Source organism: Pinus tabuliformis, chromosome 8 (assembly GCF_031772625.1).
Source record: "Pinus tabuliformis cultivar Carrire ecotype Pingquan chromosome 8, CPIR1, whole genome shotgun sequence".
Taxonomy (NCBI): domain Eukaryota; kingdom Viridiplantae; phylum Streptophyta; class Pinopsida; order Pinales; family Pinaceae; genus Pinus; species Pinus tabuliformis.
This window is the reverse complement of record NC_142294.1, coordinates 155,564,893-155,709,071: the sequence shown is the minus strand read 5'-3', so window position 1 is coordinate 155,709,071 and position 144,179 is coordinate 155,564,893. Positions and strand designations below refer to the sequence as shown.

General features: G+C 36.3%; 2 protein-coding genes and 2 pseudogenes across 2 annotated transcripts; 3 read left to right on the top strand and 1 right to left on the bottom strand.

Moving 5' to 3' along the window:
- The first annotated feature begins 46,500 nt into the window (after positions 1 to 46,500).
- LOC149234605 (uncharacterized) lies at positions 46,501 to 47,298 on the top strand. The gene has a single exon (XM_089461211.1). It carries the CDS (start codon positions 46,504 to 46,506, stop codon positions 47,281 to 47,283), a length of 780 nt encoding a protein of 259 aa, XP_089317337.1. The 5' UTR covers positions 46,501 to 46,503; the 3' UTR covers positions 47,284 to 47,298.
- Positions 47,299 to 65,278: 17,980 nt separating this feature from the next.
- LOC149234604 (uncharacterized) lies at positions 65,279 to 66,196 on the bottom strand. The gene has a single exon (XM_089461210.1). It carries the CDS (start codon positions 66,194 to 66,196, stop codon positions 65,420 to 65,422), a length of 777 nt encoding a protein of 258 aa, XP_089317336.1. The 3' UTR covers positions 65,279 to 65,419.
- A 556-nt stretch (positions 66,197 to 66,752) lies between these two features.
- Positions 66,753 to 69,252, top strand: LOC149234603 (glucan endo-1,3-beta-glucosidase 11-like; annotated as a pseudogene).
- Positions 69,253 to 71,768: 2,516 nt separating this feature from the next.
- LOC149234602 (glucan endo-1,3-beta-glucosidase-like) lies at positions 71,769 to 112,209 on the top strand (annotated as a pseudogene).
- Positions 112,210 to 144,179: the final 31,970 nt, after the last annotated feature.

Sequence of the window (144,179 nt, the reverse complement as noted above, 5' to 3'; positions counted from 1 at the left end):
TCCTCATATCGATTTTTGGAATATGGTGATTCTTCGATCCAACATTAGCGTCTATGGAATCATGATTAACATTTCTTTTGTTCTCATCATGAGTTTCCTTTACTACCTTTTCACCATTAGTGACCCTTTCTTGTAGCAACTTCTTCAATTCTTCCATGTCTGTCTTCAAATCTATCTTCAAATCTGCCATGTCCCTCTTCAAATCTGTGTTCGACTCATCCATCTTAGCTTCCATGCCTTTTATCTTAGATTCCACGCCATTTACCTTAGATTCCATGCCACTTATCTTAGCTTCCATGCCATTTATCTTAGCATCTGTTAACTTTTGTGAGCGTGACATTTGTTGCACTTGTTCTTGTAATTTTGATATATCATGTAGCATTTCTTCCTCTTCTTCATGAGTCATGCTAGAGCTTTCAGGTTCCTTACTAGGTGTTTGCATTTTCTTTCCTCGGGGCATCAGTTACCGATAATAATGCTTTACTATGCCCTTTGAATTCCGTTAAACCAAGCTTACACAAAAATTTAAAAAAAAACTACACACCTTTTTTCACTTTATAGAAGCCTGATATTGAATCTGATGTATCTCTGTAATTTTGGATCATCTAGTTCTGAAATTGCTACCTGTAGTAGCCTTCTGCGTCCTCTTTCCAATGCCACAAGTCTGAGCCAAATTGGATTCTCCAAGGAAGAGTTATGTGAAATCTCCCACAGTGACTTGCTTTTAGACTGGTTCAGTAGAGCGAACTTGTACGACGTGCCACGAGTCACTGTTTCAACCTTTGAATCTGAAACACACACACAAGAAACTACAGTCCGTCCTCTTTCTGTACCTTCTTACTAAATTTCAATCCGATCCCCAGAGAGAAAGTTATGACGATTTTCCCCAGGTCACCTGTTTTGAATGTAATTCAGGAGTCTGCAAAAAGACCAACTTCCTCAGATCATATCTCCACAAATATCGCGCAAAAAGCTCTGAAATTCGGACCCAAGGTTCAGCGTGACTTCTTCTCAAATGGGTTTTTTTTGCGACTTCTGAAACGTCACAGAAAAAAGTTATAGCGAAAATGCCACGATGACCTGTTTGGAGCAGCGAAACCCTAGAATCCAAAGCTCTGATACCAAATGTTATGAAACCAGCTCAAGAAAAGATAGAAAAGATAGATCAACGCCTTAGAATTCAGCCTCTTCGAGGGGGAAACCTCCTTTACATTACATAAATGAACAATTCTTGGATGATACAAATGACAAAACCTCCTTTCTATATATAGGAGTCTAAGGAGTCACAATATAATCCAGCCGACCTAACAATAATAATATAAAGCCACAAAAATAACAATAGAGGGATTCTATGGGGCACAGAAATAACAATATGGGGGTAATAGGGGCACAACAATATAAATAAGGGGTATAAATACAATAGTAATGGGGTAATCACTAGTATTATAGGGACCCAACACTTTCTGCTAAAGCCTACTCCATTAATGAAATTGTATCTCTGCGGGAAAAGAAATTTAGCAAACTCTGCAGAATACCTATATTCTAGAGTAAGAGGTGCTAAAGAAATTGTAGGTTAACATGGAATATTTTTCCTTGTTCCCTTGACATTTCCAGACTTAATGAATATCTGAAGAGATTTATGCATCGATATGCTTCCATTATATATGTTTACAATGAAACATTTTATCTATTCACATTAAAATGATTTTTTGTGTTATATATATATTTTTTCTATTAGAATAAATAAAAATTATTTCAGACAAAGAAGAAAGTAGTAATAGTTGTTTTATGTTTTTGAAGAAACATGATATATTTTGATTCCTTTTTATCAAAATGGGATTTGTCATGTTAGGAAGAATTTGCGTTATGAATAAAAAAATGTTAACAAATGTTTTGAGTGACTCTCATTAAAAAGGATCAGTTATATTTTTAGGTAAAGTTTAAAAGTGAAATTATAGGTACGATTGACGCTATGTGATTCATTTCAATAGTTTCAATCCCACTTCTTCACCCCTGTGAGCATCATCCAATGCAATGAGTGCTAAGTGAACTATTCAAAAATCATGAGAAATTAGTCAATTACGACTACCTCTCATGGGAATGGTCATACGTGAATGACTTACTTAACACAGTTGAATCCCAAAATGATATCTAAAGTAAAATTATAATTAATATTATTTAAAATTTAAAAAATAATTAATGGGCAGACGAAATAACTACAAACAAACAAATATTTATCAACCCTCAACATTAAAGTTTAAATCTTGTACTATACTTCCTGGAAGAATGGGCATTCACATTTTTTATTCGATTGTGTGAGCTTAGATGTGTACTACAAAAAAAGCAATTTTCTTGTTGTCAATTTGGTCAACTGATTCAAACATTTTGATTTCTGGCACTTTCGCATATTCAAATTCTTTAGGCTTCTTGGCACTCAACAATTCTTTAAGCTAAAACTCTTCTATAGAATGTGTGAATTACAGCAAAATGTAGATGAAGACAACTTTCGTCCAACTACATTTTATCAAAGTGGATCGAGGTTTCTCTCAGCAGGGAATGACTAGTTCTATTAAATGGAAATCTTAAATTTCCAAATATGGCTTTTTATTTCTACACACCAACCTAGATTAAATCCTCTTCACCTTATCTTTCTGAAGGTTATGTACCTCAAAGTTGTAACATATGCAATTATGAAGGTGTCTACTGCAAACAGTATGTGGCAGGACTTATGTTGGTCAGCATAATCCACTACAAAGGCATAAACTTATTCCTTTATAAATTATTGAATAACATTTTTGGTTATGATAAAAAAGAAACACCAATAAAGAAACAAAATTGCATTAAATTTTGACTTATATCTTCTATGCTATTGTTTCTTATGCCATTGCCTTACGGCGTTTCCTTTCCAACATGTGGTGCAAATGCTAGTATAATTAATATTGAAGTGAGAATAATAAAAATGAGAAATATAATTTTTGTCTAGAATTATAAATATTTTTAATTTAAATAAAAATTATTCATCATTATTTTATTTAATAACTAAATTGTTTTTTATATAAAGAGATATTGCATCATTATCTGGATTTTGACTTTGAAGTTAAACGCTAGTTTTAAATTGTTTTCTTTTGGTCCTTTTGATGACTTAAAAACCAGTCTAGATCCATCTTAACTCTGGATCTATCAAGTGCCAAGAGATTTTATTCCTCCTGGCGCTTGATAGATCCAGAGTTAAAATGGATCTAGGATGGTTTCAGTCATGTATGGCCAAATAAAATCTAACGAACAAATGATTGATTTTATCAATAATATGTAAAATCATCTAATAAAAAATACAATCATTTTAAATATGCTAAATATGTCTCAAATTAATCTGGTCATTTTAATTTTACATTTTCTTAGTTACCTTAGTTTGTTGAGATGATAAATATTGTGAATAACTTTAATAATGAAAAATGATGAAATAAAAATTTTGAATGTAAAATGACAATGTAATAATGTTGAATGATAAAAATGTGAATAATAAGAATATAGTAAATTACAAATAGCCTTTCATTGTGATTAATCTCAAACTATTTTCTTATATTATTCTTATTGTCACCCTTGTTATTTTTGTTGTATTTTCATATCGATTATATGAAAATGACAGGTTAAATCGTAAACCATTTAAATCTTTAGCTTGAGATATTGTAGTAAACATCATAGCTTGTCTCTCTTTCTCTCCATTATTAATAGGTTGAATTACTATAACACAAAATTTAATGTACATTGTCCATAATTTTTTATGCTTACACTAAAAATCAATGCACAATATTAACCCAATCACTTTAAAATTAATGTACCATCTTACATCCAATTACATCAAATCAGAAATCAACATTTAAACTAAAATCAATGCATCTAATGCAAGAAATAAAATAAGATTATGAAACAACATTTACACTGAAATCAATGCATCTAATGCATGAAATGAAATACGATTATAAATCAACATTTACACTCAAATCAATGCACATAGTGCAAGTAAGCAAATAGGTTTATAAACCAACATCTACACTGAAATCAATGCATCTAGGGCAAGTAAGCAAATAAGATTATAAACCAACACCTACAATGAAATCAATGCATCTGGTGCAAGCAATCAAATAGGATTAGAAATCACCATCTACATTGAAATCAATGCATTTAGTGCAAGCAATAAAATAGGTTTAGAAATCATATACATTGAAATCAATGCGTCTAGTGCAAGAAATCAAATATTATTAAAAATAAACATATACATTGAAATCAATGCATCTAGTGCAAAGCAATAAAATAGGATTAGAAATCACCATCTACACTAAAATCAATGCATTTAGTGAAAGCAATCAAATAGGATTAGAAATCATCTACATTGAAATCAATGCATCTAGTGCAAGCAATCAAATATCATTAGAAATCAACATCTACACTAAAATCAATACATCTAAACTGAAATCAATGCATCTAGTGCAATAAATATTCTTCCCTCTCTCCCTCCTCCATCTATATATATATCTCTCTCCATTTCTCCGTCTTTGTTTCTCTATCTCAACCCCCCAAAAACACATGCTCTCTCACTCCATATCTATCAATCTCTTTGTCCCTCCCTCTCTCTCTCCATCTCTCTCTTCTTCCCTCTCTTTACTTTCCATATATATCTCTATCTCCCTTTGTATCTCTATATCACCCCCAAAACATACACTCTCTTTCTCCAAACTATCTATCTATTCCTCCCTTCTCCTCTCCCTCCCTCCCTCTCTCTTCCCCTTCTCTCCCTCTCCCCTTCTTCTATTTGTATTCCCTCTTGTTATCCTCTCTCCCTCTCTCTCCATCTTTCTTATCACTCCCTCTCTTTCTCTCTACCTTTCTCACTCTATTTCTTTATTCTTACCTCCCTCTCTCCCCCTCCAACTCCATCTCTCTTTCCCTCCCTCTCTCCTCTCTCTCTCTCTCTCTCTCCAACTATGTTACTATATCCTTCCCTCTCTCCTCTCTCCTTCTCTCCCCATTCTCTCCATCTCTCCTTCTTTGTCTCTTTATCTCACCCCCAAACATACACACTCTCTCCCCACTTATCACTCTCTATGTATTTTGTCTTCCCTTCCTCTCTCCTCATCTCTCTTAAATCCTCTCTCTCGTACTTCCTCTCTCTCCCTTTCTCTCCTACCTCCCTCTCTCTTTCCTCGTCACTCTCTCTCTCTCCAACTATGTTACTATATCCCTCCCTCTCTCCTTCTCTCCCCCCTTCTCTCTATCTCTTTTTCATTGTCTCTTTGTCTCACCCCTAAACATACTCTCTTTCTCTCTCCATCTCTCCCTTGTCACTCCCTCTCTCTCCACTTCTCACTCTCTACGTCTTTCTTCTTCCCTCCCTCTCTCCTCTTCTCTTGTAATTCCTCTCTCTCATCCTTCCTATCTCTCCCTTTCTATCCTACCTTCCTCTCTCTTCCCCCATCTATCTCTCTCTCTCTCTGTCTCTCTCCCATCCTTCCTCTCTCTCCCTTTCTCTCTTCCCCCATCTCTCTTTCTCTGTCTCTATCTCTCTCTCTCTCTCTGCCCTCCAATCCTCTCACTATCTCCCACCCTCTTTCCATCTCTCTCTCCCCCTCCATATTTGTGTCCCACTCTCCCTCTCTTACCCTTCTCTACGTCTCTCACTCATATCCCTCTCTCTCTCTCTTCATTCCTCCTCTCCCCTATCCTTAAGTTTATCTCCATCTCTCCCTTGTCACTCCCTCTATCTCTCCACCTCTATCATTCTATGTATTTGTTCTTCCCTCCCACATGTATCTAGAGTTATTATATATCATGATATGTTAATATATATTATAATATAACAAATTTAATATTGTATTAATCCAAAATTATTAAATTTAATAATATTAATAATAGGGTTAATAATGTTTTTTTGTATGGTATTAATAATAATTTGGCCCATGGCATTTGGCTCATAGGTGTTACCTAAATAAAGTCTATTTTTTGAGTGTTAGTAAACATAAAGAAGTTTATGGAGTAAATATAAAAAGAGGTTTTATTTATTTACCATACCTTTGGTTTATTTATATTTATATTTATTTATCATATCTCTTTTATTTACCATGGTATTTGGCCCATAGGCTTAGTATATAATTAGATGTTGATTTCTAAACCTATTTGATATATTTTTATTTATTTATCATGCCTCTTTATACCTCTTATATATTTATTTATTTACCATACCTCTTTTATAAATATGGTATTTGGCCCATGGTATTAATAATTATTTGTCCCATGGTATTTGGCTCATAGGCTTCACCTAAATCAAACATATTAGTTTTTGTAAATATAAAGAGGTTTACTGAATAAATATAAAATGAGCATTTATTTATTTAACATATCTTTAGTTTATTTATATTTTTATTTATTTACCATAACTCTAGTTTATTTATATTTATATTTATTTACTATACATATTTTTTGAGTGTTCATAAACCTCTTTATATTTTAAATTTATATTATGTTTATACATACTAATAATTAGATTGATTTTTAAATAGGGCGAAAAATGTTAAATGTTAAACATTAAGTTTACATTTACATGTTTACCTTACCCGCATGCATACTAGGTTGTTTACATTTACATTTATATCTTTATTTATTTACCATACATCATTTTTGAGTGTTTGTAAACCTCTTTATATTTAAAATTTATATTGTATTTATACATACTAATAATTAGATTGATTTTTAACTAGGGCTAAAAGTGTTAAATGTTAAACATTACGTTTACATTTTTATGTGAGATCTAACATTTACATTTAAGTTTGCATTTTTATGTGAGATCTACCCTATACTGAGTTGTATTATATTTTTATATGAGATCTACCCCATATTAGGTTACTTAAATTTACATTTAAGTTTACTTTTTTATGTGAGATCTAACATTTATATTTAAGTTTTTATGTAAAATCTATCCCAAACTGTAATGTAGAGCTCTTCAAGAAACAAGTATATTATCTTAATATTATTTAATTTAAAATCAATATTTTTATGAGTATTTCAAGCGTCTAAAATCAAATCAAAATCTTTACTACATATAATAGTTAAACAAAAAAAACATTATTTTCAACTCTCATATGCTAGTCTGTTAATTTTCAGAAAAGAAATTTATGTCATCGTACAGTTAAGATGGCATGTAGAGTCGAGTCATCTCTCATAGGTACGGGAGGTTTGCGAACGCATCCCAAAACTTATTAAGAGCTCTTTGGTCTTAATAAGGAGATCCTCGCTGATCAGAAGTTAAGAGAGAAGGCTGTTGTATCAATAGCCATTACAAGAACTATGACAAATTCAATTCTCTCATGAGAGAGAAGACCTGTGCCAAAAATGTTTGCAATGGAGGAATCGATTGGAAGAGTTATCCAAGAGAATTCTGCTCTACAACTAAATAAGTTATCAGTAACATAAAGTAGTGTTCGTTGATGTAAAAATTAATGCTATCATAATTACCAGGTAACTTTTATCTTGGCGTTAGTCACAATGACATTGACACTCTAAATAAGGAAATGTGTAATTTGAATTCTAATTTACTAGTGCAGGAAAATTCCAATTTTTCTCTAAAATTCTCTCTAGATGACACAACAAATCACTTCATCATCAAGCAAAAATATTTCATATAAAAAAATGTACTTTACTTACAGTGAATTCTAAAGCATGTACATATTAGATCTATTATCCATCACATAGATACATTAGAAAATTTGTGAACATAATGAAAATTCTTATCATTAATAGGCTTACAATATTTATAATAACATATACAAATGAAATAAATTTTCCTAGATCCATAAATCAATCCACAAAACATTCATGTTTTCCAAAGTAGACCCGCTTTTGACTTATTAGACAAATCTCAAGTGAAAAATTTGTAGCCAAGAAAACAAACAAAATATACAACAATCCAAGCACTTGTAAAGTCGATCTCTAAGCTCTATGTGTCACTTTAATGTGTGGCTTCAACTTTGTCTCCATGCTACCAGAACTCTTCGTCCTCCAAATTTGTTGCATCTTCATTCATAACAATTTTTGCAAATTGTTCACTCTTGTTTTATGTTCCATTTGCATCAATTTGAAAACTGATAATCACTTCTGTCACACCTGCATGCACACAATCAATGTGAAGACTAAAATTTGTCTCTACCTTTAGCTCATCATTCCTTATGAGCATCCCATTCAAGTATTGTTCCTCCTCTGTGCTGAGAACAAAATTTGAACTTTGTTCTCCTCCATCTTCTTATTTTTTCATGACAACTTCAAATGGATGTTCATCATCAATAACACTTGCAACCATAAACAACCCATGAGGAAAAACATAAGGATTTTCAAGCTCATTTGATGTCTCAAACATCAAATCTCCACCAAAAATTGCTATCTTCTCCATGGATTTCTTCTTACTCAGGTTCACCCCTATGAATTGTCTCCTCACACTTAGTAGCTTTGAGTTCTTCCTTCAACCTGTGTCTCAGTTTTTGTCTCTTCTTCTTGGCCCATAATATTTCAAGAGGACACTTAATCCTTTTCCTCAAGTTCCACCCATTCCTTTGGTTCTCCTCATTATGTTGTAGGAACTATGTAAGCACATTCAACCACACTTTTATCTCAACAAGTTTCCTTTCGTATTCTTCATCACTCATTTTCCTTACGCCAACTTCTTTGGAATCTCTGTGCATTCCCTCTGAATTCTTTAAATGTCCTTCCATAGTCATCTTCATCTTCTCCTCTTCCTCTCTGAGATTTCCGTCGTCCACTGTGAACTACAAATAAACTTTACAGGTCTCCTTCGTGCTACACATGCCTCACCAAGCTATCTCCTTTAAACTTGGATTGTTGGCCTTTGTTGGCCCCGTCCTCTAGAACCCCTTTCGAGCACTCCTTGCTCTTCAGGTTTACGAAGTCACTCTTTTTCCTCCATCACAACTACGCTAGCTCTCAAACTTATCACCACATCCTCCTTCTCAATCGCTACTACGTGTCATCAATATCCACAAATTATAAAAAACCCAAAATCTATTTACCTTCCACTATCTATCTTCATCTCATTCTAATTATTTCTCCATATTGTTGTGTAAAAGTATTCTGTTGTCTTGAGATCTCCTGCTCTGATATCACTTGATGCAGTAAAATTCGACTTTTTTATCGAAAATTCACATTTTATAGATCACACAACAAATCACTTCATCATCAAGCCCTTAATTTGTTCTGCAAAATTATTTCATATAAAAAATTCTAGTTCACTTATAGTGAATTCTAAAGCACACACATATTAGAACTATTATCTATTATCCATCACATAGATATACCAGACAATTTGTGAACATAATGAATATTCATTTTATTAAAAAAATCATGTCCATACAATTATAAAACAATTACAAAAATATTCATTCCTCTATTGGCCTGATTTCACATTCATTTGGCCATTAATTTTCCCCTCATACTTACAATATTTATAATAACATATACAAACTAAATAAACTTTCCTAGATCCATAAATCAATCCGCAAATCACTCATGTTTTTCAAGGTAGACTAGCTTTTTCTTTATTAGAAAAAATTTTGCTTATCCGTAGCTTTTCTAAATCCTAAAAGCACCCCAATGGTTTCTAAGATTTCTAAACTTTTTCTTATCCTAACAACTTACTAATCGCCACCCAATTTTTTTCTCCTACAACCTGTCATGATTTATTTCATAAATTTTCATGCCTTAAAAGACATATTTTCTTCTTAAAAATTTCATCTACTAAATGTTTTCTCTATATATAGTTCTTTAAGAGATAAAAAATTTAAAATTATTTGCAATAAAGAAATAAATATCGTTTTCCATGTTGAAACCCAGTTTATCTTAAAAAACATGATGACTTGGATCTCCAAAAAACTTGATGACTTGGAAGTTCTAATGCTCCTGTATCATTTACAAACTAATCTAAAATTGTCTTAATAAGTAACTATATAATCCACAATAACATTAAAAAATGTATAAAGAGAATAAAACTATCTTCTTAATTCAAAACTGTTTAAACAATTAATGTGTGTTTGTTTAAACAAATGATGTGTAATCTAACATTAAAAGTTAAATTTCCATTAAGATGGTATTAATTAATTAGACAATTTGTGAAATATTAGTGTTTTCTATATTATATCTATCTAATTAAAAATACACATTAAGTTTGGAAAAAAATAAGAAAATAAAAATAAAATTTAAGAAATTTCCTATCAAATAATGCTGTGATATGTAAAAAATAATTTTCCAATTATAAGTCAATTTAATCGATAATATTTTTTAAATCTAAAAAATATTGAAAATGCATTTTGTTGAATAAGATTATAAATAAATGAATTTTAAAAATGTTGATAAATTTAAAAATACTATACATTTTTCATTTTTCAATGGATACAATTTCTTTGGGCCTCGTAGCTCTATTGCATGTAACTTTTGTGCAATAAGTGTAATACAAAGACTATTAAAAGAAAAACAATATATTAACATTTTTTTTAATATATGTATATTTTTTAAATGCTGCAATAATGATGATTAACATTTATTAAAATAATAGTTTTATTAATTTTTTAGAAATGTATAAAGTAATTATTGAGATTTTAAAAAAAATATCTTGTACTTAAAAAATATTGAGAAAATGGTTTTAATATCACTATAGTTTTGATGACTTATATGATTATGAAGATTAATATTGTGATACATATTTTGAAATTTTGATTTAGTTTAAGTATACCTAGGATACTAAAAAAAATGGCTCTCATCTTCAAGCCTGTTAATATCACAAAGAGGACATGTTCTTTTATGTCAAGATGTTTTGAAAATTTTATAATGTTGATTTTCATTATGCAAATTGTGAGAGTTTATTATTATTTTAGCAATATTGATCCACTTCTTCACATTAGTCAAACCTCATATATACTTTTGATTTGTTATATTAGTGTTGACTACTTAATGTAGGTCGATTAAATTATATGTATTTCCTTGTTTTAATAGTTAAACCCAACATTTGCTCCTCAATATTAGTCCTTCAGACTGACTCTAAAACTTTCAAATTATAGGACTTAATTCTATTTCGCGAAGTGTCTTTGAGGCTAGACCTAGCTCTAGAAGGACAAGAATATGACCTAGGATTATGTCTATGTGATCTAATCTTGGTCTTGGCCTTTTCTAATGAGACCACCCTTGCAAGCTTTAAGACCATATCCGAAATGGATATGTCAATAGACAAAAACTAATATAAGTCTCGCCCTATCAACTAACAAGTTTCACCCTTTTCAAACACATGAGATGGAGATTCAATTTACAACAATTGTTTAGATTGGGTCTATGTCAGTATCCATGAATCAACGATCTCAACCCCTTTCCTTTGGAATTTTCTTTATGCTCAATGAATCTCCTCCTTTAAATCTCCTCCAAGATTCTAACCTGATAATGAACAAGAATCTGTCCTCCATCAAATAATGCAGCATACTAAAAATGTTTTGTTTCAACCTTTGAAGTTTTCTTTGCACAATTCTGAACTCAAGTTTCTTTGCACAATGCTAGACATAGAAAATCAAAAGTTAAAATATCGATATTTATGAGTACGTGAAAATATTGGTTTTTTACGAAGGTTTCTCTTGACTCTTAAAAATGCCCTTAACTCACTTACATCAAGAAGGAAAAGAAAAGCAATAGTGCTATGCTCAATCTACCCAAAAGAATTCATTTGATTCTCAACAGAGCTTACAAAACGATTCCAACATACCTCGATTAAATTAACATAGGAAATTAGGGATTCTTATCATAACACTATAAGTAATAAAACACATAGAACAATAATGTCATAGAGGGGCTTATGAGAACTAGATAAGAAACGCAAATCATGCTTCAAATGTCAATGACACACAAAATCCAACCTTCACTAACATTTAAATATAACACAAGTACATAATTGGGTTTGTTCAAATCCATGGAAATTGGATCAAATGGCCAAAGTTTGCTTTAATATCGAATTCTCCATGAAGGCTTCACTGGGTGAGCAATACCATACCACGTGGGTTCATATTGGGGGATATATATTAAGGAAAAAATGACATAATATATTGGGGGATATTTAGGGGGTAAAGGGCTTTTATATTGTTAAGTATAAAAAATGAAGCTCAAAGTCAATTACAAAATATAAAGGGGTATAAAGGTTCATATTGGGGGATATATATTGAGGAAAAAATGACATAATATATTTCGGGATATTTAGGGGGTAAAGGGTTTTTATATTGTTAGGTATAAAAAATGAAGCTCAAAGTCAATTAAAAAATATAAAGGGGTATCAAAAATCTTAGTGAAAAAATGGATACTTATAATATCTAGTGAAAGTAGAGGTGTTTTAAATTGGGAAGGTGTATTGGGTTTGTATTGGTAGAGGGTTAATTAATGTGATTTTTAGAGGTATTTTCCAATATGTAATCAAATTAGAGTGTAAAAAACCTTGTGAAAATTCCATGTAATAAAAGTTAATAAAGGAAAAATAATAACCATGGTTGATGGGACACTTATTCCGAGCTGAATGTTGGGCAAAACATCTTAGTGTGGGTGTTCATTTAGTTATTAATGGCTAAGGAAATTGGAAAAGACAATGGCTAAGGATCTGGAAAGGCAAAATGGCATTTTTGGCACTTTTATTTATGAAAAAATGGAAATTAGGAGAAAAGGGAGGTGAAAGGTAGCAACTTGCATGTGAGAAGGAAAATGAAGGAAAATAATGGAAAATAAAGAAAATAGAGGTCTAATTCATAAAAAGGTGTCTAAGGATCAGTGGGTAACCTTTTTTTAGTTTAGTGTTGGAGCTCTCTCATTATTCTCTCTCTCTCTCATACTCTTGGATACTTAGAGTTTTTCTTGGAGCACTCTTGGAGGGTGTGGAATACTTGGATTTTTGGAGCAAGAAGGAAGAGGACGAGTAGGAAAGAAGAAGAGGACATTGGGATCAACAACTACAATGGGATTTTCTTGAAGGTACTGAGTTGCATGTATGTTTTCTTCACTAGTTTTGGCATGCAGGACATATGCATGTGAATTTTTGGTCATGATTTGTCACTAGCATGGATGATTGCCTCGATTGACAGTGGATATCCTAGCCTTGCCATTTCCTAGATAGCCATGGAGATTGTCGGTTTATTTCCTTGTTTTTTTTGTTGGTTTTCATGTTTCATTAGCTTAGGTTGAGTTATTAGTTCCTAGAAGCTCTGGATGGATAAATGATCTGGAAGCCCTGTAACAACTTGGCTTGAGTTACTAGTCCTAGAAGCCTTGGTTGGAAAAACGCTCTGGAATCCCTTGGTGGGTTGATTTACTAGTGTTGGAAGCCTTGGTTGGAAAAATGCTCTAGAAGCCTAGCGATAGTTGTGGCTTGAGTTACTAGTCCTGCAAGCCTTGGTTGGAACAAAGGCTCTGGAAGCTATGGAAGGCTTGGATAGAGACCATTCTCATGATGGTTTTTTGATGTTTGGCTGTGAGGTAGAATCACTATTTGATGGGTTAAGTTGGATGGCCTCTCGAAACTCTGGATGGTTTTGGATTGATGTGTTCTATTGGATCCAACCTTCATGCTTGGAATATGGCACGGAGATGAATGACTGAGAGAGATTTGGCTCAACCATTCTACGGTTAGGTGGAATGTGGAAGCCCCATCATGAGTTTGTATTTTTCATTTTCAATATGATCTTATTCCTTGTATTTCTATGAGTATTATAATGGTTTATATCTAGGTCATATGGTTGTGGTTTCATTAGTATTTTTGTTGCTATTATACTGGTTATATATATATGTTTTATGACAATAGCTATGTATGGCTCTCATCATGTTTTTACTTGTAAATAAATTAATAATGTATGTATGACCTAATGGATGAAGTGACAGTCATGCCTTGAGGCATCAGTGTCTCTTAGAGATTCTCAGCTAAGTATGAGACCCCTATGCTAAGATCTGTTATTTACACATGTAGATTACATATTCGTGATATGTTTGACAAAATGGCTGTCATGGCTAGTAGGGGTGCAATCAAGGTCTTATTCAAGTAATTGCTTTTGCACTGTCATTTCACTGTTATACTACTATTTTTAAGATGTCATTCTATTCTAGGTAGTGACTCGGGCTCTAGGCCTGAAAAATGGCTCAAATCTAGGGGACACTTGCACAAAACTATGAAAAATAGTCCCTGGACATTGGCTTACAGGCCTTTTGGCCAGATAAATAGATCTTGCAAACAAGACCAATCTCCCTAGTATCATAAGATAGTCTAGCAACAAACAGACAAAAAAACCTATCTTTCTCTAGACATATGCGATTTATAAGTAAATACTACACAGGTGTTAAGATCCTACCTTAGATCCAGTGCTTGTTCGTAGTAGTCATTCTCCAGTTGTTCAAAAGAGTTATCTTTGAAGACCTGCAATCACAAACATGCAAACATTAAATAGCACCTGCATAGAAAATATTATAAATCATGCCTATTATGGTGATCAAGGAATCCATAAAATAAACCATGAATTAACAGCTTATTGAGAAAAACAAATATATTTGTATTAACTTTGAATAGTAGAAGAACCTTACAACCTTTTCAGCCTTGATGTTGAACAAGTTCTTCCTGGGGTCCGAAACAAGAATTTCCTTTACTTTGACAAGTCTTGCACTCTTCCAAATGAGATTCATAGAGGCATGTAATCTCCCCTCATAAAAACTCAACTAAAGAAGATTAAGTTCCAACAACATTTTCCCTCAAAAAATAATAAGCTTCTAACTCTAACCAATTAACCAGCTCAATGCTTCTTTTTATAGTGCAGAGGAGGAGGTTACAGGTCCACCTATGAAGGGATACAATCCTCCTTCAAAGGAATAAGCTCATCACATCAAGGGGTTAGCTCCTTAAGGTATGGGATACATGAACCTTAAAAGAGCAAACTTGCCACCTCAAGATTCCTTCGAGAAGCTTCTAGAAATAACTAAAAGTGAGTTTTCATAATATACTTCTGCCTTTTTAACTTTTACACGGGTCCGCACCTTTAACATAGAGATAGTGTGGTCAGGTGCACTGGAGACATGACCATCAGGTGCGGGACTGCAGGTAAGACAAAGAGAAAGTGCGGATCCAGAGTTTTAAAAACTTTTGAGAGCTTTTCTCTTATTTTCAAGGCTTGATATGAGGAACTGATGTTTTAGACTTGTAGAGGAGAAAAGTATGAGTGGTAATGAACTCACACAGATAGCAGAATGTCAAGGTGACAATTTTCAGTGCAACAGATTGCCCCCTAAAGTGTGAAGTCTGTAATAGATGAAGATAGAGTCTGTCATGTATGAAGAGTGAAGTAATTTATCATTTCAAGGATCATCTTGTGGACACCCGAGTCAGAACCTGTAAAGACATTCAATGTAATATATATAGATATATATATATCTGTGTGTGTGTGTGTAGACATATCATCGCTGAGGTAGGCATTCCCATACTCAGATCAAAACTGACTAAACTGTTCTGATACAGGAATGATTTTGTAATACATTAAGAGTATAGACATATGTAGACACAGTATGGATGCAACCATCTGTTTATGAATAGTCCACTATATAATGAATAACAAAATTCCTCGCAGCCTGGATGGTAGAAACTAGATCCAGGGTCTTGATTTCCACTTCCCGAACTAGTACGATTCTATCCATGTGAATGAATGTGTCGAAGTCGAACATGGTAGAAACCACTTTATTACCAGTCAATGATGTGAATTGTTAACAAGTGTGAGAGAAACCACCAGTAATGTTAATGGATCTCAAAATTCTCAGTACAATCCATGAAATGTGAATAAATGAGTTGAAATCGAACATGTCATAGAATCATTTGATTGAAGGTAAATGATGCAACCTATCATCGAAGGTGAGAAACCTACCATTAGGGCATGCAGATTTCAAGGTACTAACGATTTCTAGATCAACTTCCTAGATAATGAGTTGAAGTCGATAGAAAGTGATCCGTCTTAAGCAAGCCCACAACACGAAATCATAGATCAAGTTTTGAAGAAATATATTGGCAAGGACTAACTCAGGGATGGTCAAAGTGGATGATAGATATCTTGCAGATGAATGGTTTGTTTGAACTATTCTCTTGAGCACATAACGACACTATAGATGGCTTGGTGACAATTGACCCAAAGCTAATACCCATAAACCGGCTGAAGACTTTCAATGTGGTTTGACTAACTATTAGGCAAATGATTTCCCAACCCAAGTGAACAAAAAGTGTCATGTTCAAGAGTGGTTAACAACGTTTCTAAAAAACAAAGTGTAACAAACAGGTTCATTTTTCTCTCTTTTCCCCCACCATTTCTGGCAAGTACCTCTTTATTTTTGACAAGCTTGAGGAGGATAACATTTGCTTGTTTATAAGCTCATCCTTCGGATGAGTCCAACTTAGTTTAAAATTCGAACCCTAAGAAGGAGTGGTTCATTCCTGTTTAAAATTGAACAGGTCCTTTACTGTTAAATTTTAACGAGTCCAGTATAGGAAAAACTCGGTGTTTTTCAATTTTAGGGAGTCAGAAGAAAAACTTAAGAAAACTCCATGGGGTACTTTTTTGTAAAATAATCCTTTAGGTCTGACAAAGAATAAAATAATATAGGAGGGATGACATTTCCAGTACTTTAACGAGCTCGAAAGGACAAGCACTCGACAATATTTTCATGTTTATTGAGTCTGAAAGGAGCTTAAAGAGGACTCTATTGACCGTAATTAGTCAACGTATACCTTTTTTGTAAATAGTCCATTTCAGTCCATAAAAGGGGTAAACTTATACTGAAGGGACGATTATTCATTTATTTTAACGAGTTTGAACAATCAAGTGCTCGCCAATCTTTTCAATTTTCGAGAGTCTGAAAATGGCTTAAAGAGGACTCCAATGTTCCGCTTTTTTGTAAATTTTTGAAACAGTGCAAAAAAGTGATAAAAGTATGCTCTTTGTTGAAAAATGATCATTTTTCTTGAAAAATCCAATATTCTGCACAAAAACTCAAAACATTACACGTACCTGTTTAAGATAAATAAAAATGTATTTAAAAATTTACCTTTTTAAAGTGAAAAATAAATAAATTAAAAATTCATTTATTCGAAAAAACTTATAAAAAGGACTTTTCTAACTTCATTTTTACCATCTAAGTTTAGAGTGAGAAGTGAGAGCTTTTGGGTAAAAAAGTTCCTGTGAAGATTCTGGAAAATCCATACATTAGAATTGAAAACCATCAGCTTCAGGTAATCCACGTCCTCCTTAACTTGCATTTCATCTGTTTACATCTTGTTTTTAGGCTTTAAATTTGATTTTTAAAGGAAAAAAAGGTTTAAAAAAAATCACTCGCGAGGGTAAAATCACTCGCGGGGGTCCGCAGGTGTAACATGCGGAACCTGCGAACCTCGACTTTTTTCTATAAAGAAAAAAGTCATGGGTCCAAACCTATTACTCACAAACCATGCGGACCTGCACACTATTTGTAAACAGCGGGTGCAGACCCCACGCAATGAATTTTAAAACTTAAATTTCTCCATTTTTTCCCAAAAATCTTTGAACAAGCTTGTTCTAATATGTATTTTTATGCATTGTAGGACATTCAAAATGATTATTTGGCAAGAACGCGAGCACGAGGATGTAGATAATGCTGCAATAAATCATATGCCCACATTGTAGGCATTGAGAGCATGCGGGCTATATAAGTTCTAGGCCATACTGGGCATGAGGGCCTAAGTAGACCTCTTGACATGGCTGGTAGACAGATGGAACACACAGGACCAGTGCTTCGTGATTGGTGGCCACTGGCTCGAAATCGAGCTAGAGGACATATACTTTTTGACTGGTTTGTCCAAGAGGGGTGAACAATTATCTCTTTTCGGGACTAGGCCAGGTGGCCAGTCTGTCGCTAGTCTCCGATTGGAGTTTTGTGATGATCAAGCAAACCCCAAGGATAAACGGATTGATATTAAAACTATCAGCCATCCTGAGCTTAAAGTTATTGCATTCATTGTTACCAGACTATGCGGGAGTGCAACATTGCATGTGGCTACTAGATCCCAGATGCAGATGGCTGTAGATTGTTTTTGAGGCACCATAAACAACTAGTGCAAGGCTGTGTTGGCAAATGTGAAAGGTCAACTAACCATAGCAAAGAATGGATAGCTGAAAAACTTTGGATATGCTTTTATCGTAGTCACCTTTGCTCTAGAGAGGATCCCCATGTTAGCCCCGTAGCATATTCCTGTTGATGTTGGTCTTCCTCAAGAGCCTAGAATGGTTCGTTGGGTTGCTTTGATGGCCCATCACGCTAAGGGCATAGAGGTTGTTCGATTTCTGCCTGAATATCTTCGTTGGTTGAACAACCGACTTTTTGTGATTCAGGACTTTCCATATGCCGGGATGGATTAACGCGGTGATCCAAACATGATTCTTCCACCGGGAGAACAATGGGATGATTCAGGTAAAAACCATTTTCAACACTTCCTAAGTTTTAATTTTTTTTATTTTAAATCGTCTAAAACTGACAATCAAAAGTTTAAATGCAGATGTGGGTCCATGACGACTAGCCTTTCTCCAGTCTTACAAGAGGAGACACCCAGCTACAACAGCACTAGCCCCACAGGACCAATCAGTAGAGATCCTAACCGATTTGGAGCATCATTTAGAGAGCTTGACACTAGATATTCAAGAGACTGATATAGATGATATTCTACTAAGGTTACAGAGATATGTGATTGGGATCCCAGGACATTTTAGGAGGTTCCTATGTAGGGTGGCCCGAGTAGTAGTTTCTTATCGTGATCATCACCGGGGATAGGATGATCGATTTTGTATACTCACGACATTTTTGTCTTTTTGTATTATCATTTTTGCCAATCATAAGGTGTTTTTAAACCTATGATCGAAGATGATGTATATTTTGAAACACACTTCTATGCTATGATATATCATTATTACCGGCTATCTCGTGTAACATGTTATCGAATGTTATTTACTATTTTGATTATTGCAAATATATATTTATCATACAAGAAGCAACTGCATCTGTTAATGTGTTTAAATGTCTTGGAATATGCTGATATTCAATGTAATCAAATTCACGTTCCAAGAGACGAACTCTCAAAACTAACCTTAATAACACTGGATTTCTAATGGCATAAACCCTGTTAAGCTGTAGTACAATGAGTTCAGAATCCAACCTAACAATCAAACTTTGGATCCCAAAAGAGATGGATTCAAATAACAACTCAATCACTGCACTATACTCTGCAATGTTATTTGTTGTTTAACCAAGGCTTACCCCATGCATAGACACTAACTCATCAAAGGGTGAATAGATAACCCAAGCTGCGGAAGAAATGTTCCGTGTACTACGACAAGCACCATCAGCAAAACCAATGTATGTTCGAAGAGACGTAGACATCTGCAATATCAAGAGTAAAATCAAGATAAGCATGAATAGTGATAAGAGCACTCTCTAAACTAGGCACACTTTTCTAATCTAAAACACACTAGCTGTAAAGAAACTAATCTGACAAAAAATCTCCACACAAAATTTAAGCATAATATCTCTTTTGATAAAGTCCATTTCTAGGTTTACCCAAAGAGATACCATCAAAATCTATCAATTCATAGGCTGCTTTTGTCAGCTTTCGCTTAACAATGTAAGGACCATGCCACATAGGTACAAATTTTCCAACCCCTAGCTTATTGTTCGCTTGATCATGTAGTAAAATAGGTCTCCTTCTGAAAAATTGCGAGGTGTAACACTTCTATCGTACTAAGCTTTCATTCGTTTCGCATGAGTCTCGTTTGCTATTGCAGCGGTGCGTCGATTCTCATCTAGCTGAGCTAAGTACAAAAAATGTTTCTCTTCTTTAGAAGTAGCTGGGAGTAATTCTATGGCTAATTGTAATGACGGAATTTCACATTCAATAGGTAACACTGCTTCCAAACCGTAGACCAGTTGAAACGGAGTGAAACCAGTCGATGTTTTCACTGAGGTCTGATATGCCCAAAGTGATGAAAATAGCATGGTATGCCAATTTTAATTATGAATACCAATGATTCGTTGGATCATAGTAACTAAAACTTTATTGATAGCTTCAACCAGACCATTAGCCTGTTGGTAATATGGAGTAGAACTATCATGGCGCAGGCCAAGTTGATTTGTCAGTTCAGTCATCATGATATTTCGAAAGTGGCTTCCATGATCAATAATAATAGCTTGGGGAACACCGAATCTAGCAATTATATGATTGAATACGAAAGTTGCAGCAGTCTTGCCGTCTACCGAAAATGTAGACATCGCCTCAGCCCACTTAGTAAAATAATCTACTGCTAGGATAATATACACATGCCCCCCGGCCGAGTGAGGGTTACATGTAATAAATTCAATACCCCACTTTGCGAAAGGACCAACAAAAATTATAGGGTGAAGAGAAAACACGTCACGAAATTCTTGAAATAGGGCTTTATAAGTTTGGATTTCATCGTCCGTACAGGAAGCACCTATATGAATGTTTTCAATAATTCTTGGCTTAACTGAAATGTCAATAGGAACCGTTCGAGAGATATTTCCCAAATTTAACTCAGAATCAGAATGTTGCAATGGATTATGTGGTTCTTTGACATAGTCAGTAGTAAAAATAGAAGAAAAATCATTTTCAAAATGATCAAGCTCAGGTAAAAACGAAGATCGGTGATGAAGATCTTCCCATGGTAGATCATCAATAGACAAAAGTTCACGAATCTGCTCATCAGTATGAACAGGATCAGAAAGTGTTGTTGTAGCTGAGGTTGATATCGAAAGTGATTCCCCATGGACCACATTCATTGGATCAGTTTCGGTTGAACAAGAATCAGAAAACAACTGTATAGCCTGATATGCAATTTCAAAGGGACTCAAAGGCATCGTACCATCAAATGAATCCACCTCAGAATCAGAAGGTACGATCCAAGGATCATCAAAAGTAATAGTATTCGATGAAATCATATGAATATTTGCAATAGAAGGAGATACGTTAGGAGAGGGAAGGAAAAATTTCCCAGTAAACTTGAATCTTTAATCAAACCTTTGCCAACATCTTTGTAAGGGATAGTCGTTTTACCAATGTGCTGAATACTATCTGTAGAGGCTGGGTCAGATGAGAAATAAGTCAGCTGGTCTATCATAATGATCTTTCCGTTATGAGGAAACTTGATAAGCCGAAAGACTGATGAAACAATAGCAGTCATAGCATAAGACCAACTACAACCCAAGAGAAGATTGTAATCTAGAGGGGCATCAACCACTTCCACATCTAGATTTACGGTTTTGCCTTCGACCCCTATAGGTAAATCCTACAAAATACCAAAAGGATGGAACACTCAGCCATCAAAAGCCTCTAGAATTGTCGGAGACTGATTGAGTGTGGGAGAACCAAGCGATCTCCAACACTGGATCAATATAATACATGTAGAAGCCCCTTCATCAATCACAGTCCGAAAACAAGGTCTGTTTTTTATTAAAATTGGAATCTGGAAAGCCATTTGATGAGGTAGGCGGGGTGTACTATTCTCTAAATCGAATATTATTAGGTTCGAATCCTGAATATTGATAGCTCCTATAGCAAACAATAGTAATTTACGTTGTGTTGGACACGATTGTAGCACTTCAAAAGCTGACATTGCTGAAGGGGAAATAGCTAAGTCTTCAACAATGTTATAATTCTGAGCAGCTCTCGCATGTGGATTGAAAGTTGATTTATGAAGTATACCTTTAGTAGGCGGTTTGATTACTAAGTCAGGGTTGGGTTTCTCGATCTGTAGCAGATCAGAACCAGGAGGAGGTGTAGTTGATGTGTTTGAATTAGAAGATTCTGCTTCTTTACCACCAATAGGATTTTTACTACCATAATCTTGCAATCGTGTCATAATCCTGACATGAGACATCATCATAATGGGTTCTTCTGAGGCATTCAAGGAAGAACCAACCATCTTACTATCTTGAGTAGGAAAAGGATCCTTCAAGACAGTAGGTGTTTGAGAACCTTTAACGAATTTTGAAACCTCTACTCGATGTGGGCATTCTTTGGTAAAATGATCCTCGTCGCAAATGAAACAAGGATAGCGAGGTTTCCATTTTTCGTCAGTAGATTCATTTTTATCCGTTTTATCTTTTGAGTTTTGTTTGTTTTTCTTCTTCCCCTTCTTTTTACTACCAGATTTTGATTTGGCCGTAGATGATTTTATGACATGGATGTTGGCAGAAAATTCAACGGAAGCATCTCCTTTCGGGGAATCAGGTAAAGTTATTATAGGAGAAGAATTCTTTGAATATTTATTCTTACTTTTAGTACTAACTGAACCAATCATACCATCAACAACATGAGACCCTAAAGGAGCTGCGGTTATTTCACCGTGCTTTGGAAGATCAACGATTTTTTCATGTAAAGTACCTGACTGCGTATAGACGAGGTCAAGGTATTGAGCCTAAGAAATCACTTGCTCATCAATGAAAACTCCTCCCTTAGCTACATCTTCAGTGATTTTGGGTAACAATGATTTAATGAACCATTCCGCTAAAATCTGATCAGGAATGAAAACTTTCACTAAACACCTTCTACGTCGCCATTCATGAGTATGATCAGAAATATATGTGGACGTGGATTGTTTTAGTGAATTTAACAGTTCCATGCCATTGTCGTATTTGACAGGCAACTGAAAATGAGTTAAGAAAGTAGTGGCTAACTGATTGAAATTATAAAAAAAAACCTCGTGTTAACTCAATGTACCATTTGGCAGCAAGACCAATAAGAGTTCATTGAAAAAGACACAAACGAATTGAATCATCAATGATTGACTTAGATGCACACCAGATGTATAAGTCATAATGTGATTTGACAGATCCTCTCCTAACTTACCCTCAAATTTCGAGTATCACTGGGCAACTTACTAGGCATTGGCGGCCAATACGGAAGATAGTAAATTGGATCATTCGTAAGGCACAACAAATTAGGTAAATCCAAAGTTGCGATAAATGGTAAGTGACAGTTAGGGTCATGAAAACCTTGAGTAATGAGATCAGTTCCAGGAGGAGGATATCCAAGATAACTTGGAATCGGATTTGCATTAGGAATGTTATAACCTCCTGGAAAACCATGATTAACTGGATCAAAATGGGGTTGTTGAGGCTGTTGATAAGTGTAGCTAGGATACGGTTGATACTAATAAACTGGGCTTTGTATAGTAGGACCGAATTGATACTGTCCCTGGTATGGTTGATAGGTGAATTTCGATTGACTTGTGGCAATCGTACTTACAGTACCAGCCTATCCTGCAGGCATCTAGACCGAAGTCTGAATTGTAGGTCCTGACTATGGCAAAGAGACTTGAGGAACTTGCACTAATGTAGGGATAGTAGAAACCGGAGCTACAGATACTCTAGAAATAGGTGTGGTAGGTTGAATAGAAGTTGCAATAGTCGCAGCAGTTTGAGGTGGAGTCTGAGGTGTACTAGGCCCAGGCTGCTGAACTAAACCAGGTGCAGGGGTTTGAACAGTAGGTTGGATAGGTTGTTGCGTTGGACCAGAAACCAAAGGTTTTCCAGGTTGATTAGATAACTACACATTAGGTTGCATAGTCTGTTGAGTTTGAGACAGATTCCACACCATGTTCATTCCAAGGTATGGGCCCATAAAAGGTTGTACATATGGAGGACCATAACCTGGTTGAACGTAGGGCTGATAATTAAGCGTTGCATTTCCAGCTCCTTGTAAAAATGATTGACCAGAAGGCGGCTGGAAACCTTGAGTTGGGTACTGACCTTGAGGTTGATAACCTTGAGGCACGTACTGAAACTAGGGTTGATAAGCATCCTGAGGAATACACTGAGTCTGGGGTTGACCTTGGGGTATGTACTGTCCTGAAGGTTGAAAATATTGAGGTAGCCCTCCAGGTGGAAACTGACTACCTTGGGGTTTCCCCCAAGGCGGTAACTAACTAACTTGAGATTACCTCCCAGGCAGTAACTTACTACCTTGAGGTTGCCCCCTAGACGGTAACTGACTACCTTGAGGTTGCCCCCCAGGTGGTAACTGACTACCTTGGGGTTGCCCCCTAGGCGGTAACTGAATACCTTGAGGTTGAGGATTTGGAATACTACCAGACATCATAAGGATTTTCTCTACGTTCAATGTTTGAGTTCCATTACTACCAGATGATAGCTCATGTTCAGTCGGTCAAGGAGTTGCTCCTGAAAAAGTACCAGTGAGTGACTGGTACCCCGAAGGAACAGAAGGACCATTGTATAAAAATGTTTCCAGTGATTGGGAAAAAATAGATGATTGTCTTGACATGATCGATGAAGGATAATAACCTCTTGGTGTAGGATGAAAATGAATTTGAAGTGGTGAAAAACTAAGACCCGAGTTTTATAAAAAAATTGTCAATGATAAATACCAAGCATCACTCCTAAAAGAACTGTAGAATATTGATTCATGCTCCCTAAGATTTAGTGTCTGTTGGTTTTCGGGAAGAGTTACGTCTTCATCTGGACTGACAAGTTATTCAATAGAAATGAGGCCAGAAGGAAGATTTTGAGTAATGATATTTCCTACCCTAGGTGAACCAGGATCACTAGAAGTTGGAGTAACAAATCCTGAAGATGGTTCCAAAACAGCAGTTTCAGTGTCAGGCTCAGAAATTTCAGGTTCTTCAACTAATTCACTGGAAGGATAAATACTATCAGTAACTTTGGAAAATGAAATTGGCTCTTGAATATACTCTGTTTTTTGTATTTGATAATCAGGATGAACAATTAGAGATGACTCTCTAGCTTTTGGTGATCCAACTCTACTATCACTAGGTGATATGAGAGCTCGCAACCCTTCAAGTTGGCTTGGTGTATACTCAAGAGGTTTCCCCTGAATTCTACGAGATTGTCTTGGTAATTCAGCCACGATTAATATTAAATAATCACATGCAAACAAAGAAAATTTCAATAAAAAAACCTAAAGTCTCTAAAGAAACAAACAGCTAAATCACACGCCTAAAAAATCTAAGAGTTCAAACCACGCACAAACAGTAACTTCCCGTACTAAAAACACTAGTTGGTGATGAAATCCAACTTAGTAGAAGTTTAATACAGAAAGGGAAGTTGGAACAGTTACCTTGACAACCTGCTTAATGAAACAGACTGGCACAAGTTTCTTCATAAAACCATGTCGAGTGAAGAGAACCCCCCAGAGAGTCCAACTGAGTCTAGTCGACGTCTGTTGCAGGTACAATGAGATCTTTCCTTCACCATCACGTTAGGAAATAATCTTAAGTTTATGGACACTAAGGTTACCAACAACAAAAAATACAATTGTGGGAACAGTCTACGATCCGATTCCATGTGCAAGGGAAAAGTATCAAAGCTCAATCCCCTTGAAGGCTCCTCGACATGGTCAATCCGAGGTTTACCAAAAAGTGACCCTAGGCTCCTCGAAAATGGTTAATCTGAGGTTTACCATTTATAATACGCACAAATCTTCTATCTTTCCCAATGAAATAGAATTGATTGTCTCAAAGGTTCGGACATTATCTTGTGATTGACTCCTTTAAGAGAAGCTTTCCAGAATGTATCAGTTACAATTGGATTTATTTCCTACCGCAAGATGTATCTACTTGTTTGTTTTACCTATCTTGGAGAGTTAATTACTCCCTACTCCAAGATACTAGCCTAAGCTATATTGGTGATAAGAGCCCTAGAAATAGAAAAGATTACTAGATCAATTTTAATTAAACGTTATTTTATGGGTTGTTCTTTAAGTCAATAGGTATGGAAATGAAACTTTGATGGTGTGAAGACCCAACTCCAAACACACTAAAAAAATTCACCTAAAATGATAAGCAATTCTTTTTTCTTTCAATGAAATTCTAGCTAAAAGAAAGAGTTTGAGAATGCAATTCTTTAAGAAACAATTCTTTCTTTCAACATGGAAATGGAAAGAAATTTTTTTTGTTTTTTAATAAGAACTCAAAACAAGACAAATAATTAATGCTCACAATAAATCCCTTTCACTTTTCAAAACTCGAAACTACAAAAAAAAATATTTGCTTCAAAAGAGATCTACAAGTTCTAGAAAAACACTCAAAACTACAAAAAACTAATTTTTAGATCTAAAAACGTTTTAAAAACTAATTGAATAAAAGCTTCAATTCTTATTTTTGAGGACATTTTACTTAGTTGTTCAGTAAACTAAGGATTCATTTGCGCAAAATAACAAACCAATCAAAAAACATCCAGATATGTTTTCTTTTGTAAAAATGAAATTCAGAACTTATAACAAAGTTTGTTCAAAGATTTGCAACGAGAAAACTAAATATGTTTCTCACAAAGGATATATTTCACAACCAAGTCAGACTCATCAATAAGAAGAAAAGACACTAGGGTGATCTAAGGTTTCTCAAGCTTTTGGTCTTTGAGTCACTACAGAGACAAAGTGAAAACCACTTCCAGCATGCAAAACTTCTAGAAAATCATTCAAAACAAAATACTATCAGTACTCACTCACAAGAGATTTTTGACAGGAAAAATATAGATCTGGGTAGACACTAAGAATCCTAAATCAAACCTAAACATAACTTGAAGAAGATATCTTAGGTTTTTCAAAAAATTTAACAAGGTCCGCAGGCTCCAGAAGCAACAGGTGCGGTCCCGCACTGTTTACTCAAGGAAAAAAGCGGAGATGTCCGCTCTGTCTATGAAGACAAAGTGCGGTCCCCATAAAACATCAAACAAAACAAAAAATACTTCAAGATTTTTGAAAGCTACCCAAGCCAGTATACATCAATAAAAAAAAAAGAAAAACAATTTTCTCGAGTCAAAACAAAGGAGAACCAAAAATCAAATTCTTCCCTCGTGGAGTCGCCAATTTGTTGGCCGAATAAATCGATCTTGCAGACAAAACCAATCTCCCTAGGATCAGAAGATAGTCTAGCAACAAATAGACAAACAAACCTATCTTTCTCTAGACATATGCGATTTATAAGTAAATGCTACAAAGGTGTTAAGATCCTACCTTAGATCTAGCGCTTGTTCGTAGTACTCATTCTCCAGCCATTCAAAAGAGTTATCTTTGAAGACCTACAATCACAAACAAGCAAATATTAAATTGCACCTGCATATCAAATATTATAAATCATGCCTATTATGGTGATCAAGGAATCCATAAAATAAACCGTGAATTAACAGCTTATTGAGAAAAACAAATATATTTGTATTAACTTTGAATAGTAGAAGAACCGTACAACCTTTTCAGCCTTGATGTTGAACAAGTTCTTCTTGGGGTCCGAAACAGGAATTTCCTTTACTTTGACAAGTCTTGCACTCTTCCAAATGATATTCATAGAGGTATGTAATCTCTCCTCATAAAAACTCAACTAAAGAGGACTAAGTTCCAACAACATTTTCCCTCAAAAAATAATGAGCTGCTAACTCTAACCAGTTAACCAGCTCAATGCTTCTTTTTATAGTGCAGAGGAGGCGGTTATAGGTCCACCTATGAAGGGATACAATCCTCCTTCAAAGGAATAAGATCCTCACATCAAGTGGTTAGCTCCTTAAGGTATGGGATACATGAACCTTAAAAGAGCGAACTTGCCACCTCAAGATTCTTTCCAGAAGCTTCTAGAAATAACTAAAAGTGAGTTTTTTAGAATATACTTGCGCCTTTTTAACTTTTACAGGGGTCCACACCTTTAACACAGAGACAGTGTGGTCAGGTGCACTAGAGACATGACCATCAGGTGTGGGACTACAGGTAAGACAAAGAGAAAGTGTGGAACCAGAGTTTTAAAAACTTTTGAGAGCTTTTCTCTTATTTTCAAGGCTTGATATGAGGAACTAATGTTTTAGACTTGCAGAGGAGGAAAGTATGAGTGGTAATGACCAAATATAGATAGTAGAATGTCAAGGTGACAATTTTCAGTGCAACAAGCCCTGTGAGAGCGTGTAGAGGTCCCTGGATGCTAGCATGCCCATAGAATGAGAGCATCCAGAGGTCAAGTGGTCCAAAATATTAGTGGGTCCCAGGGGTTGGTTGGTAGAAAGGTTGGATTGGTTCTTGAGGGTCCTAATGCTAATGTTGAATGTATGTATGGTGGTGTTCCATAGATTCCACTTCCTTGATGTGACTTAGGAGGTCGAATTATATCATAGTGGCCTCTCGTCGAATGTTTACCTTATATGGCCGGTTTCTTGGGTAGATGTGGGAGGAGGGTGTTAAAAAGTGGTATCAAATAATGGTTCACCCCTCGGACTAGATGGGTTGTGTGTTGGTCATGCATGCATGTAATTTGCATGTGTGTCTTTTACACTTGCATTCCATGTTCCTGTTACATTTTCATAATGTTGATCATGGTTGTAGTAATGTCACCATGTGGAAGTTGATGTTGTTATTGCCAGATGCATCGTCGTGAGTGTAACCAAGAATGTTTGGTTGCATTTTTGTATGTTTGGTTGCATATATCACTCTTGTAGGTTTGGTTATAAGTATCATTCGTTTATGCTTGATTACATGTGTTTATGCATGTGTATGGTTGGTTACACATTGCTTATGCATGTTAATGTTTTTATGTGTTCAAGTGTAAAATGATGTAGTGGTTGTTGTTATGCATGAGGTCGTGGTATGAGTTGTTGATAAGGTCATGCATTGATGACTGGACCCTAGCTAGAATGATGGTTGCATGGTTATATGCTTATGTTTTATGTTTCCATATGTTATCATGATTATGTTATACATGTATCACATTGATTTTTTAATCTTGCAGACAAGGTATCCTCCCTTAGATATGCTAAGGTACGTTGGTTTATTGTGATTTGGTTTAGCTGACATAATATACCTTAGAGGAAGAAATATCAAATGGCTAGCAATATGGTAGACTACAAAGGCTCTCCCTATGAATTAAATGAGCAATATGGTGTTGGGAACTCTTCTGATTTGGAAGATTGTTGGAAACTCTAGAGAGGAGAATTGATTGACACATGTATTATCCTAGTCCTTATTTAGATATGCATTATGATCGCCATCATTATCATCCTTACAAGAGGAGTGATAGGGGATACTTTCTATATGAGTTTAATAAATCAACGCCACCTACTTTTGATGGAGAGATGAATAAACCATAAGATGCAGAGGCATGGTTTCTTGGCATGAGGAAGTTCTTCAAGTTACATGACTATTCAGATAACATGAAAGCCAACGTAGCTACATTAAGTCTCAAAGGTAAAGAAGACATTTGGTGGAAAGACATGAAGAATGTTAGATGCATTCATGAGGAAGACGTGACTGTTGAGTGATTATTCAAGAATAAGTATCCAACAGAGAGATACTTTGATGACAGGGAAAAATAATTATATGAGATAAAGATGGGATCCATGATAGATGAGGAGTACACTAACAGTTTCTTGGAGTTACTGAGGTATGTGCCTTATCTCATAGAGGAGAAGGCCAATATTCAGAGGTTCATTAGTGGATTGTCAGTTGCATTCAAAGGTAGGATTGATCGAGATCATTGGAGGAGGGCGTTCAAAAGTTAAGGCATTGCTATGAACAATTGAAGTATAGATCTAAGACTGAGAAAGACTGGAAAGGTAATGCAAAGGACAAAGGAAAATGGGATAGAAAGTGAGAAAGAACTCAAAGTATAGATAATAAAGAGAATGTTGCACCATATAAGAAGTTCAATGCATAAAACATAGGACAAGGACATAAATTTGAGGAGCAAAATAAAGGTGCAAGTTGGAAGCCTATAGAGTGTTGGACTTGTGGCAAAGATCATCATAGGAGAGATTTTCCAAAGAATCAGGGTGGTAGGCCTTAGATATATAGTACACAAGAGGCACAGACTGTTTGGGATGTTGGTTAGAGCATTCCTTGTATCTATACAACAATGGATATCCGATACAGGAGCATGTGATTTAGAAGAAAAAATCTTCAAACATATTCCAAAAAATCCAAAAAAAAAAATATGTAGGCAAAGGAGTGGGGTCCTTTAGCCAGCAATTTCCATTCTTTATTAGTTTAGGATAAGAATAGAATTAAGAATAAATCATGCTAAAATAATCGCTTATGGATAAGTTGTAACAAATATTTACGTTTTAAATCATTCTATGTAAAAGCATGGTTTTCTAAAGGATAATGGCCAAGAAGGCTTTATTTATTGATATAAATAAAATAACAGGAGGCTCGGAGGGGGAGTCGTTCCTGGAAGCATTATCACCTGAAGAAAAACCTCTCTCTGCATTTGATTATATGGTTCTCTGTTGAATGTTAATTATATGCGTGTATCAGTTTAATTGCTTTCTTCTGAGTTTGAATAGGGATGAATTAGCCTTATTTTCCCATGAATATTTAGGCTGGAGTCTTTAAAATCGTTTTTCCTTCATATCGGCAAGCACAGGCTTCTTAAATCGTTGTATAGAGTTCTGTGGCCAAACTCTATTTTACACAGAGAATTCATGAAAAACCTTAGTCTGGACGTAGCTCTAGACCTGAAATTTTATTGATTCTGGTTCATACCCGTATCGGGTCTGAACCTTTATTGCATTGCATAGTCGCAAGTGGAGTGGGAAGGTCCTTTGGAGCCACCGAAGTCCGAAACCCTGATAAGCCCGAACCTGAAATATTATATAGCGGGTTGGATAAATTTTCGGGTCCGCAAGGGTTGTCGCATCGCACAATTGAAGCGGGAGGAGTCTATTGTGTGGTCTTTCGGAATCACCGATAGCGATTTCCGATAGACATGTATTATCGCATTGGAGGAATGAGAGTTGGAAGGCCTATTGGAAAGCGTCGATAGTGTTATTGGCGTAACATATAATTCTTTGAATTCTAAAGTGTTGATAATGTATTGTGTTGCTCTGTTCCTTTGGAATGAAGAAAAGCCACGACTATGTTCATTGCGTTTTAAATGCATTATCACTTGTTTTAAAGAAATGATAGTCTGTGTTTATAATTCAGATGGAATTATAGTCCCGAGGAAGAAAATAGGCCTATTGCATTAAAGCATCGATAAGAAAGGTTGGAGTGGATCAGAGGAAAACTCATGAAGTTTTCAATAGATGACTGATACACAAATTGATGCAGTAAGAGAAATTCAACCAGATATTGAAGAAATTGTAGCCAGATTTGAGAGGTTGTCCATATCGCCTGCACCCAGGCCACCATTAGTGGTATCATAGCAGCCAGCTGACATTGGATTGAATCTCAGAAGTAGGAGAAGGAAAGTTACTATGGCTTTCAGATTTGGAAGAGGACGAGGACGTGGTGGAAGAGGATGGCCTATTGCAAACACTGAAGTAATGGAAGCTGTGCAACAGATGAAAACTAGATTAGATGCATTAACAACATGCAGGAACATAGATGATGGAGATGTTAGTGAACCTAAGATTGAAGTTGCAGAGGAGGAAGCTGTAGCAGTTACTCCTGAGATGAGGTTCTTTCAGTCAGTGTTGAGATCCACAACCAGGCCAAAGACCGAGGTATCAATATATGAAGGAGGACTGAATCCAAAAGAATTAATATACTGGATTAATGGCATGGAGAAATTATTCGACTATGAAGAAACAAAAGATAAGAAGAAAGTGAAGTTTGTTTTCATCAAGCTAAAAGGCCATGCAGCGCTTTAGTGGGATGGTGTGTAGGCAAAAAGGAAGAGACTTGGCAAGCAACCATTCAAGAATTGGAGCAGGATGGTAGCAAAACTAAGAAGTAAGTTTCTACCAAGTAATTATCAGCAAACTTTGTTCAGACAGATGCAAAATCTTAGATAGAGGTCTATGATAGTGAAAGAATACACAGAGGACTTCTACAAGGTAAGCATAAGAGCTGGAGAAGCCCAAGATATAGATGAGAAGGTGTCTAGATATGTCTATACTATCTCCTAAAACAATAGAGGAAGCTTATCAAATAGCATTAAAAGCTAAAGAAAAACTCATGAGGAAGCAGTCTGCCAGAGGGAGAGGTACTTTCTGAGGAAAGGGAAGTCAAGGTGGTAGAGGAAGATCTACAGCACCTAAGGATGGAGCTAGTAGCAGCTCAACCCAACATGCACCCATAGGAGGTGATGCAAGAGGCAGAGGGAGTTTTTCTAGAGGAAGAGGAGGTAGAGGAAGAGGCTGAGAAATAAGATGTTACAGATGTAACAAACTGGGACACAGAGCTTTTGAATGCCTAGAGAATGCTGAAACAAATCAGAGGAATGACATTGTTGCTCAAGCTGAGGGAGAAGTGGTAGCAACGGTGACAAAAGAAGAAAATATACCAGAGGGAGGAGAATCTTTGGTAGTTAATAAAGTTTTGCTCAAGCTAGCAAAGGAGATAGTTGAACCATAACAAAGAAAGACTTTATTCAGGACATTGTGTAAAGTCCAAGGGAAATGTTGCCAGATGATCATTAATAGTGGAAGAACTGATAATTTGGTCTCTACGGAAGTGGTGGAGGAATTGAAGCTGAAGACAATGAAACATCCAACACCTTACAAGGTGTCATGGTTGCAAAAGGGACACCAACTGTTGGTAAATCAACAGTGTGAAGTTGAATTTCAGGTGGGAAAGTATAAAGATAAAATTGTATGTGATGTGATGCCAATGGATGTGTCACATATTGCTTGGAAGACCTTGGAAATATGACAGAGGAGCCATGCATGATGGAAAAAGAAACACCTACAAGTTTGGAAAGGATGGTGTCAATCATATGTTGTTGCCTTTGCAAAAAGAAGATGTACTAGGAAAGAAGACTAATCCAAAAACTCTATTACTTCGGGGAAAGGAATACTTAAAGCAAATTGAAGAAAATGAGGTAATTTTGCTATAACTTGCAAGCCCAAGGTAATAATCACTTCTACTAAAGTTTTTGATTTACCCATTGAAATTCAAGAAATGTTGTAGAAATATTGTGATATTATTGTTGATGATTTGCCTAATGAATTACCACCCATTAGAAGAATCAACCATCATATAGATTTGATTCCTGGAGCAAGTCTACCTAATAAATAGGCTTACAGAATGACTCCTATAGAAAATGAAGAGGTTAGGAATCAGGTGCAAGAATTACTTGACAAAGGGCTGATCAGAGAAAGCTTGAGTCCTTGTGTAGTGCTAACAGTGCTGAGTCCAAAGAAAAATGGAGGCTGGAGAATGTGTACAGATTTAAGAGCCATCAATAAAATCACAATCAGGTACAGATTTCTTTTGCCTAGAATTGAAGATTTAATGGATTGCTTGAGTGGAGCAAAGTATTTTTCAAAACTAGATCTTAAAGTGGGTATCATCAGATAAGAATAAGAGAAGGGGATGAGTGGAAAACCACTTTTAAGACAAATGAGGGACTGTATGAGTGGAGAGTAATGCCTTTTGCATTGTCCAATGCACCAAGTACATTTATGAGACTCATGAATGAAGTTTTTAAATATTTCATTGGTAAATTTGTAATAGTACATCTGGACGATATATTAGTTTACAACAAGTCTAAGGAGGAGCATATGAGGCATTTGAATTATGTCTTACAAAGGGGGCAGCAAGAGAAATTATTGCTGAATTTGAAGAAGTGTTCATTCATGAAAGAAGAGCTAGTGTACTTGGGTTTTGTTATTTCTGCTGAAGGGTTGAAGATGGATCCAGAGAAGATCAAGGCAATTATGAAGTGGCCTTCACCCAAGAGTGTTTTTTAGGTAAGAAGTTTTCATGGTCTTGCTAGCTTTTATAGAAAATTCATCAAGAATTTTAGTAAGATTAACGCACCTATTATTGAGACCATAAAGAAGGAAAAACATCCATTTAGATGGACTGCTGAAGAAAAAAAGAATTTTCAGCTGTTAAAGAAAAAAATTACTAAAAATCCTATTTTGGTTCTACCTGATTTTAACAAACCTTTTCAAGTAAAGTGTGATGCCAGTGGAGAAGAAATTGGAGGTGTTTTAAGTTAGGAAGACTAACCAATAGCTTATTTTAGTGAAAAGCTAAATGATTCCAAAAAGAAATATTCTTCTTATGATAAGGAGTTCTACGCAGTTGTACAGTGATTAAAGAAATGGAGGCATTATCTAATGTCAAAAGAATTCATCCTTTATTCAGATAAGCATGCACTACAGTTTATAATGCAATAGCCAAAGCTCAACCAGAAACATGCCAAATGGGTAGAATATCTTCAAGGTTTCCATTTTGTTTTAAAACATATAAATGGCCAATCAAATAAAGTAGGAGAAATGTATTGCTTCAAGAGAGTCAAATCCAAGTGTTGGGTTTTGATTTTCTTAAGGAATTATATGAGACCGATTTAGATTTTAAGGAGGCATTTGAGGCTTGTAAACATCTTGTTTTGATGGATAGAAGTAGATGGTTGGATTACTTCTTACAAGATAGAGTGTTATTTAAGAAAAATCAAATGTGCATACCAAATTGTTCTATGAGGGAGAACTTAATCTAAGAAAAACATAATGGAGGACTTGCAGGACATTTTGGCATATAGAAGACTTATGAGCAGTTAAACAAATTTTACTTCTGGCCGAAAATGAAATCTGAAGTGGAGAAGTTTGTGAGAACTTGCAAAGTCTGTCAATATGCAAAGGGAAGGAGCCAAAACACAAGTTTGTATATCCCATTACCAATTCTAGATAGGCCTTGGGATATGGTAAGTATGGATTTTGTTTTGGGCTTACCAAAGACTCAAAGAGGTAATGATTCAATTTTTTTTATAGTGGACGGATTTTAAAAAATGGCACACTTTATTCCATGTTATAAAACTAGTGAGACTTCTCACATTCCTAATTTGTTTCTTAAGGATATTGTAAGATTGCATGGGTTGCCCAAAAGTATTGTCTCAGACAGGGATTCCAAATTTATTGGACATTTCTAGAGAACACTATGGAAGAAGTTGGGAACTAAATTATGTTTCAATTTTGCCTATCATCCACAAACTGATGGACAAAATAAAGTCGTGAACAAGAGTTTAGGAAATCTTTTAAGGAGCCTTACTGTAGAACATCCAAAACAATGGGATCAAGTGTTAGCACAAACTGAGTATGAATATAATGACTCACCTAATAGAAGTACAGGACAAAGTCCATTCCATATTGTATATGGAATGCATCCAATAGGAGTAACTGAATTAAGAAATTTGGGAAAAGAAGAGATGAGAAGTGCAGAGGGTGAAGATTTTGCTTTAGAAATTCAAGCAATACATGAACAAGTGAAACAACAGCTGCAGGATAGCAACATCAAGTACAAAACCAGAGCAAACATGAGAAGAAGAGAGGTGAAATTTGAAGTTGAGGATTTGGTTTTAGCACAACTCAGAAAGGAGAGGTTTCCAAAGAGGGAGTATAATAAATTGAAGTTAAGGAAAATTGGACTGTACAAAGTATTGAGGAAATTCTCTGCAAATGCCTATGAGATTGAGTTACCCCCTGATGTTGGGATATCACCAACTTTTAATGTTGCAGACCTATACAAGTATGAAAGTAGAACTGCAAATGATATAGCACAAGATCAAGAGATCCAAGAGATTGACTGGGTAAAACAGTTACCCACATCAAAGGAATTGGAGCCAAAAAGAATTCTGGACAAGAAGGTGTTTAAGAAGATAAGGGGACGAGAGTACTTCCAGTATTTGGTAAAATGGAAGGGATAGCCAACCGCTGAAGCTACTTGGGTTACAGAAGACATGCTATAGAAACTGGGCAGTTCTGTAGATGAACTCATGAACAGGAGCCCATGAAGAATTTTTTCCTCAGGAGTCTGATGCAAGAGCATGTGACTTAGAGGAAAAAATCTTCAAACATATTCCAAAAAATCCAAAAAAAAAAAATCTACAGGCAAAGGAGTGGGGTCCTTTAGCCAGCAATTTCCATGCTTTCCTAGTTTAGGATAAGAATAGAATTAAGAATAAATCATGCTAAAATAATCGCTTATGGATAAGTTGTAACAAAGCTTTACACTTTAAATCATAAAGCATGCTTTTGTAAAGGAGAATGACCGAGAAGGCTTTATCTATTGATATAAATAAAATAACAGGAGGCTCAGAAGGGGAGTCGTGCTTGGAAGCATTATCACCTGAAGAAAAACCTCTCTCTGCATCTGTTTATATGGTTCTCTGTTGAATGTTAATTATATGCATGTATCAGTTTAATTGCTTTCTTCTGAGTTTGAGTAGGGATGAATTAGCCTTATTTCCCCATGAATAATTAGGCTGGAGTCTTCAAAATCATTTTTCCTTCATATAGGCAAGTACAGGTTTCTTAAATCGTTGTATAGAGTTCCGTGGCCAGACTCTGTTTTACACAGAGAATTCGTGAAAAACCTTAGTTTGGACGTAGCTCTGGACCTGAAATTTTATTGATTATTGTTCATACCCATATCGGGTCTAGACCTTTATCACATCACATAGTCGAAAGTGGAGTGGGAAGGTCCGTTGGAGCCGCTGAAGTCCGAAACCCCGATAAGCCCAGACCCGAAATATTATATAGTGGGTTGGATAAATTTTCAGGTCCTCAAGAATTGTCGCATCGCACAATTGAAGCGGGGGGAGTCTATTGTGTGGTCTTTCGGAATCACTGATAATGATTGTCGATAGACATGTATTATCGCATCGGAGCAATGAGAGTTGGAATGCTGATTGGAAAGCGCCGATAGTGTTATTGGCGTAACATATAATTCTTCGAATTCTAAAGTGCTGATAGTGTATTGTGTTGCTCTGTTCCTTTCGAACAAAGAAAAGCCGTGACTGTGTTCATTGCGTTTTAAATGCATTATCACTTGTTTTAAAGCAACGATAGTCTGTCTTTATAATTCCTATGGAATTATAGTCCTGAGGAATAAAACAAGCCTATTGCATTAAAGCGTCGATAAGAAAGGTTGGAGTGGATCAGAGAAAAGCTCATGAAGTTGTCAATAGATTATTGATACGCCAATTGATGCAATAAGAGAAATTCAACCAGATATTGAAGAAATTGTAGCCAGATTTGAGAGGTTGTCCATATCACTTACACCCAGGCCACCAATAACAAACAGGTAGACCATCAGGCATCTATCATTGAGATGGAATATAAGCTTTGTGATCAAGTTATTTCTATTTTGAATGACCCTGAATCTAATTATAGTTATGTTGGTCCTCACTTGGCAGATAAGTGTGGTTTGAGTAAGGAATTGCATGCAAAATCTTGGTTAGTGCAGTTGGCTATACATACCAAGAAGTGAGTTCACCATTGTGTAAGAGCTTGTGCATTTGATTTGAATGGTATGCCCACCACAACACATTTGAATGTATTACCATTGGGATCATACAATATATTGTTGGGCATGGATTGGTTGTATCTTCATAGAACCAAGGTGGATTGTTATGACAAGCCATTGAGTGTGTTAATGACAATGGAGAACTAAGAGTCTTTCATGAAAAGAAGAAAGCCATATTAGTTATGATGGTGATAGATATGAAAGCAAAGTGTAGTCGCAGGAAAGGGTGTATGTTATTTGTAGTGCACATTTCTAGTGACAAAGTTAAGGAAGTTGATGATACATATTTGTTGAGAAGGTACCTAGTTTTACATCAATTCAAGGATGAATTTCCTAAGGACATTACAGAGTTTCCACCTCATAGGGAGGTAGATGTTTCTATTGAGTTGGTGCCAGGGATAATTCTGACATCAAAAGCACCTTACAGGATGAGCACACCTAAGTTGGTAGTGTTGAAGCTAAAGTTGAACGAATGTTGGACAAGGGATACATTAGGTCAAGTGTATCACCTTGGGGCGCACTGGCATTGTTTGTGAAGAAGAAAGATGGTATTCTCAGATTGTGCATTAACTATAGGCAGTGGGAAAAAATTACCATCAAAAAAGGGTATTCGTTGCCGAGGATTGGCGACTTGCTTGATCAGCTGAAGGGAGAAACAATGTTCTCTAAGATTAACTTGAGATCGAGGTACCACCAGGGAAGCATCAAAGAGAGGGACATTTACAAGACATCATTCCAAACCAGGCATGGGCACTATGAGTTTGTTTTAGTTCCATTCAGTTTGACTAATGCTCCAACTACATTTATGTGCTTGATGAATAATGTGTTGCATCCATATTTGGATAAGTTTGTTATTGTATTTATTGATGAAATATAGGTATATTCTGAAAATGAGGAATAGCATGCCAAGCATTTAGTAGGAGTGTTGAGGTTGTTGAGAGAGAATTAGTTGTATTCTAAGATCACCAAGTGCAGTTTCTTTCAGACTGAGGTACATTACTTGGGACATGTTGTCTCCAAGGAGGGAATTGTAGTAAATCTAAAAAATATAAGGGCCATGATGGAGTGGGTAGCTCCCAGGAATGTAGATGAGGTGAGATATTTCATGGGGTTGGCAGGCTACTATAGGAGGTTCATGAAGAACTTCTCACATATTTCTTATCCTATTATGTCATTGCAGAGGAAATGTTAGAAGTTTAAATGGACAGAGGAGTGTAAGGCAAGTTTTGATAAACTCAAGTAGTTGTTGACACATGCACCAATGTTAAATATTGTAAATCCAGACAAAGAGTTTGTGGTATGGATGGATGCTTACAAGAAAGGACTTGGTGGAGTCCTTATGCAAGATGGATAGGTGGTATTATATGAGTCACGAAAACTGAATGAGCACGAGTAGAACTACATGACACATGATATTGAGTTGGGAGTGATTATACATGCATTAATGATGTGGAGACACTATCTTTTGGGCATGAGGTTTACATTGATGAGTGATCACAACGGTTTGTAGTATCTATTTGACCAACCAAACCTGAATGGTAGGCAGGCTCAATGGTTGGCCACGATCAATGAGTTTGGTTTCAAGATCAGGTACATCAAAGGCAAAGAGAAAGAGTGGCATATGCTTTTAGTAGGAGGATATAGATAAATCACTTAGCCGCTATGAGCTCCTACGGGACAGACTTACAAGATATGATTTTGTAGGCAGATCAATAGGACATCAGATATATGGAAATTATGCATAGATTTCAACATAGTACTGGTACAGGTACAAGTGGTAGTACAGGTATATGTACATGTGATAGTATAGGTACAGGTGTAGGTTTAGGTGCACAAGATGCAGACTATTGTCTTACAGTAGATGGACTGGTTAGATTCAAAGACATGATATACGTTCCAGAAAATAGTGAGATAAAGAAGGTGATCTTGAGGGAGTTTCATGCAAAACCATATTCGGGTCACCCACGTTATCAGAAGACATTGACGACAGTGAAGAGATTTTATTATTGGCCAAAACTAAAGAGGCCTGTAGCAGAGTTTGTGGCTAGGTGTTTTGATTGTTAGCATGTGAAGGCAGAGTGTAAACAGGTGGAATACTACAGCCAATCGCAATTACATAGTGGAAATGGGAAGTCATTTCCATGGAATTCATCACAGGTTTGCCGAGGATAGTGAGAAAACATGATTCCATCATGGTTAATGTGGATAGGTTGAAAAAGGTTGCACATTGCATTCCAATAAAGGCTACATTCTCAGCTAGTGATGTAGTACATGTATTCATTAGAGATGTGGTTAGATTGCATGGTGTTTCAAAGAATATTGTGTGAGATAGGGATGCAAAGTTCATGTCCAAGTTTTGGAAGGAGTTATTTGCAGGTTTGAGTATAAAGTTGGCCTTAAGTACAAACTTATCATCCACAGACAAATGGACAGGCATAGAGGGTCAACATGATATTGGAGAACATGTTGAGGATGTATGTGATGCATCAACAGTGAATGTTGAAAGAGTGTCTTCCACTGCTAGAGTTCACTTACAACAACAGGGATCAGGAATCTTTGAATATGAATCTATTTGAGACATTTTATGGGGAGAGTTGCAATACTCCTATCAGTTTGAGTGATCCAGTTAACATGGCGTTCATTGGACCAGACATGTTGACAGATGGGAACATGAAATGCAGGTGATAAAAGAGAATATAAAGGCAACACAAGATAGGCAGAATAGTTATGCAGGTCTGAATAGGTTATTCAAGGAGTTCCAAGTTGGGGAACATGTGTACTTGTGTATCAAACCAAAGAAGAGCTCCTTACAAATTGGATCATGTGTCAAGATGGCACCATGGTTTTATGGACCCTTCAATATCATTGAGAGGATTGGGCCAGTAACATATCGACTTGCACTGCCTCCGACAGTGAAAGTCCATGATCTTTTCTATGTGTCATTACTTAAGAAGTATGTTAAAGATGTTGATCATGTGATTGACTGGTTTGTATTGCAGGTGGAACCGAGTGGAGAATTCCATCTAGAGCCTCAGTGTATATTGCAGAAAAAGGTGCTCATGCTCAGGAACCGAGAAATAAAGTAGGTTAAAGTGTAATGCAATCACTTTGGACCTGATGAAACTACATGGGAGATGGTGAATTAGATGTGGGCTATGTATCCTTCCTTGTTTTCTGGTTGAGGCAATGCAATTTTGGTATGGTGTTTTGGTATATGTCTTGGTATATGTTTTGGTGATGTTTCTATATGTACATATGTATATGTATGTAAATACCACCATGAGCTATTTTATAAAGCCCTTATAAGTGCTATGTGTGTCATGCCATTATGATGTTATGTTTTCATGTTGGTTTTCTTCTCATCAGGTTGATCATTGTAAATACTGCATGAAGTTAAGTTATAAAACTCCATCGGCAACATACTTTTATTACAATATTTTTTTGGTTATAGGCGTTGTTGAACACCGAGGACGGTGTTCCCTCAAGGGGGAGGGTTCTGTAACAAACTTGGCGAAAATTCCACGTAATAAAAGTTAATAAATGAAAAATAATAACCACGATTGATGGGACACTTATTTCAACATGAGTGTTGGGAAAGACATCCTAATGTGGGTGTTCATTTGGTTACTAAAGGCTAATGAAATTTGAAAAGTCAATGGCTAAGGCTTTGGAAAGGAAAAATGGAATTTTTGGCACATTTATTTATGAAAATAATAGAAATTATGAGAAAATGGAGGTGAAAGGTCACAGGTTGCATGTGAGGAGGAAAATAATGGAAAATGAAGAAAATAGAGGCCTCATTCATAAAGAGGCCTCATTCATTTTTTTCTCTCTCTCATACTCTTGGATACTTAGAGTTTTTCTTGGAGCACTCTTGGACAGTGTGGCATACTTGGATTTTTGGAGCAAGAAAGAAAATGAAGAGGAGGAAAATGTGAGAGGACATTGGGATCAACAACTACAACGAAATTTTCTTGCAGGCACCAAGTTACATGTATGTTTTCCACACTAGTTTTTGCATGCATGGAATATGCATGTGGATTTTTGGTCATGATCTATCACTAACATGGAGGATTGCCTGGATTGATAGTGGATTGCCTAGCCTTGCCATTTCCTAGATAGCCATTCAAATTGTCGGTCTATTTCCTTGTTTTGTTTTGGTTGGTTCTCATTTTTCCTTAGATTGGGTTGAGTTATTAGTTCTTTGAAGCCCTGGTTGGACACACACTTTGGAAGCCCTATAACAACTTGGGTTGAGTTACTAGTTCTGGAAGCTTTGGTTGGACAAATGCTTTGGAAGCCATTAATGGGTTGAGTTACTAGTCCTAGAAGCCTTGGTTGGACAAGCGCTCTAGAAGCACGACGATATCTGTGGATTGAGTTACTAATCATAGAACCCTTGGTTGGAACAAATGCTTTGGAAGCCCTAGAAATCTTAGATAGAGACCAATATGATGATGGTTTTATGATGCCCAACCATGAGGTGGAATCACTGTTTGATGGATTGAGGTGGATGGCCTCTAGAAGCCCTGTATGGTTTTGTATTGATGTGTTCTATGAAATCCCACATTCATGCTTGGAATATGGCACGAGGGTGAATGGATAAAGAGAGATTTGGCTCAACCATTTTATGGTCGGGTGGAACGAGGAAGTCTCATTCAGGGTTTGGGTTTTGCATCATCAATATGAGGTTATTTCTCCTTGTATTTCTATGAGTATTATAATGGTTTATATGTAGATCATATGGCATTGATTTCATTGGTATTTCTATTGCTATTATGCTAGTTATATATATCTTTTATGACAATATCTATGTATGGATCTCATCATGTTTTTAATTGTAAATGAATGAAAAATCTAGCTATGACCTAACGGGTGAAATGACAGTCAATATGTTGAGACATCAATGTCTCTTAGCGATTCTCAGCTAAGTATGAGACCCCTATGCTCAGATATGTTATTTACACATGTAATATGTTTGAGGAAATGCCTATCATGGCTAGTAGGGGTACAATCAAGGTCTTATTCAAGTAATTTGTTTTGCACTATCATTTCCCTGTTCTCTTACTATTATGAAGATGTCATTATATTCTGGGCAGTGACCTGAGCTCTGGGCCTGAAAAAGTGGCTCAAATCTCCGGGACGTTGGCACAACACTGTGCAAAAAAGCCCGTGGATGTTGGCTTGCAGGGTTGTGAGAGCGTCTAGAGGTCCCTAGACGCTGGCATGCCCATAACATGAGAGTGTCCAGAGGTTAAGTGGTCCAAAATCTTAGTGGGACCCAGGGGTTGGTCTACAGAAGGGTTAGATTGGTTCTTGAGGGTCCTAATGCTGATGTTGAATGTCTGTATGGTTTGGTTCTGTCGGTTCCACTTCCTTAACATTACTTAGGAGTTCAAATCATATCATAGAGTCCTCTTGTTGCATGTTTACCCTAACTTGTTGGTTGCTCGGGTAGATGTGGGAGGAGGTTGTTACATAAGGGTATTGTTTAGTATGCCATGAATGCACTTAGATTTTCACCGAGTTAAGTCGTCGTGGAACTCTTTAATCCTTTATATCATGAAGGTTTGAATTGAGTGGTTTTCTAAAAATGCTTGGATCCAGTTCAAAGTAGAATGAATCTTTAAAAATCATCCAAACCATTAATAGAATCATCATTTAATGCTAAAGACGGTCACATGCCAAAGATCAAATCACTACCAAGGTTTGATTCATCTAACATCATCAAGCTTAGAATCAAACTGTTGATGGGACTATACATGTTTCATATTTCCATGGCTACAACATCTCAACGTGCATTCTATTGGTTTAATAAGAAGAAGTGAGTCAATCAATCATTGACCATTGACCTTTAACTGCATGAAATTTAGTCAAGCTAGCTTATTTATGTGACCCAAAGATTAGCATTCAAGCTACAAATTAAAATACTCTTCATAAATTTTAAAACCTGACAAGTTTTTTTTTTTTTTTGCATATCCCATTCTTATTGCAAATTATAATTTTTTAAATGAGTGGCACAATGTATCCCAGGAATATTACTTCCCATTGAAAAAAGAAATCAAGTAAATGTATGTGCAACTAATCCAACAATTATAACTCTCTTTGAATTAAAATAAGATTTTTTCATGTCCTCCAACAACAATCAAGCTAGAAGAAAGTGACCCAAATGATTTGCACTGACACTGAATTCAAAACCCTCGGTTGTATATGTGGGTATGTTGGTAGTGGGAAAATAAACCACAACATCACAAACCAACACATCCATTGGGATTCATGAACATCTGACGCGTGAAGCAACTGAAGGGCCTCATAATACCCGTGGAAGAGCTGAGCCACTAAAGCAGACAACTCTTGGAAAAGCTAACAACCATGAAAAACCATGATGATGATAATAGTTGAAAAATATGAAATCTACTATGACCATTGAAACAATGGGGTCAACATGGAAATTTTGTAGGAATTTACAGGGTAAGTTCTTCAGATAGAACACCAAAGGACACCGTTTACAAACAGATCACAGATCAATACACCAGTGTTCTTGACGTGGTTAAAACCGTCAAAGAGGAAAACAATCCATGGCCTGAGCCAACGCAGCCATGTTAGGCAATTTATTAATAAAAGAAAGAAAATTTACATAAGCTTCTCTCATGAACGGTCACCGTACAAATGACCTTCTATGCTATTTAAATAGAAATCATGGACCTGTCGGTAATACCGAAGAGAGAATGAACCGTCAGATCGCTTCATGTCTAGAACATATCATGAGAATGGTATTGTAAGTTAAAAAAATAAATAGTAAAGAAACACACTTTCCTTAACTCTACACTAGACCAAATTATACTTTACTATTTCCTATGTGTTGGAATATCCTTACAAATTTCAAAAGCTAAAAGTCCATGATGATTTTCTGGCGGAAGGACGTGAAATATGCAAATTTGAAAATGATGTTTCAACGCATTTTAATTTGACTTGTACTTTACGTTGCATTTTCTCATCTTATAGCGTTAAACTCTTCACCGGATAATAGGGCATCTGTGACGGGAGCTCCTTTTCTGAGGTGTAGACGAAAGTTTGCTCTACTTCTAAAGCAGGAAGCAAATTTCTGTGATTTTTTTAATTATCTGTCATTTTAAAACTAAGTTTCATTTGTGACTGGCTGTTGGCACCCGAGTATGGATTCTTTTGTTGAAAATGTTCAAAGGCACTTTATCAGAAGCTTCATAGAGCTAAATACGCTCATAGAATTTATCTCTAGGAAGCTAATCACGCTCAAAACCAGCTAAAAATAAATTTAGCTCTAGGATGCTAAACACTCTTAAAAACAACTGCATTTATTAATAGTGGAAGCATATAGCTCTGGAGGCATCAACGAAGAAAGCTGACTAGCAAATGAAATACTAACCTATTTCTCGGTAAAAGACACCAGCGGACGCTACCAGTCCACCATACTCACTGTTTGGGAGAAGAAATTAGATCTCTGGCGCAAGAGTCCAGGCAAGCGCTATTTCATGGACTATAGCATCATCAATGTGGCCTGACATGGGGCCGATATAAGACATTACAACACGCCGCTCTTTTTTTTTTCTCTCTCATCACCGCGCGGCGTGTTTGTAATGTCTTAAATCGGCCCCATGTCAGGCCACATTAATGATGCTATAGTCCATCAAATAGCACTTGCCTGGTCCATATTAACACTGGTGCAGCACGTGAATGGTTTCCTATCATTTCAAAAACCCAAAATCCAACAAAAGTTTAAAAGCAGATCATGGTTTTAATGCCCTATTAAATGTTTGAATTACATCACATAAATGCAGAGTGCCTCCAACTAGTAATGATAGTCATACCATGGCATTATATAACTTGGATAATTCATGATAACAAAAAATAAATCATTACCCATTAACATAGAAATATTAAAGCTGGAGAGTACGATAAGATGTAAGTGCATCTGCTAAAAAAAATTATGAAGTTGTACTTAGAGTCTACATCAATGTCGAAGACCAAGAAATCACAAGTCTTACCAATTAAAATTGTCGTCTCTAATCAACCAACGCCTCCGGAAATGTCGCGTCTATTTGACAGTTATTACTGAAAAAATATTTACCGACGACCACTGCAGATATACTCAGAACTCTGCTGTGAGAAGACATCTGCAAATATAAATACTGGCAACCCATTCAAGCCCAGCGTTAAATTTAAACAAGTACATTATCTGTGGTGGTTATATACATCGCAATCGCATTAAATATTAATTTCCAGAGCTAACCACATCTCTCACTAGCTGGGGATGCGGGGCAGTATGTGGCCACTTCAAAATTTACACAGGAAAACTAATGTTAACATTATGATAGAAAAATTTCTTGCATGCGGCTGAACTAATAGATCTCCGTGGATTCTAGATGTCACTGTGCAATCAGTGACATAAAAAAATATTTATTGTGAAAGTTTTCATTGTATTTCTTAAAAGCGAAGAAACAACTAACAACAGAAAACAATGTGTCCAGTGCTAGGTTGTGTCCAACTCGCACAGTCCCTGTTGTCATCTCCGTGCAGTGTAATGTGTCCAGTGCTAGGTTGTGTCCAACTCGCACAGTCCCTGTTGTCATCTCCGTGCAGTGTTAGTGTTCGTGGCTAGAGCTATTTCCACCTCTATAGCTCCATTTATACACTCTATAGCTCCATTTATACACCCCCTATGTACCACAGGGCACGGACACTCTGACATCTATTTAATTTTCAGGCAACATTTTCTGGTTAATAGTGATGCCCATTGAAACGAGCGGCATGTGTATCATGGCATGTCGTGTATCGTGTATGGTATGCTATCGATTCCCCATACCATCGGATATTAATTGCCATGGAATGTTATCATACGAAATAAAAGGCAGTTCTTATTTCCACCTCCATAGCAAAGTTAATGCTATGGAGGTACACACTCTGATAGCGACAACACCGTAACGACAGTTTTGGATGCATGTTTTGTACCCATATCCATGCATGATACCATGACCTATGTACATGCATTTTCTGGCAGCTCCGTCACTCCAACTCCGGGAGGCTCCACGGTTCAGCGTAGTCACGGCATTAATGTTATTCAAATAACGAGCCCATTTGAATTCGAATTCAAATTTGAATTCAAGCGCCCAAAATTCAGCCTAAGATCCATGGCCGAGTTTATTCAGAGATTGATTCTGACGTTCATTGTCATGGGATTTCTGTGTCACAGCTTCAAATGGGTATCAGCAGGTGGCCCCATTCAGGCCCCTCAGGCTGGATTCGCAGGTTCAGGTTCTCCTGCATTGGTGCCATCGAAATCGCCATTTTCTTCTTTCTTGCCATCTCCCAAGAGCGCTGTTTCGGCACCCACTGCTGCTGCTCCCTCTAACTCCATTCTCGGATCCCCATTTTCTGCCCCTGTCCATTCAGTCCCCCTTGCTGCTCCTTCCAAGTCCATTCTTCATTCAGTCCCCCTTGCTGCTCCTTCCAAGTCCATTCTTGGATCCCCCATTTCTGCACCTTCTCATGCATCGCCCATGGCTGCTCCCTCGGCTGCAACTGCAACTACACCCATTTCGAAGCCTCATGTCTATGTTTCTCAGCCCTCAACATCTCATGTTTCAACATCCCCTGCTTCAACACCCCCTGCTTCCACCCCAGTCAAGCTGCCATCTCCTTCATCGTCTCCCATGGCTCCTTCCCTTTCGCCAACTCTAGCCGTACATGTGTCAGCCACGCCCTCAAGTCCAACCTATGTCCCGAGTTCCTCTCCCATTTCCACCGTTTCTCCGACCATGGAACCAGTATCTTCTCCCGTTTCTGTACCTGTAATTTCTCCCATTCCTGTACCTGTAATATCTCCCATTTATGTACCTGTAATTTCTCCCATTTCTGTACCTGTAACTTCGCCTTCCCCTTCACCTGCATATGGGTATCACCATTGTTAGCACCAGTGGGATCACCATTAAGCCCTGCTCCTACAGTCTCGCCTCAGATCTCTCCCTCTACTACTCCTGTGGGTTCTCCAGTGGAAACTCCAACCGAAGATTCATACGCTCAAGTTCCATCTCCCTCTCCATCTGTACCTCAAGACGTAAGCTTTCACTGGATTCTGATTTGTTGTTTTCTTTTATGTCATCTAGTTTAGTTTCTCGACTGAATTTAAATCTAGAGTTTTTAAAATCTCTGGATTTTTTTCTGTCAATTTCCAATCAACTAATGTGATGCACTCTCAATTTTTTTTTCGCAGGACGGTGATACCTCGGCAGCTACATTCACCAGATCAGTGGCAACAGGCTTCGGCGCTGCGATTTCCTGTGCTTTACAGGTTTATGTTCTTGCGTTTCTGTAATGTCAAGGTGAACCATTAGCGAAAAACAGTGGATGTCGTGGAAGTGTTGTGGATCACGCGCAGGCTTTCGAGTTCGTACTGGTAGTGATTCAATGGATGTCCGTATGTCAATAAAGAGATCGTTTACTCCATCTCTCTGTTATATTTGATCTTGTATTCTTCGACGATTGGTTTTATAAATATTAAACACCATTGTATTGTGTTGAATAACTTATTCTGAATTTATTCAAATTTTAATTTCCCACATATCTCTCGTTTCCAAAGTCATTTTTGCATCAGAATTTGCCAAAGTGCTAGTGTGTTTTTGCATAAGTTTTTCTTCTCCAAATTTGCCAAAGCTATCAAAGTTCTAGTGTTGCAGAGGTTTCGGGTATGTGGATTTAATTAATTTAATTCTTTTATTAATTTTGAGATTTCCCAAACCAGACTTTATATTGTTATTTTTAGCTTCTGGTGTTTTATATTGAAAATTTATATAAAATCAAATGTGTTAGTTTTAAATTAAAAATTTGGAAAGGGTTAAAAAATAAAGATTTCATATATATAGAATTTACATGTAATTTTTTTAAATCTACATTATGTTTTGGAGTAAAATTTTTTAGCCAAACAATGCGCTAATCAATGTAGTTTATTATTACCCATTGGCGTGGCTTATTATTAAAACATCTTCATTATTTAGTTATATTGATCATTTTCATTATTAGTTATATTGATTAGGTTAAAACATAAATTTAAAAACAAAATGTAATAGATTTAGAAATATTATATTTAAATTACTCATCTCATATCACCTAAACTCTAAAAATATAAAAGTATTTTAATATTTACTTTCTTTTTACATTTAATATAAAAGTATTTTAATATTTACTTTCTTTTTATCTAAAAATGTAAAAGTATTTTAAAATTTACTTTTTTTCTCCAAAATAAATTGTAATAGTGTTATTAGAAAATTTTACTTAATCATACAAATTGTTTTAAAAGAATTTTAGTATTTATATATAATTAATAAATAATATTATAAAAAATTAATAAAATAAAAAATTTAAATAAATATTTTTGTTTATCACAATTAAATTCATCTTATATATATTAAATATAAAAAAAATCTTAAAAACACACAAATTTAAACCAATCAATTTTTAAACCATTAAAAAAACTAAGTTGTAACCATGTGGCTTTGTATATATATATATATATATCTCTTTTGCATGGATTTCAAAATTTTCCTCGTTTACGAGTATGACCAGCATGACAACTTTTGTTTTGATGATGAGTACATCTTATGTTTTTCAATCTAAAGAAATATGAAGAACAAGGGAAAAATATGATGATAAAATATTTGTTGTTTATTTATGTAATGAAATTGAAAGAAATATTTGGTTGGCTTTTTTCTCTTTTTTTACATAAATAGTGACATTGGGATATGATTTTATTTATTTCACAAAACTACTATGAAGTGTAGCATGGTAATAATGTTTGCTTTGTATAATTGAAATGTTGGCATAATTTTCATGACTATGTTGTTACTAAGAATTTTGGTTTGTTTTAAAAAAATTTTATTAGAATTTTTATTATGAGTTTATAATTTGTTTTAGTTGAAGTAATTTAATTTAAATTTCTTAGATTTGGGTTAATTGTGTGTTTTTAGTGCTATTTTATCAAGCAATATTTAGATATAATTAAACTTTTTTCATTTTGTGTCAAATTATTTTGTTCGAGAGTTTGTTCCTAAATATTGCTTATTTTATTGTTGAACAATTTCCTAATTTGTTTTATTATGTGTCATTTTTATTTTGGAGAGTCTATTTGGTTAACCTATTCTAATAAAGTTGAATTGCTCCATGTTAGATAACTTGATCTTTGTTTGACATAATAACTTTATATATGCATAGACACATGCAACAATCTCCATAGGAAGTGATTCAATGGTTTCATGTGTTTTTTTAATCAAATGTTATATTTTTAATAAATTTCATGAAAAAGTATGTTGAACACATGATGTTTTCATGTGTAATATGATGAGTTTAGACAAATCACATTTTATGATGTGGCATATCTTAGTGATTTCAATGTTATGTCTTCTCCAACTCTTTCCAGAGATATTATTCCCTAGTGAACATTGGTGATCAACTCTCTATTGGTTATGTTGGGTTTTTTCCTTTTTACTTCTATCAACTATTTTGGTAAGCATCTTGCATTGCTTGTATATCTTTTCAAATGTGGTTATGGGCCAAATTGTGGACCAATGTGTAATAGCTTCTTTTGACATTGTCTTAAGCGCTAAACCCCTAGCCTAAGAAAATATAGAAATAATGAAGTGTCATTTGTACTATGCACGGCATGATCATAATTGTGTTGCACATGTGAATAATTGGTTTCTAAAGTTTTGGGTCTTTTTGGTTAAAAGAAAAAACACAATAATTGATAAACAGTGTGCTCCATGACCTTAGGGTACCCATCTTTTTATATGTGGAAAGGAGTGTTTATTTTTAGTTCTTGTCCATTATTTTCCCTAGAAATTGCTAGAACTACTTAAAAAATATGTTGTGATAGTGAGTGATGATTAAAGATGGTAAAGATAAAACACATGTATGCTTTGTAAAAACTGATTATGTTCCCTTATTGTTGTCATATATATAATCATTATGATTGTTTTATTAAAGTAGCATGCAACTACATAAGGTAGTCATTGCTTTTGGGAGTTCATGGTGGTCTGGTTGCAGGTGTAAAGGATAATCGTTCAAATTTAAAAACGATCTCCTCAAGCGCAAGTGAAAGTTCTTTTACTATTTCCCTTGGAGTTTCAGTTATCCGCCTCCAAACCTAGATATGCTACTAAAACAACAAAATTGTTAAAATTACCTGAAAATTAGTAGAACTTCACTTACCTCGAAACCAAAAGGAAAACGACCAATGTTGTTAATAAACTTCTCGCGTCCATTTTTCTCCTAACTTTTATCGCATTAATTCTACATCGTTAATCCTCATTCTTCAATCCAATGGTCGACGCTTTCCCCACTCGCAAATTACCCAGGTGATCCTCTACCGTTGATCAACCCGCTTGATCCAATGGTTGTCGCTTAATATCGCGTGGAATTCTTGCCGATGTTTATCAATCTGAGAGCACGTGAGAAACACAGTTTCTTCGTGCTACGTGTCAGCTGCTAAATGGAATCGCGCAACTATTTTAAAATACCACTTACCTCCTTGAGCCCGCGTGAAAACAACGTTCGCCTATAAAGACCGCTTACTCCTCTGTTTAACTCCGACGCTTGTTTTCACATGACTACCGTAGATCTAACGGTTTTGTCGATCGGACGGTTCTAGGTTTCTTCGGGTTTCCTCGTGATTTTATCAGAATTTTCTCCCGTCGTTATGATTTTAGCGCTTCCACCAAAGTTATCTCTTCTTTAAGGAATCTAGAGCTTAGCTAACTAAAGCTCTGTGGTTCGAAACACATTCGATTTAACTTAATATACAGCGAATGAGAAATTAAACGCGATAACACCAGATCATACAAAACACTAATTTTACAAGCCAAACTGGAATTCAATAATACACAGAGATATTTCGAAGGAATTCAACCTTCGGGATTTAACCATTCATGCGTAGGATACACAAAGATAAAGAGATACTTCAATTCTTTTACAGTTTAATTCTCCATAGCCAAATCCAGCCAAATCTTCTTACAATAGTTCAAAACTTACATAAATACTTTACGTCTGACAATCTGATCCTCAATCAATGGATCGAATTTATCTAATCCTAGATAAATACCTAAACTGCTTGATATTATCCTCGAGAATCTCAACTAAGTCTGAACTACTTGGATTAATTACAAAATCATTCAAATACCTGTATTTTAGTTCAAATTCTATCTAGAAAACTTTGTAAATTGACAGCTAAAGGATCCCACTCTTTTGCTTGTAATTCTTTTTTTTGGAATAAAATGAAGTCTTTTGCCTTCAAGCCTCATGCTCCTACATCATACTCCTGAGGACAAAATTCTTCATGTGCTCCTGTCCATGAGCTCTTTTACATAACTGCCCAACTTTTGTAGCATGGTATTTGTCACCCAGGTAGCATCAACAATTGGTTGATCTTTCCACTTGACCAAGTACTGAAAAACTCCTGTCTCCTTGTGTTTTTAAACACTCTTTTATCCAATATCTTTTCTGGTTGCAATACCTTAGTTGTAGGTAACTGTTTTACCCAATCCACCTATTTTTCTTTTGTTGTGTCATCTGCTTGTCCCTTTTCATACCTGTACAAATCAACAACATTGAAAATTGGAGATATTCCAATACCAGGGAGTAACTCAATTTCATATGCATTTGCAGAAAATTTCCTTAAGTCTTTGCATGGTCCAATTCTCTTAAATTTTCACTTGTTATACACCATTTTTGGAAATCTTTCCTTTCTTAGGTGTGCCAAAACCAAGTCTCCAACCTCAAAATTAACTTCTCTCTTCTTCAAATCTGCTCTGTTCTTGTACTTTGTGTTGATGTCCTGTAACTATTGTTTTACCTGTTCATGTACTGCTCGAATCTCTGAAGCAAAGTTTTCTCCTTGAGCACTCCTCATTTCAGCTTTACCCAAATCTCTTAATTCAGACATTCCTCTTGGGTGCATTCCATAAACTATATGGAATGGACTCTGCCGTGTACTCTTGTTAGGAGAATCATTATTAGCATATTCAGCCTGTGCTAATACTTGATGCCACTGTTTTGGATTTCACCTGCAAGACTTCTCAGAAGATTACTCAAGCTTTTGTTTACAACTTCAGTCTGCCCATCAGTTTGAGGATGATAAGCAGAACTGAAACTCAGTTTGGTACCAAGTTTCTTTTCTGCTTCAGTAGTCCAATTAAATGGTTGTCTGTGTTTCTTTATAATGTTAACAATAGAAGCATTGATCTTACTAAATTTCCTTATGAATTTCCTATAAAAACTAGCAAGACCGTAAAAACTTCTTACTTCAAAGACACTTTTTTGTGAAGGCCACTCCATGATTGCTTTGATCTTCTCTGGATATATCTTTAACCCATCAGCAGAAACAACAAAACCAAAATATACCAACTCTTCCTTCATGAATGAACATTTTTTTAAATTTAACAATAACTTCTCTTGTTGTAGCCTTTGTAAGACATAATTCAGATGTCTCACATGTTCATCTTTAGATTTGTTATAAATTAATATATCATCCAGATATACTATTACAAATTTACCAATAAATTCTCTCAAAACTTCATTCATGAGCCTCATAAATGTACTTGGAGCATTTGATAACCCAAAAGGCATTACCATACATTCATGCAATCCTTCATTTGTCTTAAAAGAAGTTTTCCACTCATCCCCCTCTCTAATTCTGATTTGATGATAAACACTTTTTAAATCTAACTTCGTAAAATATTTTGCTCCACTCAAACAATCCATCAAATTTTCAATTCTAGGCAAAGAACCCCGCATATGCCCAGTTTCCGTATATGCGCACATCTTCCGTATATGCCCAGTTTCCGTATATGCTCACATCTTCCGTATATGCCCAGTTTCCGTATATGCACACATCTTCCGTATATGCCCAGTTTCCGTATATGCACACATCTTCCGTATATGCCCAGTTTCCGTATACGCCCAGTTTCCTTATATGCACACATCTTCCGTATATGCCCAGTTTCTGTATATGTGCACATCTTCCGTATATGCCCAGTTTCCGTATATGCGCACATCTTCCGTATATGCCTAGTTTCTGTATACGCCCAGTTTCCGTATATGCCCAGATCTTCCGTATATGCCCAGTTTCCGTATATGCCCAGATCTTCCGTATATGCCCAGTTTCCGTATATGCGCACATCTTCCGTATATGCCCAGTTTCCGTATATGCGCACATCTTCCGTATATGCCCAGTTTCCGTATATGCGCACATCTTCCGTATATGCTCAGTTTCCGTATATGCGCACATCTTCCGTATATGCCCAGTTTCCGTATATGCGCACATCTTCCGTATATGCCCAGTTTCCGTATATGCACACATCTTCCGTATATGCCCAGTTTCCGTATATGCGCACATCTTCCGTATATGCCCAGTTTCCGTATATGCGCACATCTTCCGTATATGCCCAGTTTCCGTATATTCACACATCTTCCGTATATGCCAAGTTTCCGTATATGCACACATCTTCCATATATGCCCAGTTTCCGTATATGCGCACATCTTCCGTATATGCCCAGTTTCCGTATATGCACACATCTTCCGTATATGCCCAGTTTCCGTATATGCGCACATCTTCCGTATATGCCCACATCTTCCGTATATGCCCAGTTTCCGTATATGCGCACATCTTCCGTATATGCCCAGTTTCCGTATATGCGCACATCTTCCGTATATGCCCAGTTTCCGTATATGCGGACATCTTCCGTATATGCCCAGTTTCCGTATATGCGGACATCTTCCGTATATGCCCAGTTTCCGTATATGCGCACATCTTCCGTATATGCCCAGTTTCCGTATATGCACACATCTTCCGTATATGCCCAGTTTTTGTATATGCGCACATCTTCCGTATATGCCCAGTTTCCGTATATGCGCACATCTTCCGTATATGCCCAGTTTCCGTATATACGCACATCTTCCGTATATGCCCAGTTTCCGTATATGCGCACATTTCCGTATATGCCCAGTTTCCGTATATGCCCACATCTTCTGTATATGCCCAGTTTCCGTATATGCACACATCTTCCGTATATGCCCAGTTTCCGTATATGCACACATCTTCCGTATATGCCCAGTTTCCGTATATGCACACATCTTCCGTATATGCCCAGTTTCCGTATATGCGCACATCTTCCGTATATGCCCAGTTTCCGTATATGCGCACATCTTCTGTATATGCCCAGTTTCGGTATATGCACACATCTTCCGTATATGCCCAGTTTCCGTATATGCACACATCTTCCGTATATGCCCAGTTTCCGTATATGCGCACATCTTCCGTATATGCCCAGTTTCCGTATATGCCGTGATTACTTGCATTGATTACGCTGAACCGTGGAGCCTCCCGGAGTTGGAGTGACGGAGCTGCCAGAAAATGCATGTACATAGGTCATGGTATCATGCATGGATATGGGTCCAAAACATGCATCCAAAACTGTCGTTACGGTGCTGCCGCTGTCAGAGGGTGTACCTCCATAGCATTAACTTTGCTATGGAGGTGGAAATAGGAACTGCCCTCCAACTCCGGGAGGCTCCACGGTTCAGCGTAATCAATGCAAGTAATCACGGCATTAATGTTATTCAAATAACGAGCCCATTTGAATTCGAATTCAAATTTGAATTCAAGCGCCCAAAATTCAGTGCTCATCCATATTTCAGCAACCACATTCGAATTCCTTCAGAGCTCCGTCAACCGGAAAAAATGCATAGCTGTATCTCCCGCGGTCATTTCAAATATTTTCAAAAAGGCCGGCCCGCTCTTTTGCATATTGATTCCCTGTTCAGTGTTGTTTTGTCAATGAAGTTGCAGACGATAGAATATCATGACCTCGCCCTTCAAATTCGGTCTGCACCTGGAGTACTAAATCAAAATAAAATCGAGGTAAGTTGGGGTTTCTATGTCATGTAGACATTTTCACTTTGAGTTTTGAGAATTCATGGTTTCAATGGTTTTTCCCATGGTATTTTCACTAATGTAACCTATTTAAAGTATACAATTCCAATGAATTTTCCACACATAAAATAACCAAAAACCATTTTGTCATCATTTGAAGTCTTAGACCCAAATAGATAGGAAATTTGTACAACGCCTTTGCGACATTTTCCAGTTTCATTTTTTAGTTGCATTAACATGTTCATAGATTTCTCTTAGTAGATTGCTTCATTAACTTGTGGGTCATGTTTTTCGAATACATTTTATATTTATGGCATATGTTGTCAGTTGAACATTTTGTTTAAAATAAAGTCAAGATTTGGAAAAAGAATTGAAAAAAAAAATGTTAATCAATATATTATAATAAATTTAGAGTTAAAATAAAATTATAATAAATTTTCTTATTTTTTAAAAGGAATAAAGCATGCACAAGAGCTAATGTTTTTTATTCAGTTGGATTTTCAAGATCTTGAGTTAAATGTTACATCATTATATAAAAAATGAAACTTGACGACCTAAGCTTAAGAGTATTGTATGTTTTTAAGTATTATATCATTTATATTAGTTTTAGATTATATTTTAAGATTACAAAACAATTGCAATGTGAATGATTAAAAAGAAAATATTATTATTTACAAATAATGTTTTGTTTGGATAAATAATATATTTATTTTTAAATAGAAGTGTATAGGGATATTTTCACTAGGAAGATTGGACCATAAACAAAATTTCACTCTCCGTCGAGAGGCATAGAATAACATAGTGTTCAAAAAACTAAAAAAGACCAAAAGTGGGCTAGATTGACTATGAGAATAAACAGTGATACCAAACAATGATGATACCCTAGACATAACATAAGACTAAGAAGAGGGATCATAATTCATAGTTGCAACCTGGATGGGGTCTTGGTTGTTGGCAGGGGTGGTCTCAGTCTTGAGTGGGATGTTGAGATGTAGTTTGATATGATCCAATGTTTGATATAAGTCCTTCATGTGACATTGCAAGTGCTCCATAGAGTGAAGGAGGTCTGCTTGATGCTCAAATCAATCCAGTAGAATTCTACCAAGGAGGAATTACAAACCTAGTATAAGTTCATAATGTGCATCTACAAGTTGAAGTGTCCACATGTGTGCTTGATATATGGCACCTAGTTTGCCATCTCAGCGAGAACCTCTATGTATGAGAGATGGTGCCGATGAGAGACTATTTCTCTCTCCATGTGGGTGAGCTCATCCTAGATGGGCCTTGGGGTAAGTTGTTGAAAATAGCAACAAGAAATGATAAAAATAGAATCCAGAATATTCCAATTTTAATTTGTCCTTGAATTAAAATTGTGAATTAAATTCGAATTTAGTCTCACCAGCTGCTTGAAAATAATTAATTAATTCATTATGGATTAATTAGTTGGAGAAATTCAATTTAGAAGTATTTCTGAAGTCATGCAACAGTTATCCCTTAAATTAAGGAGATAAGATTGAGTTATATTTGAGTTGTAATTAGTTAGCTCAATTTACTGAGTTAAGTCTAGTTAAATTAGTTCCAAACTATTTGAGAGACTAATTGTGAGTTATTAGTCAGTTGATGCATGCATGCACTCAACTAGTGTACTCCATATAACTGAAGATTCTCTCATCAAAAACTCATGCATGTCTATTCTGAGAAAGACCCAATTGAGCTAAATGTCAAGGACAGTGTACTATCAGTTGCATGTTTTATCCTATAAAGGAAACCAATGCATGTTGTCAAGGGAAGGTTCCTTGAGGATTGCGCAGTTCGGACAGTGTATTAGAGTAGTGTGTGAGAGCAGTGTGTCAGAGAAGTGTTACACTGGGTGAAGGAGATCATCCCAGAGGTAACTACGCAAGGAAATAGGAGCTTAGACCCCCACTTGCCCACGACTTGGTAGGGCATGACAACATGCCCCCTGGATAGCAATTAAGCGATGTATAACAAAATTGTCATTGCAAGGTGCCACTCGACATGCCTTTTCTACATTCATTGCCATAGTGGGCCACCCATGTGAACAAGAAATTCAAGAGATATACCAAGGCAAGTAATGGGTTACAGTACTATGCTCACGCAGAAGCCATCCCACAACAATCCTGTCCATTCCATCACATTCAATGGTGAGTCATCGATGGATGCCTCATTAAGATTCTACACGTTGCTTGAGGCTTTCTTCAATAAATTTGGAGACGAAACTCCTTAACTTGGGGTGGTCTCAACAGGTCCTTTCCTTACCCTTCTAACCAGGTCCTCCCTTTGTTGGACATATGTTGTCATTGATGGAAAAGGCAAAGGCAAAGGAAATGGCAAAGATTGGTAAAATTGCATTGGTAAATATTTTTTCATTAGTGATCAAGGTAAAGATTTATGGAAAAAGCAATAGTAGAGGTGGCATAGGCAAAGCAAAGGTAGAGGAAAGCATGGTAATCATTGGTGGCAAAGGAATAGTACATATACTTCAGAGCCGGTTTTTTAGCACCATATCATCTCAAATGCAGGTGTAACCTAGCAAGTTGGATAGATCTCTAAGGAGCTTTCCAGTGGTTTGGAAGCCCTAAAATGGCCTCTTGGATTGAAAGATAGAGCGAGCCAAAGCTATATGAACCCAAAGTAAAATAACATGGTTAAAGGTGAATGGAGGATCCTTTAGCGCATAGCCAAAGTTGGTAGAATAACCAAACACGACAATTGACATATACGGAGGGAGACAACCAATCACATATCACCAAGCGGTCTCCATTGGACACATCGACCCACAGATCGACCCCAAGGGAGGTATGGAGGTCATGAAAATGAAAGTGTCAAGAGAAAGGGCATTGGGATACGTCAGCACCAACAGGCAACAATGATGGCCAATGGGGAGCGTTTCGGGCGGTCCCCATGGGACATGTCAACACGGAAGGCAAACCTCGATGAGTTTGTTAACATGCACAAGAGGGAAGTGCGTGGATAAGGGAGTTTCGAGCTTAGCACCTGGACACTACCCTCGACTTGTTTCACATAGAAATAATATCTTGGGCATAGAGAAAAGAGTCGCAGAGGCTCTAGGAGCATCTAAGCACTAGCTCCTTGGATTGTTTCGCGTAGAAAGGAAGGAGTGAAACACATAATAAACAAAGGGGCTATCAAATAGGGAGCTCCGTCCTTTGGGTTGATGGGTGGTCATTCGCCTAAAAACGTGACCAATGACGTGGAGCCATTAACAAAGGAAAAAGGCCTCCTATAGGACTTAAAAGGGCTTAGTGCCTAGGGCCTAAGCCAATGGTCGCCATGACTCGGTCTTATGGTGGATAACAGGAAAGGTGCCAACAAAAGGGACCTAACACAAAGAGGTCTTATTCCTAACACAAAGAGGGAGCATGACCACAAGGGGAGTATACTAGAGTCAATATTTGAGTATGAGATTATGCATTGAGAATTGGTATCATTAACTAGTATAAGTTATGCTTTGCATGATAGAGGCTAATGGTGTTTGTTGCATATGAATCAATTGACTATTATGATATCATTCTAATTGGTAATTAATATCATACATCGGAAACTGGGCATATACGGAAGATGTGCACATATACGGAAACTGGGCATATACGGAAGATGTGTGCATATACGGAAACTGGGCATATACGGAAGATGTGCGCATATACGGAAATTGGGCATATACGGAAACTGGGCATATACGGAAGATGTGGGCATATACGGAAGATGTGCGCATATACGGAAACTGGGCATATACGGAAGATGTGTGCATATACGGAAACTGGGCATATACGAAAGATGCGAGCATATACGGAAACTGGGCATATACGGAAGATGCGCGCATATACGGAAACTGGGCATATATGGAAGATGTGCGCATATACGGAAACTGGGCATATACGGAAGATGTGTGCATATACGGAAACTGGGCATATACGGAAGATGTGCGCATATACGGAAACTGGGCATATACGGAAGATGTGTGCATATACGGAAACTGGGCATATACGGAAGATGTGCGCATATACAGAAACTGGGCATATACGGAAGATGTGCGCATATACGGAAACTGGGCATATACGGAAGGTGTGTGCATATACGGAAACTGGGCATATACGGAAACTGGGCATATACGGAAGATGTGCGCATATACGGAAACTGGGCATATACAGAAGATGTGTGCATATACGGAAACTGGGCATATACGGAAGATGTGTGCATATACGGAGGATGTGTGCATATATGGAAACTGGGCATATACAGAAGATGTGCGCATATACGGAAACTGGGCATATACGGAAGATGTCCGCATATACGGAAACTGGGCATATACGGAAGATGTGTGCATATACGGAAACTGGGCATATACGGAAGATGTGTGCATATACGGAAACTGGGCATATACGGAAGATGTGCGCATATACGGAAACTGGGCATATACGGAAGATGTGTGCATATACGGAAACTGGGCATATACGGAAACTGGGCATATACGGAAGATGTGCGCATATACGGAAACTGGGCATATACGGAAGATGTGCGCATATACGGAAACTGGGCATATACGGAAGATGTGCGCATATACATAAACTGGGCATATACGGAAGATGTGCGCATATACGGAAACTGAGCATATACGGAAGATGTGCGCATATACGGAAACTCGGCATATACGGAAACTAGGCATATATGGAAGATGTGCGCATATACGGAAACTGGGCATATACGGAAGATGTGCGCATATACAGAAACTGGGCATATACGGAAGATGTGTGCATATACGGAAATTGGGCATATACGGAAGATGTGCACATATACAGAAACTGGGCATATACAGAAGATGTGTGCATATACGGAAACTGGGCGTATACGGAAGATGTGTGCATATACGGAAACTGGGCGTATACGGAAACTAGGCGTATACGGAAACTGGGCATATACGGAAGATGTGCCCATATACGGAAACTGGGCATATACGGAAGATGTGCGCATATACGGAAACTGTGCATATACGGAAATTGGGCATATACGGAAGATGTGGGCATATACGGAAGATGTGCGCATATACGGAAACTGGGCATATACGGAAGATGTGCGCATATACGTTTGGAGAAAACTTTGCTTCAGAGATTCGAGCAGTACATGAACAGGTAAAACAATAGTTACAGGACATCAACACAAAGTACAAGAACAGAGCAGATTTGAAGAAGAGAGAAGTTAATTTTGAGGTTGGAGACTTGGTTTTGGCACACCTAAGAAAGGAAAGATTTCCAAAAATGGTGTATAACAAGTGAAAATTTAAGAGAATTGGACCATGCAAAGACTTAAGGAAATTTTCTGCAAATGCATATGAAATTGAGTTACTCCCTGGTATTGGAATATCTCCAATTTTCAATGTTGTTGATTTGTACAGGTTTGAAAAGGGACAAGCAGATGACACAACAAAAGAAAAATAGGTGGATTGGGTAAAACAGTTACCTACAACTAAGGTATTGCAACCAGAAAAGATATTGGATAAAAGAGTGTTTAAAAACACAAGGAGACAGGAGTTTTTCAGTACTTGGTCAAGTGGAAAGATCAACCAATTGTTGATGCTACCTGGGTGACAAATACCATGCTACAAAAGTTGGGCAGTTATGTAAAAGAGCTCATGGACAGGAGCACATGAAGAATTTTGTCCTCAGGAGTATGATGTAGGAGCATGAGGCTTGAAGGCAAAAGACTTCATTTTATTCCAAAAAAAAGAATTACAAGCAAAAGAGTGGGATCCTTTAGCTGTCAATTTACAAAGTTTTCTAGATAGAATTTGAACTAAAATACAAGTATTTGAATGATTTTGTAATTAATCCAAGTAGTTCAGACTTAGTTGAGATTCTCGAGGATAATATCAAGCAGTTTAGGTATTTATCTAGGATTAGATAAATTCGATCCATTGATTGAGGATCAGATTGTCGGATGTAAAGTATTTATGTAAGTTTTGAACTATTGTAAGAAGATTTGGCTGGATTTGGCTATGGAGAATTAAACTGTAAAAGAATTGAAGTATCTCTTTATCTCTGTGTATCCTACGCATGAATGGTTAAATCCCAAAGGTTGAATTCCTTCGAAATATCTCTGTGTATTGTTGAATTCCAGTTTGGCTTGTAAAATTAGTGTTTTGTATGATCCGGTGTTATCGCGTTTAATTTCTCATTCGCTGTATATTAAGTTAAATCGAATGTGTTTCGAACCACAGAGCTTTAGTTAGCTAAGCTCTAAATTCCTTAAAGAAGAGATAACTCTGGTGGAAGCGCTAAAATCATAACGACGGGAGAAAAGTCTGATAAAATCACGAGGAAACCCGAAGAAACCTAGAACCGTCCGATCGACAAAACCGTTAGATCTACGGTAGTCATGTGAAAACAAGCGTCGGAGTTAAACAGAGGAGTAAGCGGTCTTTATAGGCGAACGTTGTTTTCACGCGGGCTCAAGGAGGTAAGTGGTATTTTAAAATAGTCGCGCGATTCCATTTAGCAGCTGACACGTAGCACGGAGAAACTGTGTTTCTCACGTGCTCTCAGATTGATAAACATCGGCAAGAATTCCACGCGATATTAAGCGACAACCATTGGATCAAGCGGGTTGATCAACGGTAGAGGATCACCTGGGTAATTTGAGAGTGGGGAAAGCGTCGACCATTGGATTGAAGAATGAGGATTAACGATGTAGAATTAATGCGATAAAAGTTAGGAGAAAAATGGACGCGAGAAGTTTATTAACAACAGTGGTCGTTTTCCTTTTGGTTTCGAGGTAAGTGAAGTTCTACTAATTTTCAGGTAATTTTAACAATTTTGTTGTTTTAGTAGCATATCTAGGTTTGGAGGCGGATAACTGAAACTCCAAGGGAAATAGTAAAAGAACTTTCACCTGCGCTTGAGGAGATCGTTTTTAAATTTGAACGATTATCCCTTACACCTGCAACCAGACCACCATGAACTCCCAAAAGCAATGACTACCTTATGTAGTTGCATGCTACTTTAATAAAACAATCATAATGATTATATATATGACAACAATAAGGGAACATAATCAGTTTTTACAAAGCATACATGTGTTTTATCTTTACCATCTTTAATCATCACTCACTATCACAACATATTTTTTAAGTAGTTCTAGCAATTTCTAGGGAAAATAATGGACAAGAACTAAAAATAAACACTCCTTTCCACATATAAAAAGATGGGTACCCTAAGGTCATGGAGCACACTGTTTATCAATTATTGTGTTTTTTCTTTTAACCAAAAAGACCCAAAACTTTAGAAACCAATTATTCACATGTGCAACACAATTATGATCATGCCGTGCATAGTACAAATGACACTTCATTATTTCTATATTTTCTTAGGCTAGGGGTTTAGCGCTTAAGACAATGTCAAAAGAAGCTATTACACATTGGTCCACAATTTGGCCCATAACCACATTTGAAAAGATATACAAGCAATGCAAGATGCTTACCAAAATAGTTGATAGAAGTAAAAAGGAAAAAACCAACATAACCAATAGAGAGTTGATCACCAATGTTCACTAGGGAATAATATCTCTGGAAAGAGTTGGAGAAGACATAACATTGAAATCACTAAGATATGCCACATCATAAAATGTGATTTGTCTAAACTCATCATATTACACATGAAAACATCATGTGTTCAACATACTTTTTCATGAAATTTATTAAAAATATAACATTTGATTAAAAAAACACATGAAACCATTGAATCACTTCCTATGGAGATTGTTGCATGTGTCTATGCATATATAAAGTTATTATGTCAAACAAAGATCAAGTTATCTAACATGGAGCAATTCAACTTTATTAGAATAGGTTAACCAAATAGACTCTCCAAAATAAAAATGACACATAATAAAACAAATTAGGAAATTGTTCAACAATAAAATAAGCAATATTTAGGAACAAACTCTCGAACAAAATAATTTGACACAAAATGAAAAAAGTTTAATTATATCTAAATATTGCTTGATAAAATAGCACTAAAAACACACAATTAACCCAAATCTAAGAAATTTAAATTAAATTACTTCAACTAAAACAAATTATAAACTCATAATAAAAATTCTAATAATAATTTTTTAAAACAAACCAAAATTCTTAGTAACAACATAGTCATGAAAATTATGCCAACATTTCAATTATACAAAGCAAACATTATTACCATGCTACACTTCATAGTAGTTTTGTGAAATAAATAAAATCATATCCCAATGTCACTATTTATGTAAAAAAAGAGAAAAAAGCCAACCAAATATTTCTTTCAATTTCATTACATAAATAAACAACAAATATTTTATCATCATATTTTTCCCTTGTTCTTCATATTTCTTTAGATTGAAAAACATAAGATGTACTCATCATCAAAACAAAAGTTGTCATGCTGGTCATACTCGTAAACGAGGAAAATTTTGAAATCCATGCAAAAGAGATATATATATATATATATATATATATATATATATATATATATAAACAAAGCCACATGGTTACAACTTAGTTTTTTTAATGGTTTAAAAATTGATTGGTTTAAATTTGTGTGTTTTTAAGATTTTTTTTATATTTAATATATATAAGATGAATTTAATTGTGATAAACAAAAATATTTATTTAAATTTTTTATTTTATTAATTTTTTATAATATTATTTATTAATTATATATAAATACTAAAATTCTTTTAAAACAATTTGTATGATTAAGTAAAATTTTCTAATAACACTATTACAATTTATTTTGGAGAAAAAAGTAAATTTTAAAATACTTTTACATTTTTAGATAAAAAGAAAGTAAATATTAAAATACTTTTATATTAAATGTAAAAAGAAAGTAAATATTAAAATACTTTTATATTTTTAGAGTTTAGGTGATATGAGATGAGTAATTTAAATATAATATTTCTAAATCTATTACATTTTGTTTTTAAATTTATGTTTTAACCTAATCAATATAACTAATAATGAAAATGATCAATATAACTAAATAATGAAGATGTTTTAATAATAAGCCACGCCAATGGGTAATAATAAACTACATTGATTAGCACATTGTTTGGCTAAAAAATTTTACTCCAAAACATAATGTAGATTTAAAAAAATTACATGTAAATTCTATATCTATGAAATCTTTATTTTTTAACCCTTTCCAAATTTTTAATTTAAAACTAAAACATTTGATTTTATATAAATTTTCAATATAAAACACCAGAAGCTAAAAATAACAATATAAAGTCTGGTTTGGGAAATCTCAAAATTAATAAAAGAATTAAATTAATTAAATCCACATACCCGAAACCTCTGCAACACTAGAACTTTGATAGCTTTGGCAAATTTGGAGAAGAAAAACTTATGCAAAAACACACTAGCACTTTGGCAAATTCTGATGCAAAAATGACTTTGGAAACGAGAGATATGTGGGAAATTAAAATTTGAATAAATTCAGAATAAGTTATTCAACACAATACAATGGTGTTTAATATTTATAAAACCAATCGTCGAAGAATACAAGATCAAATATAACAGAGAGATGGAGTAAACGATCTCTTTATTGACATACGGACATCCATTGAATCACTACCAGTACGAACTCGAAAGCCTGCGCGTGATCCACAACACTTCCACGACATCCACTGTTTTTCGCTAATGGTTCACCTTGACATTACAAAAACGCAAGAACATAAACCTGTAAAGCACAGGAAATCGCAGCGCCGAAGCCTGTTGCAACTGATCTGGTGAATGTAGCTGCCGAGGTATCACCGTCCCGCGAAAAAAAAATTGAGAGTGCATCACATTAGTTGATTGGAAATTGACAGAAAAAAATCCAGAGATTTTAAAAACTCTAGATTTAAATTCAGTCGAGAAACTAAACTAGATGACATAAAAGAAAACAACAAATCAGAATCCAGTGAAAGCTTACGTCTTGAGGTACAGATGGAGAGGGAGATGGAACTTCAGCGTATGAATCTTCGGTTGGAGTTTCCACTGGAGAACCCACAGGCGTAGTAGAGGGAGAGATCTGAGGCGAGACTGTAGGAGCAGGGCTTAATGGTGATCCCACTGGTGCTAACAATGGTGATACCCATATGCAGGTGAAGGGGAAGGCGAAGTTACAGGTACAGAAATGGGAGAAATTACAGGTACAGAAATGGGAGAAATTACAGGTACAGAAATGGGAGAAATTACAGGTACAGAAACGGGAGAAGATACTGGTTCCATGGTCGGAGAAACGGTGGAAATGGGAGAGGAACTCGGGACGTAGGTTGGACTTGAGGGCGTGGCTGACACAGGTACGGCTAGAGTTGGCGAAAGGGAAGGAGCCATGGGAGACGATGAAGGAGATGGCAGCTTGACTGGGGTGGAAGCAGGGGGTGTTGAAGCAGGGGATGTTGAAACAGGAGATGTTGAGGGTTGAGAAACATAGACATGAGGCTTCGAAATGGGTGTAGTTGCAGTTGCAGCCGAGGGAGCAGCCGTGGGCGATGCATGAGAAGGTGCAGAAATGGGGGATCCAAGAATGGACTTGGAAGGAGCAGCAAGGGGGACTGAATGAAGAATGGACTTGGAAGGAGCAGCAAGGGGGACTGAATGGACAGGGGCAGAAAATGGGGATCCGAGAATGGAGTTAGAGGGAGCAGCAGTGGGTGCTGAAACAGCGCTCTTGGGAGATGGCAAGAAAGAAGAAAATGGCGATTTCGATGGCACCAATGCAGGAGAACCTGAACCTGCGAATCCAGCCTGAGGGGCCTGAATGGGGCCACCTGCTGATACCCATTTGAAGCTGTGACACAGAAATCCCATGACAATGAACGTCAGAATAAATCTCTGAATAAACTCGGCCATGGATCTTAGGCTGAATTTTGGGCGCTTGAATTCAAATTTGAATTCGAATTCAAATGGGCTCGTTATTTGAATAACATTAATGACGTGATTACGCTGAACCGTGGAGCCTCCGGGAGTTGGAGTGACGGAGCTGCCAGAAAATGCATGTACATAGGTCAATCATGCATGGATATGGGTCCAAAACATGCATCCAAAACTGTCGTTACGGTGTTGTCGCTATCAGAGTGTGTCCCTCCATAGCATTAACTTTGCTATGGAGGTGGAAATAGGAACTGCCGAAATAAAATACATGAGCTCGATTGCTCATCAGGTGGAATACGTATCAATATTGTAGCCATTAATGTTGTGTTATATGAATTTGAAAACGCGCTCAATATTCAAGTTCGAACTTGTAAAGGAGCTCAATATTCAAGTTTCATCTCTAAACCAGTGGTTTCACCAAATTTTGAATTGTATAATGGCGCTCTAGATTGGAATTTTGAATTTCAGTACCGGCGCTGCCATATTTTATTGAACTTGAAAGAAGCTTTGGTTGGTTATTGTTTCTTTGCTCAGCATGAGCTTCCGGAAGAGTTCGGTGCTGATCGCCATTGCGGTGGTTCTGGCTATCATTGCCTCTGCTGGTGAGAAAACTCATTTTAGCATTTGTTTTGTAAGGGCTTTAGCTTTAATTCTGCAACCCGGGACCAACAAGAAAATGCATTTATAGTTTGGTTCGTCTAGGGTTAAGCTTTAATTTTTTCAATTATCGTTGCCTCTACAGCTGAGAACCAGACAAGAAAATGCATTTTATCGTTTGGTTCATCAACTCTTTAAGCTTTAATTTGTTCGATTATTGTTGCCTCTGTAGGTAGCTGAGAACTAGACATGAAAATGCATTTATCATTTGGTTATTGTTGCCTCTGTAGGTAGCTGAGAACTAGACATGAAAATGCATTTATCGTTTGGTTTGTCAGGGGTTTTAGCTTTAATTTCTTCGACTATAGTGCCTCTGCAGCTGAGAACTAGACAAAGAAAATGCATTTTATAGCTTGGTTCGTCGGGGGTTTTAACGTTAATTTCTCTGATTATCGTTGCTATTGCAGCTGATAAAATGCATTTTCTTGTCTTGTTCATCTGGGGTTTTTGCTATAATTTCTTCGACTATCGTTGCCTCTGCAGCGGTTTTAGCTTTAATTTATCTGATTATCGTTGCTTCTGCAGCTGAGAAAATGCATTTTCTTGTCTGGTTCGTCAAAATTTATTTTTGAGCTTTGATTTCTGTGATTTACCGAGTAAATTTCATTTTTTGTTTTGTTTTGGTTTGCAGGGGCTGGCACTGTGGGTATCAACTATGGTCACAAAGCAGACAATCTTCCCTCGGCTTCCACAATAGTGCCGCTGATCAAGAGCTAAGGCATCAAACAAGTTGAAGATCTACGACGCAGACCCTGCAGCGCTACATGCATTCAGTGGTACCGACATTAAAATCACCATTGCCCTTCCCAATGAGCAACTCTCCGACGTTGCTCTTTGTCTTTCGCGAGCCTATGCCTGGGTCCAGCAGAATGTGGTTGCCTTCGTTCCGGGCACCCAGATCACGGCCATAGCTGTCGGCAATGAAGTCTTGGCCAATTCTAATGATTTCACCTCCTACATTGTCCCTGCCATGAAGAATATTCACATGGCTCTCGTCAAATACAACCTCAATGAAATTATCAAAGTGTCAAGCCCCTTTGCCACCAGTGTGCTCCAGAACTCTTTCCCGCCATCAACCGGACTTTTCAAGAGCGACCTTGTGGAGACCACGATAAAGCCAATGCTCGATTTTCTAAGCCAAACGAGGTCCTCTCTCATGGTCAATGTCTACCTTTTCTTTGCCTACTAGAGCGATGCCAACGATATTTCTCTGCGCTACGCACTCTTTCGCCCCAGTGCCAAAGTCCGGGACAGCAACACCGGGTTCCTGTACACGAACCTCTTTGAAGCACAGCTCGACGTAATGTTCTCTACAATGTCGGCCCTTGGGTATAAGAACCTCGACATTGTCGTGTCTGAGACTGGGTGGCCATCTAAGGGCGACGAGGGTGAAACCGGTGCTAACCTCAACAACGCTGCGCCCTACAATGGGAACCTCGCCAAGAATGTCCTCTCCAACTTTGGAAGTCCACTCAAGCCCCAGGCCTCTCTAGACACCTTCATTTTTGCTCTCTTTAATGAAAACCAGAAACCCGGTCCCACATCGGAGTGCAACTATGGCTTGTTCTACCCAACCAAAGAACACGTCTACAATATTGCTCTAACACCTGCAGCCATGAACAACCAGGCGCCCACCTCTGGAAGCAATTCCTCTTCCACCTGGGCCACCTCTGTGCAGCATCATCGCAGCAGCAGGACAACCCCAGAAGGAGCATCCGAGACGTGGTGCGTTGCAAATTCCAAGATCGATACTAGTAAGCTCCAGGCGGCATTAGACTATGCAAGTGGAGAAGGGGTTGCAGATTGCAAGCAGATTCAGCCTGGGACGTCTTACTACAACCCTAACACGTTGGAAGCCCATGCTTCATATGCTTTTAACAGTTATTATCAAAAGAAAAGCCGCAAGACTGGAACGTGTGACTTCCAGGGCGCTGCCTATGTCATTACCCAGTGTCCAAGTAAGTTCATATATTATCCTAGGATTAGCTTACTTTTTGTCTACATATGCGCTACCATTATTGAAGGTCTTTTGATGATTAATTTTATGATGTGTTTTTTATCTTGTAGTTGTAGAGTATGGCGATTGCAAATTCCCGACAGGTTACTACTTTAGTTCATAGAAGATTAGTAGTACTATAGTTCAGAATCATCTCTTGTGAACTTTCTAGAGTGCTTGCAGGGCTCGATTTCATTCCGTTTTGTATGTATATGAAGGGGCGTATCATTCTTATTATGAAATCAATATTCATGATTATAAAAAACGTGTTGTCAAAAAGGTTTAAATTTGATTTGCGTTTAACACCTTGGTTGAAATAGTGTTCCCCAATCAACATCCGGGCATAGATAAATCTCCAACACTGGATATTCTTGCTTCTTAAGCATAAAATTCAGGTTTTAACTCAATTTATTAACTTTCCTAAGATCTAAAGTGGTCGTTTAGCGTTTTGACCCTTAAGTAATGAAATGGTTTGCTAAGGAATCTGTATGAAATGGTTTTCTAAAGAATCCGTGAATGGTAATTTGGTATTTTTCTTAAATATATTGCAAGCCTATTTTGGGATTTACAAGTTTGGATTGGAATTACAAATTTTAGTTTGGAAAATTCTCTAAAAAAAAGTTTCTAAAGGAAGGATAATTTACAAATTTTTGTTGGAATTACAAATTTGAGTTGCGAATATTTCATAATCAACAAATTTTTGTTGGAATTATAAATTTGAGAGGAACTACAAATTTAAATTGTAAATATTTCATAGTCTACACAAAGAGAATTTTGTTTTTAATACATTCAAAACCAGTTTTAAATAACAAAAATCTATATTCTTAACCAATATTTTTTAGATTTCAAGGACATTGATGCCAGAATTTACACTGATTTTCTATTAGGGCACACGATTTTCCATTAGAGTTGTGTGTTTTAGGGATAGGAACTCAATCAATTGCTATTGAACTACATTTTTTTATGTAACTCTTTGACTTATTTCCATCATGATTATATACTTAGAGGTGCTTATGAATACAAAAATTTAATCAATTAAACTAAACCTTTTTTTATGTAACCCTTTAACTTACAACTCCCGACCTTTTTTTATGTAATGCTTTGACTTAAGAACTCCTAACTTGGTCACTGACTGTGATGTAAAATCTCAATACAATTATTAAATTATCTCAAAAATTATGCCTTCAAAACCAATTTTAAGCAACAAAGATTTATTCTTAACCGATTCTTTTTCCCGATTTGAATCATAAACTCCAAAACATCTTTAAACAAAACACAACTAATTAATTACATAACAATTAATTTTGTTTAGAATCTATTAAATATTAAAATCTACATTTGATCTATATATTCAAAACTAAATAATGACATAACAAGTGACTGTGTTAAAAACCTATTAAATACTAAAATCTACCTTCAATCAATGCACATCAACGCACATTCTTACCCAACCACAATAAAAAAGAAATGTTGTTAAGAAAAGTTGTTATATATGTGAACATTTCCCACTCTCATTTTCCCAACTGCAACTCATATATATTACAACATTTCATACATTTTAGCCTCAACTTTCTAATCTATAATCCTGGACCATATTTCATAGCTTCAACTTCCCATTCTACAATACATGATGAAATGGTAATACTTCCACTAAGGTTCACAATCCGCATTTTAGTGAGATGGGTGACTATATTTCATTGCAACATTTTTGCTTATAAATATTTTTTAATTTAAAATTTTAAACTGCATCATTCAAATCTAAATTAATTTTAAGATATAATGTTTAAATCTCATAATTGTAGAACCATTATTATAGCTCTATACCCCACACTTCAATGATCATGTTATTGTTCTTTAATTTTTATTATTGTTAAAGCAGTTGTAGAATTTAAAGTAAATGACCTTCCTATGATGTAAAAATGATTTTAATGAAATTTATTATATTAATTATTTAATTAAATAAATAAATAATTATTGTTTTTAATATTAGTAATCATACTAAAACATGTTATTTTTTTCCTTTTTGAAAAAGTTACAAAATTATATTATTTTCATGTTTTTTTAAACATTTTTTATAATCAGTTTTCAAATGAAATATTTTTAAGTTTAAGATAAAATATTTAGTTAATGAGCTATTAGTTCTTAACTTTATTAGATCTAGTGCATTAAAAAAAAAATCGCTTATCTATCCAAATAATGTGTATGTTTTCTTTACTTGTTAAAAATAGATTAAATAGAATGATCAAAATCACTAAAAAGTTATCTCTTATTAGAGATAGGAAATATCTAAATGAAGAGATCTCCATTAATTCATGAAAAACATTATAATATTCTGAAATGTTTACATTCTTATTTACTATCAAAAAGTCAACTTTAGATAAACTATGAGCTTCCATATTCCTCCCCCTGTACAAAGATTAGGGTGGTTGAAAACACTTCCAAGTTTTATCCTTTCAATTACGAGATAAACTATGAGCTTCCATATTCCTCCCCCTGTACAAAGATTAGGATGGTTGAAAACACTTCCAAGTTTTATCCTTTCAATTACGATATGAGTAATTGGTCATGGCCGCAGCCAGATAAACATGTTCAGCATCTTCTGGGCTTGTTGCACGGGCTGATTATCTATGTAGATGATCAAATCGACCCCAACGGCCCAGACGACGGAGCAGAAAATGACGTCAAACGCATCCCTCGAGCAGTGGAATTAAGAAATGCTGGGATCAAATTTGAGCGATCGGATGGAGGCATCAAGAAGATTAGATTTGAGGCTAAGAGAGCCACAATTCGTCTTCCGCCGATATCACAGACCAGATAGAGGTACTCTTCCATAACCTAGTAGCGTTTGAGGTGTGCAAGGCATCTAAAATCAATTATGTGACGTGTTACCTGAGTTTGATGGACGAGCTGCTCAACTCTGATGAAGACGTGGCTGTGATGAGAAGAAGTAACATCGTTACAAATTACCTTGGGAGCGACGCAGAGGTTGCCGATCTCTTCAATGGTCTATGTAAGGAGTCACCGTTAGCCGGGTAGATGTACTCGGGCAACTGAAACGACAAGTGAATGTTTAGTACAGAAGTAAATTCAAGGTTTGGTTTGCCAAGCTCATGAAGGAGCATTTCTCATTGCCGTGGAGAAGTTTAGCTCTGGCGGCGGCAATTATTGTAGTGTTGCTTACCACTGTGCAAACCCTCTTCTCAATATTCTCAGTATATAAACCATGATCTCAGGTGGCCTTTCAAATGATTTTTCTTTTTCAAATCACTGCATTACAATAGTATGTGATTCGGTGCTTTCTATTTATTTTTTCAGACTAAAAAAACAGACTTTCATTCTTTAACATAGAAAGTTACACATTTCATGGATTATATCAGATCGTACTTAACATAGAAAGTTACATATTTTCATGGATTATATCAGATCGTACTAAGAAGATAACATTGAAATCTACGGATCAACACTTCAAAGAAGAAGATTGTCCACAGAACAGTTTTTCAACCTGAGAAGAGCCAGAAAGCAAGAAAAACAGGGGATCCGTGCAGATCCGATGCTTTTCTGCTTATTAAGTGATTTGCATGTTGATGGTTTTAACAAGTACAAAATGTAGAGGATGAGTTAAAGTGTACGATAAGTTCTTTTGAATATTTTATTCAAACTGTTTTTGCTGCCTTTGGGTTTGGCAATGAAATCATGAATGGGCTTTAGTTGTAGTGATTAGCAGGTTGATTGTCAATTGTATGAATATTGTGGACATGTACAAAAACAATCAGAAATTTTGTTGCACATAGCAGATTTCCAGTACCTCTTACCCTTTCTCTTGATCCATGGATTTAATTGTTGAGTTGCTTTTTAAAATTAAAACCCTTTCGCTCGATCCCATGGATTATGGATTTAATTGTTGAGTTGCTTTTCAAAATTAAAAAACACTTTTAAAAAACTGCATTATTTATATCCATGAAAGAGACACTATGAGACTAATGAACAATTGTTTATATCACTTCATTTTCAGCAAACTCATGTTATGAGACTAATGAATAATTGTTTATATCACTTCATATTCAGCAAACTCATGTTTTAGTAGTACGAATAGAATTATGATTTATATGCTTTTTACATCACAAATATCATTTATCCAAGTTCAATGAAGTTAAGATGGCCTGTTGTCCTCGTACTTGTTACACACTTCAGTTGTATTTTTAAATTTTTTCCAAACCAGATCATGAGTGGCAGTATCAATAACATTCGAAATCTTTGAGTTCATATTTACATGAGTCATATTGGCAGTCAGGGCTTGTCTTTTTGCTTTTAGATACTACTGTCTACTTCGATTGTAAACCATGTCGTGTACAAATAGATTTTCAACTAATCATGTATATATTCAGAAATTTAAGTGTCAAATTTCATGCTAACAGATAATATTATGAGTTTATATTTACATGAGTCATAAATAGAGATATTATCATTTTTGTTGTATTATTTTTATTGGTGTTTTTTCCTCTAAATAATGGAAAAATTTATCTTAATTTAGTTGTCAAACCAGTAATAGAGACAATCATTGCTATCTTCAAATGTTAGTTGACTCATCACTATTATTCAAGGAAAACCGCACCACTTGTAAGTACCCACTTGTGGCCCTTAAAGGGTTAGGCCTTCATTCATGCTAGATTCCTCTGGGTCTTGGGCATTTAATTTATTTCCTTACCTCCGAAAAAGTCTAGCTCTTAGCCAAGAAAAAAAAATCACGGCAATACTCCAAGCCCATATTTTTATTGTTCCTTTTTTTTAAATAGTGTAAAAATCTATTATAACTGAATTGTCAAACTGAGAATGAGGACAACCATCACTATTTGCTATCCATGAATGCAAGCTGACTCATCATTGTTCGGAGTAGCTCTTAGTCAAGAAAAAATAATTTCAGCACAATACTCCAAGCCCATATTTCTATTGTTCTTATTTTTTCTTTTTAAATAGTGGAAAAACCTATTATAGCTGAATTGTCAAACCAAGAATGAGGACAACCATTACTATTTGCTATCCACGAATGCAAGCTAGCTCATCATTGTTATTCAAGGAAAACCACACCACTTGGATTACCCACTTACTCGTGGTCCATAAAGGGTAGGCTTTCACTCCTCGCAGATACCCTTGATTCTTATGCCATTAACTTAAATCTTAACTGAATAAAAATAACTCTTAAATATATAAAATTTTTATTTTAATTTTATATTTCTAATTATTTGTAACTGCAATTAAAAATTTTAATATATTTATATATCATATTTACAACAAATTAAAAATAAAAAGATAGGAAAATTATCTCATTAAATAAAAAATATAATATAATATAATAATTTGAAAATTACAAAAATACCAAATACATTGAATGGAATAAGATCGGAAAAATTACCTAAAATAGATTTGAGAAGACTTATTTCTTACTTTTTATAATCTTGGATATTCTATAACAACTTCGAGTTCATTAACGTCAAGGTAATGAAACTTCTATTTAACAATACAAATACATGTAAGCATTTATGTAACTAAATTTAAAAAATAATAAATTTCAATTACATGAATGTGATTATTTCTTCACAGCCTCATGGGCTCATTACTTTGAGCTAGGGAAAGAAATTAAAGCTTCTTTTGATCATTTTTAAAATTCAAAATATATGTAAGTTGCTATAGGTGTATATTGCATTTTAACTTAGGTGTTATATTTATATTTCAAACTATATGAAATAGATAAGCTTTAACACTTTTACCATGTAAAAATTTAAAAATTAATATATGAAAATAATGAAATTAAAATTAAAATATGTATTTATGTTTTTATAAAAGGAAAAATATGTTTTTTTTTATATTTTTAGAATAGAATAAAAAAGTGTAAGTTTTTGGTTACATGATAGTTTATTTGATTTTTTTATGAAACATTTTGATTTTAATATCTAAATTATGTTTCAGTTATACTTAAAGAAGAAAAACTAATTAGTCATTGGAAAAGAAAGATTAAAGAGGTTAAAAGAAAATATTAACAATTTAACACTATTGTGGAATTTAGAACAGGTACAAATGCCAACATCCAAAATTAAAGCTTCCTTTGAGAGTAGATCTTTAAGAACAATATGCTCCTTGTAATCGTGAAGGATCTTAAGATCTTCAAACTGTTGTTGTAATAACTGGATCTTCCTTTTCCATGATTCCAAGAGAAGCGGAGATCCACCTTTCCATTGAACCAACTCATTATTATTTTAGAATCACCAATTAGTTTGAAAACCTTCACCTACTTCCACAAATCTAACCTTAAAGCACACCACATAGTAATCAACTCAGCAACAAAGTTCGTTCCATTTCCAATGCCCAACTAACATTATAGAACCACATTATTAGGGAATAGAATGGAAACGTCGACCCCACAATTATCCCTTTGATAACAACCATGAAAGAAACCCCATACATTTCCTTCAAATAACACTAGCTCCCTTATACTTCTTATCTTCTTTCATTTCAAGGGCTTGACATATTCCAAAAATGAAACTCTATAATTATGTGAAATTATTGTTGAACATACAACATCATTCTAAAAAAAAACTATTTATCCCTAATCAAATGCATCACATCATAAATGTGGGGATAAATTTAAAAGAGGACAAACTAAATCTCTGAACCTAAAGCCACAAACTTTCTTTAACAGAATTTCCAAACCACCAACCTTTTGTTTTAAGGACTAACAAAACCTCTTTCCAAACAGTGTTAACAAAAGGGAAAAAACAAATAAATGGTCAATAGATTCACTGTTCTGACAACATAAAATACAAAGTCTGTGACCTTCCCATATTTTTATTGCTAAAAAATCCCAACTAAGAATATTCATTTCAAGGAGAAGCGATAAACAAGATGACATTTCTGGAGTCCTTGACATTTCGAAACTAAATCAAACCACCATTGTGAATTACAAGACATATTTTGCTTAATCAAAGCATGGTATCCATGCTTTCCTGAAATAACCCCACATTTCTTGTTTTTAGACTAGGAAAGACTATCTTCTTCATCCCTATTTAAAAAAATACTTGCTTTCCCCAAATTCATAAAAAAAAAATATTCCATTCACCTATAAAAACAGGGAAGATCTATAAATCTTGAGTAGACGCCCATAAATGATTATCAACATCTGAGGGATCATATCTAGCCACAACTACAATATAATAAACATCGTGAGAATTTAGAAATTCCACCAGATCTGCAGACATCCTATGCCTACCATCACACCCAATCCATGGATATTGTCCAATTAATATGTTCCTGCCATTTCCAATTTCCACGTGCTCCATTTTTCCATAACATGTATCCCTCAGGCCACATCTCTCCAAATCATTGACCCAACCCCTCATCGATTTTGACTATCATCTCAACCATACCTCCATTGTGTTATCCTTTGGGTAATTTAACCTTATGACCGAGCTCCTGTAACAACCCCTGGTTGATTTCCTATGCAAATAAATAAAAATAATAACCAAGGTCACGCGACACATATTGCAAATAGAATGTTTGGTAAAACATAGTGATGGGGATCATTGGTGATTAATTAATGACTATGGGAATTGGCAAAGACAAAGTGGAATTAATTGGAATTTATTTATGAAAATAATGGAAAATAGGAGAAAAGGGAGATGAAAGGTCATAGAATTGCATGTGAGGAAAATTCAAGGAAAAATAAAGGAAAATGAAGAAAATAGAGGCCTCAATGATAAAAAGGATTCCGAGGATTAGTTCACGGGTTTTGTGAGTTCAGTCTTTGACAATCTCATTATTTTTTCTCTCTCTCTCATAATCTTGCACACTTAGAGAAATCTTGGAGCATGCTTGGAGCACTCTAGTCTTCATGGATTTGGAGAAAGAAGGCAAAGGAAAAGTAAGAAATGGCAAGGGGATAGAAGGATCAACAACTACAGCGGGATTGCCTTGCAAGTATCGAGTTTCATGTATGATTTCCTTGTTAGTTTTGGCATGCATGGTATATGCATTTGGTTATTTAGTTATAATATGTCATTGATATGGAGGATTACTTGGATTGATAGTGTTTTTTCCTAGCCTTTCCATTTCTTGGATAACCATGGTATTGTGGGTTTTTCCACATGTTTCTGATTGCTGCCTAGGTTCCTTATAGTTATGGGTTGAGTTACTAGTTCCTCGAGCCGTTCGTTGGAACAAATGATCTAGAGCCTTGGAACAACTTGGGTTGAGTTACTAGTCCTGGAGCCTTGGTTGGACAAACGCTCTGGAGCCCTGGAAGGTTATGGGTTGAGTTATTAGTTCCTGGAGCCATAGTTGGGACAAACGCTCTGGAGCCCTGGAAAACTTGGGTAGAGACCAATCTAGTTGGTGTTAGTGATGTCTGACTATTGTAGCTGCTACAACCATCCTCCAAAATTTTTCCTGTGCTTTGATTTTGGAGCCTTATTTCTGTCCACAGAAGCTTATCTTCTATTGTCGTCAAGTATTCATGGTATGTTCAAGACTTATATTTTTATATGGTAATTGTGACTCTTTGTTTCGACCTTGATCTGAACTTTTACAGCTACAAGCAACCTTCTGACTACACCTTGCAACATTGCTGAGATTGCCTCCAGAAATTGCACAATCTTGGAAGGCAGGCCAACCTTGCCTCCAGAAATTGCGCAATCCCTCTTGGCAGGCCAACCTTAAGCTTGAGAACTGCACAGTGCTAGATGACAGCCCAGCCTTGATGATGGAAACTACACAAACCATCCCTTGAGTTCAAAGACCGCACAATCCACTGAGTCAAGAAGTTTCCCAGTCCTTGGAAATTATGCAATCCTTCTTGGCAGTGTGCATGAAAGTTTACCAAAAAAATAAAAAATAAAAAACATCCCTAGAAAATAGGGATTCACTAATTAGTTTCCCGAAGGTGACACACTCACTATTTTTGGAACTTTTCGCCAAGTGTAACTTTTTCCTTGATTTTAGGCATGTACGTCATCAGTCTAGATCTATTTAATAGACACCTATGGAGCGCATTTGTACATTTGATCTTGGAGCTCTAGCATTTCCAAGGAGATCGAGGATCCTTTGGTGGAGTTTGTGGAGATTTTCCAAGTGACTTTTCTTTTGTCTCCTTTTGTCGCTTTTTCTGTCACTTTTTGTCGTTTTGCTTTTGTGAGTGTCGCTTTACTTTTTATTTTCATGGTTGCTATATTTTTAATGTATATTAGCTTTTACAAGTGTTTCTTTAGTCCGTCATTCACCTTTCACAAGTGTCGCATTAGTTTTCTTATTTTTTCCCGTTAGTGGATGTCATTGCGGTGACTCTTCTTTCATGTTTGTTTTCCCTTTTTCATGTTAATATTTCGCACTTGTTTTGCACTAATATATCCATACTTAGTCATATATGCACTTTAAAATGCACATTCACTCAAATCTTCTTGTTTCCCAGACTCTCACTGGGCCAATATGCCCTTCCCTTGGCCAGTTTCACCTTCTCTAGTTGGGAATTTTGCAAGTCTGGAGCTAAATATGCAATCCTCGGCTCTGAGACTAAGAAATGTGTAGTACATGCTGACCTAACTGTGCATTAGTCAGTTCCAAGGCTCAGGTCTGCCACCTTGGCCACTGAGACTGTGAGATGCATAGGCTCTCCCACAATCTGCCTAGGTTGGACTGCAAATTGTTCCGTCTCTAGCCTCAAGCTGCATCACTAGCTGTTGAGATTACACAATGTGTAGTTTCCACAAAGAATCTCCCTCCCTTCACTTCTAGAATTGCATAATTTTCCTAGTCAATGCATGTGGTTGTGCCTGATCTTGATTTGTAAGTTGTTTTGTTGAAGCTAATTTATTGTCTGCCATGAGTGCTTTTTCCTCTCTTGGGTATTACAGGTGTTGGCCATTTTTCTTCATCATCCACTGTTATCTGGCACTGTTAAGGCCTTTCCTTGTAGATTCTTTGAATTTTCTTAAGCTATTCTGGCACATTATGATGCATCAACTGAATTTTCTCTATGAACTTCCTTGCCTTATCGATGTCACTATGACCATCGATGGAAACATCTTTCTCAAAGATTAAATCCAATGGCGGTCTTGGCCAGTACCCATAACATGCCTCAAATTGATCATGATCTGAAATACGTACAACTCTGATTGCTAGAGTGTTGAGAACACCAATTTTTTGAGAAGGATGGTGGTGAGAGTTGGCATGTAAGTAATGTTCTGTGTGTGTTTTCTTACGATAGACCTGGATAGATATGGAACCATATTGGTTTCTATTGATTAGGATGTCAAAAAAGGGAAGGCTTCCATTTTCTTCCAATTCCATGGTAAAATTGATGGAATTGGATTGACTGTTTAGGTGATGCAGAAACGTGTTTAATTTTTCTTTCCCATGGGGCCAGATAATGAAGGTGTCATCGACAAATCTTTTCCACAGTTTTGGTTTTAATGGGGAAGATTCAATGGCTCTGTTTTCAAAGTCCTCCATAAAGAGATTGGCAATGATGGGAGATAGAGGGGATCTCATGGCTACACCATAGGTTTGTTCATAAATTTCATCTTTAAAGCTGAAGAAGGTTGATTTGAGACAAACCTCTATTAATTGGGCCATGTCAGAGGTTGTGATTTTATGGATTACTTTCATGGCTTCATCTATGGGAATGTTGGTGTATAGAGCTTCAACATCAAAATTGACTAATAAGTCATTCAGTTCTAGGTTTAAGTGTTTGATCTCATTGATGAAGTGGGTGGAGTCTTTGACAAAGGAACTTGTGTTGCCCACCAAAGGTTTAAGTTTCTTCGCTAGGTATTTTGCCAAATGGTAAGTGGGCCCTCATATGGTGTTTACAATGGGTCTTATGGGGATGCTTTCTTTGTGTATCTTCGGGGATTCGTAAATCCTAGGGGTGTAGGGGTTATTTTCTATTAGACTTTTAATGTTATGTTCTCTACTTGTTTTTATCAAATTTTGTACATTTCTAAAGATCTTTTTTATGGGATTCTTCTTTAATTTAATGTAACAACCACTGTTTTTGAGGTGGTCTATCATCTTGTCATTATAATATTTTGTGTTCATGATAACTGTTGCACCACCTTTATTAGATTTTAGGACTACAACATTAGGGCTTTGGTTTAAGGTTTTGAGTGCTAGATATCATTGTTTGGAGATATTACTTTTGGGAGGGCTGGATTTTATAAGAATGATAGAACAGTCTTGTCTAATAGTTTCTTTGATGTTGTCAAATAGTTCATTGATCCCATACTCAATGCTGCACAAAATGTCTTCTTTGGGGATGGTACAAAGTGAGATGGAAAAATTTAAACCTTTTTCAAGGAGATCCAGAATATTTGGTCAATGCTGATGCTTGAAAAATTCACCACATGTTTGCTTGTCGAGGTAGGTAGATGTGTCGCTACAGTTGTCAATGTTGTTGTCCCATGGTTATCCATTTTGCTGCTATGTATTGCATTTAGGCCAGCTTCAACCATCTCAATTGTTTGGATTGACTAATCACTTATTGTCCCATGGTTATCCATTTTGCTACTATGTATCGCGTTTAGGTCAGCTTCGACCATCTCTATTGTGGTTAACCCTTGCGTATTTGTCAGCGCAATCTTATTCCGGATCCTAGAGAACGCAATAGAATCGATTGTTGTCCCATTCTCATCGGTTTTGCTGTTATGTATTACTTCTTCAACTGTTGTTTCAGCTTCAGTTTCATTTGCTGCATTTGTTAGTGCAATCTTATTACAGGTTCCAGAAATATCTTTAGATTCAGAGCTTGGAGAGTTCGTATTGCTGGGTCTAACAACTCATAATACTTTCCCTTTGACCTGTGGATTGATTACAGCTAGCATTGGAGCATCAGTTCTAGTCCTGGGATTGTTCCGATGTCCACTAACTCATGTGATGTCATCTAATGTCCCAGCGTTATAGCAGACTATAGAATTTTCCAACCATGATTTGTTTTCCATTTGTGGTTGTTCATATTGTGTTTGAATGACTGCGTTTGCGCTATCTGTTACATTGGGTGTGGGTTCGCTGGAGGGTGAGGGTTGGCTGGAGGAGCTAACATGAGTGGGGCTTGAAATAAGAGAGTTTAAGAAGGAGATCTGAGCTGAGTTTATCCTGGAAGACAAAGGACAATTTTCAGAGGTTATTAGATCCCTGTGTGTAGGGTTGGAAAACTTACTAAGTTTCTCAAATTTCAGTGTGTGCTTTAAACATTTACATTCTTCATTTTTAAGGGCTTTCAGAGCTCAGCATCCTTTGATTCTAGATCAAAGATTTGAATCGATATGGCTTGATAGGCTGAGGTGTAGGTTGAAAGATTTTTTATTTAATTTGTCAAGCTGAGTACGAATTTTGTTAATTTCTGAGTGGATGAGGGATTGGCTAGCCCTGATAAAAATGTGATAGTTTGTCAAGTTGTTTGTGTTCCTCCATGCTTTACCCGTGGCTTAAGAAACTGTGACCTGGGCCATCTAAGACATAAGCTGTCAAAGTCACCTACGTATCGCACCTTGTTATAGACATTTTTGTGTCTTACAGCTCTAAGCATGAAATGTCCATAAAACAAGGGCTCCTAAGTCCCTAAAAGTGTTGTTCTAACTCCTAAAGGAACAAGGTCGACAAATTACAGCTTCTCCCAGAAGTTCTCCACCAGAAACTGCTCAGAATAAGTCAAATCAGGATCATTTCAGCTGCTCCACTAGCCAAGTGTGTTGCATAGCACCTAAGTCCACTAGCTAGGTGCGTTGCAACGCACCTAAATGCACTGTTGAGCGAGAAATGACAAGTGGCAGAGTCATTCCACGAGGTGGAGAGACAATGGAAGCTTCCAGAATCTTCTCCAATGACACTTGCCTCACTGAATTCGACCAAGGATGAGTAAGAGGCTCTCAGTCTCCAAGTGGAAGCAAGAACTGACAGAGAGAAGCCACTAATCAATTCATGAGCTGACTCATCCTCCTTGCATACATCTATATATGGATCCCTCATCCTAGAGATCCAGAGGCTGGAATTTTGCACATTGTAAGGAATTGCTGTTGGTTTTGAGATACATATCAGAGGATTGGGTGATCTATGCTTTGTTGGGTTGAAGAAGGGATTTCTTTGCTGGGAGGTTGATGCTGGGTCAGGAATCATTGGTTGTAACTCCTCCTGGATCTTCTTGTATATCAATAAAACTATTTGAGTTTCTTCTCCATGCTTGTGTTTCATTGATGCTTGTTACATTTGTATGGTTAACTTAAATCTGATCCTAAGTTATTTATGAATATAAACCCATGTCTTTGTATAGTTTCTTTCTTCTGTGATCTTGCAGGTACTTGGTGAAGCTGGGCAAGTGAGAGAGCAGGTAGCTGGGAGCTGTCAAAGAGGAGAGAGATTCGATCAAAAGACTAGCACAAGACACAGGTTGGTTCATCCTATTCCTCTTTGTTTATAGTTCATAAAGAAGAATACAAAAGTAGTTTTCTCTATTTGTTTCTAAGGTAGCTATCACACCTTAGTGGGATAGAGTAGATCTGAATGGACACTTTTCATGATAACAAAATGGCGACTCCGCTGGGGAACGTGTCTAGTTAGTTTGTTTGTGTTTCTCTTGTTGTTTGCTTCATAAACTTAGAAGCAGCAATCGAATTGCATTTGCCATTAACAAATGCAAAGTAGACATCTGCTGCTTCAATCCATTCATTGGATCTGTTTATGACTTGAACAACTGATTCATAGACCAACTGATTGCCCTTGTGATAGATCTTAGAACCCCCCTTAGATCTATCTCTGATTGTGTATTATTGATTGCTTTTACTCGGCCAAAACCCAAAGATTAAACTGCAAACCGTGACCCAGAACCCGGATAGAACTCTCGTTTCTGCCCCAGCGCAGGCTCTGTGAAGAGGTTCTGCATTTCAACGCACTTCTCGAGAGGGATACCTGCGCTGCAATGCAGTTTCTCTGTGTAATAGGTGCGCTGATCAGCGTAGCCTTGTGCAGCTGAGGTTCTTTGCTTCATTTTTTCAGTTTTGTCTCTGATTTTTCCAGCCTGTGATCAGTATTTCACTGTTTCAAGCCCCTTTTCCTTACTGATATTCCGCCTCAGTTGTACAAAAGAAACTGTAAATGTTTTTTGTGTGTTTGTTATGTCATTTACAGTTTTCCATTGCAAAACTATAATAGTCGTACTGTCGTCCTTTGAATTAGATCTGTCGCAAGTGTCGATTTTGATTATAGGGGAAAGTTTATTTGCTGTTGATAGTCGATTATGCTTTTACTTTTGCCTTTGGCTTGAATTTGTGACTTTCTAGTGTCGAAACGAGTATTTATTTCAAAATCATAAAGTTTCGTAATCATCTCTACCTTTTGATTTCGAAAAGAAGCTTGTTTGTGTTTATCACTTGAAAGCAAATTAAAATTTGTACAACAACTTTCTTTTTAGGCATCAATATTAAGAAAGTGAAAAACAAAACACATGCATGTGCATTTGCATATTGGCAGTCTATTTGGCTTGATTTAGGAAAGTGCATTTACAGTGTGCTCTTTGCTCTTTGCGAAAAGATTGTGTCTTTCTTTTCCCTTAGTAGCTAGGATTTTCATTGCTGAAAAGAGATAAAATTTTGTTTATCATCTTTAGATTGCATTTTAGGAATTACATTTACATCTCGTGGTGATCCCAAAAGACAAACTTCATAAGAAAGATCAACTTAAAATAAACTCAATGAACTTAACAACGCTTTGGAACTTAACGCACAACATTTAGAGGTCTAGGCTAGAGACGTATTCTGGCATCGTAAAGCCTGGTAACTGTTGTCCTCACTGATGGTTGGGTGATTCCTCCACTTTGAGACGATAAGTGCCAGTACGGACTTGTGCTCCCACGTACCGTCGAGTATATATTGGGAGACCCCTATAGGCTTAAAACCTTTATCCATAGGAAGCCGTGTCGGCCGCCCTACTGATCGCAATGCACCGAACACAGCATTCGGGAAGATTGACTGCCGTACCGTAAAAAGTATTCTGCAGTTTTGCGATTGGTTTGGTACTCCCTCTACCTAGACCTCCAGAGTAGTCCCTTTCGTTCCTTTTCAGACTCCTTAACGGAAAAGGTCCATCTGAGCACTTGTCACTTCAGGCTCATTAAAAATCGAAGGAGACTAGAGTCATCTTTTGTTTTTTCTTGACTCTTAAAAACTGAAAAAACAAGTTGTGTCAAAGCGTGTTAAAATTTATTTTAAACGGAATATTCATACCCTTTTCCTACGTTGATCTTGGGTTGAGAAAATGGAGCCTACCAACCAAGGAATTCCCCTTGGTGGAAATCCTAGTCCCTTCTCCTCTTGGGGAGATGTTGGTGTGCCCCATATGGCCACATTGTCGCTTCCAGGACTGACAATTGGCTTGCCAGTATGGCTCTTCTCAACCAATGTCGTTCAGAACACCACCATTCCTGAACAATCGAATCAGCAATTAGATGAGTCCAGAGTTGCCCACCAGCCTTCTACTTCCTCTAATTCTTCCTCTCCTCCTTCCTCTTCGCTTGATGGAACTGGTAAAGCTAAAAGCCAAGTTCCTAAGGAGAAGAAGGAAAAGAAGAAGAAAGAGAAAAAGAAGAAGGAGCCAAAGGCGAATGGGGGAAAACGAGTGCTGTCTAACGAAAATCCACACACAGCACCAACCAGGCCTAAATCGCCATGTGTCATTTGCAAAGGAGACCACTTTCATAGAGATTGTCCTTGCATCCCCCGGATACTAAGGGACTGGTCTCCTCGTTTGCACAATCCGGTGTCATCAACCTCTGGTGATCATGTTGAAAGCACACTGTCAACTAGTGAAAGTGAAGCCCCAGGACAAAAAGGGAAAGCTAGATTTCCCTGTAAACTGTGTGAAGGAAACCATTCCCTCCACTGTTGTCTCTTCTTAGATGAAGCTAAAAGAGTTTTGGATGATTGTCCGGTTTCACCGTTACGACTTCCTCCTGGATATAAAAAACTCTTGCCGAGTCCGTCACTAGTTGAGAATCCAGCTGGCCTGCTCAAGTGGTCGGCTGAAGTGCCTATCATTGAAGATAAACCAACTGAATCCATACTAGATGAAAGTCAAAAGGTCGAGGCGGCAGTTGACCCGGTCTTGCCTTCATAGGTTTTATCTTCGGATGATACAGTCACTGAAGAGAACAAGGATGACACCGTCCAAATTCTCTTCATCAACACAGACTCCGACGAACATGGGGGCAATCTTCCTGTTCCTTTACCGCACAAAGGAAGTTCGTCAGAACCATAATCGGCCGTCTACTCGGTCCCACCTCCAAGCAACCTAGTTGTCTCCTTCGACTGGAATCAACCAGGCAGACCCCGCCTACCTGCAAGCATACCATTCTGAATTATCGTTCAAATATATAGAATGGTCATGGCTGGTACCATCATAGATGAGGGGCTTCTGTGAGTATCCTTTCCTCTACTGCTTGGAAAGCGCTTGGTTCGCCATCGCTTTTGCCTGAGATGAGAAATCTGACAGGCTTTGATAAAGGAACCAGTCAACCTTTAGGGATCCTTCCCGATGTGCCCATAACATTGAGAAGGAAGACAGTTCGCATGAACGTCATGGTAGTTCAAGGACCCTTGGATTATAACCTACTCCTTGGACGAGACTATATTTATTGCATGGGAGCCATTGTCTCCTCACTCTTTAGAGTAATGTGTTTTCCGCACGAAGGAAGAGTGGTCAAGCTCGTGGACCAGCTTTCATTTCCCGGATCACGCATAGCAAATAGTCATATACCATCCCTAAATGGTCTCTTCACGCAAGAAATGTCTCCATCCCCAGTCCGTCCTCCCGATGAGCGCGAGTAATTCGGAGGGATATGAGTGAAACCCAGGGGGCATGCATCCTGGTCTGCTTCGACAGGAAAACTTCGGGTATAGGGTAGGTTTCCGCGGGAGAATATGACTAGTCTGTACCCCGTCCGTCAGTGGAAGAGGGGTTATTCTAGAATAAGATTCTCTTGTCAAAGTTATGTGAGTTGGCGGGCATCATCGCTCACCTTTGTTTATCTCGGTAGACATCGCCGAAGAAGTGTTTTGTTTGCTGTGTGAATAGAACAATCTTTGGGTAACCTGTAAGAGGTAGGCCTCTCCTGATAGAACAAATGTTTTGTCTGCAAATTGAGGGGTAACTTTGAAACTCTGTTTTATACCTGGGGGCATGCAAACCTTTTGGCGTGCAAGCGAAGGGCGACTATTTATTTTTTAAATTTTTAGGTCCTCCCTTTAAACCCGTAGGCTAACCCTTTAAACTCGTAGGATTAGTCGTCACCTAACTTGCATAAAGAAAGGATGTGGGGCAAAAATCTAAAAGTTGTCGTTTTTATATGAGACATTCTTATCATATGACTGGATTATCGAGCAGTTTTAGCGCATAGTTCAAGCTCGTTAAAAAATAAACATAAGATATGAGCAAATGTTTCCACCCGCGTTTAAGCTCGTTAAAAAATGAACTATTCCCCGGTAAATAACCACCGTGAATGAAACATTTTAGCCATTAAAGCCTTGGTCGTGTTTGCACCTTCATCTCAAGTTTTCCATTGGCCGATCATTCACCTCCATTTGATTGTTTACCCATTTTGAGGAACAGCTGCGAAGAGTGATTTCACTAGCCATCCTTGTAACACTACCGTGATTGGAAAATTCCAAACCTTACCTGGAATCAGCTGCTACCCATTTTATCACTCGTTCCTCAAAATACGAGTCTTCTTTAAGCTCTTTTCAACTGACTCGTAAAATATGAAAAGATTGCCGTGTTTTGGCCTTCCAGCTCGTTAAAGCGACATGAAGTGCTATCCCTCCTCTAGATTTTAATCTTTTTGGACCTGAGGGATTATTGCACAAAAAGATCAAGCGCTTGTTTTGTTCGGCTCGTTAAAGCTAATCGAAAATTCATCCCTTCTGTATTGTTTTATACTTTTTCGGACTTAAGGGATTAGATGACGAAAAAGGAATTTTGGAGTTAACTTTATGTACCTTTTCAGACTCTCTAAAAATGAAAAGGACCGAGTTATCTTTGTCGTTAGACTCGTTAAAAAGATTAATAGCGACAAACTTGTCTTTAGACGAGAACGAGTTTCACTATCGCTAGGCTCGTTAAAACATAGCGATGGGTTTGCCCGAAGGGCAAATTATAGAACAAGCATATGTTATCCTCCTCAAGCTTGACAAAAATAAAGAGGTACTGGTCAGCAATGACTGGGGAAAAATTGGGAAGAAAACTCAAAGAATCTTTATTGGTAGCAAGTCGCTCTTGAACATGACACTTCCACTCCGTGCCTGAGTCGGGTTGGGTTGTTCCATTCACCGGTCACATCGCCATGGTCTCGCCATACCATCCACATTTGGGGTTAATGCTACCAATCCATCACATAAGTGTCGCCGACATGTTCAAGAGAAGTCATCCAGAAAGGTCACCTGTGTCCCGCCCACTACCATACATTATACTCCATTCTTTCATGACCGCCACCCTGAACCATATATCACTAGACCGTTTTCACCTCCATCAAAATCATTTGCTCCGTTCCGTGTCATTGATGTGGGATTCATTAAGGCCCTCCTATGACGGATCACTTCTTGTCGACATCAGCTCATTATCCAAGAAGTTGATCTAGGAACACCCCATTCAGTACTTTGAAGCTTGCATGCCTCAATGGCAAGTTTCTCACTTCCGGCGACAGGTATACATCAATGACCTTTGACCGAAAGATTTTGCGTGGTGTTCGACGCCAAGCCCTTTATTCACACCACGTGAATTATACTGCAGTACCTTGAGGGTCATTATCATTATCGGTGATTCCTCTCGCGCTTGTTAACAATTTACATCATTGACTGGTAATCAAGCGATGTCTTTCCATGTTCGACTTCAAAACACTTCTCACATGGATCGACTTGTACTTCGAGTGAAGATCGGACGAGATTGAAGACCCCGAATCTAGTTTCATCCATCCGGGCTGCGATATATATTCAGGAAAATAAAGACATTGAAGTGTACAACATTGCAGCACAGATAATCATCCTACCAAAAGGATGATGGCTCTATCAGAATCATCAGTCTACCATCAGACGGTTGTCTGTCCTATGTACATGAAAATGAATTTATAAAGCTGAGCATGGGAATGCTCGCCTCAGCTAGATCATGAAAACATTATGAAGATAATGTATTGTATTGTATCTTATTACAGGTCTCCTCCCAGCATTGAAAGAACTTCGGATCCTCCTAATAAAGCATTTCACCGGCCTCATACTTTAGGGGGCAACTGTTATAGACATTTTTGTGCCTTACAGCTCTAAGCATGAAATGTCCATAAACCAAGGGCTCCTAAGTCCCTAAAAGTGTTGTTCTAACTCCTAAAGGAACAAGGTCGACAAATTACAGCTTCTCCCAGAAGTTCTCCACCAGAAACTGCTCAGAATAAGTCAAATCAGGATCATTTCAGCTGCTCCACTAGCTAAGTGCGTTGCATAACACCTAAGTCCACTAGATAGGTGAGTTGCAACGCACCTAAATGCACTACCAGGGTGCATTGAGCGGGAAATGACAAGTGGTAGAGTCATTCCACGAGGTGGAGAGACGATGGAAGCTTCCAGAATCTTCTCCAATGACACTTGCCTCACTGAATTCGACCAAGGATGAGTAAGAGGCTCTCAGTCTCCAAGTGGAAGCAAGAACTGACAGAGAGAAGCCACTAATCAATTCATGAGCTGACTCATCCTCCTTGCATACATCTATATATGGATCCCTCATCCCAGAGATCCAGAGGCTGGAATTTTGCACATTGTAAGGAATTGTTGTTGGTTTTGAGATACATATCAGAGGATTGGGTGATCTATGCTTTGTTGGGGTTGAAGAAGGGATTTCTTTGCTGGGAGGTTGATGCTGGGTCATGAATCATCAGTTGTAACTCCTCCTGGATCTTCTTGTATATCAATAAAACTATTTGAGTTTCTTCTCCATGCTTGTGTTTCATTGATGCTTGTTACATTTGTATGGTTAACTTAAATATGATCCTAAGTTATTTATGAATATAAACCCATGTCTTTGTATAGTTTCCTTCTTCTGTGATCTTTCAGGTACTTGGTGAAGCTGGGAAAGTGAGAGAGAAGGTAGCTGGGAGCTATCAAAGAGGAGAGAGATTCGATCAAAAGACTAGCGCAAGACACAGGTTGGTTCATCCTATTCCTCTTTGTTTATAGTTCATAAAGAAGAATACAAAAGTAGTTTTCTCTGTTTGTTTCTAAGGTAGCTGTCACACCTTAGTGGGATAGAGTAGATCTGAATGGACACTTTTCCCGATAACACACCTGACCTAGGTCACACCAGCCTTAAGCTAACTAGCTTTTAGCATGTTTCCTCCCCCTAGAATGGGTGCAACAACCTTCATGAGATTTGGTCTTAGGTGACCTTGCTAACAAAGCCCACCCTCAATCGATTATATGTCAGAACTCTAATATATATATATATATATATAGTAATTACCGCAGTACTGGAATATCACCATAAAAAAATCTTGATGAATTAAATCTATAAGGTAATGTGTCATTATTCGACCCCAAGTAACATTTACTTGACACATAACATAATCTATGCAATTATGATTTATTATTTATGTATTGATTGGTGGTATTATTGGCATGCATATTTCACATGGTTTTAGTTTAATCATTTAATACCCTGATGTATTACACCTTGGATTTCCAACCCAAAGGGATGGCAGGAGCAGAATTCTGGTTGATTCCGACTGATATCCAGCTGTCCATCACTTCATTGGTATGCTTTCCCCATCGATGGTCTGCTACAGCTCCACTCCATCAGACAACTGAATAGGCTTGCTTTCATTCCTTTGGTCATGGCATCCTCGGGCAACTTTGGCATTTCTTTCTTTGTTTGGCAGAGCTACCCTATTTTGGTTCTTGGCTACAGGTTTGGAAATGGGTTTATTTCGGGTTTCTTATTCAAATGTAATTTTTAAGTCAGATTAGTTGCCAGATTAGTTGGTCAGATTTGTTTATTTTCTCTTATAACTAAAGGGTATATAAAGGGTTGAAACCCTACTAGGGTAATATTCCTAGCTGGAATGTTTGTGTTCATACTGTATTCTTTCTAGAACTCGAAATTCTTTTGCCAAACGGTTTTCTAATAACATCGTTATTTTCAAGGGGTTTCCTATTTGTCTATTCCCTTTACTTAAAGAATTATACATACTAAATTTTCCAGATTCTCCTACAGTTTTATTCCTTTGCGTTCTTTTATTAAGAGGTTACACACCCAATGTTGGGCAGCTATAAGCAAAATATGTCTAGGGTTTGATATCAAATTTCTCCTCTAATAACCCATCTATCGCTTTTAACATAAAGTAGGAGTTCTAATTTAGACTTAATAAAAAATCAGAATTCTAATTTAGACAATATATTTCATGTATGAGAATTCTAGATAGGGTTTCTACTGTAATAAACCTTCTACTACTTTCAAGCAAAAATCAGAGTTCTAGATACTTATCTTCTTCTGTAGATTTCCATTGTTGTCCTCCTAGACGAGATTCAAATATAAATTAACAAATTTTCTCCCAACCATGAGACTTGCTTTCAAGCCAAAGTCTCCCCATGAGTTGTTGCTCACATGACAGATGATTTCGTGAATTCTACTGTCTTATTTTAAACAACTAACTGATCTTAACAAGACTTAGCTCCTTGACCCATTTGACATATCAGCACGAAGACATCTCCTTTTTCTTCTCTTTTCTTCATCTCAGGTACCAATATCCTCTTGATCTCTTCTTGGAGAATTAATCTTCTAGAAAGTAGTTAGGGATAGGTAACTGCCTATCCAAACTACTTTCACATGTGAGAGTTACAAGATTTACTATTAGTCAAACATTTGTTTCATGCATAACTTAATCAAAATCTTAAATGTATAAATTTAAATAATAATAATAATATCCAATCTAATTTTATTATGGTAAATAAATATTTACAATCTTATTTTATTATTGTATTGTTATTTAATGCTATAACTTTTTTAATTTAATATTTTTATTTTAAAACACTATGCAGGACGAGCGACCGCACAAAAGATTCTTCGCACAGGGTTGTGGTGGCCAACCCTTCACCAAGATTCAAAAGCACACTGTAAGGCTTGCGATATATGTCATTTTTAATGTCTGTCCAAAGAATGAACGTCGAGTGCGAGCATAAGTCTTCTGAAATCCTGAATGGCCTACAGTGGGAGATGAGTGCAACTTTGGCAAAGTGCGACCTTTAAGGGTGGATGTTTGTGATATCACTACTTTGTCCTTGTAGCGAGGAATCTCATCCTGCCAAGAGTAGGGGGCTGTGGAATTTGGATCCGCCTGCAATTTTTTAATGAGTTGGGAGAGCAAAGGATGTGAAAACCATTCCTTGCGAGCCTCTTCAATCCACTCTGCAATAGGAGGAGAGATTGCTAGCAAGGTGATTTTCTCCTCAAATTGGTGTGATAAAGCATCCGCTACGACATTTTGTCGCCATTTCTTGTAAATTATCTCATAATCATATCCCAACATTTTGTCTAGCCATTTATTTTGTTGTGGCGAGGATAGGCATTTCTCCAAAAAATATTTAAAGCTTTGGTTGTCTGTGCGGATTTGGAAACGCCACCCCAATAAGTATGGTCGCTAGGTATCCACTGCATGTAAGATGGCCATCATCTCCTTCTCATAGGTAGATTGTCCCAGATTTTTCCCACTTATTTGTTGGTTAGTGAAGGCCAAGGGTCGACTTTTCTGCATTAAGACAACCCCAATACCCGTACCTGAAGCATCACATTCAATCACAAAATATTTGGTGAAGTCGGGTAGTGCCAATACGGGAGTGGAACACATGGCCTGTTTGAGAGCTATTTTCAATTATTGTTTGATTTCATGAACTCTTACTTACATATAACACTTTTGTTGTATTTCCTTTCATTTTTCATAGACCATTATGATCATATTACCTTGTCTCTTTTTACTAATGGTTTTATGGTGAGATATAGCATGATTAGTTTATTGATATAGAATGCAAGTTTTGGAGTTGCATAGATTGTAGATGTTCTCATGCACTTTACCATGAGCATGTGTCCCCATTTTGGAGCTATATGTTATCCCTTGACATCTAGTGGTAACTAGATGATATTTTTCTCAAGTGACTCTTATCTCAAATAATAGTTCCACAAATGAGATTTATGATTCTCCACTAATTGTTAACCAAAGATTCCTCCCACATTTTCTTAGTTCACTCGCATTTGATGGATATGGTGCATAACATACATGAATTACATTATTTTCTCACCTCATATTGAGTTTTAATGCCTTATGTACTTGTCATTAAGTGTTGATGATTCTTTGAGTTAGATAATGGATCATGATGCTCTAAATTTGTGCCTTTTGCCTTCTTTTACCTTGGTGATGATCAAAAAATTCTAGATAAGTGTTGTCACTATTTGTTTGAGTTATACTATTAAGGGGATTTCAAAGGGGTAGCATGCCCATATCACAATCCATACTTAACACTTTCCATATTTCCCATTTCCCATTGTCGCTTTCATGGTTGTTGTCACCTGTCACAAAAAGGTTCAGGCATCATAATCCCATGAGAAGGAATTATAAGGTGAAGGTCAATTTAACTAAATAAGAAAAAAGGGGGGAGGAAGAGAAAGATGCAAAGTAAAACAAAAATAAAATAAAATAAAAAATAAAAAGCCAAGGCAAAGCTTGAGTAATTGCCCCCTCATAATGAGGCCATTACACTAAGTCCTATGCGAGGAAATGCATCACTTATAAAAGGACTAAATGAAATTATTTGAAGTTTTATCTAATGAAACTCATATGGATAAAAAGGGACTCAATGAAATGAAGTTTGAAAAAAAGCCACATAAAGTGGTCGTAAGAAATAGTGCAAAGGAAAGGGTATATCAAAGCATATGTTCTCCTCCATTTTCAAACGTGCTCATGTTAATGAATATCTTAAATAACCTCACTTGATTGTGTGATGCAACTTATGAAGTCACATGCCAAACCATACTATATATCACTACACCTACTCCTTAATGGCCTTTCTTGGTAACCACTTCTCTTCTTGTGCATTGACATATGTAATATGTACTAATAATGACCCTCCCATACCTAAAGGTGGAAAATAGCATGAATTATATGAGTTATTTTGAAGTTTGAAGATGATGTAAGTAGTGGCTTCAACCTATGACATGACCCTTTTTTTTATGTTGCATTGGACTTGTGTGCATGCTTCCAAATAAATGACTATGTTGGGTCACTTCACCTCACATTAGAGAAATTTTAGGGTCTAAAATGAGCCTCCTAATGAATATTATAATATCATAGTGGAAATAATAAAATAAAATTAGATTACATCATCAAATTTTAGAGGGAAGAAAGAAAAACTATTTTTTCAATTCATATTTTCAACTTATTTCCATATGCTTTTGCTCAAATTTCAAGTGGGAGAGCTCTTTGTATGTAGAATTTAATTCCTCATCTAATGAGTACCCTCGTTGCGTACTTCCAATACACTCTGCTACACGAACAATGAGAAGTACATGAAAAAATGTTATTGCAGTAACATTTTTTCATGTATTTTTCGTTTTTCGTGTAGCAGAGTTCCTAACTTTCTTATATGTGCATATCTTCTATGCGCATATACAGAAATTGTGCATATATGGAAGATATGCGCATATACGGAAATTGTGCATATACGTAAGATATGCATGTATTTTCCGTATATCCCTAACTTTCTTATATGTGCATATCTTCCGTATATGCACGTCGTTTATGTATCTACATTATATATGCGCAAATTCCATATACAGAAATTGCGCATATACGGAAATTCTGCATATACAGAAGATATGCCCATATACGGAAGATATGCGCAGTTTCTGTATATGCGCATATCTTCTGTATATGTACAATTTTTGTATATGGAATTTGCGCATATACGATGTAGATACATGAACGAAGATATGTACAAATTCCATATCTAGAAATTGCGCATATATGGAAATTGTGCATATACGGAAGATATGTGCATATACGGAAATTGTGCATATACGGAAGATATGTGCATATCTTCCGTATATGAATGTCGTTCATGTATTGCATCGTATATGTGAAAATTCCATATACATAAATTGTGCATATACGGAAGATATGCGCAATTCCATGTACAGAAATTGCGCATATACAATAATTGTGCATATACGGACAATTCCATGTACAAAAATTGCGCATATATGGAATTGTGCATATACGGAAGATATACGCATATCTTTCGTATATGCACAATTTCCGCATCTGCGCAATTTCTGTATATGGAATTTGTGCATACACGATGCAGATACATGAACGACGTACATATACAAAAGATATGCATATATAAGAAAGTTAGGGATATATGGAAGATATGCGCATATCTTCCGTATATGCGCAATTTCCGTATATGTGCATATCTTTCGTATATGCACAATTTTCGTATATGTGAAATTTCTGTATATGGAATTTGCGCATATACGATGTAGATACATGAATGAAGATATGTTCAAAATCCATATACAGAAATTGCGCATATACGGAAATTGTGCATATATGGAAGATATGCGCATATACATAAATTGCGCATATACGGAAGATATGCGCATATCTTCCGTATATCTCTAATTTTCTTGTATGTGCATATCTTCTGTATATGCACGTCGTTCATGTATCTGCATCGTATATGCGCAAATTTCATATACAGAAATTGCGCATATACGGAAGATATCAGAAGATATGCGTAATTTCTATATATGGAATTTGCGCATATACGATGCAGATACATGAACGACGTGCATATATGGAAGATATGCACATACAAGAAAGTTAGAGATATACGGAAGATATGCATATATCTTCTATATTTGCGCAATTTCCGTATATGCGCATATCTTCTGTATATGCACGATCTTCGTATATGCGCAATTTCTATATATGGAATTTGCGCATATACGATGCAGATATATGAACGACGTGCATATACAAAAGATATGCACATATAAAAAAGTTAGGGATATACGGAAGATATGCGCATACCTTCCATATATGCGCTATTTCTGTATATGCGCATATCTTTCGTATATGCACAATTTCCGTATATGCACAATTTTCGTATATGGAATTTATACATATCTTTGTTCGTGTATCTATATCGTATATGTGCAAATTCCATATAAAGAAATTGCGCATATACAGAGATTGTGCATATAGGGAAGATATGTGCATATACAGAAATTGCGCATATACGGAAAATATGCGCATATCTTCCGTATATCCCTAACTTTTCTATATGCATATCTTCCGTATATTCCCGTCGTTCATGTATCTGCATCGTATATGCGCAAATTCCATATACAGAAATTGCGTATATACGAAAATTGTGTATATACGGAATATATGCGCATATCTTCCGTATATGCACAATTTCCATATATGCGCAATTTGTATATATGGAATTTGCACATATGCGATGCAGATACATGAACGACATGCATATACGGAAAATATGAACATACAAGAAAGTTAGGGATATACTGAATATATGCGTATATCTTCCGTATATGCGCAATTTCCGTATATGCGCATATCTTCCGTATATGCGGATATCTTCCGTATATGCGAGATCTCTGTGTATGAAATTTGTACATATCTTCGTTCATGTATCTACATCGTATATGCGTAAATTCTATATACAGAAATTTCGTATATACGGAAATTGTGCATATACAGAAGATATGCGCATATACTGAAATTGTGCATATATGGGAGATATGCGCATATCTTGCGTATCTCCCTAACTTTCCTATATGTGCATATCTTCCGTATATGCACGTCGTTCATGTATCTGCATCGTATATGCACAAATTCCATATATAGAAATTGTCCATATACGGAAATTGTGCATATATGGAAGATACGACACATTTTTCCGTATATGCACGTCGTTCATGTATCTGCATCGTATATGCACAAATTCCATATACAGAAATTGCCCATATACGGAAATTGTGCATATAACGAAGATACGCCTGTATCTTCCGTATATGCACAATTTACGTATATGAGCAATTTTTGTATATAGAATTTGTACATATACAATGCAGATACATAAACGATGTGCATATATAGAATATATGCACATATAAGAAAGTTTGGGATATACAGAAGATATGCACATATCTCCCGTATATGCACAATTTATGTATATGGAATTTGTATATATTTTCGTTCATGTATCTACATAGTATATGCGTAAATTCCATATACAGAAATTTGGCATATACGGAAGATATGCGCATATACGGAAATTGCGCATATACGAAAGATATACACATATCTTCCGTATATCGCTAACTTTCCTATATGTACATATCTTCCGTATATGCATGTCGTTCATGTATCTGCATCGTATATGTGAAAATTCCATATACAGAAATTTCACATAAGCGAATTGTGCATATACGGAATATATGCGCATATACGAAAATTGTGCATATATGGAAGATATGCACATATCTTCCGTATATCCTAACATTCCTGTATGTGCATATCTTCCGTATATGAACGTCACTTATGTATCTGCAACGTATATGCGCAAATTCCATATATAGAAATTGCGCATATACGGAAATTGTGCATATACGGAAGATATGGACATATATTCGTATATGCAAAATTTCCGTATATGCGCAATTTCTGTATATAGAATTTGCGCATATACGATGCAGATACATAAACGACGTGCATATATAGAAGATATGCACATATAGGAAAGTTAGGGATATACGGAATATATGAGAATATCTTCCATATATGCGCAATTTCCGTATAAGCGAAATTTCTGTATATGGAATTTGCGCATATACGATGCAGATACATGAACGACGTGCATATACGGAAGATATGCACATATAGAAAAGTTAGGGATATACAGAATATATACGCATATCTTCCGTATATGTACAATTTTCGTATATGCGAAATTTCTGTATATGGAATTTGTGCATATACGATGTAGATACTTGAACGAAGATATGTACAAATTCCATCTACACAAATTGCGCATATACAGAAATTGTGCATATACGGAAGATATGCGCATATCTTCCGTATATCCCTAACTTTCCTATATGTGCATATTTTCCGTATATGCACTTAATTTACGTATCTGCATCATATATGCGCAAATTCCATATTCAGAAATTTTTCATAAACGGAAATTGTGCATATAGAGAAGATATGGGCGTATCTTTTATATATGCACAATTTCCGTATATGCGCAATTTCTGTATATGGAATTTGGGTATATACGATGCAGACACATAAACAACGTGCATATACGGAAAATATGCACATATAGGAAAGTTAGGGATATACGGAAGATATGCGCATATCTTACGTATATCCGCAATTTCTTTATATACGCATATATTCCGTATATGCACAATTTCTGTATATGCGCAATTTCTGTATATGGAATTTGCGCATATACGATGCGGATACATAAACAACGTGTATATACGAAAGACATGCACATATAAGAAAGTTAGAGATGTATAGAAGATATGCGCACTTCTTCCGTATATGCGCAATTTTCGTATATGTGCATATCTTCCGTATATGCACAATTTCCGTATATGGAAGATATGCCAAAGTTATGACCCCAGGAAGTTGATGTATCAATTTACCCGAAACAGAGCCCATAGTTTGGTGTTTCATCTCCTAGGGTTAGGTTTTTGGATGTTTAGAGTTTTCCATTATTTCTCAACAATAAATAGCCCTTCGAACCTCATTGTAACACAGTTTAGAGGCATGTAGCCACCACATCTTTTCTTAGAGATAAACTACCATCGCCCTAGCTAGTTTATTTCCATTTATGTTTGTAAGCATATTTCAGTATTCTACAGTAATGAAATGAAGTATTATTTCCACTCCATCTCTGTATTTATGGTTATTTCTGTAATTTATTGCGTTCCTGTATAAATCTGGATCATCAAAGGGACCCCGAAATCAGAAGACATGGCTTGTGAAAAATAAGGGTTTTGTCACCATTGAAAGGAGGAAGAACAGGTCCAGTTTAAATTGTTTTGGAGAAATCTCTATATTCTCTTAATACCATTTCTTTCACAAACCCCATTTTATCCCTTTATATTTCCAATTCTAGTCGTGTTTCCCCATTCCCCTTTGACATAACTTAAAAACATCATAGAACATACAGAAGGCCTTTTAAAAGGTTGGGACCTGCAACACTTTATCGCCATTGACACATTATCTTTTTCAACACATATCTGCTCATCTCCCTTTTCCTTTTGCGATTGCCATATCGCAAAGTTTCCCGCCTCCCGCAATAAAGTTCTTCCCCCGACGATTGTGATATCACAAATTCTCCATCGATATCGAAATATCAAAAATTCCCCATTGATTGTCATATCTAAGTCCCTCCTCCACGTGTCGATTGTGATAAGGTCCTCACCTCCAATCGCAATATTTCCACCTTCCCACTGATCATGATAGGGTCCTCTCCGTCGATCGCGATAAATCCTTCCCCTGCCGATTGTGATATCGCAATCAGTGATCGCACAAAACTTAACTCCCTCCTCCACTGAACTCCCTTTTGACTTGATTGTGATGAACCCGAAAGGTTATGTATTATGGTTTTCAGAAATTTCAGATCCGACATATTGGGAAATCACCATAAAATTAGTTTTAAATCCTCTTTTTGCTTTCCGATGGCAATATACGAGTTGTGGATTTTTGTTATAAATATTAAAGTAAAAATATATATTAAGTCTACATCTGTATGTTTTCGCAGCAATTAAAACGATGGAATGGAAATGGTAAACAAGAGGAACACTGAGATTTTCTTCATTAATTAATTGATTGATCTTGTTCATGTATCTACATTGTATATGCGCAAATTCCATATACAGAAATTTCGCATATACGGAGATTGTGCATATACAGAAGATATGCGCATATACGAAAATTGCGTATATAGGGAAGATATGCGAATATCTTCCTTATATCCCTAACTTTCCTATATATGAATATTTTTCGTATATGCACATCGTTTACGTATCTGCATCGTATATCCGCAAATTCTATATATAAAAATTGTGCATATACAGAAATTGTGCATATACGAAAGATACGCGCATATTTTCCGTCTATGCACAATTACTCTATATGCGCAATTTCTGTATATGGAATTTGTACATATACGATGCAGATACATAAACGACGTACATATATGGAAGATATGCACATATAGGAAAGTTAGGGATATAGGGAAGATATGCGCATATCTTCCGTATATACGCAATTTCCGTATATGCACATATCTTCCGTATATGCACAATTTCCGTATGTGCGAAATTTCTGTATATGAAATCTGCGCATATACGATGTAGATATATGAACGAAGATATGTACAAATTCCATACACAGAAATTTCGCATATACGGAAATTGTGCATATACGGAAGATATGCGCATATACGGAAATTGCGCATATACGAAAGATATGTGCATATCTTCCGTACATCCCTAACTTTCCTATATGTGCATATCTTCCATATATGCAGGTCGTTTATGTATCTGCATCGTATATGTGCAAATTCCATATACAGCGATTGCGAATATACAAAAATTGTGCATATACGGAAGATACGGGCATATCTTCGGTATATGCACAATTTCTGTATATGTGTAATTTCTATATATGGAATTTACACATATACGATGCAGACACATAAACAACGTGCATATACGAAAGATATGCACATATAGGAAAGTTAGGGATATACGGAAGATATGCGCAATTTCCGTATATGCGCATATCTTCCGTATATGCGCATATCTTCCGTATATGTGCAATTTCTGTATATGTAATTTGTACATATCTTCGTTCATGTACCTACATCATATATGTGCAAATTTTATATACAGAAATTTCGCATATACGAAAGATATGCGCATATACGGAAATTGTACATATACGGAAGATATGCGCATATCTTCTCTATATAACTAACTTTCATATATATGCATATCTTCCATATATGCCCGTCGTTTATGTATCTGCATCGTATATGCGCAAATTCCATATATAGAAATTGCGCATATATGGAAATTGTGCATATATGGAAGATACGCGCGTATCTTCCATATATGCACAATTTCCGTATATGCGAAATTTTTGTATATGGAATTTGTGCATATACGATGCAGATACATAAACGACGTGCATATACGAAAGATATGCACATATAGGAAAGTTAGGGATGTACGGAAGATATGCACATGTCTTCCGTATATGCACAATTTTCGTATATGCAAAATTTCTGTGTATAGAATTTGTACATATCTTCATTAATGTATCTACATCGTATATACGCAAATTCCATCTACAGAAATTTCGCATATACGGAAATTGTGCATATACGGAAGATATGCGCATATACGAAAATTGCGCATATAGAGAAGATATGTGCATATCTTCCCTATATCCCTCACTTTCCTATATGTGAATATCTTCTGTATATGCACGTCGTTTATGTATCTGCATCGTATATGCGGAAATTCCATATACAGAAATTGTGCATATACAGAAATTGTGCATATACGGAAGATACGCGGAAATTGTGCATATATGGAAGATACTGAAATTGTGCATATACGGAAGATACGCGCGTATCTTCTGTATATACACAATTTCCGTATATGCACAATTTCTGTATATGGAATTTGCGCATATACGATGCAGATACATAAATGACATGCATATACAGAAGCTATACATATATAGGAAAGTTAGGGATATAAGGAAGATATGCGCAATTTCCGTATATGCACATATTTTTCGTATATGCACAATTTCTGTACATGCGAAATTTTTGTACATAGAATTTGTGCATATACGATGTAGATATATGAACGAAGATATGTACAAATTCCATACACAGATATTGTGCATATACGGAAGATATGCGCATATACGGAAGACATGCGCATATCTTCTGTACATCCCTAACTTTCTTATATGTTCATATCTTCTGTATATGCACGTCGTTTATGTATTTTCATCGTATATGCGTAAATTCCATATACAGTAATTGCGTATATACGGAAATTGTGCATATACGGAAGATACGCGCATATATTCCTTATATGCACAATTTCCATATATGCGCAATTTCTGTATATGGAATTTGCGCATATATGATGCGGATACATAAATGACGTGGATATACGAAAGATATGCACATATAGGAAAATTAGGGATATAGGGAAAATATGCGCATACGAAAGATATGCGCAATATCTGTATATGTGCATATCTTCCGTATATGCGCATATATTCCGTAAATGCACATTTTTTGTATATGGAATTTGTACATATCTTCGTTCATTTATCTACATCGTATATGCGCAAATTCCATATACAAAAATTTCGCATATACGGAAATTGTGCATATATGGAAGATATGCGCATATACGGAAGATATGCGCATATCTTCCCTATATCCCTAACTTTCCTATATGTGCATATCTTCCATATATGCACGTTGTTTATGTATCTGTATCGTATATGCGCAAATTCCATATACAGAAATTGTGCATATACGGAAGATACGTGCGTATCTTCCGTATATGCACAATTTCTGTATATGGAATTTGTGCATATACGATGCAGATACATAAACGATGAGCATATACAGAGAATATGCATATATAGGAAAGTTAGGGATGTACAGAAGATATGCACATGTCTTCCGTATATACGCATGTGCATATATTCCGTATATGCACAATTTCTGTATATGTGAAATTTCTGTATAGAATTTGTGCATATCTTCGTTCATGTATTTATATCGTATATGCGTCAATTCCATATACAGAAATTTCGCATATATGGAAATTATGCATATACGGAAGATATGCGCATATACGAAAGATATGCGCATATCTTCCCTGTATCCTTAACTTCCCTATATATGCATATCTTCCGTATATGTACGTTGTTTATGTATCTGCATCGTATATGCACAAATTCCATATACAGAAATTGCGCATACACGATGCATATACATAAACGACGTGCATATACGAAAGATATGCACATAAAGAAAAGTTAGAGATATAGGGAAGATATGCGCATATCTTCCGTATATGCCCAATTCCTGTATATGGAATTTGTGCATATACGATGCAGATACATAAACGATGTGCATATAGAGAAGATATGCACATATAGGAAAGTTAGGGATATACAGAACATATGCTCACATCTTCCGTATATGCGCAATTTCCGTATATGCGCATATCTTCTATATATGCAAAATTTCCTTATATGCGAAATTTCTGTATATGTAATTTGCGCATATACGATGTACATATATGAACGAAGATATGTACAAATTCTATACACAGAAATTTCGCATATACAGAAACTGTTCATATACGGAACATATGAGCATATACGGAAATTGCGCATATACAGAAGATATGTGCATATCTTATGTACATCTCTAACTTTCCTCTATGTGCATATCTTCCGTATATATACATCGTTCATGTATCTGCATCGTATATGCGAAAATTCCATATACAGAATTTACGCATATACAAAAATTGTGCATATACGGAAGATACGCACGTATCTTTCGTATATGCCCAATTTTTGTATATTCGCAATTTCTGTATATGGAATCTATGCATATACGATGCAGATACATGAACAACGTGCATATATGGAAGATATGCACACATAGGAAAGTTAAGGATATATGGAAGATATGTGCATATCTTCCGTATATGAACAATTTCCATATATGCACAATTTTTGTATATGGAATTTGTACATATCTTCGTTCATGTATCTGCATCGTATATGCGCAAATTCCATATACAGAAATTTTTCATATAAGGAAATTGTGCATATACGGAAGATATGCCCATATAAAGAAAATAGAGCATATGTTGTGTATATCTTTAACTTTCGTATATGTGCATATCTTCTGTATATGCATTTCGTTCATGTATCTGCATTGTATATGTACAAATTCCATATACATAAATTCCGCATATAGAGAAATTGTGCATATACGAAAGATATGCACATATCTTCCGTATATGCACAATTTCTGTATATGCGTAATTTGTGTATATAGAATTTGCACATATACGAAGTAGATACATGAACGACATGCATAAATGGAAGATATGCATATATAGGAAAGTTAGGGATGTACGGAATATATGCGCATATCTTCAGTATATGCACAATTTTCGTATATGCTAAATTTATATGTATGAAATTTGTACATATCTTCATTCATGTATCTACATCGTATATGCGCAAATTTCATATACAGAAATTTTTCATGTACGGAAATTGCGCAATTACGGAGAATATGTGCATATCTTCCGTATATCCCTAACTTTCCTATATGAGCATATCTTCCGTATATGCACGTCGTTTATGTATCTGCATTATATATGCACAAATTCCATATACAAAAGTTGCGCATATACGGAAATTGTTCATATACGGAAGATACGCGCGTATTTTCCGTATATGCACAATTTCCGTATATGCGCAATTTCTGTATATGAAATTTGCACATATACGATGTAAATACATAAACGACATGCATATACAGAAGATATGCACATATAGGAAAGTTAGGATATAGGGAAGATATGCGCATATCTTCCGTATATGCGCATATATTTTGTATATACACAATTTCCATATATGCGAAATTTCTGTATATGGAATTTGCGTATATACGATGTTGATACATGAACGAAGATATATACAAATTCAATACATAGAAATTTCGCATATATGGAAATTGTGCATATACGGAATATATGCGCATATACGAAAATTGCACATATACAGAAGATATGCGCATATCTTCCGTACATCCCTACATTCTTATATCTGCATACTTTCAGTATATGCACGTCGTTTATATATCTGCATCATATATGTGCAAATTCCATATACAGAAATTGTGCATATACAGAAATTGTGCATATACGGAAGATACGTGCATATCTTCCATATATGCACAATTTCCGTATATGCGCAATTTTTGTATATGGAATTTGTGCATATACGCACATATCTTCTATATATGCACAATTTCCATAAATGCGCAATTTCTGTATATGGAATTTGTGCATATACGATGTAGATACATAAACGACGTGCATATATGAAAGATATGCACATATATGAAAGTTAGGGATATATGGAAGATATGCGCATATCTTCCGTATATGCACAATTTCCGTTTATTCGCATATCTTATGTATATACACAATTTCCGTATATACGTAATTTTTGTATATGAAATTTGTATATATCTTTGTTCATATATCTACATCATATATATGCAATTTTTATATACAAAAATTTCGCATATATGGAAATTGTGCATATACGGAAGATATGTGTATATACAGAAATTGTGCATATACAAAAGATATGCGCATATCTTTTCTGTATCCCTAACCTTCCTATATGTGCATATCTTCTGTATATGCACGTTGTTTATGTATCTGCATCGTATATGCGCAAATTCCTTATATAGAAATTCTGCATATACGAAAATTGTACATATACGAAAGATACGCGCGTATCTTCCGTATATGTACAATTTCTCTATATGGAATTTGCGCATATACGATGTAGATACATAAACGAAGTGCATATACAGAAGATATGCACATATAGGAAAGTCAGGGATGTACGCAAGATACGCGCATATCTTCCGTATATGCGAAATTTCTGTGTATGGAATTTGTACATATCTTCATTCATGTATCTACATTGTGTATGCGCAAATTCAATATATAGAAATTTCACATATATGGAAATTGCGCATATACAGAAGATATGCTCATATATGAAAGTTAGGGATAGCGGGAAGATATGCGCATATACGGAAGACGCGCATATATGGAAGATATGCGCATATCTTCCCTATATCTCTAACTTTCCTATATGAGCATATCTTCCATATATGCACGTCGTTTATGTATCTGCTTTGTATATGCGCAAATTCAATATACAGAAATTGTTCATATACGGAAATTGCGCATATACGGAAGATACACAATTTCCATATATGCGCAACTTCTGTATATGAAATTTGCACATATACGATGCAGATACATAAACGACGTGCATATCCGGAATATATGCACATATAAAAAAGTTAGGGATATAGGGAAAATATGCGCATATATCTTCCGTATATGCGTAATTTCTATATATGGAATTTGCGCATATATGATGCAGATACATAAACGACGTGCATATATGGAAGATATGCACATATAGGAAAGTTAGGGATATACGAAAGATATGCTCATATCTTCCGTATATGCACAATTTCCGTATATGCGCTTATCTTCTGTATATGCGCATATCTTCCGTATATGCGACATTTCTGTATATGGAATTTGCGCATATACGATGTACATACATGAACGAAGATATGTACAAATTCCGTATACAAAAATTTAGTATATACGGAAATTGTGCATAGGAATATATGCGCATATACGGAAGATGTGCGCATATCTTCCATACATGCCTAACTTTCTTATATGTGTATATCTTCCGTATATGCACGTTGTTCATGTATCTACATCGTATATGCGCAAATTACATATACAGAAATTGCGCATATACGAAAATTGTGCATATACAGAAGATACGCGCATATCTTCCGTATATGCCCAATTTTCGTATATGTGCAATTTCTGTATATGGAATTTGTGCATATACGATGCAAATACATGAACGATGTGCATATATGAAATATATGTATATATAGAAAAGTTAGGTATATATGCACGATTTCTGTATATGAAATTTGTACATATCTTCGTTCATGTATCTACATCGTATATGCACAAATTTCATATTTAGAAATTTCACATATACGAAAATTGTGCATATACGGAAGATATGCACATATACAGAAGATATGTATATCTTCCGTATATCCCTAACTTTCGTATATGTGCATATCTTCCGTATATGCACGTCGTTCATGTATTTGCATCGTATATGTGCAAATTCCATATACAGAAATTGCACATATACAGAAATTGTACATATACGGAAAATATGCGCGTAACTTCCGTATATGCACAATATCCATATATGCGCAATTTCTGTATATGGAATTTGCGCATATACGATGCAAATACATGAACGATGAGCATATAAGGAAGATATGCACGTATAGGAAAGTTAGGGATGAACGGAAGATATGCGCATATCTTCCGTATATGCATAATTTCCATATATGCGCATATCTTCCGTATATGTGAAATTTCTGTGTATGGAATTGGTATATATCTTCGTTTATGTATCTACATCGTATATGCACAAATTTCAGATACAGAAATTTCGCATATAGAGAAATTGTGCATATACGGAAATTGCGCATATACAGAAGATATGCGCATATCTTCCTTATATCTCTAACTTTTCTAAATGTGCATATATTCCGTATATGCACGTCATTTATGTATCTGCATCGTATATACACACATTCCATATATAGAAATTGCACATATACGGAAATTGTGCATATACGGAAGATACTATATGCACAATTTCCGTATATGCGCAGTTTCCATATATGGAATGTGTGCGTATACGATATAGATACATAAACGACGTGCATATACGGAAGATATACATATATAGAAAAGTTACGGATATAGGGAAGATATGCGCATATCTTCCTTATATGCGCATATTTTCCGTATATACACAATTTCTGTATATATGAAATTTCTGTATATGAAATTTCCACATATACGATGTAGATACATGAACGAAGATATATACAAATTCCATACACAGAAATTTTGCATATACGGAAATTGTGCATATACGGAAGATATGCGTATATACGGAAGATATGCGCATATCTTCCGTACATCTCTAACTTTCCTATATCTGCATATCTTCCGTATACGCACGTAGTTTATGTATCTGCATCTTATATGCGCAAATTAGATATATGGAAATTGTGCATATATGGAAATTGTGCATATACGGAAGATATGCGCATATCTTCCGTATATGCACAATTTCTGTATATCTAATTTGCGCATATAAGATGCAAATACATAAACTACTTGCATATACGGAAGATACGCAGATATAAGAAATTTAGAGATATACGAAAGATATGCGCATATTTTCCGTATATGCACAATTTCTGCCTATGCGCATATTTCTATATATATTTTTGTAAATGGAATTTGTACATATTTTCGTTCATGTATCTACACCATATATGCGTAAATTTTATATACAAAATTTTCGCATATACGGAAGATATGTGCATATATGGAAATTGTGCGTATACGGAAGATATGCCCATATCTTTTGTACAATCGTAAATTTTCTATATGTGCATATATTTCATATATGTACGTCGATTATGTATCTGCATCATATATGCGCAAATTTCATATAAAGAAATTGCGCATATATAGAAATTGTACATATACGAAAAATATGGCATATATCTTATGTATATGCACAATTTCTGTATAGGCGCAATTTCTGTATATAGAATTTGTGCATATACGATGCAGATACATAAACGAAGTGAATATACGGAAGATATGCACATATAGGAAAGTTAGAGATGTAAGGAAGATATGCGCATATCTTTAGATATGCACAATTTCCGTATATGCGCATATCTTTCGTATATGCAGAATTTCCGTCGAAAATTGCGCATATACGGAAGATATGCGCATATCTTCCGTACATGTATCTACCTCGTATATGCGCAAATTCCATATATAGAAATTTCGGATATACGGAAATTTTACATATACGAAAGATATGCGCATATACGGAAATTGTGCATATACGAAAGATATTCGCATATCTTCCCTATATCCCTAACTTTCCTATATGTACATATCTTCCGTATATGTATGTCGTTTATGTATCTGCATTGTATATGCGCAAATTCCCTATACAGAAATTGCGCATATATGGAAATTGTGTATATATTGAAGATACACAATTTCCGTATATGCGTAATTTCTGTATATAGAATTTGCGCATATACGATGCAGATACATAAGCGACGTGCATATACAAAAGATATACACATATAAGAAAGTTAGAGATATAGGGTAAATATGTGGATATCTTCCATATATGCGTAAGTTCTGTATATGGAATTTATGCATATACAATGCAGATACATAAATGATGTGTATATATGGAAGGTATGCACATATAAGAAAGTTAGGGATATATGGAAGATATGCGCATATCTTCCATATATGCACAATTTCCGTATATGCTCATATCTTCCATATATGCGAAATTTCTGTATATGGAAGATATGCACATATCATGGTTTTAATGCCCTATTAAATGTTTGATTTACATCACATAAATGCCTCCAACTAGTAATGATAGTCATACCATGGCATTATATAACTTGGATAATTCATGATAACAAAAAATAAATCATTACCCATTAACATAGAAATATTAAAGTTGTACTTAGAGTCTACATCAATGTCGAAGACCAAGAAATCACAAGTCTTACCAATTAAAATTGTCGTCTCTAATCAACCAACGCCTCCAGAAATGTCGCGTCTATTTGACAGTTATTACTGAAAAAATATTTACCGACGACCACTGCAGATTTACTCAGAACTCTGCTGTGAGAAGACATCTGCAAATATAAATACTGGCAACCCATTCAAGCCCAGCGTTAAATTTAAACAAGTACATTATCTGTGGTGGTTATATACATCGCAATCGCATTAAATATTAATTTCCAGAGCTAACCACATCTCTCACTAGCTGGGGATGCGGGGCAGTATGTGGCCACTTCAAAATTTACACAGGAAAACTAATGTTAACATTATGATAGAAAAATTTCTTGCATGCTGCTGAACTAATAGATCTCCGTGGATTCTAGATGTCACTGTGCAAGCAGTGACATAAAAAAATATTTATTGTGAAATTTTTCATTGTATTTCTTAAAAGCGAAGAAACAACTAACAACAGAAAACAATGTGTCCAGTGCTAGGTTGTGTCCAACTCGCACAGTCCCTGTTGTCATCTCCGTGCAGTGTAATGTGTCCAGTGCTAGGTTGTGTCCAACTCACACAGTCCCTGTTGTCATCTCCGTGCAGTGTTAGTGTTCGTGGCTAGAGCTATTTCCACCTCTATAGCTCCATTTATACACCCCCTATGTACCACAGGGCACGGACTCTCTGACATCTATTTAATTTTCAGGCAACATTTTCTGGTTAATAGTGATGCCCATTGAAATGAGCGGCATGTGTATCATGGCATGTCGTGTATCGTGTATGGTATGCTATCGATTCCCCATACCATCGGATATTAATTTCCATGGAATGTTATCATACGAAATAAAATACATGAGCTCGATTGCTCATCAGGTGGAATACGTATCAATATTGTAGCCATTAATGTTGTGTTATATGAATTTGAAAACGCGCTCAATATTCAAGTTCGAACTTGTAAAGGAGCTCAATATTCAAGTTTCATCTCTAAACCAGTGGTTTCACCAAATTTTGAATTGTATAATGGCGCTCTAGATTGGAATTTTGAATTTCAGTACCGGCGCTGCCATATTTTATTGAACTTGAAAGAAGCTTTGGTTGGTTATTGTTTCTTTGCTCAGCATGAGCTTCCGGAAGAGTTCGGTGCTGATCGCCATTGCGGTGGTTCTGGCTATCATTGCCTCTGCTGGTGAGAAAACTCATTTTAGCATTTGTTTTGTAAGGGCTTTAGCTTTAATTCTGCAACCCGGGACCAACAAGAAAATGCATTTATAGTTTGGTTCGTCTAGGGTTAAGCTTTAATTTTTTCAATTATCGTTGCCTCTGCAGCTGAGAACCAGACAAGAAAATGCATTTTATCGTTTGGTTCATCAACTCTTTAAGCTTTAATTTGTTCGATTATTGTTGCCTCTGTAGCTGAGAACTAGACATGAAAATGCATTTATCATTTGGTTATTGTTGCCTCTGTAGGTAGCTGAGAACTAGACATGAAAATGCATTTATCGTTTGGTTTGTCAGGGGTTTTAGCTTTAATTTCTTCGACTATAGTGCCTCTGCAGCTGAGAACTAGACAAAGAAAATGCATTTTATAGTTTGGTTCGTCGGGGGTTTTAACTTTAATTTCTCTGATTATCGTTGCTACTGCAGCTGATAAAATGCATTTTCTTGTCTTGTTCGTCCGGGGTTTTTGCTATAATTTCTTCGACTATCGTTGCCTCTGCAGCGGTTTTAGCTTTAATTTCTCTGATTATCGTTGCTTCTGCAGCTGAGAAAATGCATTTTCTTGTCTGGTTCGTCAAAATTTCTTTTTGAGCTTTGATTTCTGTGATTGACCGAGTAAATTTCATTTTTTGTTTTGTTTTGGTTTGCAGGGGCTGGCACTGTGGGTATCAACTATGGTCACAAAGCAGACAATCTTCCCCCGGCTTCCAAGATAGTGCCGCTGATCAAGAGCCAAGGCATCAAACAAGTTGAAGCTCTACGACGCAGACCCTGCAGCTCTACATGCATTCAGTGGTACCGACATTAAAATCACCATTGCCCTTCCCAATGAGCAACTCTCCAACGTTGCTCGTCGTCTTTCGCGAGCCTATGCCTGGGGTCCAGCAGAATGTGGTTGCCTACGTTCCGGGCACCCAGATCACGGCCATAGCTGTCGGCAATGAAGTCTTGGCCAATTCTAATGATTTCACCTCCTACATTGTCCCTGCCATGAAGAATATTCACATGGCTCTCGTCAAATACAACCTCGACGAAATTATCAAAGTGTCAAGCCCCGTTGCCACCAGTGTGCTCCAGAACTCTTTCCCGCCATCAACCGGACTTTTCAAGAGCGACCTTGTGGAGACCACGATAAAGCCAATGCTCGATTTTCTAAGCCAAACGGGGTCCTCTCTCATGGTCAATGTCTACCCTTTCTTTGCCTACTAGGGCGATGCCAACGATATTTCTCTGGACTATGCACTCTTTCGCCCCAGTGCCAGAGTCCGGGACAGCAACACCGGGCTCCTGTACACGAACCTCTTTGACGCACAGCTCGACGTAGTGTTCTCTGCAATGTCGGCCCTTGGGTATAAGAACCTCGACATTGTCGTGTCTGAGACTGGGTGGCCATCTAAGGGCGACGAGGGTGAAACCGGTGCTAACCTTGACAACGCTGCAGCCTACAATGGGAACCTCGTCAAGAATGTCCTCTCCAACTCTGGAACTCCGCTCAGGCCCCAGGCCTCTCTAGACACCTTCATTTTTGCTCTCTTTAATGAAAACCAGAAGCCCGGTCCCACATCGGAGTGCAACTATGGCTTGTTCTACCCAACCAAGGAGCACGTCTACAATATTGCTCTAACACCTGCAGCCATGAACAACCAGGCGCCCACCTCTGGAAGCAATTCCTCTTCCACCCCGGCCACCTCTGTGCAGCATCATCGCAGCAGCAGGACAACCCCAGAAGGAGCATCCGAGACGTGGTGCGTTGCAAATTCCAAGATCGATACTAGTAAGCTCCAGGCGGCATTAGACTATGCATGTGGAGAAGGGGCTGCGGATTGCAAGCAGATTCAGCCTGGGACGTCTTACTACAACCCTAACACGCTGGAAGCCCATGCTTCATATGCTTTTAACAGTTATTATCAAAAGAACAGCCGCAAGACTGGAACGTGCGACTTCCAGGGCGCTGCCTATGTCGTTACCCAGTGTCCAAGTAAGTTCATATATTATCCCAGGATTAGCTTACTTTTTGTCTACATATGCGCTACCATTATTGAAGGTCTTTTGATGATTAATTTTATGATGTGTTTTTTATCTTGTTGTTGTAGAGTATGGCGATTGCAAATTCCCGACAGGTTACTACTTTAGTTCATAGAAGATTAGTAGTACTATAGTTTAGAATCATCTCTTGTGAACTTTCTAGAGTGCTTGCAGGGCTCGATTTCGTTCCGTTTTGTATGTATATGAAGGGGCGTATCATTCTTATTATGAAATCAATATTCATGATTATAAAAAACGTGTTGTCAAAAAGGTTTAAATTTGATTTGTGTTTAACACCTTGGTTGAAATAGTGTTCCCCAATCAACATCCGGGCATAGATAAATCTCCAACACTGGATATTCTTGCTTCTTAAGCATAAAATTCAGGTTTTAACTCAATTTATTAACTTTCCTAAGATCTAAAGTGGTCGTTTAGCGTTTTGACCCTTAAGTAATGAAATGGTTTGCTAAGGAATCTGTATGAAATGGTTTTCTAAAGAATCCGTGATTGGTAATTTGGTATTTTTCTTAAATATATTGCAAGCATATTTTGGGATTTACAAGTTTGGGTTGGAATTACAAATTTTAGTTTGGAAAATTCTCTAAAAAAAAGTTTCTAAAGGAAGGATAATTTACAAATTTCTGTTGGAATTACAAATTTGAGTTGCGAATATTTCATAATCAACAAATTTTTGTTGGAATTATAAATTTGAGAGGAACTACAAATTTAAATTGTAAATATTTCATAGTCTACACAAAGAGAATTTTGTTTTTAATACATTCAAAACCAGTTTTAAATAACAAAAATCTATATTCTTAACCAATATTTTTTAGATTTCAAGGACATTGATGCCAGAATTTACACTGATTTTCTATTAGGGCACACGATTTTCCATTAGAGTTGTGTGTTTTAGGGATAGGAACTCAATCAATTGCTATTGAACTACATTTTTTTATGTAACTCTTTGACTTATTTCCATCATGATTATATACTTAGAGGTGCTTATGAATACAAAAATTTAATCAATTAAACTAAACCTTTTTTTATGTAACCCTTTAACTTACAACTCCCGACCTTTTTTTATGTAATGCTTTGACTTAAGAACTCCTAACTTGGTCATTGACTGTGATGTAAAATCTCAATACAATTATTAAATTATCTCAAAAATTATGCCTTCAAAACCAATTTTAAGCAACAAGGATTTATTCTTAACCGATTCTTTTTCCCGATTCGAATCATAAACTCCAAAACATCTTTAAACAAAACACAACTAATTAATTACATAACAATTAATTTTGTTTAGAATCTATTAAATATTAAAATCTACATTTGATCTATATATTCAAAACTAAATAATGACATAACAAGTGACTGTGTTAAAAACCTATTAAATACTAAAATCTACCTTCAATCAATGCACATCAATGCACATTCTTACCGAACCACAATAAAAAAGAAATGTTGTTAAGAAAAGTTGTTATATATGTGAACATTTCCCACTCTCATTTTCCGAACTGCAACTCATATATCTTACAACATTTCATACATTTTAGCCTCAACTTTCTAATCTATAATCCTGGACCATATTTCATAGCTTCAACTTCCCATTCTACAATACATGATGAAATGGTAATACTTCCACTAAGGTTCACAATCCGCATTTTAGTGAGATGGGTGACTATATTTCATTGCAACATTTTTGGCTTATAAATATTTTTTAATTTAAAATTTTAAACTGCATCATTCAAACCTAAATTAACTTTAAGATATAATGTATAAATCTCATAATTGTAGAACCATTATTATAGCTCTATACCCCACACTTCAATGATCATGTTATTGTTCTTTAATTTTTATTATTGTTAAAGCAGTTGTAGAATTTAAAGTAAATGACCTTCCTATGATGTATAAATGATTTTAATGAAATTTATTATATTAATTATTTAATTAATTAAATAAATAATTATTGTTTTTAATATTAGTAATCATACTAAAACATGTTATTTTTTTCCTTTTTGAAAAGGTTACAAAATTATATTATTTTCATGTTTTTTTAAACATTTTTTATAATCAGTTTTCAAATGAAATATTTTTAAGTTTAAGATAAAATATTTAGTTAATGAGCTATTAGTTCTTAACTTTATTAGATCTAGTGCATTAAAAAAAAAAATCACTTATCTATCCAAATAATGTGTATGTTTTCTTTACTTGTTAAAAATAGATTAAATAGAATGATCAAAATCACTAAAAAGTTATCTCTTATTAGAGATACGAAATATCTAAATGAAGAGATCTCTTATTCCAACCATTAATTCATGAAAACCATTATAATATTCTGAAATGTTTACATTCATATTTACTATCAAAAAGTCAACTTTAGATAAACTATGAGCTTCCATATTCCTCCCCCTGTACAAAGATTAGGATGGTTGAAAAGACTTCCAAGTTTTATCCTTTCAATTACGATATGAGTAATTGGTCATGGCCACAGCCAGATAAACATGTTCAGCATCTTCTGGGCTTGTTGCACGGGCTGATTGTCTATGTAGATGATCAAATCGACCCCAACGGCCCAGACGAAGGAGCAGAAAATGACGTCAAACGCATCCCTCGTGCAGTGGAATTAAGAAATGCTGGGATCAAATTTGAGCGATCGGATGGAGGCATCAAGAAGATTAGATTTGAGGCTAAGAGAGCCACAATTTGTCTTCCGCCGATATCACAGACCAGATAGAGGTACTCTTCCATAACCTAGTAGCGTTTGAGGTGTGCAAGGCATCTAAAATCAATTATGTGACGTGTTACCTGAGTTTGATGGACGAGCTGATCAACTCTGATGAAGACGTGGCTGTGATGAGAAGAAGTAACATCGTTACAAATTACCTTGGGAGCGACGCAGAGGTTGCCGATCTCTTCAATGGTCTATGTAAGGGAGTCACCGTTAGCCGGGTAGATGTACTCGGGCAACTGAAACGACAAGTGAATGTTCAGTACAGAAGTAAATTCAAGGTTTGGTTTGCCGAGCTCATGAAGGAGCATTTCTCATTGCCGTGGAGAAGTTTAGCTCTGGCGGCGGCAATTATTGTAGTGTTGCTTACCACTGTGCAAACCCTCTTCTCAATATTCTCAGTATATAAACCATGATCTCAGGTGGCCTTTCAAATGATTTTTCTTTTTCAAATCACTGCATTACAATAGTATGTGATTCGGTGCTTTCTATTTATTTTTTCAGACTAAAAAAACAGACTTTCATTCTTTAACATAGAAAGTTACACATTTCATGGATTATATCAGATCGTACTTAACATAGAAAGTTACATATTTTCATGGATTATATCAGATCGTACTAAGAAGATAACATTGAAATCTACGGATCAACACTTCAAAGAAGAAGATTGTCCACTGAACAATTTTTAAACCTGAGAAGAGCCAGAAAGCAAGAAAAACAGGGGATCCGTGCAGATCCGATGCTTTTCTGCTTATTAAGTGATTTGCATGTTGATGGTTTTAACGAGTACAAAATGTAGAGGATGAGTTAAAGTGTACGATAAGTTCTTTTGAATATTTTATTCAAACTGTTTTTGCTGCCTTTGGGTTTGGCAATGAAATCATGAATGGGCTTTAGTTGTAGTGATTAGCAGGTTGATTGTCAATTGTATGAATATTGTGGACACGTACAAAAACAATTAGAAATTTTGTTGCACATAGCAGATTTCCAGTACCTCTTACCCTTTCTCTTGATCCATGGATTTAATTGTTGAGTTGCTTTTTAAAATTAAAACCCTTTCGCTCGATCCCATGGATTATGGATTTAATTGTTGAGTTGCTTTTCAAAATTAAAAAACACTTTTAAAAAACTGCATTATTTATATCCATGAAAGAGACACACTGAGACTAATGAACAATTGTTTATATCACTTCATTTTCAGCGAACTCATGTTATGAGACTAATGAATAATTGTTTATATCACTTCATATTCAGCAAACTCATGTTTTAGTAGTACGAATAGAATTATGATTTATATGCTTTTTACATCACAAATATCATTTATCCAAGTTCAATGAAGTTAAGATGGCCTGTTGTCCTCGTACTTGTTACACACTTCAGTTGTATTTTTAAATTTTTTCCAAACCAGATCATGAGTGGCAGTATCAATAACATTCGAAATATTTGAGTTCATATTTACATGAGTCATATTGGCAGTCAGGGCTTGTCTTTTTGCTTTTAGATACTACTGTCTACTTCGATTGTAAACCATGTCGTGTACAAATAGATTTTCAACTAATCATGTATATATTCAGAAATTTAAGTGTCAAATTTCATGCAACAGATAATATTATGAGTTTATATTTACATGAGTCATAAATAGAGATATTATCATTTTTGTTGTATTATTTTTATTGGTGTTTTTAACTCTAAATAATGGAAAAAATTATTTTAATTTAGTTGTCAAACCAGTAATAGAGACAATCATTGCTATCTTCAAATGTTAGTTGACTCATCACTATTATTCAAGGAAAACCGCACCACTTGTAAGTACCCACTTGTGGCCCTTAAAGGGTTAGGCCTTCATTTATGCTAGATTCCTCTGGGTCTTGGGCATTTAATTTATTTCCTTACCTCTGAAAAAGTCTAGCTCTTAGCCAAGAAAAAAGAATCACGGCAATACTCCAAGCCCATATTTTTATTGTTCCTTTTTTTTAAATAGTGTGAAAATCTATTATAACTGAATTGTCAAACTGAGAATGAGGAAAACCATCACTATTTGCTATCCATGAATGCAAGTTGACTCATCATTGTTCGGAATAGCTCTTAGTCAAGAAAAAATAATTTCAGCACAATAGTCCAAGCGCATATTTCTATTGTTCTTATTTTTTCTTTTTAAATAGTGGAAAAACCTATTATAGCTGAATTGTCAAACCAAGAATGAGGACAACCATTACTATTTGCTATCCACGAATGCAAGCTAGCTCATCATTGTTATTCAAAGAAAACCACACCACTTGGATTACCCACTTACTCGTGGTCCATAAAAGGTAAGCTTTCACTCCTCGCAGATACCCTTGATTCTTATGCCATTAACTTAAATCTTAACTGAATAAAAATAACTCTTAAATATATAAAATTTTTATTTTAATTTTATATTTCTAATTATTTGTAACTGCAATTAAAAATTTTAATATATTTATATATCATATTTACAACAAATTAAAAATAAAAAGATATGAAAATTATCTCATTAAATAAAAAATATAATATAATATAATAATTTGAAAATTACAAAAATACCAAATACATTGAATGGAATAAGATCGGAAAAATTACCTAAAATAGATTTGAGAAGACTTATTTCTTACTTTTTATAATCTTGGATATTCTATAACAACTTCGAGTTCATTAACGTCAAGGTAATGAAACTTCTATTTAACAATACAAATACATGTAAGCATTTATGTAACTAAATTAAAAAAATAATAAATTTCAATTACAGTGAATGTGATTATTTCTTCACAGCCTCATGGGCTCATTACTTTGAGCTAGGGAAAGAAATTAAAGCTTCTTTTGATCATTTTTAAAATTCAAAATATATGTAAGTTGCTATAGGTGTATATTGCATTTTAACTTAGGTGTTATATTTATATTTCAAACTATATGAAATAGATAAGCTTTAACACTTTTACCATGTAAAAATTTAAAAATTAATATATGAAAATAATGAAATTAAAATTAAAATATGTATTTATGTTTTTATAAAAGGAAAAATATGTTTTTTTTTATATTTTTAGAATAGAATAAAAAAGTGTAAGTTTTTGGTTACATGGTAGTTTATTTGATTTTTTTATGAAACATTTTGATTTTAACATCTAAATTATGTTTCAGTTATACTTAAAGAAGAAAGACTAATTAGTCATTGGAAAAGAAAGATTAAAGAGGTTAAAAGAAAATATTAACAATTTAACACTATTGTGGAATTTAGAACAGGTACAAATGCCAACATCCAAAATTAAAGCTTCCTTTGAGAGTAGATCTTTAAGAACAATATGCTCCTTGTAATCGTGAAGGATCTTAAGATCTTCAAACTGTTGTTGTAATAACTGGATCTTCCTTTTCCATGATTCCAAGAGAAGCGGAGATCCACCTTTCCATTGAACCAGCTCATTATTATTTTAGAATCACCAATTAGTTTGAAAACCTTCACCTACTTCCACAAATCTAACCTTAAAGCACACCACATAGTAATCAACTCAGCAACAAAGTTCGTTCCATTTCCAATGCCCAACTAACATTATAGAACCACATTATTAGGGAATAGAATGGAAACGTCGACCCCACAATTATCCCTTTGATAACAACCATGAAAGAAACCCCATACATTTCCTTCAAATAACACTAGCTCCCTTATACTTCTTATCTTCTTTCATTTCAAGGGCTTGACATATTCCAAAAATGAAACTCTATAATTATGTGAAATTATTGTTGAGCATACAACATCATTCTAAAAAAAAACTATTTATCCCTAATCAAATGCATCACATCATAAATGTGGGGATAAATTTAAAAGAGGACAAACTAAATCTCTGAACCTAAAGCCACAAACTTTCTTTAACAGAATTTCCAAACCACCAACCTTTTGTTTTAAGGACTAACAAAACCTCTTTCCAAACAGTCTTAACAAAAGGGAAAAAACAAATAAATGGTCAATAGATTCACTGTTCTGACAACATAAAATACAAAATCTGTGACCTTCCCATCTTTTTATTGCTAAAAAATCCCAACTAAGAATATTCATTTCAAGGAGAAGCGATAAACAAGATGACATTTCTGGAGTCCTTGACATTTCCAAACTAAATCAAACCACCATTGTGAATTACAAGACATATTTTGCTTAATCAAAGCATGGTATCCATGCTTTGCTGAAATAACCCCACATTTCTTGTTTTTAGACCAGGAAAGACTATCTTCTTCATCCCTATTTAAAAAAATACCTGCTTTCCCCAAATTCATAAAAAAAAATATTCCATTCACCTATAAAAACAGGGAAGATCTCTAAATCTTGAGTAGACGCCCATAAATGATTATCAACATCTGAGGGATCATATCTAGCCACAACTACAATATAATAAACATCGTGAGAATTTAGAAATTCCACCAGATCTGCAGACATCCTATGCCTACCATCACACCCAATCCATGGATATTGTCCAATTAATATGTTCCTGCCATTTCCAATTTCCACGTGTTCCATTTTTCCATAACATGTATCCCTCAGGCCACATCTCTCCAAATCATTGACCCAACCCCTCATCGATTTTGACTATCATCTCAACCATACCTCCATTGTGTTATCCTTTGGGTAATTTAACCTTATGACCGAGCTCCTGTAACAACCCCTGGTTGATTTCCTATGCAAATAAATAAAAATAATAACCAAGGTCACGCGACACATATTGCAAATAGAATGTTTGGTAAAACATAGTGATGGGGATCATTGGTGATTAATTAATGACTATGGGAATTGGCAAAGACAAAGTGGAATTAATTGGAATTTATTTATGAAAATAATGGAAAATAGGAGAAAAGGGAGATGAAAGGTCATAGAATTGCATGTGAGGAAAATTCAAGGAAACATAAAGGAAAATGAAGAAAATAGAGGCCTCAATGATAAAAAGGATTCCGAGGATTAGTTCACGGGTTTTGTGAGTTCAGTCTTTGACAATCTCATTATTTTTTCTCTCTCTCTCATAATCTTGCACACTTAGAGAAATCTTGGAGCATGCTTGGAGCACTCTAGTTTTCATGGATTTGGAGAAAGAAGGCAAAGGAAAAGTAAGAAAGGGCAAGGGGATAGAAGGATCAACAACTACAGCGGGATTGCCTTGCAAGTATCGAGTTTCATGTATGATTTCCTTGTTAGTTTTGGCATGCATGGTATATGCATTTGGTTATTTAGTTATAATATGTCATTGACATGGAGGATTACCTGGATTGATAGTGTTTTTTCCTAGCCTTTCCATTTCTTGGATAACCATGGTATTGTGGGTTTTTCCACATGTTTCTGATTGCTGCCCAGGTTCCTTATAGTTAAGGGTTGAGTTACTAGTTCCTCGAGCCGTTCGTTGGAACAAATGATCTAGAGCCTTGGAACAACTTGGGTTGAGTTACTAGTCCTGGAGCCTTGGTTGGACAAACGCTCTGGAGCCCTGGAAGGTTATGGGTTGAGTTATTAGTTCCTGGAGCCATAGTTGGGACAAACGCTCTGGAGCCCTGGAAAACTTGGGTAGAGACCAATCTGGTTGGTGTTAGTGATGTCTGACTATTGTAGCTGCTACAACCATCCTCCAAAATTTTTCCTGTGCTTTGATTTTGGAGCCTTATTTCTGTCCACAGAAGCTTATCTTCTATTGTCGTCAAGTATTCATGGTATGTTCAAGACTTATGTTTTTATTTGGTAATTGTGACTCTTTGTTTCGACCTTGATTTGAACTTTTACAGCTACAAGCAACCTTCTGACTACACCTTGCAACATTGCTGAGATTGCCTCCAGAAATTGCATAATCTTGGAAGGCAGGCCAACCTTGCCTCCAAAAATTACGCAATCCCTCTTGGCAGGCCAACCTTAAGCTTGAGAACTGTACAGTGGTAGATGACAGCCCAGCCTTAATGATGGAAACTACACAAACCATCCCTTGAGTTCAAAGACCGCACAATCCACTGAGTCAAGAAGTTTCCCAGTCCTTGGAAATTACGCAATCCTTCTTGGCAGTGTGCATGAAAGTTTACCAAAAAAATAAAAAATAAAAAACATCCCTAGAAAATAGGGATTCACTAATTAGTTTCCCGAAGGTGACACACTCACTATTTTTGGAACTTTCCGCCAAGTGTCACTTTTTCCTTGATTTTAGGCATGTACGTCATCAGTCTAGATCTATTTAATAGACACCTGTGGAGCTCATTTGTACATTTGATCTTGGAGCTCTAGCATTTCCAAGGAGATCGAGGATCCTTTGGTGGAGTTTGCGGAGATTTTCCAAGTGACTTTTGCTTTTGTCTCCTTTTGTCGCTTTTTCTGTCACTTTTTGTCGTTTGGCTTTTGTGAGTGTCGCTTTACTTGTTTATTTTCATGGTTGCTATATTTTTAATGTATATTAGCTTTTACAAGTGTTTCTTTAGTCCGTCATTCACCTTTCACAAGTGTCGCATTAGTTTTCTTATTTTTTCCCGTTAGTGGTTGTCATTGCGGTGACTCTTCTTTCATGTTTGTTTTCCCTTTTGCATGTTAATATTTCGCACTTGTTTTGCACTAATATATCCATACTTAGTCATATATGCACTTTAAAATGCACAATCACTCAAATCTTCTTGTTTCCCACACTCTCACTGGGCCAATATGCCCTTCCCTTGGCCAGTTTCACCTTCTCTAGTTGGGAATTGTGCAAGTCTGGAGCTAAATATGCAATCCTGGCCTCTGAGACTAAGCAATGTGTAGTACATGCTGACCCAACTGCGCATTAGTCAGTTCCAAGGCTCAGGTCTGCCACCTTGGCCACTGAGACTGTGAGTTGCATAGGCTCTCCCACAATCTGCCTAGGTTGGACTGCAAATTGTTCCGTCTCTAGCCTCAAGCTGCATCACTAGCTGTTGAGATTACACAATGTGTAGTTTCCACAAAGAATCTCCCTCCCTTCACTTCTAGAATTGCATAATTTTCCTAGTCAATGCATGTGGTTGTGCCTGATCTTGATTTGTAAGTTGTTTTGTTGAAGCTAATTTATTGTCTGCCATGAGTGCTTTTTCCTCTCTTGGGTATTACAGGTGTTGGCCATTTTTCTTCATCATCCACTGTTATCTGGCACTGTTAAGGCCTTTCCTTGTAGATTCTTTGAATTTTCTTAAGCTATTCTGGCACATTATGATGCATCAACTGTATTTTCTCTATGAACTTCCTTGCCTTATCGATGTCACTATGACCATCGATGGAAACATCTTTCTCAAAGATTAAATCCAATGGCGGTCTTGGCCAGTACCCATAACATGCCTCAAAGTGATCATGATCTGAAATACGTACAACTCTGATTGCTAGAGTGTTGAGAACACCAATTTTTTGAGAAGGATGGTGGTGAGAGTTGGCATGTAAGTAATGTTCTGTGTGTGTTTTCTTACGATAGACCTGGATAGATATGGAACCATATTGGTTTCTATTGATTAGGATTTCAAAAAAGGGAAGGCTTCCATTTTCTTCCAATTCCATGGTAAAATTGATGGAATTGGATTGACTGTTTAGGTGATGCAGAAACGTGTTTAATTTTTCTTTCCCATGGGGCCAGATAATGAAGGTGTCATCGACAAATCTTTTCCACAGTTTTGGTTTTAATGGGGAAGATTCAATGGCTCTGTTTTCAAAGTCCTCCATAAAGAGATTGGCAATGATGGGAGATAGAGGGGATCTCATGGCTACACCATAGGTTTGTTCATAAATTTCATCTTTAAAGCTGAAGAAGGTTGATTTGAGACAAACCTCTATTAATTGGGCCATGTCAGAGGTTGTGATTTTATGGATTACTTTCATGGCTTCATCTATGGGAATGTTGGTGTATAGAGCTTCAACATCAAAATTGACTAATAAGTCATTCAATTCTAGGTTTAAGTGTTTGATCTCATTGATGAAGTGGGTGGAGTCTTTGACAAAGGAACTTGTGTTGCCCACCAAAGGTTTAAGTTTCTTCGCTAGGTATTTTGCCAAATGGTAAGTGGGCCCTCATATGGTGTTTACAATGGGTCTTATGGGGATGCTTTCTTTGTGTATCTTCGGGGATTCGTAAATCCTAGGGGTGTAGGGGTTATTTTCTATTAGACTTTTAATGTTATGTTCTCTACTTGTTTTTATCAAATTTTGTACATTTCTAAAGATCTTTTTTATGGGATTCTTCTTTAATTTAATGTAACAACCACTATTTTTGAGGTGGTCTATCATCTTGTCATTATAATATTTTGTGTTCATGATAACTGTTGCACCACCTTTATCAGATTTTAGGACTACAACATTAGGGCTTTGGTTTATGGTTTTGAGTGCTAGATATCATTGTTTGGAGATATTACTTTTGGGAGGGCTGGATTTTATAAGAATGATAGAACAGTCTTGTCTAATAGTTTCTTTGATGTTGTCAAATAGTTCATTGATCCCATACTCAATGCTGCACAGAATGTCTTCTTTGGGGATGGTACAAAGTGAGATGGAAAAATTTAAACCTTTTTCAAGGAGATCCAGAATATTTGGTCAATGCTGATGCTTGAAAAATTCACCACATGTTTGCTTGTCGAGGTAGGTAGATGTGTCGCTACAGTTGTCAATGTTGTTGTCCCATGGTTATCCATTTTGCTGCTATGTATTGCATTTAGGCCAGCTTCAACCATCTCAATTGTTTGGATTGACTAATCACTTATTGTCCCATGGTTATCCATTTTGCTACTATGTATCGCGTTTAGGTCAGCTTCGACCATCTCTATTGTGGTTAACCCTTGCGTATTTGTCAGCGCAATCTTATTCCGGATCCTAGAGAACGCAATAGAATCGATTGTTGTCCCATTCTCATCGGTTTTGCTATTATGTATTACTTCTTCAACTGTTGTTTCAGCTTCACTTTCATTTGCTGCATTTGTTAGTGCAATATTATTACAGGTTCCAGAAATATCTTTAGATTCAGAGTTTGGAGAGTTCGTATTGCTGGGTCTAACAACTCATAATACTTTCCCTTTGACCTGTGGATTGATTACAGCTAGCATTGGAGCATCAGTTCTAGTCCTGGGATTGTTCCGATGTCCACTAACTCATGTGATGTCATCTAATGTCCCAGCGTTATAGCAGACTATAGAATTTTCCAACCATGATTTGTTTTCCATTTGTGGTTGTTCATATTGTGTTTGAATGACTGCGTTTGCGCTATCTGTTACATTAGGTGTGGGTTCGCTGGAGGGTGAGGGTTGGATGGAGGAGCTAACATGAGTGGGGCTTGAAATAAGAGAGTTTAAGAAGGAGATATGAGCTGAGTTTATCCTGGAAGACGAAGGACATTTTTCAGAGGTTTTTAGATCCCTGTGTGTAGGGTTGGAAAACTTACTAAGTTTCTCAAATTTCAGTGTATGCTTTAAACATTTACATTCTTCATTTTTAAGGGCTTTCAGAGCTCAGCATCCTTTGATTCTAGATCAAAGATTTGAATCGATATGGCTTGATAGGCTGAGGTGTAGGTTGAAAGATTTTTTATTTAATTTGTCAAGCTGAGTACGAATTTTGTTAATTTCTGAGTGGATGAGGGATTGGCTAGCCCTGATAAAAATGTGATAGTTTGTCAAGTTGTTTGTGTTCCTCCATGCTTTACCCGTGGCTTAAGAAACTGTGACCTGGGCCATCTAAGACATAAGCTGTCAAAGTCACCTACGTATCGCACCTTGTTATAGACATTTTTTTGCCTTACAGCTCTAAGCATGAAATGTCCATAAACCAAGGGCTCCTAAGTCCCTAAAAGTGTTGTTCTAACTCCTAAAGGAACAAGGTCGACAAATTACAGCTTCTCCCAGAATTTCTCCACCAGAAACTGCTCAGAATAAGTCAAATCAGGATCATTTCAGTTGCTCCACTAGCCAAGTGCGTTGCATAGCACCTAAGTCCACTAGCTAGGTGCGTTGCAACGCACCTAAATGCACTGTTGAGCGAGAAATGACAAGTGGCAGAGTCATTCCACGAGGTGGAGAGACAATGGAAGCTTCCAGAATCTTCTCCAATGACACTTGCCTCACTGAATTCGACCAAGGATGAGTAAGAGGCTCTCAGTCTCCAAGTGGAAGCAAGAACTGACAGAGAGAAGCCACTAATCAATTCATGAGCTGACTCATCCTCCTTGCATACATCTATATATGGATCCCTCATCCTAGAGATCCAGAGGTTGGAATTTTGCACATTGTAAGGAATTGCTGTTGGTTTTGAGATACATATCAGAGGATTGGGTGATCTATGCTTTGTTGGGTTGAAGAAGGGATTTCTTTGCTGGGAGGTTGATGCTGGGTCAGGAATCATTGGTTGTAACTCCTCCTGGATCTTCTTGTATATCAATAAAACTATTTGAGTTTCTTCTCCATGCTTGTGTTTCATTGATGCTTGTTACATTTGTATGGTTAACTTAAATCTGATCCTAAGTTATTTATGAATATAAACCCATGTCTTTGTATAGTTTCTTTCTTCTGTGATCTTTCAGGTACTTGGTGAAGCTGGGCAAGTGAGAGAGCAGGTAGCTGGGAGCTGTCAAAGAGGAGAGAGATTCGATCAAAAGACTAGCACAATACACAGGTTGGTTCATCCTATTCCTCTTTGTTTATAGTTCATAAAGAAGAATACAAAAGTAGTTTTCTCTGTTTGTTTCTAAGGTAGCTGTCACACCTTAGTGGGATAGAGTAGATCTGAATGGACACTTTTCCTGATAACAAAATGGCGACTCCCCTGGGGAACGTGTCTAGTTAGTTTGTTTGTGTTTCTCTTGTTGTTTGCTTCATAAACTTAGAAGCAGCAATCGAACTGCATTTGCCATTAACAAATGCAAAGTAGACATCTGCTGCTTCAATCCATTCATTGGATCTGTTTATGACTTGAACAACTGATTCATAGACCAACTGATTGCCCTTGTGATAGATCTTAGAACCCCCCTTCGATCTATCTCTGATTGTGTATTATTGATTGCTTTTACTCGGCCAAAACCCAAAGATTAAACTGCAAACCGTGACCCAGAACCCGGATAGAACTCTCGTTTCTGCCCCAGCGCAGGCTCTGTGAAGAGGTTCTGCATTTCAACGCACTTCTCGAGAGGGATACCTGCGCTGCAATGCAATTTCTCTGTGTAATAGGTGCGCTGATCAGCCTAGCCTTGTGCAGCTGAGGTTCTTTGCTTCATTTTTTCAGTTTTGTCTCTGATTTTTCCAGCCTGTGATCAGTATTTCACTGTTTCAAGCCCCTTTTCCTTACTGATATTCCGCCTCAGTTGTACAAAAGAAACTGTAGATGTTTTTTGTGTGTTTGTTATGTCATTTACAGTTTTCCATTGCAAAACTATAATAGTCGTACTGTCGTCCTTTGAATTAGATCTGTCGCAAGTGTCGATTTTGATTATAGGGGAAAGTTTATTTGCTGTTGATAGTCGATTATGCTTTTACTTTTGCCTTTGGCTTGAATTTGTGACTTTCTAGTGTCGAAACGAGTATTTATTTCAAAATCATAAAGTGTCGTAATCATCTCTACCTTTTGATTTCGAAAAGAAGCTTGTTTGTGTTTATCACTTGAAAGCAAATTCAAAGTTGTACAACAACTTTCTTTTTAGGCATCAATATTAAGAAAGTGAAAAACAAAACACATGCATGTGCATTTGCATATTGGCAGTCTATTTGGCTTGATTTAGGAAAGTGCATTTACAGTGTGCTCTTTGCTCTTTGCGAAAAGATTGTGTCTTTCTTTTCCCTTAGTAGCTAGGATTTTCATTGCTGAAAAGAGATAAAATTTTGTTTATCATCTTTAGATTGCATTTTAGGAATTACATTTACATCTCGTGGTGATCCCAAAAGACAAACTTCATAAGAAAGATCAACTTAAAATAAACTCAATGAACTTAACAACGCTTTGGAACTTAACGCACAACATTTAGAGGTCTAGGCTAGAGACGTATTCTGGCATCGTAAAGCCTGGTAACTGTTGTCCTCACTGATGGTTGGGTGATTCCTCCACTTTGAGACGATAAGTGCCAGTACGGACTTGTGCTCCCACGTACCGTCGAGTATATATTGGGAGACCCCTATAGGCTTAAAACCTTTATCCATAGGAAGCCGTGTCGGCCACCCTACTGATCGCAATGCACCGAACACAGCATTCGGGAAGATTGACTGCCGTACCGTAAAAAGTATTCTGCAGTTTTGCGATTGGTTTGGTACTCCCTCTACCTAGACCTCCAGAGCAGTCCCTTTCGTTCCTTTTCAGACTCCTTAACGGAAAAGGTCCATCTGAGCACTTGTCACTTCAGGCTCATTAAAAATCGAAGGAGACTAGAGTCATCTTTTGTTTTTTCTCGACTCTTAAAAACTGAAAAAACAAGTTGTGTCAAAGCGTGTTAAAATTTATTTTAAACGGAATATTCATACCCTTTTCCTACGTTGATCTTGGGTTGAGAAAATGGAGCCTACCAACCAAGGAATTCCCCTTGGTGGAAATCCTAGTCCCTTCTCCTCTTGGGGAGATGTTGGTGTGCCCCATATGGACACATTGTCGCTTCCAGGACTGACAATTGGCTTGCCAGTATGGCTCTTCTCAACCAATGTCGTTCAGAACACCACCATTCCTGAACAATCGAATCAGCAATTAGACGAGTCCAGAGTTGCCCACCAGCCTTCTACTTCCTCTAATTCTTCCTCTCCTCCTTCCTCTTCGCTTGATGGAACTGGTAAAGCTAAAAGCCAAGTTCCTAAGGAGAAGAAGGAAAAGAAGAAGAAAGAGAAAAAGAAGAAGGAGCCAAAGGCGAATGGGGGAAAACGAGTGTTGTCTAACGAAAATCCACACACAGCACCAACCAGGCCTAAATCGCCATGTGTCATTTGCAAAGGAGACCACTTTCATAGAGATTGTCCTTGCATCCCCCGGATACTAAGGGACTGGTCTCCTCGTTTGCACAATCCGGTGTCATCAACCTCTCGTGATCATGTTGAAAGCACACTGTCAACTAGTGAAAGTGAAGCCCCAGGACAAAAAGGGAAAGCTAGATTTCCCTGTAAACTGTGTGAAGGAAACCATTCCCTCCACCGTTGTCTCTTCTTAGACGAAGCTAAAAGAGTTTTGGATGATCGTCCAGTTTCACCGTTACGACTTCCTCCTGGATATAAAAAACTCTTGCCGAGTCCGTCACTAGTTGAGAATCCAGCTGGCCTGCTCAAGTGGTCGGCTGAAGTGCCTATCATTGAAGATAAACCAACTGAATCCATACTAGATGAAAGTCAAAAGGTCGAGGCGGCAGTTGACCCGGTCTTGCCTTCATAGGTTTTATTTTCGGATGATACAGTCACTGAAGAGAACAAGGATGACACCGTCCAAATTCTCTTCATCAACACAGACTCCGACGAACATGGGGGCAATCTTCCTGTTCCTTTACCGCACGAAGGAAGTTCGTCAGAGCCATAATCGGCCGTCTACTCGGTCCCACCTCCAAGCAACCTAGTTGTCTCCTTCGATTGGAATCAACCAGGCAGACCCCGCCTACCTGCAAGCATACCATTCCGAATTATCGTTCAAATATATAGAATGGTCATGGCTGGTACCATCATAGATGAGGGGCTTCTGTGAGTATCCTTTCCTCTACTGCTTGGAAAGCACTTGGTTCGCCATCGCTTTTGCCTGAGATGAGAAATCTGACAGGCTTTGATAAAGGAACCAGTCGACCTTTAGGGATCCTTCCCGATGTGCCCATAACATTGAGAAGGAAGACAGTTCGCATGAACGTCATGGTAGTTCAAGGACCCTTGGATTATAACCTACTCCTTGGACGAGACTATATTTATTGCATGGGAGCCATTGTCTCCTCAATCTTTAGAGTAATGTGTTTTCCGCACGAAGGAAGAGTGGTCAAGCTCGTGGACCAGCTTTCATTTCCCGGATCACGCATAGCAAATAGTCATATACCATCCCTAAATGGTCTCTTCATGCAAGAAATGTCTCCATCCCCAGTCCGTCCTCCCGATGAGCGCGAGTAATTCAGAGGGATATGAGTGAAACCCAGGGGGCATGCATCCTGGTCTGCTTCGACAGGAAAACTTCGGGTATAGGGTAGGTTTCCGCGGGAGAATATGACTAGTCTGTACCCCGTCTGTCAGTGGAAGAGGGGTTATTCTAGAATAAGATTCTCTTGTCAAAGTTATGTGAGTTGGCGGGCATCGTCGCTCACCTTTGTTTATCTCGGTAGACATCGCCGAAGAAGTGTTTTGTTTGCTGTCTGAATAGAACAATCTTTGGGTAACCTGTAAGAGGTAGGCCTCTCCTGATAGAACAAATGTTTTGTCTGCAAATTGAGGGGTAACTTTGAAACTCTGTTTTATACCTGGGGGCATGCAAACCTTTTGGCGTGCAAGCAAAGGGCGACTATTTATTTTTTAAATTTTTAGGTCCTCCCTTTAAACCGTAGGCTAACCCTTTAAACTCGTAGGATTAGTCGTCACCTAACTTGCATAAAGAAAGGATGTGGGGCAAAAATCTAAAAATTGTCGTTTTTATATGAGACATTCTTATCATATGACTAGATTATCAAGCAGTTTTAGCGCATAGTTCAAGCTCGTTAAAAAATAAACATAAGATATGAGCAAATGTTTCCACCCGCGTTTAAGCTCGTTATAAAATGAACTATTCCCCGGTAAATAACCACCGTGAATGAAACATTTCAGCCATTAAAGCCTTGGTCGTGTTTGCACCTTCATCTCAACTTTTCCATTGGCCGATCATTCACCTCCATTTGATTGTTTACCCATTTTGAGGAACAGCTGCGAAGAGTGATTTCACTAGCCATCCTTGTAACACTGCCGTGATTGGAAAATTCCAAACCTTACCTGGAATCAGCTGCTACCCATTTTATCACTCGTTCCTCAAAAGACGAGTCTTCTTTAAGCTCTTTTCAACTGACTCGTAAAATATGAAAAGATTGCCGTGTTTTGGCCTTCCAGCTCGTTAAAGCGACATGAAGTGCTATCCCTCCTCTAGATTTTAATCTTTTTGGACCTGAGGGATTATTGCACAAAAAGATCAAGCGCTTGTTTTGTTCGGCTCGTTAAAGCTAATCGAAAATTCATCCCTTTTGTATTGTTTTATACTTTTTCAGACTTAAGGGATTAGATGACGAAAAATGAATTTTGGAGTTAACTTTATGTACCTTTTCAGACTCTCTAAAAATGAAAAGGACCGAGTTATCTTTGTCGTTAGACTCGTTAAAAAGATTAATAGCGACAAACTTGTCTTTAGACGAGAACGAGTTTCACTATCGCTAGGCTCGTTAAAACATAGCGATGGGTTTGCCCGAAGGGCAAATTATAGAACAAGCATATGTTATCCTCCTCAAGCTTGACAAAAATAAAGAGGTACTGGTCAGCAATGACTGGGGAAAAATTGGGAAGAAAACTCAAAGAATCTTTATTGGTAGCAAGTCGCTCTTGAACATGACACTTCCACTCCGTGCCTGAGTCGGGTTGGGTTGTTCCATTCACCGGTCACATCGCCATGGTCTCGCCATACCATCCACATTTGGGGTTAATGCTACCAATCCATCACATAAGTGTCGCCGACATGTTCAAGAGAAGTCATCCAGAAAGGTCACCTGTGTCCCGCCCACTACCATACATTATACTCCATTCTTTCATGACCGCCACCCTGAACCATATATCACTAGACCGTTTTCACCTCCATCAAAATCATTTGCTCCGTTCCGTGTCATTGATGTGGGATTCATTAAGGCCCTCCTATGACGGATCACTTCTTGTCGACATCAGCTCATTATCCAAGAAGTTGATCTAGGAACACCCCATTCAGTACTTTGAAGCTTGCATGCCTCAATGGCAAGATTCTCACTTCCGGCGACAGGTATACATCAATGACCTTTGACCGAAAGATTTTGCGTGGTGTTCGACGCCAAGCCCTTTATTCACACCACGTGAATTATACTGCAGTACCTTGAGGGTCATTATCATTATCGGTGATTCCTCTCGCGCTTGTTAACAGTTTACATCATTGACTGGTAATCAAGCGATGTCTTTCCATGTTCGACTTCAAAACACTTCTCACATGGATCGACTTGTACTTCGAGTGAAGATCGGACGAGATTGAAGACCCCGAATCTAGTTTCATCCATCCGGGCTTTGATATATATTCAGGAAAATAAAGACATTGAAGTGTACAACATTGCAGCACAGATAATCATCCTACCAAAAGGATGATGGCTCTATCAGAATCATCAGTCTACCATCAGACGGTTGTCTGTCCTATGTACATGAAAATGAATTTATAAAGCTGAGCATGGGAATGCTCGCCTCAGCTAGATCATGAAAACATTATGAAGATAATGTATTGTATTGTATCTTATTACAGGTCTCCTCCCAGCATTGAAAGAACTTCGGATCCTCCTAATAAAGCATTTCACCGGCCTCATACTTTAGGGGGCAACTGTTATAGACATTTTTGTGCCTTACAGCTCTAAGCATGAAATGTCCATAAACCAAGGGCTCCTAAGTCCCTAAAAGTGTTGTTCTAACTCCTAAAGGAACAAGGTCGACAAATTACAGCTTCTCCCAGAAGTTCTCCACCAGAAACTGCTCAGAATAAGTCAAATCAGGATCATTTCAGCTGCTCCACTAGCTAAGTGTGTTGCATAACACCTAAGTCCACTAGCTAGGTGCGTTGCAACGCACCTAAATGCACTACCAGGGTGCATTGAGCGGGAAATGACAAGTGGTAGAGTCATTCCACGAGGTGGAGAGACGATGGAAGCTTCCAGAATCTTCTCCAATGACACTTGCCTCACTGAATTCGACCAAGGATGAGTAAGAGGCTCTCAGTCTCCAAGTGGAAGCAAGAACTGACAGAGAGAAGCCACTAATCAATTCATGAGCTGACTCATCCTCCTTGCATACATCTATATATGGATCCCTCATCCCAGAGATCCAGAGGCTGGAATTTTGCACATTGTAAGGAATTGCTGTTGGTTTTGAGATACATATCAGAGGATTGGGTGATCTATGCTTTGTTGGGGTTGAAGAAGGGATTTCTTTGCTGGGAGGTTGATGCTGGGTCAGGAATCATCAGTTGTAACTCCTCCTGGATCTTCTTGTATATCAATAAAACTATTTGAGTTTCTTCTCCATGCTTGTGTTTCATTGATGCTTGTTACATTTGTATGGTTAACTTAAATATGATCCTAAGTTATTTATGAATATAAACCCATGTCTTTGTATAGTTTCCTTCTTCTGTGATCTTTCAGGTACTTGGTGAAGTTGGGAAAGTGAGAGAGAAGGTAGCTGGGAGCTATCAAAGAGGAGAGAGATTCGATCAAAAGACTAGCGCAAGACACAGGTTGGTTCATCCTATTCCTCTTTGTTTATAGTTCATAAAGAAGAATACAAAAGTAGTTTTCTCTGTTTGTTTCTAAGGTAGCTGTCACACCTTAGTGGGATAGAGTAGATCTGAATGGACACTTTTCCCGATAACACACCTGACCTAGGTCACACCAGCCTTAAGCTAACTAGCTTTTAGCATGTTTCCTCCCCCTAGAATGGGTGCAACAACCTTCATGAGATTTGGTCTTAGGTGACCTTGCTAACAAAGCCCACCCTCAATCGATTATATGTCAGAACTCTAATATATATATATATATATATATATATATATATATATATATATATATATATATATATATATATATATATAGTAATTACCGCAGTACTGGAATATCACCATAAAAAAATCTTGATGAATTAAATCTATAAGGTAATGTGTCATTATTCGACCCCAAGTAACATTTACTTGACACATAACATAATCTATGCAATTATGATTTATTATTTATGTATTGATTGGCAGTATTATTGGCATGCATATTTCACATGGTTTTAGTTTAATCATTTAATACCCTGATGTATTACACCTTGGATTTCCAACCCAAAGGGATGGCAGGAGCAGAATTCTGGTTGATTCCGACTGATATCCAGCTGTCCATCACTTCATTGGTATGCTTTCCCCATCGATGGTTTGCTACAGCTCCACTCCATCAGACAACTGAATAGGCTTGCTTTCATTCCTTTGGTCATGGCATCCTCGGGCAACTTTGGCATTTCTTTCTTTGTTTGGCAGAGCTACCCTATTTTGGTTCTTGGCTACAGGTTTGGAAATGGGTTTATTTCGGGTTTCTTATTCAAATGTAATTTTTAAGTCAGATTAGTTGCCAGATTAGTTGGTCAGCTTTGTTTATTTTCTCTTATAACTAAAGGGTATATAAAGGGTTGAAACCCTACTAGGGTAATATTCCTAGCTGGAATGTTTGTGTTCATACTGTATTCTTTCTAGAACTCGAAATTCTTTTGCCAAACGGTTTTCTAATAACATCGTTATTTTCAAGGGGTTTCCTATTTGTCTATTCCCTTTACTTAAAGAATTATACATACTAAATTTTCCAGATTCTCCTACAGTTTTATTCCTTTGTGTTCTTTTATTAAGAGGTTACACACCCAATGTTGGGCAGCTATAAGCAAAATATGTCTAGGGTTTGATATCAAATTTCTCCTCTAATAACCCATCTATCGCTTTTAACATAAAGTAGGAGTTCTAATTTAGACTTAATAAAAAATCAGAATTCTAATTTAGACAATATATTTCATGTATGAGAATTCTAGATAGGGTTTCTACTGTAATAAACCTTCTACTACTTTCAAGCAAAAATCAGAGTTCTAGATACTTATCTTCTTCTGTAGATTTCCACTGTTGTCCTCCTAGACGAGATTCAAATATAAATTAACAAATTTTCTCCCAACCATGAGACTTGCTTTCAAGCGAAAGTCTCCCCATGAGTTGTTGCTCACATGACAGATGATTTCGTGAATTCTACTGTCTTATTTTAAACAACTAACTGATCTTAACAAGACTTAGCTCCTTGACCCATTTGACATATCAGCACGAAGACATCTCCTTTTTCTTCTCTTTTCTTCATCTCAGGTACCAATATCCTCTTGATCTCTTCTTGGAGAATTAATCTTCTAGAAAGTAGTTAGGGATAGGTAATTGCCTATCCAAACTACTTTCACATGTGAGAGTTACAAGATTTACTATCAGTCAAACATTTGTTTCATGCATAACTTAATCAAAATCTTAAATGTATAAATTTAAATAATAATAATAATATCCAATCTAATTTTATTATGGTAAATAAATATTTACAATCTTATTTTATTATTGTATTGTTATTTAATGCTATAACTTTTTTAATTTAATATTTTTATTTTAAAACACTATGCAGGACGAGCGACCGCACAAAAGATTCTTCGCACAGGGTTGTGGTGGCCAACCCTTCACCAAGATTCAAAAGCACACTGTAAGGCTTGCGATATATGTCATTTTTAATGTCTGTCCAAAGAATGAACGTCGAGTGCGAGCATAAGTCTTCTGAAAGCCTGAATGGCCTACAGTGGGAGATGAGTGCAACTTTGGCAAAGTGCGACCTTTAAGGGTGGATGTTTGTGATATCACTACTTTGTCCTTGTAGCGAGGAATCTCATCCTGCCAAGAGTAGGGGGCTGTGGAATTTGGATCCGCCTGCAATTTTTTAATGAGTTGGGAGAGCAAAGGATGTGAAAACCATTCCTTGCGAGCCTCTTCAATCCACTCTGCAATAGGAGGAGAGATTGCTAGCAAGGTGATTTTCTCCTCAAATTGGTGTGATAAAGCATCCGCTACGACATTTTGTCGCCATTTCTTGTAAATTATCTCATAATCATATCCCAACATTTTGTCTAGCCATTTATTTTGTTGTGGCGAGGATAGGCATTTCTCCAAAAAATATTTAAAGCTTTGGTTGTCTGTGCGGATTTGGAAACGCCACCCCAATAAGTATGGTCGCTAGGTATCCACTGCATGTAAGATGGCCATCATCTCCTTCTCATAGGTAGATTGTCCCAGACTTGTCCCACTTATTTGTTGGTTAGTGAAGGCCAAGGGTCGACTTTTCTGCATTAAGACAACCCCAATACCCGTACCTGAAGCATCACATTCAATCACAAAATATTTGGTGAAGTCGGGTAGTGCCAATACGGGAGTGGAACACATGGCCTGTTTGCGAGCTATTTTCAATTATTGTTTGATTTCATGAACTCTTACTTACATCTAACACTTTTGTTGTATTTCCTTTCATTTTTCATAGACCATTATGATCATATTACCTTGTCTCTTTTTACTAATGGTTTTATGGTGAGATATAGCATGATTAGTTTATTGATATAGAATGCAAGTTTTGGAGTTGCATAGATTGTAGATGTTCTCATGCACTTTACCATGAGCATGTGTCCCCATTTTGGAGCTATATGTTATCCCTTGACATCTAGTGGTAACTAGATGATATTTTTCTCAAGTGACTCTTATCTCAAATAATAGTTCCACAAATGAGATTTATGATTCTCCACTAATTGTTAACCAAAGATTCCTCCCACATTTTCTTAGTTCACTTGCATTTGATGGATATGGTGCATAACATACATGAATTACATTATTTTCTCACCTCATATTGAGTTTTAATGCCTTATGTACTTGTCATTAAGTGTTGATGATTCTTTGAGTTAGATAATGGATCGTGATGCTCTAAATTTGTGCCTTTTGCCTTCTTTTACCTTGGTGATGATCAAAATATTCTAGATAAGTGTTGTCACTATTTGTTTGAGTTATACTATTAAGGGGATTTCAAAGGGGTAGCATGCCCATATCACAATCCATACTTAACACTTTCCATATTTCCCATTTCCCATTGTCGCTTTCATGGTTGTTGTCACCTGTCACAAAAAGGTTCAGGCATCATAATCCCATGAGAAGGAATTATAAGGTGAAGGTCAATTTAACTAAATAAGAAAAAAGGGGGGGAGGAAGAGAAAGATGCAAAGTAAAACGAAAATAAAATAAAATAAAAAATAAAAAGCCAAGGCAAAGCTTGAGTAATTGCCCCCTCATAATGAGGCCATTACACTAAGTCCTATGCGAGGAAATGCATCACTTATAAAAGGACTAAATGAAATTATTTGAAGTTTTATCTAATGAAACTCATATGGATAAAAAGGGACTCAATGAAATGAAGTTTGAAAAAAAGCCACATAAAGTGGTCGTAAGAAATAGTGCAAAGGAAAGGGTATATCAAAGCATATGTGCTCCTCCATTTTCAAACGTGCTCATGTTAATGAATATCTTAAATAACCTCACTTGATTGTGTGATGCAACTTATGAAGTCACATGCCAAACCATACTATATATCACTACACCTACTCCTTAATGGCCTTTCTTGGTAACCACTTCTCTTCTTGTGCATTGACATATGTAATATGTACTAATAATGACCCTCCCATACCTAAAGGTGGAAAATAGCATGAATTATATGAGTTATTTTGAAGTTTGAAGATGATGTAAGTAGTGGCTTCAACCTATGACATGACCCTTTTTTTTATGTTGCATTGGACTTGTGTGCATGCTTCCAAATAAATGACTATGTTGGGTCACTTCACCTCACATTAGAGAAATTTTAGGGTCTAAAATGAGCCTCCTAATGAATATTATAATATCATAGTGGAAATAATAAAATAAAATTAGATTACATCATCAAATTTTAGAGGGAAGAAAGAAAAACTATTTTTTCAACTCATATTTTCAACTTATTTCCATATGTTTTTGCTCAAATTTCAAGTGGGAGAACTCTTTGTATGTAGAATTTAATTCCTCATCTAATGAGTACCCTCGTTGCGTACTTCCAATACACTCTGCTACACGAACAATGAGAAGTACATGAAAAAATGTTATTGCAGTCACATTTTTTCATGTATTTTTCTTTTTTCGTGTAGCAGAGTTCCTAACTTTCTTATATGTGCATATCTTCTATGCGCATATACAGAAATTGTGCATATATGGAAGATATGCGCATATACGGAAATTGTGCATATACGTAAGATATGCATGTATTTTCCGTATATCCCTAACTTTCTTATATGTGCATATCTTCCGTATATGCACGTCGTTTATGTATCTACATTATATATGCGCAAATTCCATATACAGAAATTGCGCATATACGGAAATTCTGCATATACAGAAGATATGCCCATATACGGAAGATATGCGCAGTTTCTGTATATGCGCATATCTTCTGTATATGTGCAATTTCTGTATATGGAATTTGCGCATATACGATGTAGATACATGAACGAAGATATGTACAAATTCCATATCTAGAAATTGCGCATATATGGAAATTGTGCATATACAGAAGATATGTGCATATACGGAAATTGTGCATATACGGAAGATATGTGCATATCTTCCGTATATGAATGTCGTTCATGTATTGCATCGTATATGTGAAAATTCCATATACATAAATTGTGCATATACGGAAGATATGCGCAATTCCATGTACAAAAATTGCGCATATACAATAATTGTGCATATACGGACAATTCCATGTACAGAAATTGCGCATATATGGAATTGTGCATATACGGAAGATATGCGCATATCTTTCGTATATGCACAATTTCCGCATCTGCGCAATTTCTGTATATGGAATTTGTGCATACACGATGCAGATACATGAACGACGTACATATACATAAGATATGCATATATAAGAAAGTTAGGGATATATGGAAGATATGCGCATATCTTCCGTATATGCGCAATATCCGTATATGTGCATATCTTTCGTATATGCACAATTTTCGTATATGTGAAATTTCTGTATATGGAATTTGCGCATATACGATGTAGATACATGAATGAAGATATGTTCAAAATCCATATACAGAAATTGCGCATATACGGAAATTGTGCATATATGGAAGATATGCGCATATACAAAAATTGCGCATATACGGAAGATATGCGCATATCTTCCGTATATCTCTAATTTTCTTGTATGTGCATATCTTCTGTATATGCACGTCATTCATGTATCTGCATCGTATATGCGCAAATTCCATATACAGAAATTGTGCATATACGGAAGATATCAGAAGATATGCGTAATTTCTGTATATGGAATTTGCGCATATACGATGCAGATACATGAACGACGTGCATATATGGAAGATATGCACATACAAGAAAGTTAGGGATATACGGAAGATATGCATATATTTTCTATATTTGCGCAATTTCCGTATATGCGCATATCTTCTGTATATGCACGATCTTCGTATATGCGCAATTTCTATATATGGAATTTGCGCATATACGATGCAGATATATGAACGACGTGCATATACAAAAGATATGCACATATAAAAAAGTTAGGGATATACGGAAGATATGCGCATACCTTCTATATATGCGCTATTTCCGTATATGCGCATATCTTTCGTATATGCACAATTTCCGTATATGCACAATTTTCGTATATGGAATTTATACATATCTTTGTTCGTGTATCTATATCGTATATGTGCAAATTCCATATAAAGAAATTGCGCATATACAGAGATTGTGCATGTAGGGAAGATATGTGCATATACAGAAATTGCGCATATACGGAAAATATGCGTATATCTTCCGTATATCCCTAACTTTTCTATATGCATATCTTCCGTATATTCCCGTCGTTCATGTATCTGCATCGTATATGCGCAAATTCCATATACAGAAATTGCGCATAAACGAAAATTATGTATATACGGAAGATATGCGCATATCTTCCGTATATGCACAATTTCCATATATGCGCAATTTGTATATATGGAATTTGCACATATGCGATGCAGATACAAGAACGACATGCATATACGGAAAATATGAACATACAAGAAAGTTAGGGATATACTGAATATATGCGTATATCTTCCGTATATGCGCAATTTCCGTATATGCGCATATCTTCCGTATATGCGAGATCTCTGTGTATGAAATTTGTACATATCTTCGTTCATGTATCTACATCGTATATGCGTAAATTCTATATACAGAAATTTCGTATATACGGAAATTGTGCATATACAAAAGATATGCGCATATACTGAAATTGCGCATATATGGGAGATATGCGCATATCTTGCGTATCTCCCTAACTTTCCTATATGTGCATATCTTCCGTATATGCACGTCGTTCATGTATCTGCATCGTATATGCACAAATTCCATATATAGAAATTGTCCATATACGGAAATTGTGCATATACGGAAGATACGACACATTTTTCCGTATATGCACGTCGTTCATGTATCTGCATCGTATATGCACAAATTCCATATACAGAAATTGCCCATATACGGAAATTGTGCATATAACGAAGATACGCCTGTATCTCCCGTATATGCACAATTTACGTATATGAGCAATTTTTGTATATAGAATTTGTGCATATAAAATGCAGATACATAAACGATGTGCATATATAGAATATATGTACATATAAGAAAGTTTGGGATATACAGAAGATATGCGCATATCTCCCGTATATGCGCAATTTCCGTATATGCACAATTTATGTATATGGAATTTGTATATATTTTCGTTCATGTATCTACATAGTATATGCGTAAATTCCATATACAGAAATTTGGCATATACGGAAGATATGCGCATATACGGAAATTGCGCATATACGAAAGATATACACATATCTTCCGTATATCGCTAACTTTCTTATATGTACATATCTTCCGTATATGCATGTCGTTCATGTATCTGCATCGTATATGTGAAAATTTCATATACAGAAATTTCACATAAGCGAATTGTGCATATACGGAATATATGCGCATATACGAAAATTGTGCATATATGGAAGATATGCACATATCTTCCGTATATCCTAACATTCCTGTATGTGCATATCTTCCGTATATGAACGTCACTTATGTATCTGCAACGTATATGCGCAAATTCCATATATAGAAATTGCGCATATACGGAAATTGTGCATATACGGAAGATATGGACATATATTCGTATATGCAAAATTTCCGTATATGCGCAATTTCTGTATATAGAATTTGCGCATATACGATGCAGATACATAAACGACGTGCATATATAGAAGATATGCATATATAGGAAAGTTAGGGATATACAGAATATATGAGCATATCTTCCATATATGCGCAATTTCCGTATATGCGAAATTTCTGTATATGAAATTTGCGCATATACGATGCAGATACATGAACGACGTGCATATACGGAAGATATGCACATATAGAAAAGCTAGGGATATACAGAATATATACGCATATCTTCCGTATATGTACAATTTTCGTATATGCGAAATTTCTGTATATGGAATTTGTGCATATACGATGTAGATACTTGAACGAAGATATGTACAAATTCCATATACACAAATTGCGCATATACAGAAATTGTGCATATATGGAAGATATGCGCATATCTTCCGTATATCCGTAACTTTTCTATATGTGCATATTTTCCGTATATGCACTTAATTTACGTATCTGCATCATATATGCGCAAATTCCATATTCAGAAATTTTTCATATACGGAAATTGTGCATATAGAAAAGATATGGGCGTATCTTTCATATACGCACAATTTCCGTATATGCGCAATTTCTGTATATGGAATTTGAGTATATACGATGCAGACACATAAACAACGTGCATATACGGAAAATATGCACATATAGGAAAGTTAGGGATATACGGAAGATATGCGAATATCTTACGTATATCCGCAATTTCTTTATATACGCATATATTCCGTATATGCACAATTTATGTATATGCGCAATTTCTGTATATGGAATTTGCGCATATATGATGCGGATACATAAACAACGTGTATATACGAAAGACATGCACATATAAGAAAGTTAGAGATGTATGGAAGATATGCGCACTTCTTCCGTATATGCGCAATTTTCGTATATGTGCATATCTTCCGTATATGCACAATTTCCGTATATGCACATACTTTTCGAATATGCCCAATTTTTGTATAAGCAAAATTTCTGTGTATGGAATTTGTACATATCTTCGTTAATATATCTACATCGTATATACGAAAATTCCATATACAGAAATTTCGCATATACGGAAATTGCGCATATATGGAAGATATGCATATATCTTCCCTATATCCCTAACTTTCCGATATATGCGTATCTTCCGTATATGCAAGTCGTTTATGTATCTGCATCGTATATGCGCAAATTCCATATACAGAAATTGCGCATATATGAAAATTGTGCATATAAGGAAGATACGCACATTGCGCATATACGAAAATTGTGCATATACGGAAGATACGCACGTATATTCCATATATGCACAATTTACGTATATGCGCAATTTCTACATATTGAATTTGTGCATATAAGATACAGATACATAAAGGACGTGCATATACGGAGGAAATGCATAGATAGGAAAGTTAGGAATATACGGAAGATATACGCAGATCTTCCGTATATGCGCAATCTCCGTATATGCACAATTTCCGTATATGTGAAATTTCTGTATATGGAATTTGCACATATACGATGTAGATACATGAACGAAGATATGTAAAAATTCCATACACAGAAATTTCACGTATACTGAAAATATGCGCATATACGGAAAATATGCGCATATCTTCAGTACATCCCTAACTTTCCTATATGTCCATATCTTCTTTATATGCTCGTTGTTCATATATCTGTATCGTATATGCGCAAATTCCATATACACAAATTGCGCATATACGGAAGATATGTGCATATTTTCCGTATACGCACAATTTCCGTATATGCGCAATTTCTGTATATGGAATTTGCGCATATACGATACAGATACATGAACGACATGCATATACGGAAGATATGCACATATAAGAAAGTTATGGATATACGGAAGATATGCGCATATCTTCCGTATATGCGCAATTTCCCTATATGTGCGTATCTTACGTATATGCACAATTTCCGTATATGCAAAATTTCTGTATATGAAATTTTCACATATACGATGTAGATACATGAATGAAGATATGAACAAATTTCGTATATAGAAATTGCGCATATACGAAAATTATGCATATATGGAAGATATGCGCATATACGGAAATTGCGCATATATGCCTAACTTTCCTATATGTGCATATTTTCTTTATATTCACATCGTTCAGGTATCTGCATCGTATATGCACAAATTCCATATACAGAAATTGCGCATTTACGGAAATTGTGCATATAAGGAAGATATGCGCTTATCTTCCGTATATGCACAATTTTCGTATATGCGCAATTTCTGTATACGGAATTTGCGCATATACGATACAGATACATGAACGACATGCATATATGGGAGATATGCACATACAAGAAAGTTAGGGATGTGCGGAAGATATGCGCATATCCTCCGTATATGCGGATATCTTCTGTATATGCACAATTTCCGTATATGTGAAATTTCTATGGATGGAATTTGTACATATCTTCGTTCACGTATCTACACTGTATATGCGCAAATTCCATATACAGAAATTTCGCATATATGGAAGATATGCACATATGTGGAAGATATGAGCATATACGGAAATTGTGCATATATGGAATATATGCGCATATCTTCCATATATCCTTAACTTTCTTATATGTGCATACCTTCCATATATACACATCATTTATGTATCTGCATTGTATATGCACAAATTCCATATACAGAACTTACGCATATACGGAAGATATCCACATATTTACCCTATATCTCTAACTTTCTTATATCTGTATATCTTTTGTATATGCACGTCGCTTATGTATCTGCATCGTATATGTGCAAATTCTATATACAGAAATTACGCATATACGGAAATTGTGTATCTTCAATATATACACAATTTCCATATATGCGCAATTTCTGTATAGGGAATTTGCGCATATACAATGCAGATACATAAACGACATACATATACGGAAGATATGTACATATAGGAAAGTTAGCGATATAGGGAAGATATGCGAATATCTTCCGTATATGCACAATTTCCGTATATGCGCATATCTTTCGTATATGTAAAATTTCCGTATATGCGAAATTTCTGTATATGGAATTTGCGCATATACGAGGTAGATACATGTACGGAAGATATGCGCATATCTTCCGTATATGCGCAATTTTCGACGGAAATTCTGCATATACGAAAGATATGCGCATATACGGAAATTGTGCATATCTAAAGATATGCGCATATCTTCCTTACATCTCTAACTTTCCTATATGTGCATATCTTCCGTATATTCACTTCGTTTATGTATCTGCATCGTATATGCACAAATTCTATATACAGAAATTGCGCCTATACAGAAATTGTGCATATACATAAGATATATGTCATATCTTTCGTATATGTACAATTTCTGTATATGCGCAATTTCTTTATATGAAATTTGCGCATATATGATGCAGATACATAATCGACGTACATATATGAAATATATGCACATATAGAAAATTTACGATTGTACAAAAGATATGGGCATATCTTCCGTATACGCACAATTTCCATATATGCACATATCTTCCGTATATGCGAAAATTTTGTATATAAAATTTACGCATATATGGTGTAGATACATGAACGAAGATATGTATAAATTCCATTTACAAAAATATATATAGAAATATGTGCATAGGCAGAAATTGTGCATATACGGAAAATATGCGCATATATTTCGTATATCTCTAAATTTCCTATATCTGCGTATCTTCCGTATATGCAAGTAGTTTATGTATCTACATCTTATATGCGCAAATTAGATATACAGAAATTGTGCATATACGGAAGATATGCGCATATCTTCCGTATATGCACAATTTCCATATATCTAATTTGCGCATATAAGATGCAGATACATAAACTACGTGCGTATACGGAAGATATGCAGATATAGGAAAGTTAGAGATGTACAGAAGATATGCGCATATCTTCCGTATATACGCATATCTTCCGTATATGCACAATTTCCGTATATGCAAAATTTCTGTGTATGGAATTTGTATATATCTTCGTTCATGTATCTACATCGTATATGTGGAAATTTCATATACAGAAATTTCATATATACAGAAATTGTGTATATACGGAAAATATGCGCATATAAGGAAGATATGCGCATATCTTCCCTATATCCGTAACTTTTCTATATATGTATATCTTCCGTATATGCACGTCGTTTATGTATCTATATCGTATACGCACACATTCCATATATGGAAACTGCGCATATATGGAAATTGTGCATATACGGAAGATACGTACGTTTCTTCATATACGGAAGATACGGACGTATCTTCCGTATATGCACAATTTCCGTATATGCGCAATTTCTGTATATGGAATGTGTGCATATACGATGTAGATACATAAATGACGTGCATATACGGAATATATGCACATTTAGAAAAGTTAGAGATATAAGGAAGATATGCGCATATCTTCTGTATATGCGCAATTTCCGTATATGCACAATTTCTCTATATGCGAAATTTCTGTATCTGAAATTTGTGCATATACGATGTAGATACATGAACGAAGATATATACCAATTCCATACA

What these genes read in the sequence shown, in the direction of transcription:
- LOC149234605 (XM_089461211.1), top strand. Translation starts at nt 46,504, where the DNA reads ATGGCCGAGTTTATTCAGAGATTGATTCTGACGTTCATTGTCATGGGA.
- LOC149234604 (XM_089461210.1), bottom strand. Translation starts at nt 66,196, where the DNA reads ATGGCCGAGTTTATTCAGAGATTTATTCTGACGTTCATTGTCATGGGA.